At 41.4% G+C, this 144,179-nt stretch overlaps 1 non-coding gene across 1 annotated transcript; it reads left to right on the top strand.

The window, feature by feature from the left end:
- The first annotated feature begins 89,926 nt into the window (after positions 1 to 89,926).
- Trnat-ugu (transfer RNA threonine (anticodon UGU)) lies at positions 89,927 to 90,001 on the top strand. The gene has a single exon. It is a non-coding gene; the product is annotated as a tRNA-Thr (tRNA).
- Positions 90,002 to 144,179: the final 54,178 nt, after the last annotated feature.

Raw genomic sequence — 144,179 nt, 5'->3', positions numbered from 1 at the left:
AACACTGACTTTGTCATCAGAATGTCGAATACACTTGGAAATTGTGATAGTTAACTTCCTCTACGTTAATTTCTCGTCCAGAATGTGGAACATGATGGTGCAGGGTCCCCAACTGAAGTAATTACTTGGTATTACAGCTGACGTAATTACTTGCAATCAAATAACAGCAAGAACTGTACTTTTATTTTCGATCATTACGCCGGTTATGGGCGCCAAGACATTTTTCAAGTTATTATGTATCTAGCGACGTGGGAGTAAGTTTCATCATTGTACCAACTAACCATTTGGCAATTCAAACATTTTAGTTTAACTGAAAACATTCCCACGACCACATGGTGGCATCACGTTTCTTGTCATCACCTAACCTCCTCACCGACAGCATAATGCCCATTAAGTGAAATTATCGTAGGTTAATTCCTACTGGACACCTTACCTATTTCGTCAAAGAGTGTGTTATAGCTGTACTCAAAGCAGTTACACCTAAAATAATCCGATATTAATAACTGAAGATCGTTCAGATATTTTATCCCCGCTCGAATAGCCATGCGTGTTAAGAAGCCGATTCCTGGCCAGCCTGCATGTGGTTTGTAGGTGGTTCCCTACGTCCCATTAGGTATACACCGGTCTAGTACCCAATTCCAGCCTCAGTTACACTATTCGCAAACATTAAGAACACTTTTGCTCACCTTCACCTGAATAACACCGCAAGTAGACAGCTGGGGGCGCGCATGCCCTCCTTGGGAGTGGGGTGTTTATGGGGTGGCGACAGGAAGCGCATCCCTCTACACCTTAAACTAACCTTGCCAAATTCGTATATAACAATGCCGACCCTGCGTCTAAGAGGCGCAGTATCACAAGCAAAAGAAGAAGATCGTTTGAGATATTTTACGCAATACATTCACAGAGGCATTGTTGCTGTCTCAACTTAGGTAGTATGTCGTTTCTCTGACACACTAGCAACAAACTGCATTAGATACTAAGGGGTCCTACAAGACACTCTTCTCGCCTCGGCGAACGGACGCGTATAGCGTCATACCTCATTCTTATCACGCATGTATAAGCTCGGAGTGGTCAAGAAACGAGTTCTCACAGCTTTAGAACATGACGTATCACTTCTCAGTTCGGCTTGGTACTCAGTGATTCACCAGCATCCTCGTGAAGACTCTATCGTTAATGAATCGCTTGATATAAAACTGAAACCACCACGATCGATATCCGCCATCAACAGTATGATGATAACAGGTCGACGCACAACCGACTAAGACTATACCAATACACAGATAGGCCGCGGTATAGGAGATAACGTCCGTTTTAGTGCTGGACGGCAATAACACGTGAACACCCACTCGTGCCCGTATCTTCCGTTTATGACTTGCACCGTCAAACACGACTACCTCAATGAACCGCACTTCAGAGGCACAGAGATTAACGAGTGCGCAGATTTTTTTTTGTTGGAGACCAGAAGTACGAAAATACATAGTCTAGACTTATGACTCACAATATCTGTTGGTTTTCGTTATGCAGTGTTAGAGTGTGTCATCAAAAATGTGCGATTAATTTCTGTTGCCACCGAGGCACAACTGAGACAGACGGCTGCATCTTCATTTTGTGAATATGTCTGTAGAAAGTATCACAGTCCCCGGTGCGCATGCTATCAACACCGTATGGGCCAAACAGGCAGTTACGTAGGTCACCGATACATGGCCAGTGCTAAATGTAGAGTGAAAGTCCAGAAAATTTCATCCAGTTGGGTCTTATCATTCATATTATCAGCGGTTTTGTCTTCTGTCCGTATAAACATAGAAACCTTCCTTTTGCGGGTGTAATTCGTGCAGTTCAGCCAGTGACTGATCTGCACGTTTTCCTACATAAATGAGGAGACTCACATGTCGTTTGAAGTTTGGATATAATAGTAGCAAATTTTTGTAGCAAAAGTTTCAAGATTATTAGCATAAAGCTTTACAATATGTCTATGTAGCTATAATTATTACGCGGTGAATCTCGCAGTTGGTCACACAACTGTGTTTGTTGTTGCGGTAAGTAGGCCTGAAGATAACTGTGGTTCAAATGGCTCTGAGCACTATGGGACTCAACTTCTGAGGTCATTAGTCCCCTAGAACTTAGAACTAGTTAAACCTAACTAACCTAAAAACATCACACACATCCATGCCCGAGGCAGGATTCGAACCTGCGACCGTAGCGGTCTCGCGGTTCCAGACAGCAGCGCCTAGAACCGCACGGCCACCTGGGCCGGCTATATAACTGTTTCATGACGATTGCCATGTAGTGATTTCAGGATATTAAAAATTTAATGTATTACATTGCGATCAAGCGCTCCACAATTACACAGTGCTGAATTTCGTGACAAGATTATTTTATCTCATCACTCGCAGCGGTCTTGTCGTCGCATTCTCGCCAGCGTGCTGGAGGATCACACACAATTGGATTTCCGTTAATTTATTCCGCATCTGCCATATGGCTACAGTTTGCTCAGAATCTGAAGATGATTGTATCATATTTCTGACTGAAACACAGAAACCGTCTTCATGAAACAATTCCTTCAAGCAATCCCAATAAATCAGAACTCGCCTCTCTACTAAAGGTGTCACAGTAATCTGCAATTCAACTCTCTACATCACTGACAAGACTCTCACATTACTTCTTAGAATTAGGTTTGTGTATTGCAAGCTTGCTGCCTACACTTTTTATATGGTCAGTGGCGCGAGATAGGCTTCTACGTATGGCTGCAGGCCGTAGACGCGCTGGGAAGGTTGGTTGTGTATCTCGGGTTGGTGTCGTCACCAAAATGGTTCTCAAAACTGCAGCACTCCATCCGACGGGTACTACAGGGATGCCAAGGTGAGAATGTTTCCACATAAAAGGGGCTGAATGAAATACGGGTTCCTTCCCATAACAGTACATTCACTTTCACAAGTGACGGAACATATCCAGTAATAAGTAGGTTCTAAACTAGTCTTTTGCCATTAACAATTTGAAACTAATTTTAAGTCCATGAAATGCAAAGATACTGATATAAAACCCAATAATCCCTTTAAAAAATCACTTCATGTGAATAATCTTATAACCATCCGTACGTATTTAAGGGGACGGGGTGGTTGGCGAGGTCATGATTCACTATGACTAAATGGGCGTCTCTCCTTCATCTGAAACAGCTGTTCGACAGAATATCTGGCGGAGTTCAAAGACGTACCTACCTGGTCAGACTTTATGACTGGGTACTGTCGGCCAGTTACACAGACAAGGTGGGATATCTCACCTGAATTCTCGCCAGGGACACAAAACCACAATTTCTCAACACGAGCCGATTGGGGTCGCACTAATGGCGGCAATGTAAAATTAGCAACATGACATTAGCATCAACTGAGTATTGGATAAGTGCATCCGGGAAAGGTTCACCATCACGACAGAATTTTGGAAGGAGAAGCTAGTCGCTGCGGTAGGGAGGGAGACGCAATGTTTCAGTGGTCCTGGCTGGAAAAGGCGAGATCGTGAATCAGTATTGCTGGGGAAGTTTAGCCAGGGACTGAAGAACAGCGTGGGTATCCAAGCAATAGGGCAAGAATTAGACAGGGGCAGACAAGTAAATTAAGTAGCAATTGACGGCAGCGACTAACCGATCTAATTCATGATGCCGATCGGCGGAACGGACGACTGTGATCGTGCCTCGTTCGTAGCAGGAACTGCGCCACTCAAAATTTGTGGGAGCTAGTTTCTATATATCTCTCTGAATGGCCATTCGTTGAACAGGTAATACAGTTATAGGAGCAACAGACGATTCGAAATTGTCGCTGCAAATGACAAAGTAGGATTGGCAACATCCGGCATAATAGCGCAAAATGACACATAGTTTGATAGCACTTAAAAGTGTTCAGGATGGGAGGACGGGGACGGAGTGATATGCAGTGGTAAATTAGTATACAAACAGGGAATGGATCACATAAAACATCATCGAAATATCAAAGTATTAAAATATCAAGGTATTAAACACAAGATACACTGAAGAACCAGAGAAGCTAGTACACATGCCTAATATCGTGCAGGGGCCCGGCGAGCACGCAGAAGTCCCGCACCACGACGTGGCATGGTCTCGACTAATGTCGGAAGTAGGGCTGGGGGAAATTGGCACAATTAATCCGGTAGGGCTGTCCATAAATCCGTAAGAGTACGAGGGGGTGGAGATTTCTTCTGAACAGCACGTTACAAGGCATTCCAGATATGTTAAATGACGTTCATGTCTAGGATTTTGGTGCCAGCGGAAGCGTTTCAACTCAGAAGAGTGTTCCTGGGACCGCTCTGTAGCAATTCTGAACGTGTGGGGTGTCGCACTGTCCTGCTAGAGTTCCTTAAGTCCGTTGGAGTACACAATGGACGTGAATGGATGCAGTTGATCATACAGCATGCTTACGTACGTGCCACATATCAGATTCGTATCTAGACGTATCAGTGGGTCCCATATCACTCCAGCTGCACACGCCCCACACCATTACAGAGCCTCCACTGATGTTGTCTCCATAACCGTACATGTCCATCCGCTCGATACAATTTGAAACGAGACTCGTCCGACCAGGCAACATGTTTCCAGTCATCAACAGTGCAGTGTCGGTGCTGAAGGGTCCATGAGAGGCGGAAAGCTTTGTGTTGTGCAATCATCAAGGGTACACGAGTGGGCCTTCAGCTCCGACAGTCCATATCGAAAATTTTTCCTTGTATGTTTCGCACGCTGACACTAGTTGAAGACCCAGCATTGAAATCTGCAGCAGTTTGTGGAAGGGTTGCACTTCTGTCATTCTGAATTATTCTCTTCAGACGTCGTTGGTCCGTTCTTGCAGGGACTTTTTCCGGCCGCAGAGATGTCGGAAATTTGATGTTTTACCGGATTCCTGATATTCACGGTACAGTCGTAAAATGACCGTACGGGAGAAATCACCACTTCATTGCTACCTCGGAGATGCTGTGTCCCATCACTCGTGCGCAGACTACAACACACGTTCAAACTCACTTAAATTTTGATAACCTGCCATTGCAGCAGCAGTAACCGATCTAAAAACTGCGCCAGACACTTGTTGTCTTAATTAGGCGTTGCCGACCGCAACGCCGTATTCTTCCTGTTTACATATCTCTAAAAAAAATGGTTCAAATGGCTCTGAGCACTATGGGACTCAACTGCTGTGGTCATAAGTCCCCTAGAACTTAGAACTACTTAAACCTAACTAACCTAAGGACAGCACACAACACCCAGCCATCACGAGGCAGAGAAAATCCCTGACCCCGCCGGGAATCGAACCCGGGAACCCGGGCGTGGGAAGCGAGAACGCTACCGCACGACCACGAGATGCGGGCCTACATATCTCTGTATGTGGATGCGCATGGCTATACCAGTTTCTTTTACACTTCATTGTGTAATAATTACTCATAGATTAATTATCGCATACTCTAAGGTAACTGTGTATTGTTTTGTCATCATCACAACAACCTGTATCTGCACCCTAACTTGTGATCTGGACAGGAATGACCCAGTGGTGGGCACAGTTTGTTAAAATTAAACGCTCCTGCAAAAGTGGCATTTGACAGTTCAAGCCAACGGAGGACACAGCATACAGATGGCTGTACCAGAACCTAGCAGCATATAATTCAAATGCCAGCAGGCAGTTTTCACATTTGTACTTTGCATACTCATTATAGGCGTAATGCGTTTGTAAAAAGTAACTGATATTGGTAATAGTCTAGTTAAGTGTGATTAATGAACATCGATTATACTCCAGGAGCATACTCGGAATAAATGACAAGGGATCGTAATGACAAGTTACATGACATAGTCACGCCTTGCTGGATGCCACAAGTGAAAGCGGCGAGGAATGGAACACACTTAGATCTGAGCTACATACTGGGAGGGATAAATGCACAAAAATATATAATGCTGTTCTAACGTAATCGTGCAAAGATATAAATTTCCAGTGCAGAGTGTAGTAAATTTTCTTTAGCTACGGCTGTGGAGGGGTAAGGAGCGTAGCAACTAGCAGCAGTGAACACAGCTACGCAGGGCTTCAGCAACAGCTGTACAGAGTCCAGCCGGCGCGCCCTCTCGACCAGAGGCGAGTGTATAGCGCCTAAGCTCCTAATAACAATTCATCACTAAATATAAAGGAGGAGACAAATGAGGATAAATATAAGCTGTTGTGTGTGTTTAATTGTAGTTTCAACGTATCGTGGTGCGTGTACAATATATGAAGGGCGCTAGCCGATGTTGAACATCGTGTAAAACAAAATATATATCACAAAATTGAAATGGCTGAGTTAAATAGCAGAGGGGCGCTAATGCAGTGCAGCAAACCATCACGAATTATATATGTCCACTGTTGTATCGTAAGAGTGCTCTTGTGCATGTATACAATAGTACTTGTACTAGTCAATAGAATTGCGAATAACAAGGCATAACAGCTGAAAAATCATGTAATCCTTAATCCTTGAATAGGTTGTTCACAAGGGCTGCGGAGTTGGAGGAACAGGTGCACAAACTTCCGACTAATAAGCAGAGTTAGCAGACGAGAATAACCGACGGCATATACAGGCAGCTATATCGTGAATGGACTTCAATGGTAATAAATTTAGCATTCCGTTAACAGAAAGAGAGGTGACTTCCACCATTAATTCAGATATAGTCTCTCTGAGCCAGAGCTCCGCCAACTTTGCCTCTCTTTTTAAACACGGCTGTGCGTAATCTAGCACGACTTAAACGGCTAGCACACTAACACGACTTCGTTGTTAATACAATCCGGTGTCACATGATATACTGCGAACTATGGATGAGCGGCAACAGGTAGATTCCATATTTCTAGATTTCCGAAAAGCATTTGACACGGTACCACAGTGCAGACTGTTAACGAAGGTACGAGTATATGGAACTGGTTCTCAGATATGCGAGTGGCTCGAAGGCTTCTTAAGTTGTACAACCCAGTACGTTGTCCTCGACGGCAAGTGTTCATGAGAGGCAAGTGTATCGTCAGGTGTCCCCCAGGGAAGTGTGATGGCACAGCTATTATTTTCTATACACATAAATGATCTGCCGGAGAGAGTGAGCAGCAATCTGAGGCTGTTTGATGATGCTGTGTTGCACGGAAAAGCGTCGAAGATGAATGACTGTAGGAGATACAAGATGACTTAGACAAACTAACTATTTGGTGTGATGAATGTCAGCTGGCTCTAAATGTAGTAAAACTGTAAATTAATGCGGAAGGGTAGGAAAAACGAACCTGTAATATTCGGATGCAGCATTAGTAGTGTCCTGCTGAGCACAGTCACATCGTTTAAATATCTGACAGTAACATTTCAAAGCTGTATGAAATTGAACGTGTATGTGAGGATTATGGTAGGGAAGGCAAATGGTCGACTTCGGTTTATTTGGAGATTTTTGAGAAAGTGCGGTCCATCTGTAAAAGAGACCGTATATAGAACGCTGATGCGACCTATTCTTGAGTACTGCTCGAGTGTTTGGGATCTGTACCTGGTCGGATTAAAGGAAGACAGGCGGACTGCTAGATTTGTTACCGGTGGGTTCGAACAGCACGCAAATGTTTCGGAAACGATGCAGGAACTCGAATGGGAGTCCCTGGAAGATGGACGACGTACTTTTCGAGGAACACTATTTAGAAAATTTAGGAAATCGGCATTTGAAAATGACTGAAAAAAGATCCTACTGCCACCAACATACATTTTGCATAATAACCACAGAGATAAGATACGAGAAATTAGGGCTCATACGGAGGGATACAGATAGTCTTTTTTCCCCTCGCTCTATCTTCGGGTGAAACGGAAAAGGAAACGACTAGTATTAGTACAGAGTACCCTCCGACACGCACGATACGGTGGCTTGCGGAATATGTATGTAGATGTACATATAGATGTAAATACATCAAAGTAGTCGTCAGAACCCAGCCATAAGGGCAGTAACATGCAGCAAAGATGCTTAAAAAACTTTGGTTATCTGTATGCTGGCCAAAGGCATTTTGAATAGTATAGTGTGGTTGTTGTACAAATTTGAGAAGGCTTTTTTCATGCCAGAATTACCCAGTGACAATACGGAAATGAGCCTTGTACAATTTCAGAATCCGTCAACTATGTGGTTGGTTCGCGTCATAAATAGGTATCATAAAAATTTTACAAAATGGAGGAGCGTTTGAAAGAAATATTGCAGACAGGGAAGCCGCATTACTGCAACAGAATGTTCACCGTTGTTGATGTTGTTGCTGTTTGTGATCCGGTATAAGGTGCATGGTTCAGAGCCAAAATATGTTATCAGAAACCGGCCAAATACACTGAGTTGACAAAGGTCATGGGATAGCGACACGGACATGTACAGATGGCGGTAGTGTTGAATATACAATGTATAAAAGAGCAGTCCATTGACGAATCTGTCATTTGTGTTCAGATTATTCATGTGAAAAGGTTTACCATGTGTTTGCGCCCGCCCGATGAGAATTAACAGACTCTGAAGGCGGAATTTTCGTTGGAGATAGACACATGGGACACTCCATTTCGGAAATCATTAGCGAATTCTATATTCCGAGATCCACAATGCAAAGAGTGTGCCGAGAATTCCAAATTTCAGGGATTACCTGTCACCACAGGCAACACAGTTCATGACGGCTCTCACTTAACGACCGAGAGCAGTAGCGTTTGCGTGAAGTTGTCAGTTCTAAGAGACAAACAACACTCCATCAAATAACCTCAGAAATCAATGTGGCACATACGACGTACATATATGTTGGGACAGTGAGGTGAAATTTGGAGTTGACCGGCTGTGGCAGCAGACAGTCGACACGAGTGCCTTCGCTCACAGCTCAACATCGTAAAACGTAAACTTTCACGGCCGTAATTGTCACCATTAATAAAATAAATGCCCTCCGCAGATCGTGATGAAACGACTGGTTTTAAACTGAAATCCCTTCGACCTCAGCGTAGCATCACCTGCAGAGTTTATACTGAGCTCGTGATCATATCGGTATGACTCTCGACATATGCAGGGTCACATGACTCCCGATTTCAGCTGGTAAGAGCTGATGGTAGTTTTCGACTCTAGCGCAGACCCCACGGAGCCATTGACCCATGTTGTCAGCAAGGCAGTATGCAAACTGGTGGTGGCTAAATAATAGTGCAGGCTCTGGTTAGATGGAATGGACTGCGTCACTGACTGGAAATGGTTATGTTCGGATACTTGGAGATCATTTGCAACCAACCATGGACTTCATATTCCCAAACAACGATGGAATTTTTACGGATGACAGTGCACCACGTTATATCTAATATTTATGGAACGTAACTGAGAAATCAGATCGCCCACGAAATACTGCGCCGGCAACACTTTTTCAATTATGGACTGCTATAGAGGCAGCATGGCTTAAAAAAAGTTTTTCATCACCTCGGTTCCGAGAGTTCCGGAACATGTATACAAAATTGCAATAGAGATCATCATAAAGAACATATCCGCTCTTTTTATTGCTCATGAAAACAACACATTGCATGTTGTACCTCCATACAGCAATTCCTTCAGAGGTGGTGGTCGAGATTTCTGTACATACCGGCATCTCTAATACCCAGGAGCACGTCCTCTAGCATTGATGCATGCCTATATTCGTCGTGGCATACTTTCCACAAGTTCATCAAGGCACTGTTGGTCTAAATTGTCCCACTCCTCAACGGCAATTCAGCGTAGATCCCACAGAGTGGTTGGTGAGTCACGTCGTCCATAAACAGCCCTTTTCAATCTATCCCAGGCATGTTCGATACGGTTCGTGTCTGGAGAACATGATGGCCACTCTAGTTGAGCGATGTCGCTATCCTGAAGGAAGTCATTCACAAGATATGCACGATGGGAGCGCAAATTGTCGTCCATGAAGACGAATGTCTCACCACTATGCTGGCGATATGGTTACACTATCGGTCGGAGGATGGCATTCACGTATCGTACAGCTGTTATGGCGCCTTCCATGACCACCACGGCGTACGTGGACCCCACATTATGCCACCCCAAAACAGCAGGGAACCTCCACTTCGCTGCATTCGCTGGACAGTGTGTCTAAGGTGTTCATCCTGGCAGGGTTGCCTCCAAACACGTCTCCGACGATTGTCTGATAGAAGGCATATGCGACACTCGTCGCTGAAGAGAACATGATGCCAATCCTGAGCGGTCAATTCAGCATGTCTTTGGGCCAATCTGTACTGCACTGCACGGAGTCGTTGCTGCAATCATGGACCTCGCCATGGACGTCGGGAGTGAAGATGTGCATCATGCAGCCTATTGCGCACAGTTTGAGTCGTAACACGACGTCCTGTGGCTGCCGGAAAAGCATTATTCAACATGGTGGCGTTGCTGTCAGGATTCCTCCGAGCCATAATCCGTAGGTAGCAGTCATCCACTGCAGTAGTAGCCCTTGGGCGGGCTGAGCGAGGCATGTCATGACAGTTCCTGTCTCTCTGTATCTCCTCCATGTCCGAATAACATCGCTTTGGTTCACTCCTAGACGCCTCGACAATTCCATTGTTGAGAGCCCTTCCTGGCACAAAGTAACAATGCGGACGCGATCGAACTGCTGCATTGACCGTCTAGGCATGGTTAAACTACAGACAACACGAGCCGTGTATCTCGTTCCTGGTGGAATGACTGGAACTAATCGTCTGTCGGACCCCCTCCGTCTTATAGGCGCTGCTCATGCATGGTTGTTTACATCTTTGGGCGGGTTTAGTGACATCTCTGAACAGTCAAAGGGATACAAGTCTGTGATACAATATCAACAGTCAACGTCTATCTTCAGGAGTTCTGGGAACCGGGGTGATGCAAAACTTTTTTTTATGTTTGTATTTCTGCAGGGGACCTCCAACAACTTCTTGAGTCCATACCATGTCGAGTTGCTGGTCTACACCGGGTAAAAAGAGAACCGACGCGATATGAGGAAGTATCCCAAGACTTTTGTCACCTCAGTGTATGCTCACCGTGTTTTCGAAGTTGATGTGGTGGATGTTCTGTAACTTCAGACTCTATGAACATTAAACAACTTCCACCTGTTGCACGCATGTGGCGTGTAGGGGGTGAGAAGCTGCAGGCCCAGTAACGGTGGGGCAGTGCAGACCGGGGAACTCCAAGTGGTGGCTGAGACTTGAGCAGTGGGTAACAGTAGCAGGGAGCCCTTTGCACACCTATCACCCACACCCACAACAATCGTTTTTGTTTTGCAATATTTAAGGTGTTAAATACTTTTGGGAACCAAGAATAACAATGAAGGCAAATGATATGACATGCAAGCATGCTTTTTGGATCTACAGACAGGGCAAGCTCAAATATGGGAACCCATTAGAGAACTGGGTGTGTCAGCACAATATGACAGTTCTCGTAAGTTTCACGCAAGGGGGCAGGTAACGCCTCATTCACTTCCATATGCAATTGTCACACAAGGAAATACACCCAGTCTGAATTAAAAGTACACATAATCTTAATCAGTTTGCGTGCCGCGAGCGAATGACGCGATGCAGCACAGTAGGCCAAAGGATTTAATGGAGCTACATGGCCTTATTTTGGAGAGGAGAAAGGCATGGAACTGCTTTAGAAGACCACGGCTCTTTGTAGCATAACATATACTTTTAAAGTTAGCGGCATTGCACTAAGGCGCCAGGAAATAAAGGACATATAAAATTAGTTGTATGCAATGTTAATCAGGAAAATAAAATGCTCCTAGTCACGTGTCTGTAGTTCATAAGGATGCCTAAAATGAAGAGCAAAACTAGGTTGTGACTGAGGCGGCAACCTCTGCTTGCTTTTAAGCGCTGTTCTAACAGCAAATCTCTTGTCTCTGGGCAGCTCTATCAGAGCAGAGGCTAGGGAGGCACAGTGTCTCTGAAAAGGTTCTAATCTATCAACATGGACTATCACAGGAAGGTCTAGTTATTATATTTCTACATTGACTGAAGAAGTTAAATATATGATTTGATAGCGACCTTCAACAAGTGGAGTAAATTTATCAGTCTTTCCTATCTTAAAAGTAGAACTGTGCAGTAGTGCCCAGCCATGCGGCTGATACAGAGGTAACACTGCTCCTTTAATTTTCCTCTGTACTTGTCTTGCTATAACCGTAATGTTATCGCGCAGCACCTGGCGCCAGATTCTTTTTACCTTGAGAGTCAAGGTCCTCACCTCTTTTGAGTCTACACTTGGCAGTAATTTGTTTATTTTAAAGTGGGGCTCATAGGCTGGATATAAACTACTTTTGTACCGGGCGTGTCCTGTAGACTCGTGAGTTCTGCTACCACAAGCTCATTATATGAATGGAATGTACCTGTTCCAATCAAAGTGTGTTCTGTTTACATATTAGGATAACAGGTGAGTAATTTTTTTATCAACTTGCTCAACGTCGTCATTAGCCTTAGGATGGAAGGGGGTAGTTCTCCATTTTAATTCCAAGTAGTTTATATACATGTACAAACTATGAGGACATAGAATTAGTTCCCTGATCGTTTAAGATAGTATCAGGACTGCCTAACAGGAATACCAGCTAATTTTCAAATGTTTTAGCCAGTTTCCCAAATCGGCTTTCATATTAGATATCGGAAAACTGCTCACTTATTATTGACACAATATACATATTTTCCCTGTAAGTTTAAAAATGGTCCCATGATAACCAGTGCTACATTTTCGGGATGGTCTGGAAGCTTCTGGTAAGGTCTGCAAAGGATTTCGCGACCACATCGGTTTTAACCTCTGGGCACAAGGCAAACACGTGCGCATTTACTTATCGACGTCACGGTGCTGGCCCTACAACCAATACCTGGTGGCAATACCGGAATTCATTTGCTGCTCAACAAGCCCGAGTACTATCATGGCATTGAACAATGATTCGAGTCTGGAGCAACTTTGGCATTACTGTCTGATTTCCAAGAGGGGTTTTATGGTACAATATACTATCTTCTAACACAAAATCAGGCACTCGGAAAGTGTTGACAACTGGCGTCTTCTTCCTGGGCGTCTTTTAACTCTACTACTAGCACTTCGTCTGCTTCTACTACTCGAACTATCCTACGGAGTGCCTCTAAATTCGGGTGCATTTTTCCAGGTTTAAGGCGTCCTGTGGAATCGTATGCAGCTAGTTTAAAGTCGATGTGAGTTGGCTACTGAGAGTCTTTAAATTCAACAGCCATAACAAGGCAGAAAAATCAGTTACCACATTAAATTTCCATCCGCATAAATAATATTAGAAATGCACAGTAAACCGGACGTTGTGGCCGAGCGGTTCTAGGCGCTTCTGTCCGGAACTGCGCAGCTGCTACGGTCGCAGGTTCGAATCCTGCCTCGGTCATGGATGTGTGTGATGTCCTTAGGTTAGTTAGGTTTAAGTAGTTCTAAGTCAAGGGGACTGATGACCTGAGATCTAAAGTCACATAGTGCTCAGAGCCATTTGAATCAAATGCACAGTACAACACAAAGGATCACTTTTTCGAAACCGCTTGCTGTGTGAACGTCATTTCAATGAAGGACGTGCTCCAACGCTAGTTTTTTGTTCATATTGCCATCAGCATTCCAGATGCGTGAATGTGACCATCATAAACTACTGAGCCTGTCGTAACATCACTTAGTCGCTAATCGATGTGGTTGCTGTGACTTATTTACTCTCAACAGCAAAAAGAAGTGCCACTTGACACAAAACGACAGAAAAATCGGACCAAGTAGCAACAACAACAGAAAAACCATACCAGGGCGCGACATAAGACGGAGGGAACGGGTCATTGATTCTGGAAATGTGGGATATCCGACGCACACTCTGTATTCACTTATGCTCCTGTGATAAGGATTGCATATTTTGCGACTCATATTGTGGACCAGATTGAATGTTCGAATCGCAGCAACAGCGCCTGTATACCAAAAAAATATAAGGCACAGAGGCTATAAAACCTTTAAGAATGCGCTTGTAATTGCTCACTTTCAACCATTCAGGATTAACTGAGAATAAAAGATAAATCTTACCAATAAGTCATTTTTTCTCAAATTGTTTATCCTTTGGAACTTGGAACTATAACTCTTCACGTTTTGAATTACCTTCCACGAATGTATGGACTCATGAGTTCAAGGGACTGATATGACATCAGTTCCTAGTAGCGTAATGGTTAGAAGAGTGAAGCGGTAAACAGATGGTGCATCTGCCTTCAGCAATGGAGCAGCGATGAAGTTCTGTTTACGCCCCTATCGTGATAGCAGTCGTGCGGTGTTGTGTATCTAAACTGACATAGAAGAAGAAGAAGAAGAACTAATTCAGTTTCTCGAACGAGCATGCAAGACTGAAGGCAATGGAAATCGAGAAATTCCAGTGAGACAAAGTCCGGATTCATTATAAATATTTCGTCAGCTTCCATCTTTCAATCGCGTGGGACCTTGAACTACGACATTCAGACGGACATAGAAGTAATGTGCAGTTGGAACATGCAGGGCTCGGACAGAGGACGACCCGGGTATTCTACCATTTGAGGTTGCCATGGATATGGTGGTTACTGCACTGAGCACCTATGGAAAAGTGATTAGCTGTGTGGCTGAAACATTTGTGCACTTCACCACCTACCTGGTCCATAACGGTGTGCTGCATCGAACTTTCCAGACACATCTTGTCCTATTTGTACATTGGCGGCTGGCATGCCCTTACCATCTCTGATGGTCAACCAAAGCTGTGATACATGCCTTGGCGTGGGAACGTGGTTTCGGGCCATTCCCGGATGCTGAAGCTCGTTTCTTACTGCCGTTATGGGGTCTACACTGTTGATAGAAGACAGGGGATTCGATTCAAATCTCCTTATTGGAGGGTCAATTAGACTTTTACGGTGATTTGCGGAATGATGTGTGCCATGCGGAAACACCGAGGTTTGAAGGGAAATGAGGATTTTTCTGAGGCCTCGTGGAGACTTCTTTCTAGGCACTACTCCCAGGACAGCAGCGACTTTGACAAGCGACTTTGGCCATATTCCAAGTCACCGGAGTTTGATTTAGTAGTTTTTGGGACTTACATAAATTTCTCGCGATCGCGTCTGAGAAGATGACTGCATTCCGCGGCAGCAGCCACAACAGCTTGCGCTACGCCAGCCAGCACTAGCGCTCGCAGCAACACGCAGATTCATTAGAGACACGGTGAGCCCGCACATCAATCCGATCGATCGACGACAGGAATTCCAACTGTTTGAGGCGACACGGTTCATTCCTATGCTTTGTCTTCCGCTAATCTGTTTCTGCAACGTGCGCTTCACGCAACAGTTTGCACGCTTCTTCCTTCTCCTCTCGTGTTAAATTCAAAGGAAAACTTTACTTAACCACGACCCATGTATTGCGTTTGGAATGGTGAATATTTTCTTTACGATAATGCTGATACGATTATTTCCCTCTTTCTACTTTCGTAGTGATACTTATAGTTTATCTTTGTGAATAATATGCTTGTTATAGAATGAAATTTTCAGTCTTCAGCGGAGTGTACGCTGATACGAAACTTTCTGTCAGATTAAAACTGTATACCGATTCAGTACTAGAACTCGGGGCCTTGGCGTTGGCAGATAAATGCTCTACCGACTGAGCTACGCAAACACGACCCAGGTTCGTTCCTCACAGCTTCACTTCTGCCAGTACCTCGTCTCCTTGATACAGGCGGTCGTACTACTGGAAGGTCGACGTATGACAACGCAAAAAGACATTGCCAACGCCTTTGTGCAAAAATACGGTCATCTCTATGAAGAAATGGAACACGATCAGGCAGCCTTTCACGAGGTCCCACGAACGCTATCCGCGTGCCTCGACAAGAGTCACAGATGACGACGTAATAGAAGCGCTTGATACGGGAGCGTCGCACAAATCGCCGTGGCCCGACGGGTTTCCGTTAGTTTTATCGTACATTTTAAGATCTCATGACTCCGCGATGGACTGCCATGTACCGCTAAATGATGTCTACCAATGTGCCTCTTCCACCCTCCTTCGTTGAAGGAATGATCATCCCTATCCACAAACCATCCGGCGGCACAGGGATGCAGGCCTACCGCCCTCTGACCCTTCTTAACTGCGACTGCAAGATCTACACCAGGATACTTGCAGTGCGCTTTAAACGCGTACTACGCCAAGTGATGTAACTCGACCAAACCCAACTAGGAGGGGATAGCAATATACACTCCTGGAAATTGAAATAAGAACACCGTGAATTCATTGTCCCAGGAAGGGGAAACTTTATTGACACATTCCTGGGGTCAGATACATCACATGACCACACTGACAGAACCACAGGCACATAGACACAGGAAACAGAGCATGCACAATGTCGGCACTAGTACAGTGTATATCCACCTTTCGCAGCAATGCAGGCCGCTATTCTCCCATGGAGACGATCGTAGAGATGCTGGATGTAGTCCTGTGGAACGGCTTGCCATGCCATTTCCACCTGGCGCCTCAGTTGGACCAGCGTTCGTGCTGGATGTACAGACCGCGTGAGACGACGCTTCATCCAGTCCCAAACATGCTCAATGGGGGACAGATCCGGAGATCTTGCTGGCCAGGGTAGTTGACTTACACCTTCTAGAGCACGTTGGGTGGCACGGGATACACGCGGACGTGCATTGTCCTGTTGGAACAGCAAGTTCCCTTTCCGGTCTAGGAATGGTAGAACGATGGGTTCGATGACGGTTTGGATGTACCGTGCACTATTCAGTGTCCCCTCGACGATCACCAGTGGTGTACGGCCAGTGTAGGAGATCGCTCCCCACACCATGATGCCGGGTGTTGGCCCTGTGTGCCTCGGTCGTATGCAGTCCTGATTGTGGCGCTCACCTGCAAGGCGCCAAACACGCATACAACCATCATTGGCACCAAGGCAGAAGCGACTCTCATCGCTGAAGACAACACGTCTCCATTCGTCCCTCCATTCACGCCTGTCGCGACACCACTGGAGGTGGGCTGCACGATGTTGGGGCGTGAGCGGAAGACGGCCTAACGGTGTGCGGGACCGTAGCCCAGCTTCATGGAGACGGTTGCGAATGGTCCTCGCCGATACCTCAGGAGCAACAGTGTCCCTAATTTGCTGGGAAGTGGCGGTGCGGTCCCCTACGGCACTGCGTAGGATCCTACGGTCTTGGCGTGCATCCGTGCGTCGCTGCTGTCCGGTCCCAGGTCGACGGGCACGTGCACCTTCCGCCGACCACTGGCGACAACATCGATGTACTGTGGAGACCTCACGCCCCACGTGTTGAGCAATTCGGCGGTACGTCCACCCGGCCTCCCGCATGCCCACTATACGCCCTCGCTCAAAGTCCGTCAACTGCACATACAGTTCACGTCCACGCTGTCGCAGCATGCTACCAGTGTTAAAGACTGCGATGGAGCTCCGTATGCCACGGCAAACTGGCTGACACTGACGGCGGCGGTGCACAAATGCTGCGCAGCTAGCGCCATTCGACGGCCAACACCGCGGTTCCTGGTGTGTCCGCTGTGCCGTGCGTGTGATCATTGCTTGTACAGCCCTCTCGCAGTGTCCGGAGCAAGTATGGTGGGTCTGACACACCGGTGTCAATGTGTTCTTTTTTCCATTTCCAGGAGTGTACAAACTGCACTCAGCGACTAGCGCGATGTTATCGCACTGGACCGCGCGGGGTAGCCGCGTGGTGTAGGGCGACTTGTCACGGTTCGCTCGGCTCCCCCTTCGGGGGTTCGAGTCCTCCCTCGGGCATGGGTGTGTACGTTGTCCTTAGCGTAAGTTAGTTTAAGTTACATTAATTAGTGTGTAAGCCTACGGACCGATGACCTCAGCAGTTTGGTTCCACAGAACCTTACCACAAATTTCCAGATTTTATAATCGCACTGGCAACAACATGTCGTCTCCGGGATGCACTGATATCGATAGACTCCGATCGCACCTGTGACAGGGTGAGCCACCCCTATCCAATGGAAGTGATGACGCAAATGAAGTTTCCAGAAAGTTTTGTCACCGTCGTTATTAGACTACTCCACGGCGCCTCATCCAGACTGCTCATCAATGGACGCATGATATGCCCCAACATCATCTCACGATCGGTCAGACAGGGGTGCCCGCTGTCGACGATACTGTATGCCATCACTCTCGAGCCACTACTCTGAGCGCTCCGGAATCGACTCCAAGGAATGATGATAAGGCACAACAGATTTATTTGCAGAACATACGCGGATGACTTTGTGTTTTTAGCACGGTCGGGTGACGAGGCAAGAGTGACCTTACATTGGATTAATTTGCATGGTATGGCTACGGGAAGTCGTATGAACATCGCAAAGTCGGGAGCGATGAACATCTGGAGACGACTCCCGACGGGAAGTGTAGCACCTTTACAGCTGATCAACAAGATGAAATGCTTAGGAATTATCTTCACTATAGACGTTCGACGCACGTCAGCACTGAACAAACAATTCGCGCGAGTGTCCGAAGTCACAGTTTAAGGACTCTGGACAAGATATAACGGGTCACCTCTACCAACACTTATCTAATTTCTCGCATCCCCCACCTGACACCAGTTTTTCCTATGCCGGTGGTATTGGCGCGCCGAATCCTGGCGCCATTAGGATATTTTGTGATCGAAGGACTACTTTTTAAGGTCAGGTACGAAACACTCACCCTTCCTAGTAGTCGTGGAGGTCTTGGACTAGTCCACGTCCACGACTGAGCAGTGGCTATTTGCGTAAGTGCGATGATAAAAATGTGAACACGCCACCTGACAAGTCTGAGGGGGACCTTGATAGACAAACTAACTCCACCTTCTCGTTTGGCAGCGGTAGCGGTGGCTCACATCTCACCATCGCTTGCTCACATGCGAACCTTTTTTTGTGGGACACAGTTATGTACATATCGAACTACTGACTACCATGACGGCAACGGCACGTGGTATATATCGCATCTTGACTCGACGACGGCCGAATAATGCCGTAGAGCGGCGACAACCATCAGTTAAATGGTCAAATCAAAATGGTTCAAATGGCTCTGAGCACTATGGGACTTAACATCTGTGGTCATCAGTCCCCTAGAACTTAGAACTACTTAAACCTAACTAACCTAAGGACATCACACACATCCATGCCCGAGGCAGGATTCGAACCTGCGACCGTAGCGGTCGCGCGGTTCCATACTGAAGCGACTAGAACCGCACGGCCAGTTACATGGTCAGTGGTATGGCGTACAGTGCACCACCCACACCTTGATACGCGGAGACGTGCACTGTGGTATCAGGTGGTAAATGGGAAATACGTGACTCTTTCCAGGTTGCATACAGTTCTTATGGCGGATGAGCCACTGTGTCCACAGTGCAATGTTAGAGACATGGAGGAACATCGCCTGATATGCGGGCCTTCGGCGGACGTGTGGTGTTTGCTCCAAAAAATGATCGCCTTCCTCCTTCGAGTGGTGCCGCAAGCAATAGAACTAAGGATACTACTTCTCCCAGATATGACCTATTATCCCCGAACGAAGACAAATGCAGTGACTTGGAATCAGGGTCTGACTATGTTTTACCCTTTCCGAGACGAGAGTAAGAATGTACTCGACTTTTGGGCCTTACTAAAAGAACATCACTCCCAGATTGTGAGACATCCGAGATATCGAACATACTACGCTAATTTTTTAGGCAGTGCCTTGCTTGATCCCCCACCCAGTTGGGGTGACCCGTGTAGGAGAGTGCAATTATTGCTTATAAGTATTCAGAACAAGAAAGGACCAGGACAGTGGAGAGGCTCCACCACCATACGTGACGACGTACTCGGCACTAACGCGAGGAACAACGGGATTAGCGAGCAACGCGCCCAGGAAGAGAGATGTGGTCCGTTATTGTTTTGTACTGATAGAAGCAGTTTATGTGTTTCTATTGTTACACCGTTATGTAAAAAAAGTCCACTTATTTACGTTTTCCAGAAATATTTTATTTTATAAAGAGCTTCGTCTTATATAAAAAACTGATAGAAGCAGTTTATGTTTGTTATTGGTAACAATTAAAAAAAGAAAAGAAAGGGCGCTAGAGCACTTGCTTGCGGAAGGCAGAGGTCCCGAGTTCCAGTCTCGGTCCGGCACCAGTATTAATCTGCCTGGAAGTTTCAAAATCCTCTTTGTTTTGTGTGTGAAGTCATTGTCTAAGAAATATATTTGTTATATGCGATTCATGGACTAATAAATGTATACTATTAGCAGATCAAACTCCATGCACTATGTATTGATTCCCCCGTTATAATTAAATTGTCAACGCCCTCCAACCATCAACACGTGAGCCCCCTTGATAGAATCAGGGTTTAAATATACGTTTCCTGCAAGCACCACAGTTATACTGATAATCACTCTTGGTATTTCGTGGAGATATGCTACCGCTTTCTGATCTGCGACGGTAGTACTGGCAACTGAATTTATTTGCCTATCCATAGAGGTTCGTTGTAAGTTGCTGGTTGCCGGTTGTATTTCCGAATACGCTCGACTTCTGGCATATATTACCTCCCTTCCATTCCTTTTCCATCAGAGGGGAGGACGCCAACTCGTTCTCTTTCTTTCCTTTTTCACAGTTTGATACAATTATGTTTCGCAGATTATTTGGCGTCCCTGCCATTCATTTTCCGTCCTGGTAGGGGATACGAATTTATATTGCTTTCATCGGCACTCAGATAAATTTATTTTTCACGAAATAGTGAACTGAAGTACACAACTGATTAGCTACAGTGCAACGCCATACTAATTTTTAATTTATTTTCAACATGTGGATCTTGTCTACAGGTAAATTAATTTTTGCTTGCACGATTTTCGGATTTTCGGCGTTTTTCGTAAACATGGCGTAAGTATATTCAGTAACGCTGTCTTACCGTCCACATTGGAAGCTACAGACAGCACTTGCCTAAATTAATTTCTGGAGAAATATAGAAGTGTTCGACTGCGGTCTCTGAGTGGGTCTACTTCGAGCCTTGCCAGGCTTCCCATGAAACGCCGATGTCAACAAAAGCAGGAGCATTAGACCATCAGTCATTTCTAAAGCTGCGGAAATTACAGGTTTTCTGTGAAACCAACACAAATCTTCACCGTTAAGTTTGGGCGGAACGTAGTGATTATTTCGTCCGTTTCACGTGACCTACACGGTATCACTTAGAATTTATGTGCACTCACTTCGACAGGAGAGCCTACATTAAAATGAGAACAGTAGCGTAGACCTGTGGTTCCTACAGAGAATTTCTAGCCACCTACCGGTCAAAGGAGAACTTGGTTTGCATGCAACATGAGACGATTTAAAGAAAAGCTTCACTAACTCGGGAGTGCAGAGTCCCGTCAAAGTTTTCGAAAAATGATGCAAAAGAATAACTTCTTGGACCAGCCGTTTACAGTGATGGACTTCATTCGCATGAGCTACACCAAATTTCCGCAGTCGTATCTGTTATATTTGATAGGTCGCTTTGGGGGCATCGAGGAGGACTTTAAATCACTGCTGCAACGATAGGAGAATCTTAACGAGAGCGCTAACAGCGCATCTCGCAACGAGCAACCTTCCACGAAACCACAACGAAACTATAATGGGAGATGAGACCACATATTCCAGCCTAGTGCACGCCAACTGTACAAAGGTAATCAACCGAACTAGAATAATTGGGGTAGCGGTAGCGACAACAGGAACAATTACGAGAACAATTTCGAACGCAGAGTCGAACAGCCACGGGACAACAACCAGGAGAGGCAGGGTGCTCAGACTACTGGAATTATGGCGCCAAGTCATTGGCCCGAACAGCCACGATATGTCGATAACCGTCAGTGACGTATGTATAACTCTCAAACGGTCATATTAACCTTTGGGAGGAACTACGTTAAAGATCTAGTAAAAATTGTTTTTATGTTTGGATTTTTATGTGTATTCTCTTTGTCAATGTTCATCAAGTGTTTATTTTGATCCCAATGTTGATGGTGGATTAATGTGGTTTATAGGTTTTGCATTAATTATGACTTTTAGATAGATTACTGATATTGTTTTTTGTTTTCAAGAAATAAATGCTGGGTAATTACATCAAGTTTATTTTGAGCATGTAATACACTCGATGCTGCAAAATGATATTATGAAATTTTTGTGTACGGGGGCAGAGAGGATTATTGATGGTGCTATGATGCGAGCATTTTTAGATAGTGTCAACTACGATGAGTACAATGTTTTGGGGAGAGTATGCAGTAGGCACACACCCACAACGCAACACGACACAACATGGCCCTGCATGTCAACGAGGCATATGAATGGTTAAGTGATCACAGTCTGATGAAAATGTGATGAAGATGTGTATAAACAATAGAGGGAAGTGCGTAACGTGGGAAGGAGGCTGTAACTTCAACACAAGCTTATTAAGAAAGGCCGGCCGGAGTGGCCAAGCGGTTCTAGGCGCTACAGTCCGGAACCGTGCGACCGCTACGGTCGCAGGTTCGAATCCTGCCTCGGGCATGGATGTGTGTGATGTCCTTAGGTTAGTTAGGTTTAAGTAGTTCTAAGTTCTAGGGGACTGATGACCTCAGAAGTTAAGTCCCATAGTGCTCAGAGCCATTTGAACCATTATTAAGAAAGTCTGGCCGGCCGGAGTGGCGGTGCGGTTCTAGGCGCTACAGTCTGGAGCCGAACGACCGCTCCGGTCGCAGGTTCGAATCCTGCCTCGGGCATGGATGTCTGTGGTGTCCTTAGGTTAGTTAGGTTTAATTAGTTCTAAGTTCTAGGCGACTGGTGACCTCAGAAGTTAAGTCGCATAGTGCTCAGAGCCATTTGAACCATTACGAAAGTCTGGAGTAAGTGCCTCCTCATTGTAGATAACGTCGACCATGCTGTTTGTCGTTTATGAAGAAGATCAGTCCTTGTCAAGATACGCTTGTACCATAAAACTGTTGGGAAAGTTTTTTTAGAGACATCCACAGCAGAGAGTGTTGAGACTGCAAATAATAGTGAAGCGTCAGGGACCCTCACAGGAGGTAGTGTTCTTTTGCAGCTAAATGACCTGACTGCACTGGGAGAAAAGGTTGAAGTTCACTCCTAAGTTCCATCTTTTTAGATTACGGCACCACACTTAGCCGTAATGTAAAACAGTAATGTATGAATAATACTGACAGCATATTGAAGAAGTGTTTGTAAAGAACCTTTTGAAGGAGTGTTTCACAAATTAGCATCATACAAAAAGAGAAAGCCCACAGCAGTTAATGGAAGACATCAGGTGATAGAGGAGAAGTCCTAGCGGAAGATAAATGGTGATAATTCACATTTCTGAGGAAGCGTCATTTGCAGGAGCAGTTGACAATCGATGGCAACTACAGCACCAAACAATAGCAGTTTAGTACGCTACTTAATAGTTTTGCCTATGCAGCATTTCAACATCGTACCCGTTAGTCTGACATTTAAATAATTTGAATTGGATGACAGTGTGTAAACCTTTGATGATCTGAATAATTATGGGTATTTTTGTGAATAATCAGTGTTTCACCTTCAGGTATTCTATGTTTGTCTTCAAGATGTGTTGTAAGTTGTTATGTGTAATTACTGTAGAGAGCCGTTTGGTACATGTTTGATTATGCCCGTCAGCACGCAGCGAGAGTTTGTTTGTCTTCATGCTTGCCGACATGGTTGCTGGATCATACCCCGATTAAGAGCGTTTGGAGTATTATGGACAGAGCCCTCCAACCAGCTCGGAATTTTGAGAAGCTAACTCGCCAATTGAACAGGATTGAGCACTTTATCCCTCAGGAGAACATCCAACAACTCTGTCAATCAGTGTCAACCTCAATAAATGCTTGCATTAGCGCCAGCGGTGGACAAACACGTTATTGAATTGTTCAATTTGAGAAATTCTTGGTCTTGAATAATTCATCGAATTTTTCTGAAACTGTAATCATTTGTCTGTCTGCACATACACATCGCATTTCTTCGTGGTAAGTCGTTCTCTGTCTCTCTCTCTCTCTCTCTCTCTCTCTCTTAGATTGTATTAATTGATTTGTCCCTAAGTGACGAATAAACAGCTAATACGTTTCCTAGACGTTTTCTTTCATTCGCAGCTCGCGGTCAAGGCAATGAGCGTCAAAGCCGTCTGGGTGCGATACGGCGTGGGGTTTCACTAGATGAGGCAATTATGCTATTACGACGAAAATTTATCTTCAGCCATAATCAACTCCCAATTCTTCAGTATTATTATAATAGTTTACACAAGTTTACCAGCCTCGAACTGATCCACGAGACGAGGATAGAAACGTTGCCATCAACATACTACTATCAGCTCTGTAACAACCTGATTACATTACGTTAAGTTCCGAATTCCTACCAATGAACCGGGAACATACATCGCTACCGCTCTCCTCTTAATGGACTCTACTTGATTCTCATGGAGAATACAACGTCATCAAAAGTGTGAGCAGAGGAAAATTCTCAAGACCAATTTTCCAAGCAAGAAAAATAGAAGAGTCACAGCGAATCAACCATGTCAGTTCTCATGGATTCCCCTCATTTTCTCCTTTTGAGGAGTTTGACAGCTAATTATTTTCACAATATGCTGCCTTCTATTAAAAACACTAGCTGCTTCTACATACTCACTTTGCACTCTCTACTTAGAACTTAAGACTTGCCCACCAGCCATCGCTACCGAAAGCTACCGCAATAATGTCTCGCACATCTGCACTCAGTCGCAACATGACTTTAGGTGTCGGAAACGGTTGAAGAACATTTAAACTGTTTCAAAGGTTTTGAGAACAATGATAAAGGAGAGAAGCAAAAACGGAATGAGGTAGCGAGAGAAATTACAGTAAAAATTATAATTTCAATGAAAACTACTTGATCTGTTTATTAATTTTGGGGGATGGAGTAACAGGCAAGTGAGTCAAGAGTTTAAGTTAAAGAGAGAGATAGAGATGTGGGAGGGGACACTAGATGTAAATTATTATTACAATAAATTTTTTACTTATTTTTAGGAGGATGTGAAGGATAGCAATAGGGGGAAAAAGAGAGATGAATTTTAAATAATGAAAAATTGCCTTAAATAAATCGCTATGATTTTACTACTTTTCAAGTATGTAGGCAATGGAGCAAATAAATGAGAAATCGATATTTAAAAACATATATTTAGAAGAAATTTATTTCAGTTAAAATCACAACTTGAAGAAAAACTGACTCATATTCTTATTATCCCTGGTTCGATAATTTTCTGTAGCAACTCATCTTCCACTGCCTCTCACCGACTGAAAATTGAGCAAAACAACAAGTAGATAAAATAAAAATTTTCACTTTTCTAATTTCTTGTCCAGGTTGTCCCATTATTTCTAATTTCTGTCATAGCTCTTGGCATGGAATCTGGGAGGCATCGGACACCAGAAGTCAACTTTGTTCCAGATTTCAAAAACGCAGTCCCAAAGGGCGTCAGGGGTAGCCGGTTGTTATCGTGGCCAGGTATCTGACAGTGATCGTCCTATCTCAGCCCACATGTTCTCCACTGGAATCATATCAGCAACCTATGGCCACCTGTCCAGAAGATTAATGCCCATGTTAGACAGTTGCTGAACGAATATAGACATATGTACAGGAGAATGACCTTCCTGCAACGTGAATTCTCCTTCACTATATAGCATTCGCATTGGAGGCAGCATCACACTTTTCACTATATAGCCATAGAAACTCCTATTAAAGGTTTCCTCAATTCTGTGAAGTATTCATGCCCCTCTCACGGAAATCCTTGCCCAGCAGGAAACCGATAGCCACCCACTTCTTGTCGTCGCTACGTATTCTTTATGATGACATGTCCCTCGCAGTGTGTAAATCACTCCTGGACAGTCGTTACACATGGAGGAAACCTTATTATCAATAAAAATTACGTTTTCCAACGGCGCGTACAGATAGATCTCCGCTAATGGCAGTCGGCATAAAATACTTTCCCAGAGTGGATTTTGTAAATGGTGTCCAACATTCCAAGTGAAGAGTGTCACTTTGGTCTCTCACCGAACCTGCTTCGCCTTTGGGAATGGAAGCTGTCAGATCTTACGCACAAGCTCTCTGTACTCCTGAGTGGTCCAGGACTATACCAAACTCTTCCGGAGGACGTGGGTTAGATTCCCGCCTATGATATGGGTGATTCTGTTTTCACATTAGATACGTCTATTTGTGTCTATGTGTGTTGCTAACCAAACATTTGTGAACTAGATCTTAAGAAATTTGTTTGAATTTGAAAACAAATTGATAGCGGTATTGTAAAGTTAATAAAATTTCGGTAGTTAGCGTTTATATCAGGCAGGTATCTTCTAAACACGTGTATCTAATTGAAAAGAAAAAATCTGTGTCACAGACCACGTATTGCAGGTGGAACTAAGACGGTGAAATATAGATAGTACATTCGACTTCGGTCAAAGGCACGGTAATTTTCGTACATAGTTTGTGTTGTCTTTTTGTGTAGTCAGAGCGATGCTCGATGTAGAGCGCTGGCCTTTGGTGTTCTCTGAGCACTGCGCGTACATGTGTACATTGCTCCTTCTCCACCAAAAGGTTTGGAGGAGTCGAGCACCATGAAAACTCAGCACTCAGCATCTGCAGGATACTGATTGTCGCCAACGTATCACTGAGACGTGGACAAGATGCGAACGGCGTCTCCGATCCCACGCAACCGGCGTGGACTCTTCCCTGAAATAGGCCAAACCGATGCTCCGGCGCACATTCATCACCTACAGCAAAGAGGTGGCCGCTTGGCACAGGCACATTACAAAAAATGGCTCTGAGCACTATGGGACTTAACATCTGAGGTCATCAGTCCCCTAGAACTTACAACTACTTAAGCCTAACTAACCTAAGGACATCACACACATCCATGCCCGAGGCAGGATTCGAATCTGAGACCGTAGCAGTCACGCGGTTCCGGACTGAAGCACCTAGAACCGCTCAGCCATCGAGTCCGGCTGCACACTACGGAATTCTACTTCAGCGCCCTCTGTGACCTTGATAGTCAGCCACTTTCAGCGGAAGTGCAAACCGAACGCAGCATGATTAAGGCAAACCTACTAGCAATTACTCGCCATAAGCTACAGGGGGCTGTTGTGCGTGTCCGCAGACCTGATATGGTGTGGTGCGAGAACCCCTCCATGCATCATATCGTGCACGATCGCAGACATCGCCGAGATAACTTACACTACTGGCCATTAAAATTGCTACACCACGAAGAAGTGCAGATGATAAACGGGTATTCATTGGACAAATATATTATACTAGAACTGACATGTGATTACATTTTCACACAATTTGGGTGCATAGATCCTCAGAAATCAGTATCCATAACAACCACCTCTGGCCGTAATAACGGCCTTGATACGCCTGCGGATTGAGTCAAACAGAGCTTGGATGGCGTGTACAGGTACAGCTGCCCATGCAGCTTCAACACGATACCACGGTTCATCAAGAGTAGTGACTGGCGTATTGTGACGAGCCAGTTGCTCGGCCACCATTGACCAGACGTTTTCAATTGGTGAGAGATATGGAAAATGTGCTGGCCAGGGCAGCAGTCGAACATTTTCTGTATCCAGAAAGGCCCGTACAGGATCTGCAACATGCGGTCGTGCATTATCCTGCTGAAATGTAGGGTTTCGCAGGGATCGAATGAAGGGTAGAGCCACGGGTCGAAACACATCTGAAATGTAACGTCCACTGTTCAAAGTGCCGTCAATGCGAACAAGAAGTGACCGAGACGTGTAACCAATGGCATCCCGTACCATCACGCCGGGTGATAAGCCAGTATGGCGATGACGAATACTGACTTCCAATGTGCGTTCACCGCGATGTCGTCAAACACGGATGCGACCACCATGATGCTGTAAACAGAACCTGGATTCATCCAAAAAAATGACGTTTTGCCATTCGTGCACCCAGGTTCGTCGTTGAGTACACCATCCCAGACGCTCCTGTCTGTGATGCAGCGTCAAGGGAAACCGCAGCCATGGTCTCCGAGCTGATAGTCCATGCTCTTACAAACGTCGTCGAACTGTTCGTGCAGATGGTTGTTGTCTTGCAAACGTGTTCATCTTTTGACTCAGGGATCGAGACGTGGCTGCACGATCCGTTACAGCCATGCGGATAAGATGCCTGTCATCTCGATTGCTAGTGATACGAGGCCGTTGGGATCCAGCACGGCGTTTCGTATTACCCTCCTGAACCCACCGATTCCATATTCTGCTAACAGTCATTGGATCTCGACCAACGCTAACAGCAATGTCGCGATACGGTAAACCGCAATCGCGAAAGGCTACAATCCGACCTTTATCAAAGTTGTAAACGTGATGGTACGCATTTCTCCTCCTTACACGAGGCATTACATCAACGTTTAACCAGGCAACGCCGGTCAGCTGCTGTTTGTGTATGAGAAATCTGTTGCAAACTTTCCTCATGTCAGCACGTTGTAGGTGTCGCCACCGGCGCCAACCTTGTGTGATTGCTCTGAAAAGCTGATCATTTGCATATCACAGTATCTTCTTCCTGTCGATTAAATTTCGCGTCTGTTGCGCATCTTCGTGGTGTAGCAATTTTAATGGCCAGTAGTGTAGTTACCGAACTCGTAGATCATCGTGCGTAGCGGGTCACCTGCCAAGCGGATACAGTCGCGCGACTGCTACGGTCGCAGGTTCGAATCCTGCCTCGGGCATGGATGTGTGTGATGTCCTTAGGTTAGTTACGTTTAAGTAGTTTTAAGTTCTAGGGGACTGATGACCATAGATGTTAAGTCCCATAGTGCTCAGAGCCATTTGAACCATTTTTTGATACAGTCGGTAGCTTTGTCGAACATTATCGCCGAGTCTACCGTGCAGATGATAGGGCTGTCCTGGACTACGAACCTATCGCAGTGGATGTTCCTCTCACTCTCACACGTGAAGAGGAGTTACATTAATGGAGCAATTCACTGCCGAGGAAGTTCACTACCGCTATCTTCAAGTGTGCACTGTGCAAGTCACCAGCCATGACGGAATCCCTATTGAATTCTATCGTACGTTCTGTGCTCTCGTGTCTACACGATGGACGGAGATTTATAATGGACTGATCACATCTGCAGCTGCGATTGCGTCAACTTTTGCAGAGGGAATTATTGTTCCCGTTCATAAGGCGACGGCTGGAATCACTACGGGCCACTTCCGCCATATCACCTTAATAAATACTGATTACAAGATTTTGCGCGGTTATTGACGGCAAGACCCCCTCACCACGTGTTCTCTCCACCACACAGACCTCTCCAGGAAGCACAGTTAACGTCCAGACAGCAGTTGGAGCTGTCGTGACGTGATTGCGCTGGCAGAGACGTGCAGACTTCGTGCGGCGATCGCTGCCGTAGATTTTTACATCGCGTTTGACAGGGTGCGCCATATCATCCTATACGGATGGGATCCCTGCTCGGTTCGTCAGTGTCCTTCGGCGGCTCTGTAACAGCGCGCGTTCGTTGCTCCAGGTCAGTACGTCTGTTGGGGGTCCGATACCGATTCAACGGTCGGTCTGACAAGGCTGCCCCTGGACGTGGATCTTTATGCGGTTGCATTGGAGCCGTTCTTAAGCCTGCTGACGACGCAGTTGTCTGGGCTCTCCTTACGTGGTTACAAATGGTTCAAAGGGCTCCAAGCACTATGGGACTTAGCATCTGATGTCATCAGTCCCATAGACTTAGAACTACTTAAACCTAATTAACCTAAGGACATCACACACATCCATGCCCGAGGCAGGATTCGAACCTGTGACCGTATCAGTAACGCGATTCCCGACGGAAGCGCCTAGAACCGCTCGGCCACACCGGCCGGCTACACGGTTACACCTTCCGATGTCGTGCGTACGCAGATGACCTCCTGCTGCTGGTTCGTTCTCGGGAGGAGGCCGCACGGATCCTTGACACCATCACGGCTCATGGTAGAGCAGCTGGAAGTGTGATGTATGTACGCAAATCCACGGCGCTGTCTATTGGTCGTGGGTTGCCTCCTGAAGATCTAGCGCCCCTGCCCTGTGTCCAACATTTCCGCTATCTTGGGATCACCGTACAGCGGCGGTTAACTTTCGTCAAGTTTTGAGAATCACCCGCATGATGATCAGTCACAGCTCCCTACACCGCCTCAATCCTTTGCAGCGTGTTGGCTACCTGAATGACCATGTAGCATCCAGAATGGTTCATATTGCGCAGATTCTACCGCTGCAGATTACTATAGGACGTTATATTCAAACGGAATTCAGCTACTTTCTGACAGCTGGATGCGTCTTCAAATTACACTATGACACAGTCACTCGCCTCCCGCGTGCAGGAGGGCTTGGTCTTAAAAACTTCCGCTGTCGTGCGGCAGCACTTTACAGAACTCTTTCTTCCTGGAGATGTGGGACTGCCCGCTCTCTTTGCATTGGCGCCCGGGTCAGCGCCTCCTTGATGTCATTTCGCGGAGTTGTGCTGGTCGGTGTGCAGTCGATGCTTTGTGACTCCAGATAGAAAATGTTATTAACCGTCAAATACGTCACAGACACTATATCACGCTGTGTCCAGTAATATCGGTATTCAGTTAACTCCCACGAAGCTTCCTGTTGTTATTGATAACTACTGTAATGAAACGTTGAATTTAGCTACCTTCATATTATCGGTACTGTATCTATTGCAGTACTGCACAAACTGTTGTGAAAATAGCAACGCCAAGAATGACACAGCTGAACTTTCTTCCAGAGACAGGAAACACAGAAGAAACTCAAATAATTAGTATACTTATTCGGATGGCCATTTTTCGACAAAAATCTTTGGTAGGAATGGCATATTTTGAGGTATTAGTCAACTGCAAAAGACCTGCCCCACTTTGCACTAACAGTATATTTGAAACCGATGCTATTAAGAGTTGTATGAATGATAAAAGGCTTATGTGCCTTGCAAAAAAAAAAAAAAAAACTGAGAAAGCTGATAAGTTAGAGATAGAGATCTAATACCTCGCGGAAATTGGCATATAAAGTCCCCAGAGATGGCTTCCACAGTGAATTCTCCGGATATTCTTCCATCGCCTGCATAACGTACCACATGTATACCGTCAAAATTAAGTCCTTAATCAATAGCTCGCACAGTAGCAATTAGGCAATAAGTTCCTCAACGTATCCTGCATGAATGAAAGAGGAAAAAATTGCAATGCACGAATCAATAGAAATCTGCACATGTGCTTCATTGTAGTGTACAGGATTTGAGTGCAAATGTGGACATATTAATAGAATCAATCATGATGCTTTCGATTATTCCGTAATAAGAGAGGTGCGTGGCACCGAGGTGATAGACAGGCTGATTCAGCTGCCTCTGCCATGTCGTTTTATACAAGCCACACTGTTAGTCTGGCCTTCATAAACCATACGCGAGTTTTTTGTTATATCTCGATCGCTACGCCCAAAATATTATTACTACAGAAAAACTGAACAAGGTTTTTTTTGTAGGAAATTTAATGTAGTCAAATTTTGTATTGGGATACGTTTAAGCTGGGCGCCACGGTTTTCGAGTTATTGAGGATCATCGTACACAAGTGACCTTCACATCCACACTCATCCCTTGCAAGTCAGGATTTCTAGTATGTTGTTCATGGCACTCCCTCCTACCACTACACAAAAATTTCCGACTACACGAACTATTCCCGATATTCGATATTTTTTGGTCTCTATTGATTGGGCTATTACGCCACAAGCATAGTCGGCTGTTTCGTTAACATTATTAAATTAAACGTACCCGCGAGGGTTATTAACGAAAAATTCCTTTTGTAAATGATACGCTAAAGCTAATTACATTGACAATTGGGTCAAAACTTAGCCCTTACAGGCACAGTAGTTTCGTAGTCAGAAGGCCTGACGAATACAGCGGTGTAATTGTTTATTTTACGCTGTTAAAATTCACAAAATTATTAAGTAAAATTTACACAAACGTCAATTTTACAATTTGTAAGTGGTGGAATAAGCCGGTGACGTAATAAGGCCAGTCAATCAAGACAAAACAAGGCCGAATGCGTGAAATAATTGCGCAGCCGAAAATTTTAGTGCAATGGTAGAAGGGAGTGTCATGAAGAATATACTAGAAATCTTGATCGGTGAGGGCTGACTGAGAGCATGAGGGTGCGTTTGAATGTCACTTTCGCACGTTGTTCTTAAATAACTCGACACGTACGGCTTCTAGAGACAAGATATTCCAGTAAAAAACTCTACTACATTACATTTCATACAAGAAGATCCTGTTCATTTTTCCTGTAGGACTGATAGTTTGCCGGTTGCGGGCGAGACAATATGAACATCTCTCAAGTTGTTTATGAATACCAGATATAACATTGCAGGTTACATAAAACGGCATCGGTAGGGGTAGCTGAATCACCCAGCACTCACAGCGACAGTATCTGAGTGAAAGCTAATTGGGCTAATTGGAACTTGTTGGTGCCTGAAGAGCTGTGGCTTAAAGGGAGTCTGGGAGGAGATAATGATGTAAACAACTAGGAGGAAGATACAGTCTTCAGTGGATGTTACAACAACATCGCCTGTGCCCTGCGCAGTACAGATACACTACGGGCCATTAAAATTGCTACACTACGAAGATGCGCTACAGACGCGAAATTTAACCGACAAGAAGAAGACGCTGTGATATGCAAATGATTAGCTTTCCAGAGGATTCACACAAGGTTGGCGCCGGTGACAACACCTACAACGTGCTGACATGAGGAAAGTTTCCAACCGATTTCTCGTACACAAACAGCAGCTGACCGGCGTTACCTGGTGAAACGTTGTTGTGATGCCTCGTGTAAGGAAGAGAAATGCGTACCATCACGTTTACGACTTTGATAAAGGTCGGATTGTAGCCTATCGCGATTGCGGTTTATCGTATCGTGACATTGCTGTTCGCGCTGGTCGAGATCCAATGACTGTTAGCAGAATATGGAATCGGTGGATTCAGGAGCGTAATACGGAACGCCGTGCTGGATCCCAACGCCCTCGTATCACTAGCAGTCGAGATGACAGGCATCTTATCCGCATGGCTGTAACGGATCGTGCAACCACGTCTCGATCCCTGAGTCAACAGATGGGGACGTTTGCAAGACAACAACCGTCTGCACGAACAGTTCGACGACGTTTGCAGCAGCATGGACTATCAGCTCGGAGACCATGGCTGCGGTTTCCCTTGACGCTGCATCACAGACAGGAGCGCCTGCGATTGTGTACTCAACGACGAACCTGGGTGAACGAATGGCAAAACGTCATTTTTTCGGATGAATCCAGGTTCTGTTTACAGCATCATGATGGTCGGATCCGTGTTTGTGACATCGCGGTGAACACACATTGGAAACGTGTATTCGTAATCGCCATAGTGGTGTATCACCCGGCGTGATGGTATGGGGTGCCATTGGTTACACGTCTCGGTCACTTCTTTTTCGTATTGACGGCACTTTGAACAGTGGACGTTACATTTCAGATGTGTTACGACCCGTGGCTCTACCCTTCATTCGATCCCTGTGAAACCCTACATTTCAGCAGGATAATGCACGACCGCATGTTGCAGGTCCTGTACGGGCCTTTCTGGATACAGAAAATGTTAGACTGCTGCCCTGGCCAGCACATTCTCCACATCTCTCACCAACTGAAAACGTCTGGTCAATGGTGGCCGAGCAACTGGCTCGTCACAATACGCCAGTCGCTACTCTTGATGAACTGTGGTATCGTGCTGAAGCTGCATGGGCCTCTGTACCTGTACACGCCATCCAAGCTCTGTTTGAGTCAACGCCCAGGCGTATCAAGGCCGCTATTACGGCCAGAGGTGGTTGTTCTGGGTACTGATTTCTCAGGATCTATGCATCCGAATTGTGTGAAAATGTAATCACATGTCAGTTCTAGTATAATATATTTGTCCAATGAATACCCGTTTATCATCTGCATATCTTCTTGGTGAAGCAATTTTAATGGCCAGTAGTGTATTAATACTGCAGTACAAATGGATATTAAACTAAGAGTCCTTACTAAGTATCTTAAATATTGATAATTTTTACATTTAGTTTGCCAGAGAAAAGCAACATACGAACCGGGAGAACACAGATAGTCTGCAGACATGGATACGAAAAGTAGCTGAAACGACTGATAGGACGGGCAACAAGGTAGGACACATAAGCTATGAAACTTGCTGTTTTTCAGTGTGCGGCTGTTTATCAGACAACGATTGATGGAATTAAATGCCTAGACTTTTGACTCTTTTGGCAGAGATTGTTTTGAAGGCACATAATTAAAAAGGTTCGTGATGGAAAATGTTTGACTGTTCGAACAAGTTATGAGAATGTTGCCAGGTAAACTCATTTGAACCAACCGATGTTTAAACAGGCAATCTATCAGTCTTTATCAAGGCACTAACTGCAGCACAACTTTATGAGCGACTTTAGTTAACTTTTCTTTTAACTAGTTCTGACAGTATTCAGGCCCCTTCCCCCTTCTCTCATCATCAATAATCCTGAACCCATGACATGACCAAGAATGTGGATAGTGGTAATTCAGAAATTAAAGATGGTATTGGCAGGAAAATAAAAAATAAAGATAGAGGATGGAGGGAAATTTAAAAATACGAAAAAATCCAAGATCGTGCAACTAGCAGTGCTCAAAAGTATCCGAACGCTTCGAAGTATTTTTTGCACCATATTCAAAATTATTCATCTAAAAAGTTATGCAAAATGGTATAACCTGCAGTGTTTTTTGAACCTACTCAAAAGGGGGTATATGAATACCCTGAATTCTTTTTGAGTCATGTTCAAGAGTATTTACCCAAAAAATTACGAAAAAGGTGTAAACTGCACTATTTCCACATCTAAAAGTACTTTACAGGCTATTAAATGAAAAGTCCAGTTACAATTTAGTTATCTTGGTCATGTTCAAAAGTTCCGAACAATCTGAATATTTAGCAGCATGTTCAATAGTATTTACCCAAAAAAAACTATGTAAAGCAGCACTTGTGTAGTTTTCTGTGCCATAAATGATGTAAGGCTCAAAAGAGTCTCAAATTAAATGTTTTACACACACACACGCACACAATAAAAAGGTGTTAGCACGTGGACGTAATGTGCTGTTCCAGTCTCTTCTGTACCTAATGTCCATCACCGTTCCCTTTGGATCCCTACGTAATTCGGTGCTCTCCAATACACACGATCGAACAGCGGGGGAGTGGTACTCAAGCGTCAACTTTAGGTTACAATATCTCCGGATGTAATTAACATTTTACAATGCAACAAACGGCACTGATGACGTATTTGTGTATATGTTTAGTTGTGCTACCAAAACTAATGGGGTTCCATTTAAAAAAACGTAGGTTTGTGTTAGGAAACATACTTCGGTGCATTTTTTTATGGTTTGTAGTAACCAATTACACTATCTCCTCTCCTCACGTTCGGTCTGTGGAATCGATTCGTCAGTATTTGATGTGGTTTTCGAAATATATCCAGCGGTAACGTTAGGTGACTCACCCTATATATATATACGAGGGCGGTTCAGAAAGTAACCTCCGATTGGTCATAGTGCGGGTTGTGGGGGGAGTAGCGACGCCATCTGTGCGTTCACGCACTCAACAGGTCAGTCGGCATCAAGCCGTGGTCGAGTGAACGTCGTACCTGCGCTAGTTTAGTTTTTGTGACAGTTTGAAATGTGTGCTGCAATAGAAAACCCCGCCAAATGTGAAGTGCATGCTGTCATAAGGTTTTTTACAGCCAAAGGATATTCTGCAGCAGCTATTCATCGTGAGCTTTGTGCCGTGTACGGACCAAGAGTTATAAGTGAAGGAGTTGTCCGTGAATGGGTACGTTTATTTAAAAGTGGACGAGAAAACGTTCATGATGAAGAGAGGAGTGGTAGACCATCATTGGTGACTGACGAACTCGTTCAGACAGTTGATGCAAAAGTTCGTGAAAATCGACGTTTCTCAATGTCGGAGTTGTCTACTGGTTTTCCACAGATTTCTAAGACTCTCTTGTACGAGATAGTGACAGCAAGATTGGGTTACCGTAAGTTCTGTGCACGATGGGTGCCCAAAATTCTTACCGACCACCACAAAACTCAAAGAATGGCCTCTGCATTAGACTTTCTGTCACGTTATGAGGACGAAGGAGAACCATTGTTAAACAGAATCGTGACCGGTGACGAAACCTGGATTAAGTACGTGAACCCTGAGACAAAAGAACAATCAAAGATGTGGGCACATTCAAATTCGCCTACCAAACCAAGAAAAGCCTCGCAAGATTTTTTTGCCAGAAAACTGATGGCAACGGTGTTTTGGGATGCCAAAGGGGTGTTGTTGGTTGAATTCATGGAACGTGGTACGACCATTAATCAAGACGTGTACTGTGAAACAATAAAAAAGTTACGACGGGCTATACAGAACAAACGCCGTGGTATACTGACTTCCGGTATCGTTTTTTTGCACGATAACGCCCGTCCTCACTCTGCTCGCAGAACAACGGCCCTTCTTGAGTCCTTCAAGTGGGACGTTATCAACCATCCACCTTACAGCCCAGACGTGGCGCCAAGTGATTATCACCTCTTCATGCATTTGAAGAAATGGCTCGGGTCACAGCGGTTTGATGACGACGAAGAGCTCAAAGATGAGGTCACAGGCTGGCTCCAGGCACAAGCGGGTGATTTTTATGCAGAAGGAATTTCAAAGCTTGTGAAGAGATACGATAAGTGCCTCAATCGCTATGGAGACTATGTAGAAAAATAGTGCAATGATGTAGTTGTAAGATGTATATATTAAAATATTTTTATTTAACTTGGTGTATTTTTTTAAATCAACCGGAGGTTACTTTCTGAACGGCCCTCGTATATATATATATATATATATATATATATATATATATATATTGCTTTATGGTGCTTGCAAAGTGTTACAAGCAGGTTAACAGGCAACAGAAAGACTAAACTTGTTGACTGAATGTTTATCTTCTTCAGACAAGTCTTGTCTTGATAACATCCATTGGGTTTGACTCTCAGTTCAGCGTACTGTGACACAGATGTATGCCACACTGTAAAGCACACATGAACACTACTGCTTGTATAACTTACAATTTAAAGTGCACTTGTCAGTCAGAAAAGATATTATACTCAAGTATAAATTCGTCAAAATTCTTGTCTAAAGCCTATATCAGTATCAACCAAACTTTATAGACCCCTTTGTAGGACATTAGCTTCATCTTGCACTTCAAAACGTTTGTCATTTCTACTGTCCCACAGTGGAAACTACATGACACGTCAATTGAATAGCACACTGCCCACTGGTAATACAAATTACTATAGATAACAAAGTAGGTTTCTTGTGCTTTCAGAGTCAGACAAAGTAGGGTATTAAATTTATCTTGCATACCAAACGTTGCTCATCTTTTGCTGATAACGCTTGCTTGTCACACTGTGGGAACAAATTCCTGGGGACCTGTTATTTTTCAGAAATTTTATACTTCAGAATTTCTCTCAGAAATTTATACAGTTTTCTAGCACTTTCTATGGAGTGTCAGCTACTGCTAGGTTATGAGCTGCGTTAGGAGAGGGATCAGTTATTGCGGGGTGGTAGCTATTGCGGGTGTCAGGTACTAGGTACCATTTTCCAGTGCAAACAGCTAATAGGTAAATGGGTAATAGGTAAATGAGTAACAGGTAAATAGGCACACAGGCAACAGGTAAAGGGAAATAGGTAAACAGGTAAATGTTTAATGGCTAACAGATAATTAGGTAATGGCTAATGGATAAATGAGTAGACAGTAGTTGAATAGATAGGTACAAGGGTTAATGAGGAATGGGAAATGGGTTAAATGGTAGATGGGTAAATTGTAAATAGGTAACTGGTAGGTAAATGGGTAGTGGGTAGCAGCTACTCAGTAATGGTGTGAATGAGTAATGAGTAATTATTAACATGTAGCAGCTGAATGGGCTAATGGGTAGATGGGTAAACAGTAAACAATAAACAGGTAAACAGTAAATGGTAAACAATCCCTTACCCTTAACCCAATACCCATTGACCCTTTACCCAATGCCCATTACCCTTCACCTGACTCACATTTACCTGTTACCAATTACATGTAACCTATTACCTTTTACCCATTGCCTGTTACCCTTTACATATTTTTCCATTTACCCTTTTATCAATTACCCATCACCCATTACCATTTACCTGTTTACCATTTACCCATTTACCATTTACCTGTTTCCCCACTTGTTAGTCTTTACCCATTACCTGTCACCCATTTACCCATTTACCTGTTTACCCACTACCAGTTGACAACCCACCAGTAGCTGACACACCATAGTAAATGTTAGTAAATTGTATAAAGCTTCCAGAGCGAGTCTGACATATAAAATTTCTCATAAAAATCCAGTTCAAACGCATTAGCTCCTGCTGTGTGACAGTATGAGTTAGCATTACCAGCAGAAGATGGGGAACGTTTTGTACAACAAGATAAAGTTAATATCCTAGCATTCATTCACTATAATGTCTGGCTGACTTCGAGTGCACAGCCACCTACGTTTCTTACCTATACTAATGTGTATCACTTCTGCTCAGTGTTTTATTCCATTGAAGTGTCAGGTAGTTTCAACTGTGTGACAGCAGAAAATGAAAAACGTTTTGATCTGCAATATGAAGTTAATAACCTAGGATACATACACTATAATGTTTTGTGGACTTGAAAATTGGTCTTAGAGAAGAGTTTTTGACGAATTTAGACTTGGAAATACTATTGTTTACTTTGATAATTCTCGTTATACGATGCTCTTTAAGCTGTAAGTTAGATCAGTAGTAGTGCCAACGTGTGTTCTGCAATGTGGCATGTGTATTGCATTACACCAAGCTGAGATTCATATTCTTGCTGATGCCTGCCTGCCTGCCTGCCTGCCTTGTAACGCCCTAGAAGCTCCATAGAACAGTTTATATTTCTAAAATAATTAATTTTATGCTCTGTAGTGCCTTACACCATCTATGTTACAGAAATCAAACTTTACCCTTGCAAGTGCTGCTTTACATAATTTTTTGCATAAATACTTTTGGAAGTGGTGCAAAATATTCAGATTGTTCGGATACTTTTAAGCATGGCCAAAATTACTATGTTTTGCTTAATTGTTTCAGTTTAATGACCTGTAAAATGCTTTCAGACGTTGTAATACTACAGTTAACACCATTTACGTTTTTTTTTTCCAAATGCTTTTGAACATTGCACTAAAAAAAATTTTAAGGCATTCGGATACTTTTGGGCATGGTCAGAAATACTGCAAGTTGGTACATTTACATAACTTTTTGGACAAATGCTATTTAACATGGCGCAAAACAACATTTGGACATTTCTGAGCAAAGTTTCATTTTAATGGCCTGTAAATCACTTCTAGATATGTGAATACTGCATTTTTCACATTGTAAGCAATTTTATGGGTATATAATCTTGAACATGGCAGAAAAAAGTGAGACACTTCAATACTTCCGAGCATTGCCAAGATGGCTGCTCTGAGGTTACACTGAGAATGACGGTTTCATTTTACTGGTCTGCAGAGTATTACAATGTGACTGGTGTAGAGGGGAGCAGAGGCGAGGCGGGGATGTAAACAAGCTAAGAAAAGCAATTTCGCCAACTTTGATTTTTTCGAGTATACAAGATGAATCAGATAATACTGGGACCACAGGTATTGCGGAGATGGGAAGTGTTATCGCTGTGCGGTTTTCACAGTATGGATTGGTAGTCGGAGGCTCGTATTGTTATCCAATAAACGGAGTGTAATAATACTTAGAAAGTATATTTTTCTGTAAACATACACATTTTTAAATGTAACAAAGTCTATTGACATTAACAAACTAAACATAGGGTAAATTAGAATGTCAGTGGTGTTTGTTGCAAGATTCTAGAGCAAGTCGTTTAAGAACTATCGTATTTTGAGAAGTTTTGGCACTGCAATTTGTTTGTGCCATTCAACCTTCGTAGTTGCAAGGTACGATATTGTTGTGTTTGCTTTCAGTGTGCTTGTGTGTTCCTTGAGTGCCCTGTGGCTTGCTAGTGAGTTTGTGTTAGTCCAAACAGTAGTTCGTGAGTGGTAGATGAGATTCACCAATGCAGAAAAAGCCAACATGTTCATGGTGTATGGAGAGTGTGGGAAGAACGCAGTTTGTTTTTGTAAGGAGTATGAGGCAAGATATTCCCTCAGGCGTCAACTATGTCGACAATTATTTATCAGACTGTCCAACCAGTTGCGTGAAAGTGGTAGTGTAACACCTACACAACGTAACAGAAGGAAACAAGTGACGACAGAAGAGGGGGAAATTAATGCTCTTGCTCCTGTTGCAGTTGATCCGTACGTTAGCTCCCACACAATCGCATAAGGAAATGGCATGAGTTTAGACAAGTGTCCTACACACTCTCCGTCGACATGGGCTCCATCTCTATCACATCTCTCTCCATCAAGAGCTGCATGGAAACGACTTCTGGACATGGGCGTTAATGCAGCGTTTTGTGTATCATGTATCTTGTTTAGTGATAAAGCCACATTTAATAATCACACCACCGAATTATGCACTACTGGTCTTTTAATAATCCCTGTTTGCTTCGTCAGCTGGAACGTCACTGTCCATGGAGTGTAAATACCTAAGAGGCCCGTTTTTCATGTACGGAACACTGAATGCGCACAACTATTGCAACCTCATAACAGACCATGATCCACAGATGTTAGAAGACGTTCCTCTGCAGACTAGGAGGAACCTCTGATACCAACATGATGGTTGTCCAGCCCATAGTGCACTATATCTTCTCGAACTGTTTCCATATCGTTGGATTAGACACAAAAGGACCTGTACTTTGACCGGCCCATTCCCAGGATTTGATCTTTGTAGACTTTCTTCTGTGGAGAAAGCTGGAAGACGCTGTCTAAAAGAACATATCAACTACAGTCAATGATATACAACATCATATTACAGAAGCCTGCTTGGAAATCTCCACTGAAATGCTCGCATGTGTGCAGCATTCGTTCCATACCGGACTGGGAGCAAACATGCCGCTGCTGGTGGTCATTCTGAACACAACCGGAGATGGTCAATTGCCTCATTATTAGTCAGAATCTACGTAAGAAGTGTATACACTTGATCTGTTCTTTAGTGTGTGGTACGACAGACATTGTAAAAGTGACAGTGTGGGAACTTTTCAAAATACGGTATCTCGTAAATGACACGCACTAGAATCCTGCAACAAACACCACTAACATTCTAATTTATCCTACTTTTAGTCTGTTAATATCGCTAGGAATTGTCTCATTTAAAAAAGTGTATGTTTGCATAAAAAGTACACATTCTAGTATTATTACAATGTGTGTATTGGCTAACAATGCGAGCCTCTGACTACCAAACGATTCTGTGAAAATCGCACGTCGATAGCACATTCTATTACCGCAATATTTGCGGTGCAAGTTTTAGGAAATTCACTCTGAGCTTTGAATTTCCTGTTCTCTAGCATTTTTAATTATCCTGCCAATGCCATCTTGGATCTTTACATTTCCCACCATTCACCAGCTTTTATTTTAATTTTCCCTCCAACCACCATCTTTCATTTTGAAATTTACCACTATCCGCTGTCTCGATAACGTCAAGCGTTCAAAGTCATTGATGACTTGAGAGGACGCGAGAGGGTGGCCTGCCTCATCTCTAGGTTAGTTGCGCGTAAAGTGCACCAAAATCGCCATAGTAATCCTACTCACCTTTTCATTCCCTGCAGTCACTTCATCGCTCCAAGGGGTATCGTTTAACCCCTAGGGGTCCAGTTACTAATAAAAGTACTGAAGTTAAAAATATCCACGTTATTATGTCAACACAAATTGTCACCATCTGCTGGTGATAACTTCCAAGATGAACATCGTGATTTTCATGCGTAATCAGGTGGTAAAAGTCGTGGGATACCTCCTAATATCGTGTCTGACCTCCTTTCTCTCTGCATAGTGCAGCAACTCGACGTGGCATCTCGTCAACAAGTCGTCAGAAGTCTCCTGCGTACATATTGAGCCATGCTGCCTCTATAGCCGTCCTCAATTAAGAAAGTGTTGCTGGTGCAGCATGCTGTGCACGAACTGACCTCTGGTTTATGTCCCATAAATGTTCGATGGGATTAATGTCGGGTGAACTGGAAGCCAAATCATTCGCTCAAAATGTCCAGAAAGTTCTTCAGATCAGTCGCGATCAATTGTGACCTGGTGACATGACAACGTTGTCTGAGAATATGAAGTCCATGAATGGCTGCAAATGGTCTCCAAGTAGCCGAACTTAAACGCTTCCTGTCAATCATCGGTTCAGTGGGACCAGAAGACTCAGTCTATTACAGGTAAACACAGCCCACACCATTCTGGAGCCACCACCAGTTTCCTCAATGTCTTGTTGACAACTTTGATCCACGGCTTGTGGCGTCTGCGCCATAAGCGAGTCCTACTATCACCCCTTACCAATAAAAATCATGTCTCATCTGACCAGGTCACAGTTTTCCAGAAGTCCAGAGTCCAGCCGATATGGGCACGAGCCCAGGAGAGGTGCTGCAGGTGATATCGTGCTGTTAGCAAAGGCACTCGTGTCGGTCGTCTGCTGCCATAGCCCATTAACGCCAAATTTCGCCGCACTGCCTTAATGGATACATTCGTCGTACGTCACACATGGATTTCTGTGGTTATTTCACACAGTGTTACTTGCCTCTTAGCACCGACAATCATGCGTGTAAGTCGCTGTTCTCGGTTGTTAAATGAAGGCCGTCCGCCACTGCGTTTTCTGTGGTGAGGGGTAATGCCTGAAATTTGGTATTCTCGGCATACTCTTGACACAATGGATCTCAGAGTACTGAATTCCCTAAGCACTTCCGAAATATAATGTCCCATTCTTCTAGCTCCAACTACCATTCCGCGTTCAAAGTCTTTTAGTTCCCTTAGTGCGCGCATAATCACGATGGAAACCTCTTCACATGAATCACATGAGTACAGATGACAGCTCCGCAAATGCACTGCCGTTTTATCCCTTGTGTACGCGGTACTACCATCATCTGTATGTGTGCATATCGCTATCCCATAACTTTCGTCACCTCATTGTAATCTGGGTGAAGTTAAGACTCAAAGAAAGGTCAAAAATTGTAACCAGATGCATTTACGGACCATCTTCGTCAGGAGCTGTAGAGGCTATTGAAATAGGGGGAGACTTCTATTTGGAAAATGTAGAGCGGAAGAGTCATGCGTTCAGAACTGATGCCAGCAACAACGACCCGTGTGACATTATTCTTAACGTCTTGTCCCAAAATTATTTCGAGCCCATTACTAGGGAACCAATTGTTGAGGGTAATGTCTTTCACCTTCTAGCATCGATCAGACTTGAACTCTTCGACACATTTAACGTGGAGGAGAGCATCAGTGATTATATGGATGTGATAGCGTCAATGACTATGAGTTTTACCAGAAATGTGAATAAATGAACAAAAGTAACAGGACAGTAACTGCAGAGTACCTAAGTAGTCAACATCAGATGTTCAGTTCTCAGAACGAAGATATAGACCACGAATGAGTAACCCATCTGTGATTTAATATCAGTTTTTCTACAGGTTGCAAATAACTTTTCTCTCCCTGTCTTTCACCCCTGCCACCCTCAGAATTTCATAGAGTATATTCCCGTCAACATTGTCGAAATCTTTCTCTAAAAGTCTACAGATGTTTTTCAGATGTTCTTATTGTAAGTTTGAACTTCCTTGACCTCTCTTCTAAGGTAATTCGTAGAGTCGGCATTGCCTCGCGCGTTCCAGCATCTCTCCGGAATCCAAACTGATTTTCCCTGATGTCGGCTTCCAACAGTTTTTCCAGTTTTCTGTAAATAATTTGTGTTAGTATTTTGTAATCATGACTTAGTAATCTGATAGTTCGGCAGTATTCACACCGTTCAGCACCTGCTTTCTTTATAACTGGAATTATTACGTACCAGGAGGAATAGTTTTGTCCGGCCGAAGTGGCCGAGCGGTTTTAGGCGCTACAGTTTGGAACCGCGCGACAGCTACTGTCGCAGGTTTGAATCCTACCTCGGGCATGGATGTGTGTGATGTCCTTAGGTTAGTTAGGTTTAAGTAGTTCTAAGTTCTAGGGGACTGATGACCACAGCAGCTAAGTCCCATAGTGCTCAGAGCCATTTGAACCATTTTTTTGAATAGTTTTGTCATGGCTGGCTATCCAAAGAATATCAGCAGTTCTGATGGAACGTCATCACTCCAGATGACTTGCTTCGGTTTAGGTCTTTTATTGCTCTGCCAAATTTTTCGCGCAGTGTCATATCTCCTATCTCATCTTTATCTACACCTTCTTCCCATTTTTATAATACTGCCTTCAAGTTCATATCCATGGTACAGCTCCTCTGTATACTCCTTCCACCCTACAGCTTTCCCTTCTTTACTTAGTACTGATTTTCCATTTGAGCTTTTGATATTGATACAGTTGCTTCTTTTCTGTACAAAGGTGTCTTTAATTTTTCTATAGGCAGTGTCTCTTTTCCCCTAGTTATTTATGTTTTTATATTCTTACATTTCTCCTCTAGCTATTCCTGTTTAGCCATTTTGCACTTCCTGCCAATCACACTTTTTAGGTGTTTGTATTCCCTTCCGCCAGGATCATTTCGCACATTTCTATATTTCTCCTTTCTTTATTTAAATTGATTATCTCCTGTGATATCCAAGGACATCTACTAGACCCTATCTTTTTAAATATATGATCCTCTGCCGCTTTCACTATTTCGTCTCTCGAACCTACCCATTCCTTTTCCGTTGCATTCCTTTCCCCTGCTTTAGTCAACCGTTGCCCAATGCACCCTCTGACACTCTAAAAACTCTCGAGTTCTTTCAAATTATTCAGTTTCCATCGCCAGAGTTTGCTACCATTTTGCAATTTATTCAGTTCATAACCAACAACTTGTGATCAGAGTCCACATATGCCGTTGGAAATGCCTTACGTTTTAAAATCTGGTTCCGAAATCAGTCTTACCATTATATAATCAACCCTAAACTTTCCGGAGTCTCCTAGTCAGTCGATGCGACGGACCATCGCCGTCACCTTCAGGGATAAATGGTATGCTACTATTTTCTAGGTACGTGTTTAGGATCTAATTAGTACTCACTGCATATGAAGACGTACGTACAAATCTGGGTTCCTAACAGCAGCAATTTACCCAGAGCAAACTAAATCATTATCAGCTCTGAGCCCTTACAACAATGACACGTTATTCTGAACGGGGAGAGCACTTCAGACGTAAAAGTAACTTCGGGCGTGGCCCAAGGGAGTGTTATAGGATCGTTACTTCATAATATATAGAGGCTGTCTGAGGAACAATGGTCAATATTTAGGGATATGACAGGAATGATCACATCGATGTAAAAACGTCTCGTACACATGGGCCCTAAAATGCATTTCTTAAGACCTATTAAAACACGTTTATTTTCGATACTCTGAACCAAATATCCTTTACTGCAAGCTCTTTGCTTTCCATGTTTTTGGTGGAGGTAGTATGAACCAAAACAATAAAAATTGTCTATGAAACATTGGCTCTAAAATGCGTAGCTTAAGAACTATAAGCATTGGTTCTTTAGAAGAGATGTGTTTCACAATAGCGAAGATAGACAAGTACTCGTAGCTCTTAAAGTATGCAATTAAAAGCCGACGATTATTGAACATTCTGTTCCTGCTTTAGTCCTTACAATCATCTCTCAAAATATGGAGAGCAGAGAGCTTGCAGTATAAGATATTTTAGAGCACTTTTTACTGGACTTTTTGTTTCGAATGATCGTTCCTGTGATATCCCTGAATACTGATCATTCCTCCTAGGACACCCTGTATGAAATACCCAATAGATAACATCGGATGTTCCACGAGATAATGCAGAATGCCTCTCTTGAAGCGTCTGCTACTAGAGTTGACAGAGCATTTCCGTGGCACTTTCGCGTTTACTAATTGTCAATTGAACTTGTAACAGAACGCGCTGTTCTCCTTCGAATCTTCTCTGTTTCCTGTATCAGACCTACCTGGTCCGGATCCCAGACTGACGAGCAATATTCAGGTATTGGTCGAATGAGTGTTTTTATTGATGGACTACATTTCCTGAGGATTGTTTCAATGAATGTCAGTCAGCCATGTGTCTTACCCGCGATTAATATTGTGTGCTCTTTACACTTGAAATCGCTCCGTACGCGTAGTCTAAGATATTTACGGAAGTAACAGCTTCCAGTGAATGTTCTGCCATCGTGTAATCATACAATACAGGGTCTTTCTTTCTATGTATTCGCAATACGTTACATTTGTTTACGTTGAAGGTCAATTGCCAGTCCTTGCACCAAGAGTCGATCCGCTGAAGGTCTTACCGCGTCTCGTTACAATTTTCTAGCCTTACGACTCTATACACAACAGCAATGTCCTCGAAAAGCCTCGTGGAACATCCGACGTTATCTTTTAGGTCGTTCACACAGGGAGTCCGAGGAGGAATGATCAGTATTTAGGGATATCACAGGAACCTTCATTCTAAGCAAGAAGTCTAGTAAGCAACGGCTCTAAAACGCATACCGTAAGAGTTACGCGTATTTACTCGTATTCGATACTGTGAAACAAATCACTACTACTGCAAGCTCTTTTCTCTCCATATCTTGAAAAATAGTAGTAGGGACCAAACCAGGAACAAAATGTTCAATAAACATAGACTCTGAAGTGCATACTGTAAGTAGGCTGTATAGGTTTTTTTATTGGTAACGCCACTTAGCACTCTGTATGAAAATCACTGGCTGTGCTGTGTGCAGTCTGTGGCTGGTTTGCATTGATGTAGTGTTTGGCAGTTGGCTGTTAACAGCGCGTAGCGTTGCGCAGTTGGAGATGAGCCGCCAGCAGTGGTGGATGTGGGGAGAGAGATGGCGGAGTTTTTAAAGCGGATGATCTGGACGTGTGTCCATCAGAAACAGTACATTTGTAAGAATGGATGTCATGAACTGCTATGTATATTACGATTTTTCAACACCATTAAGGTAAATACATTGTTTGTTCTCTATATAAAATCTTTCATTTGCTAACTATGCCTATCAGTAGTTAGTGCCTTCACTAGTTAGAGTCTTTTATTTAGCTGGCAGTATTGGCGCTCGCTGTATGGCAGAAGTTTGAGTAACGAAGATTTTTGTGAGGTAAGTGATTCATGAAAGGTACAGGTTATTGTTAGTCTGGGCCATTCTTTTGTAGGGATTATTAAGTCAGATTGCGTTGCGCTAAAAATATTGTGTGTCAGTTTAAGCACAGTCGTTGATAATTTTTCTAAGGGGACGTTTCATATGTCAACCCTTAGCCGAGGATACCTCACTGGAACCTTCTGATTTTTCTTGTTGTTTGTGTAATTAGTGTAGCTTTCGTTTATTGCTAGCGCGTAATTGTAGAGAGAATCTCCTTTGTAGCTGCAGTCTTTCATTGTTGTACAGTAAAACAGTTGTGGCATGCATGTACATTTGCTCCAAGTATTTCGCAGCTGCGCTTGCGATTAACTAGATATTATTTTCAGTGCTATGTTAATGTGTTTCCTTATTTTTGCTCTTCAAATTGTGCTTTTCTATGTTATCGTGTGAAATATTGTGACAATTATGGCGTGTGAAAAACGTAATACTAGGCTCCAATGTAAACTGAGAAATGACAGTGAAGACGAAAGCAGTGTGTTAGCGCCACCGTGTAATGAATTAACTAATGTTCAAAATAGTAATTTGGTAATTGTGCATAGGAAAATGGAGCGGGCGGCAAACAATGGTGTAGACAGTGAAACAATTAGTGAACAGGGAAGCATTATCGATCGATCGGTCGGCAACAGCTCGCCTCAGGAATTGGGAATGACAGGACAGAATCTTGCAAATACTGCAGATTTAGGTTTTGGGTCCTCGCCGTTTTCCCAAATAAGTCAAGACACATTTTCTGCTTGTGAAAACGTGAATGTTGCCGGTGCAAATTCACTGCCGAACAGCACTGAGGAACATGTTTCAGACACCAGTGCATTGTTATTACAATTAATACAACAAATGGAACAAAAGCTTCAAAAGTTAGACACAATGGAACAAAATCTTCAAAAGTTAGACTCAGTGGAACTAACGCTTGAACAAACACGTGAAGATTTAACTGCAGAGTTACTTAACATCGAATATAAATGTCGAAACGTCTGTAATGACGTAAAAACACAAATTTGTGAGCATTTTCAACCGATTTTTTCGCGTCATGAAAATGCGTTACATAATCACGAAGCAGCCATAAAAGAACTACAAACTATTGTTCATGAAAATCACGACACCTTGCAAGCTAAAATTGACTCAGTTGTATCTACCGATTCGGTTACGCAACTTGCAAAAACTCAGGAAAACTTAAAGGACACAGTAGATACGATTTCAACACAAATGGACACTCTGGAAATTGGAAATAAATTCTCTATCGGAGAAAGTAGCCGAACTTTCGGATCAGTTCACTAACTTATCTACAAAGGTAGATGATGATCTGAATGACACAAGACCCTTAGCCTTCACTGACACAGAAGTGTATGAACAGATTAGAAAATTCAAACAAAATCAAAATCAAATCAATACACAGTATAAAAGAGAAATCCAGGAAGTACAAGATCAGTTGACACAGGTAATACAAGAATTACATATTTCAGAGGAGACTCGCGCTCCAACACGGGAAGAGGGACTTAGAAATACGGAACAGCCAAAAAATAATAACACAGGGCACTTCGGAAATTACGAAAGAAATTGGCAAGGTACACCGAATTCTGAGATCGAACCGCCGAAAAGAAGTAACAATGACCGATGTGCGAATCACCGACATGATGATTTTGACAAGAAGCTGTTCATTACCACACGTAAATTCAAAACATTTAAGAATTCTTGCAACGACATTCATCCACAAGCATGGCTCCATCAATTCTCTCATTGTTTTCCTCCCAACTGGTCATTGGAGCACAGATTAGAATTTATGTGTGGCTACTTAAAGAATGAACCAGCTGTAAGAATGCGATCAGTCATTCGCGATTGTCACAGTGAAGGAGAATTTTATCGTGCCTTCCTCTCAGCATATTGGTCTCAAACTACTCAAGACCGAGTAAAACATAGCATTATAATGATGAAACATTTCGAACAATCTGAATTTTCCAGTCTTGTGAAATATTTCGAAGACATGTTACATAAGAATCAGTATCTTTCAAACCCATACAGCCCCTCAGAACTCATCCGCATTTGCTTAATCAAATTGCCTGAACATTTACAACATATTATTTTGGCAGGACGTTGCAAAGACGACATTGAAGCTTTTCAGGGACTGTTACAAGAATTGGAAATTGACACTGACAATCGCGGAACGCGAAAACAGGAGCACAACAATTACAAGTCACATCCGTCACAATTCCGCGATGACAGAAATAATAACTGGACACGACAAGGCTATTCTCACAACGCAAATCGTGATCAAAACAGACACCACCTGTATGACAACCGTTGGCAAAGTAGTAAGAATTACAGGGAAAGATCACCTCTCCGCGCTAATGACTATCACAAAGACAATCACAGAAACAGACAACATGGGAACCAAAATAATTATTATCAAGGGAGACAGAACAACTTCAGATGCAACGGTCCACCGTGCAGCTACGATTCCGGGAGAAATTCTCCACTACGTGACCGACAAGAAAGAAATTATGGAATCTACCGACATGACTACAGACGATATAATCGTAACGACAGACCTGAATTGCATCAGAACTGGCGGGATTCAAAAAGGCAGGGCCCTCTCGACAAGGTGAATTTGTAGAAGTTAGGTCTCCTAATCCTAATAACGACGCGCGCCAACAAAGAGACAGACAATGACTCGCACTGCAGGCAGACACGTGAGCCGGCTGGCTCAGCGAAAAATAACATAGACGCTAGCTAACCTTGAGAAAAATTTTTGCATTCCTTCTGACGTATACAACATGATAATTGCTTTGAAGTTTAAACTCTGTGCACTAGGAAGAGTAAAGGATTGCACCACATTTAACACGTAAAACAATTTATTGAGAGATAATCTGCTTTTTAACTTAGTCTTTGCTATAAAATGTTTCACTTCACGTTACTAGTACTCTTTGTCACACTTAGAAACTGTTAACATGCAACTATGTTTTAAAATTAACAATCCAGTCTAGAACCTAGGGAACATATTTAGACAGTAATTACGAATGCATTGTTATAGTGAACAGATGACACAGTGTTATTGTGTGTGTACATTCTTGCTTGTTAGTTGCACGATTACGTAACGACTATAAGGCTTACATGCATAGAACATATACCAGTACTGCTAATGAGATATTACTGCAACATTTTGGTTTACTTGAAAATACATTATGGATTTAAAGTGCTTTCTGAGAGATACCAGATGACACAGTGGTTAGTTTATTTGACAGCTACACGACTATATCATGACGCTACTAATGTGTGACACAATTTACATGGTTACTACTGCGGTGTATCTGTTTTATATCTGCACAGTTTTTCTGAATTCTTCTGGAAAGGAATATATGTTTTAGTAGTAACTTTTGTGGTATAGCAACAATGAGACAGCCTTTTCTGTAGCACAACAATACGTTACAGTACAGTACTTACTTCATCACGGCAATAAGCGTAACAACTTCGATATCTATACGCATAGTAATTCACTTTGTTTATTACGAGGTAAGTACATTGACTTCTACAGAACTTTGCTTACAGACGACGTAAATTACAACACTTGGCACATTTTTTACCCTTAGGTAATGACAGAGATTGCTTACAACAAGACGCACAGTTTAGCACTACAGTACACGCATTTGAGTGATTGATTTTGTACTTAAAACATTTATGTTTAAAGATTTTTGAATTACAATGATACAAAGATTTTCCGTGATACATTTCATTCCATTGCCGTAATCTGTAACACCTGAGGGTATAATTACATTTATCCTCAGGGGGGTACATGCTTATTTGTGTACCGTGTGTTTGGCAAGCACAAGAAGCCCTAGGTAATATGGTATTTGCTTATACAACTTTACACATCGGTACCATATTTCTCTAACACAGAATTACACAGCTATCTGAGTATTTAACAGAGAAACAAAAAATTTTTTTACAACATCAGTGACACATGTTTACACAATTACACAGTTGGATAACTTCACACCTATGAAATAGTATTTTGTCTGTACTTGGTGAACTCTTCACATTTTTTCGGAACCATTGTGATACTACGAGAACTTTGAATGATGTATTTGGTATGGGATCATGATTTTTAAAGTACGTTTGAGGTAGATGACACTATGGAAATGCGCAAAGAATTCTTTTTAGGTTTTGAAATTATTGCAGAAAGCTACAACGATTTTGAGATTTGACTGAGGTGTTATGATGTTATTATTAGGATGACGATGTGTATTATGCTTTTGAGGTATGTTTATGATCAATAAACTGATGTTATATGAGGAATTTGATTATGCTACATATTTATTATGATGAAATATTGAAGAAGTGTCGACAAATATGTATATGGGTAATAAGGTAAGGAATAATGAGTAGTGGTTAGGGACTCTGATTTGTGAAAAAGGATGTTGGAAACCAAGAATCGTACTTTAAGAGTTATGAAATGTGCGTAAATGCGTGAATGTATCACAATGCCAACGATTATTTTTTGGACACTGTTATATTTATAGGATTTTGTTTCTACACATTTGCAACGCAATGTCACGACCTATGAAATTTTTATATGAGACTGTCACTGTAGTGCAAACTGGTATCGTAAATATTTCGATAAGAAAGCTAAGTGACCATGACGTAATGCGCTGAAGGCGCAAAGCTATGCGACAGTCACCTGGAAAAAAAAAGCCGTGCCTTTCAGAGGCACAACAAAAAAAAGGAGTGGCCATTAACCTCACTATTGACATTCCTTTCTAGAAAGCATCGCAAATATGACACGCTCATTACTGGGAAATATTCTTACATCTGCACACCTCATTGTGACAAGCGTCTTTCTACGAGAGTTGAGAGAATTTCTATTAACTTATGAAATGCCACATGACTATTGAATGATATTTTTATGCTTTACTTTGTACATAGTTGCTTATTTCATTTAATATCTGATTTCCAACTGTGTTGCAGCATTGGTTTGATAAAATAAAATTAAATGCATTTTCTAATGTGAACACTTTCTGTCAACAGATCTAGTAAATAATAATTTTATGATCCATATTCTTCGAAAATGGACCACTTGGAAAGGAAAGAACAATAAGAAGGGACTAATAACAGTAACTGCACACATAATTTTCTTTTCAAGTACTTGGTAATATCTGCATTGTTGTCTTTAGTGTACTATTTCTTTTTTTTTTTTTTTTTGCTTGTGGAATTGCCATGATTAGATATAAGTTATTGCATTTGCTGCTGCTGTTTGCCAGGCATAGTGTTACTGAATTTCACTTTGTATTACTCTGTTAAGCCAGTTTTACTAATTTATTTTTCTTGTTTGCTGCACAGTGCCTTATATTAGTTGTAATATTGCAATTGCTTTGCTAATTTAGATTTACTGCTGCTAGCTTTGCCAATTTGTATTTTTTGTCATTGCTATTTGTGTTAATTTGTTGTGTGTTGCTGCATTGCCTCGTCCCTTAGTATATATATCTGAGCTCAGTAGATTTAAGTTAGCTTAAGAGGGGGTAGACTATATAAGAAACTAACTATGAAGAATAGGGAAAGAATGCATTGAGAAGTTATATGAAAAAGGTTTGGGCAAAAAATTAGTATTGTACAATGAAAAATATTTATTTAACAGGGTCAGATAGGATTTTTTTTTTTTTTTTTTTTTTTTGCAGGAGCAAATGTTGAAATAAGAGGAAAGATCTATGGAATGAAGGTTTGGGTTGGACTGCAGTACCAAATGTTTCACTGAAAACGAACCCTGTCCTTCCCTTTTGTGTTATTCCGCTATGTGTTTGTGTACCCTTGTGTATTTTTGTTTTTCCTGTCTTTATGTGTTTAGCTAATAAGATTTATGTTGTAGAATTTTTCTAGTACTAAGCTACATTCACTACGATGAGGAATACTGTTATCCTCAAATCTAATTTGCATTAATAATATGTTATTTACTTTGTAAAGATGTAAAGACATTATTAATTCTGTTCTGCTTCAATGCTCATGTGTGAAATTAATGTTTCGAAAACTATTCTCATTATTTTATATATTTACTTATGTCATAATTCCTGTAAAACTGATGTATATGTTTATCTCTATTCTTTTGTAAAGCCTGTGTTACTACAAATGTTATCTGTACTGTTATATTCTTTAATGATGTATTTTGTACCTTTGTAATTGTATTCTTATGTTGTAAATTTATAATTGTATAGACACCAGTTCTTCAAATTAAGTATCATTTCATTCACACGTTTCTGTTGGTCATAATATATGCACAGTATGTGAGAAGTTGGGACTGTTAGTGCTTGCACATGTGTTAATAATTCAGCAAGGAACTTGTTAACAGCATTGCTGGTTCTAACGACGTTTAAAAAAAAAAAAAATTTGTGAATGCACAAGTGGTGGTTCATGGACTTGCTATATTGTCCGCAAGACTCTTCAATGATTATTGTGCACCTGCACAGTCGCAACAGATGGCTGCTGGCCGTCTCTACAAGGACTGAAGTGGGTCTGCATCTTTGATGGTCCACCAATACCATTATTTCTACAAGGACTGCAGTGGGTCTCCACCTCTGGTGGCCCACCAATACCGTAATCTCTACCAGGACTACAGTGGGTCTGCTCTGTGATGACCTACTTACCAATATTCTTCAAGACTTCGACTGACTCTGCTGTGGGTTTGCTCTGTTGTGGACCATTACCTGTCTGCATGTCAAGAGTCAGCATTATCTTTCCGTTGGAACGACAACACTACTTCTTCAAGACTGCATGGAAATCCACTACTTCCGTGTGCATTTTCTGTTACTGCTCAGACTTTGAGAAAAAAAACTGCAATTTTTCTGTGATGAATGATCAGGACAGTCTTTATGGAGTGTGAGAAAATTTTAGCTTTTGACCAACGTTGTATCAATAAGTGTGTGCATTTGATATCTTTGTTATTGTAATTATGAAAAGTTTTATCAAATCATTATGGGCCAATGCCCAAAACAATTTGTAAAAATTTTTGTGGGGAGCATGGGGGCTATGTAAGTAGGCTGTATAGGTTTTTTTTATTGGTAACGCCACGTAGCGCTCTGTATGAAAATCACTGGCTGTGGTGTGTGCAGTCTGTGGCTGGTTTGCATTGTTGTTGGCTATTGTAGTGTTGGGCAGTTGGCTGTTAACAGCGCGTAGCGTTGCGCAGTTGGAGGTGAGCCGCCAGCAGTGGTGGATATGGGGAGAGAGATGGTGGAGTTTTGAAAGCGGATGATCTGGACGTGTGTCCATCAGAGACAGTAAATTTGTAAGACTGGATATCATGAACTGATATATATTATGACTTTTGAACACTGTTAAGGTAAATACATTGTTTGTTCTTTATCAAAATCTTTCATTTGCTAACTATGCCTATCAGTAATTAGTGCCTTCAGCAGTAAGAATCTTTTATTTAGCTGGCAGTATTGGCGCTCGCTGTATTGCAGAAGTTTGTGTAACGAAGATTTTTTGCGAGGCTTACTAGGAATCATTCTTCCCGCGAAGAACGCGCGACTTTAACAGGAAAAGGTGGAAGTGGTATTTGTACACAAACCACCCTCCGCCACCCACCGTAAGATAGCTTGCAGACTATAGATGAAGTTTGGGAAACTGCTTCACATGACTGTATTCTCATAACTATTCAGGCATTGTTTTTAGCATAGTATTTGATACTGGAAGCTTCTACTCGTCGTAGCTTACTTCCTTGCAAGTTCTATGCGTTGTTTCCCCGGAAAAAAGAATGGTTCAAATGGCTCTGAGCACTAAGGGACTTAACATCTGAGGTTATCAGTCCCCTAGAACTTAGAACTACTTAAACGTAACTAACCTAAGGACATCACACACATCCATGCCCGAGGCAGGATTCGAACCTGCGTCCGTAGCGGTCGTGCGGTTCCAGACTTAAGCGCGTAGAACCGCTCGGCCACAGCGGCCGGCTCGTTGTTTCCCCGACTGCTTAGCAATTTGCTGCACTCATCGCTTTACCAGTGGATTTCAGTGGCGACGGAGTAGTACCATTACTTCATTTACTGTAAATTCTTCATCGAGTGATTTCATGAGGAAGTGTGATCCTTGGTAAAACTCCCACCTCCTTTCATTTTGTGTCTAACATTCTAGAAATCGGAAGAAGTAAATCACAGTTATAAATGCATAGAAGTTGTAGTTTCGAAATTTGTGTTCAAATAAATTAGATCTACTGAGAACCTTGATCGGAACAGGGGAATGAGACCTACTAGTAATAACTTACTTTATTCCAGGGAGACATCCGCACACGATGAAAATGGTAAATCTTATTGTACATATGTACTGTGTGTGCGCCTGTGTGTGTGTGTGTGTGTGTGTGTGTGTGTGTGGGTGGGTGGGTGGGTGTGGGAGTGAGTCGAAACATGTCAAATAGATTGCTTGCACAGCGTTTACTGATGTCTGCCAGGTCTGCCAAAATCGATTTCTTGCTCGGCGTTTACTGATGTCTGCCAAACACTGTCTTTTGCCTTTGCGTCGTGAGTCTGCGACCGCTCACCGGAATGAGCTGAGAAGCGCAGTGACCTTAAGTGATTGCGTGGGACGTGATCCGGAACGCACCGACATTCAAAGGTCGCAAGCATCAGATACAATCTATCGCTAGCGTTGACTGCTTGCTAGCTTCATACGGTATATTTTTGTCACCGTCGATTCACTTTTTTAGCTAATTACAATGCCTATATTACTACTGAGCTCGTTACTACTTCAGAATTGTCATTCTAATTGACTGCGAGAACCACCTTGTCGTGCGGTCAAGATAACAACTGCCTTAATCAGTTTGTTGTTTTGTTAGTATCCATAAGTTTTGTTAAAATAAATAAAACCCAGCGTTAAAGGCAGTTAGATTATTTCATGTTCCATACATTATCTGAACAATCAATCGTAATGATGTGGAACGAATGATTTTATATTCTCATCACAAATTATTTTGTAAACATACCAACATGCTGATTATTTGCAAGCACCTTTTACACATTACAATAATAGAAATTTTTCTGCGGAATAGAAGGAATTGTGGAGGGGACACTTTTTCAGTTTGTTTTCAAATTTTACTTCGCGGTCTGTCAGACATTTTATATCACTGGGTACGTCATCAAAAATGTTGGTTGCAGCGTTTTTCATCCCTCTTCGTGCTGAAGAAAATCTTAATATGAAGTACCTGAAGTCAATTTTTTTTCTGCTATTGTAATTATGTATATGATTGTTCCTTTTGCAGTACAGTGGACTTTGGAAGTACAGTGGATCATTTACAGTTCACTTCGTGAAGGAGTAAATATACCATGAAGCAGTAGTGAAAATGCCTAACCCCCTAAACAGATGTCTTTATTGTGGGCGAGTACCACATATTATTATCACAGCTCATTTTTGAACAATGAAGACTTTCTACCTTAAAGATGAGTTAAACTAGCACGTTATTCCGTATAACATTATTGAATGAAAATTTGCAAAATATGTCAGCTAACTGATTTACGTTTCCCCCAAATTTGCAATGATTTTTCATGCAAGTGTGGCTGAACTAAGTTGTTTTAGGATCTCCAAAATATGATTTTCCAATTACAATTGCCATCAATGCCGACACCTAAAATTTCGAAGTTTCCACCCTAGTTATTATTTCCTTTTTACACTTGTCGTTGTCGTAGTACCACTAGATATGCATTACTGAATATGCCGTGTCTTTTTACAATGGTGAGTGAGAACATTCGCAGAAAATCACGTATACCTTTAAGAACATTGTTTACCAATTCTTCTGTTTCTGTACGTATGCTTGGACTGATTACAACACCAGAGTCATCAGCAAAAAGGAACTAATACTGCTTGCTGTATATTAGCCTCAAGATCACTTACAAGTATGAGGAACAAGAGAAGACTTAAGACTGAGCCTTGGTGAACACCATACGTGATTTCTCCCCAGTGAGAATAATGTCCTCTGGTTACATTGGTTGAAATAATAAGTACAACTTCCTTCATCCTTTTGATTAGTTATTACAGTAACCACTGGTTAGCTATACAATAAATCCCATAAAATTTCAGTTTATCTAGGAGAATATTGTGATTCACACAGTCAAACGCCTTGGATATGGCGCAGAAAATTCCAACCGGTACTTTTTCTTATTCAATGTTTGTAAAATTTGGTGAATGAGCGTCTGTATGGCATTCTCAGCAGTGCAACTCTTCTGAAATCGGAACTGAAATTTGATGAAGAGTTGTTAGAATACATTACCATCTCAAAAATGTTGGATAATTAATTCAGTTGTGAAACATTTCGGTAGTTATTGAAATCTCTCCTGTCACCTTTCATAGGGAAAGTTTTAAGAATGGCATATTTCAGTCTCATTAAGTTAGCAAACTGAGGATGCTTGTGATCATAGGGACCAAAACCAGTTATGTAATTCTGAATTCACAGAGCTGCCTCTGTCGTATTACATACATCCTATAAGAAACAGATTACGTCATTTACTGCGTAATTAGAAACTCGCATGGTAGATGGCAGCACATGGGACTGGTTATTCTGTCTCATATGTCGTGCGAAAATTCAACATTCTGACTCCACGAGGACAGGGCGTTAATTCTAATTCCACTGGAGTGTAGTATTTGTTGCTCTTTGGTTCTGTCGAAGTATATTCTGATGTTAGGGAAGTCCTTTGGACAAGCAACGAAATGCGGAAAGTTCTAGAAGTGATGTGGTGCCATCAGGTTTCAAAATAGTTCATAGTTTCCGAGGGCAGCACAAGTTGGATTATTGGGTAACGAAGGGAATGTGGCATTAGAAACACAACAGTCTGTTCGCCATAGTCCAGTTTCTGTGTGTTAGGGAAGTACAAACAGCATACCATAAACTGGCCGTTAGAACTCAGAGCTGAAGTCATCTACAGCACACACCAAACAGAAATGCAACATATCAGATTTCCAGTTTTCGTTGAAGAATCACGGTAGAATTAATATCACTGCAATATAACAGAAAATTGGACTTGAAAATATTGTATATATGTTTGAAGAGGGACAAAAATATTTTTCCTTAAGTACAGTCTGAGATCGCTATGCACAGAAACTCTGCAGGGCAACCGAATAACTGGGAAGCGATCTCTATTGCTGAACGCTCAGTCTCTTGTCCAGCAGCCGTCCAGCGTCCAAGTGAGCGTATTTGTAAAAAAATGTAGCTTATCTGAAACCCATCGATACCCAATATTAGCTATCCGAAAGACTTTCCTCCTGGATGACGATGGAGATGTTATACATAAAAACGATGAATACAGATATATACGTGGAAACTATGAACAAATTTAGCAACTGTGCTTAAAACCGACATTAATGCAGGAGTAGTATAGAGCTGAGAATATTCAAAGTAGGATTAAGGGTAAGAAAACATCAGAACTTATGGGTAATGGAATCCACAGTTGTTTGAGAGTGACAGATGTCAGAAACGGAAATCGGACAGGAAATCTCAAATAGCAGGTATACAGTGGACTAGGGAGCGTGATTGTTTTCTTAGGGGACTAGGTGCAAGACAACATATTGACTGAAAAACATAGGACTTTCGTAATGCATGACTGCCAACCCAAAACATGTACGTACTGTAGTTCAGCTAACCAAGTCAGAGCTGACTGCATTACCAGAAAACATCTGAAACTTAGATTTCAGCATAATAATCTCGAAACAGTTGACAGAAAAGCAGACATACGCTGCTGTGGTGATTTATAATGACATTCAATGATTACTGCAATGCTTAATTCTGCGTCCAAGAGTCGCAAAATGACTCACACTCAGGAAACGCCGCACCCCAGTTGATGCATGAAAATAGTGCATACGAAAGTGATGTAGCAAATGTAAATCTAGCAATACTAAAAGTCAAGGCAAATGGAGAGCGTTCGCATTTGAGAATGAACATCTGAAACATCTGGTAGCAACATTATCCTCCAAGACCAAGACAAATGGAAGCTGTAGACATCCTATATAGAAGGGATACACAAATGTAGTATGCCATTCAAGAAGTGGACAAGGCAGCCACCTCAGAATAGGAATACATCGATGAGCCAAAGTGATATGATCAACTGCTTAATTGCGTGTTGGTTCCCCTTTGAAACGCAATAAAGCAGCGATTCTGCGTGGCGTGAATTCGACAGTTCCTTGGTAGACTTCCAAAGGTATGTGAGGTTGTGGGATTAAAGGGACCAGACTGCTACTGTTATCGGTAAAAAGGTATGTGACACCAAATGTCTATGAACAGATCACGTAACTCCAGAGATTTTCCGACCGATGGTTTTTGGGCGTGGTTCAGGCGCCCGACAGGGACTGACATGTGTGTCATCTGGTTCAGTTCAGGAAAATTTGGTGCCCAAGATATTAACATGAATTCACTATCATCACACTCCTGCAATCACTGTAGCAAAATTCTGGTCTTGTGAATGGGACAATTACCCTGCTGGACGATGTCGTCGCAGTCGGGGAAGACATTAAACATGAAGGAAACCAGATGGTCCATAGTAACGTTCACATCTGTGATGGTGCCTTAGGTTACTGCCATAAGCCCCATGGAAGCTCAGTGAATGTTCTCCTTAGCATAACACTGCGCCTCCTTTCTGCTTTCGTGGCACGATGCATATTTCCAACAGTCGCTATCCTGGGTTTCGGCGTATCCGAATCCTACCATCGACATGGTTAGCAAGAAATTTGTGCTCCGAACACATTCACCTGTACCAGCATTATATTCTGTTGTCACATCTGCCACACTGCGCTGATTATTCCGCTTTATGGCGCGGGACAGCTTCCGAACTCCACGTTCCGTAATGAGGCATGGAGGTCCAACACCTTGTTGCTTACTGGTGGTTTCACTGTCCTTCCAGCACTTTCCATAGATGCTCACGGCAGCAACAATCGAATAGCTGATCAATTTCATCGTTTGTAAGACGCTCATTCCCAGACGCCGGGTCATAACATTCTCCCTGTGTCAAAGCCGCTATCATCGATGGATTTTCCCATTAATGGTCCCAGTCTTCGCTATAATGAGGTTCCATTCGTCTCTGTTTTCCGTACCGTGTCACGTGTCCACAATCCAGCCTGGCGGCTTTCAATCTCGCGGTGGCCAATGGTCATAATGTTTTGGCTCATCAGTTTACGTAGAAACGGATTTCGCATGTGAAGAGGTTGGTAACTTTTCGTTTGAAGCAAAGGCACACGAGACGAAAAAGTGTATTGAAAAGTAAAACAAAGAAACTATTAGACCTCCTTGTGAGTGATGCACGCTACAGTGATGCGCCAAGGTAGACAAAAGAACAACAGAACTTTATTACACAGCGCCTTAAGCAAGCACAGTTGGAAAAGCTTCTGAATTAACATAGCTAAAGATCGTCCTGACCTTACCATAAAAGCTTAGCGCCGACGTAATAAGACTTTCTACATCTCTAAGCTGAGTGCAATGTCTTTCCTACTAGAGTACCACTGACGTAGACCAGAGTCCGTATAGTTCGTTCATCATGAAATAGCGGTGCCTCAGAGAGTTGGGCAAGATATGCAAGGATGTGGGCTCCACATAACGTATGCTGCACCCCAACGAGTGAAAGTCCGATTATAGGGCAGCTTGTGCGGTCTGCTCTTCGCCCAAACTGTGAACTCCAAATGTCAACTGACTGGAGAGCGAAAGATCGGCTTCCTATAGAGCTGTCAGCGTAGTAATACCACGGAATCGTGCGAATCTCATGTGACTTGCAGAAGCGAGCTAGTGGCGGCAATATTACGTGCATGTGCCGCTAACAGATATTGCCATGACGTCTTCAGGCTATATGTTTTGTAGTGGAGTTGTAAGCACTTAGGATGGTGGCAAACGCGACACACTGCTGTGTGGTTTGCAGCTGGATCGAAAGTCGCCAGCTACAGTTACGATATTCCTCTTCCCTACGTAGAACATTATGGAAATGGAAGAGGAACGAAATGGGAGATATGATACTGCGTGAAGAGTTTGACAAAGCACTGAAAGACCTGAGTCGAAACAAGGCCCCCGGAGTAGACAACATTCCATTAGAACTACTGACGGCCATGGGAGAGCCAGTCCTGACAAAACTCTACCATCTGGTGAGCAAGATGTATGAGACAGGAGAAATACCCTCAGACTTCAAGAAGAATATAATAATTCCAATCCCAAAGAAAGCACGTGTTGACAGATGTAAAAATTACCGAACTATCAGTTTAATAAGTCACAGCTGCAAAATACTAACGCGACTTCTTTACAGACGAATGGAAAAACTGATAGAAGCCGACCTCGGGGAAGATCAGTTTGGATTCCGTAGAAATGTTGGAATATGTAAGGCAATACTGACCCTACGACTTATCTTAGAAGAAAGATTAAGGAAAGGCAAACCTACGTTTCTAGCATTTGTAGACTTAGAGAAAGCTTTTGACAATGTTGATTGGAATACTCTCTTTCAAATTCTGAAGGTGGCAGGGGTAAAATACAGGGAGCGAAAGGCTATTTACAATTTGAACAGAAAGCAGATGGCAGTTATAAGAGCCGAGGCGACATGAAAGGGAAGCAGTGGTTGGGAAGGAAGTGAGACAGGGTTGTAGCTCTCCCCGATGCTATTCAATCTGTATATTGAGTAAGCAGTAAAGGAAACAAAAGAAAAGTTCGGAGTGGGTATTAAAATCCATGGAGAAGAAATAAAAACTTTGAGGTTCGCCGATGACATTGTAATTCTGTCAGAGACAGCAAAGGACTTGGAAGAGAAGTTGAATGGAATGGATAGTGTCTTGAAAGGAGGGTATAAGATGAACATCAACAAAAGCAAAACGAGGATAATGGAATATAGTTGAATTAAATCAGGTGATCCTGAGGGAACTAGATTAGGAAATGAGACACTTAAAGTAGTAAAGGAGTTTTGCTATTTGGGGAGCAAAATAACTGATGATGGTCGAAGTAGAGAGGATATAAAATGTAGACTGACAATGGCAAGGAAAGCGTTTCTGAAGAATAAAAATTTGTTAACATCGAGTATAGACTTAAATTTCAGGAAGTCGTTTCTGAAAGTATTTGTATGGAGTGTAGCCATGTATGGAAGTGAAACGTGGACGATAAATAGTTTAGACAAGAAGAGAATAGAAGCTTTCGAAATGTGGTGCTACAGAAGAATTCTGAAGATTAGATGGGTAGATCACACAACTAATGAGGAGGTATTGAATAGAATTTGGGAGAAGAGGAGCTTGTGGCACAACTTGACTAGAGGAAGGGATCGGTTGGTAGGACATGTTCTGAGACATCGAGGGATCACCAATTTAGTATTGGAGGGCAGCTTGGAGGGTAGGGTAAAAATCGTAGAGAGATGAACACACAAAGCAGATTCAGAAGGATGTAGGTTGCAATAGCTACTGGGAGATGAAGAAGCTTGCACAGGATAGAGTAGCATGGAGAACTGCATCAAACCAGTCTCAGGACTGAAGACCACAACAACAACAACAACTTAGGACATAGTGGAGCCATCTTGTCGTATAGTTTCCGGTGACAGCGGAGGATGCAGCATCTCCGTTTCCACAAGCGGAAGATGGCAGCACCACTGGGACGAAGACAACCTAAAGAAACAAGAACCATATAATGCCGTAGTCGAGAAAAGGTAAACATTGCCGTCAATGGAGGCGTGACCTGTTGGAGCCGGGCTTGTGACAAAACTTCCATGACAGGAGAACAGGATTGCCGTGGAAGTCTAAATGAAGTGCTGTGAGGGAGGGGAGGGGGTCCGCAGGAGACAAAAGGCGGGTACTCTGCGGAGAGCAGAAAGCTCTGAAGGTCGCTGGAGACACCAGTGACCAGATATGTTTGGGACCAGCTACTGGGCCAGTGCAGCACACAGCAGGGTAGAAGTGGATGCGCGTCTTCTATGGAGTTGTAAATCTACTGTAGGTACTATAGACTATCATAAGTAAGCACACACTACGGTAGTTTTCCTAGTAGATTTGGTCAGCTAAGACTGTAGCCACATTACCTGTACATTTGGTGTGTTGTTTATCTATTGGGCATTAAGCTCATTTTGATCCTTTTGTTTGCGTATGTGACCAGTGACTTACTAGATCCCCCTTGAAACTGGAAGTGGTGAACCGTCTAGAAACTGAGTGACAATATGTTAAGGGCACAGTAACCTACGGAGTATTTTAGTTCTATATAAGGCCAATATGAAAAAAAGACTGTTGTGGGATAGCGTGGAATATTCCCGCTTCAGAACCTACAGTTTCTTGTAGGCCGATAGGTGGTGGCGCTTTAAATAGCCTTCAAAACAGCGTATCTGACGGAGATGGATTCCAAGCAGAGAGCTGTCACTGAGTTTCTTTTGGCGGAAAATCAGAGCATCGCATATATTCATAGACGCTTGCCAATTATCTATGGAGACCTGATAGTGAACGAAAGGCCTCACTCAAGACTGTGCACCTGAGAGAAGCTCACAAAACTTCATTGGACTGTTCCAGCCTACAGCCTGGATCGCGCACCTTTCGACTTCCATGTGTTTGGCCCAATGAAAGATGCACCATGCAGGGACCAGTCCGTAGATGATGGGGATTTATTATTGATGCAGGAAGACGTTCGCCCAGACTTCGACCAGTAGATTGATACCTTGTGGGCATACAGGCCCTCCTAGTAAGGTAGCGTAAGGTCGCTACATTAAACGGAGATTATGTTTAGAAATAGGGTTATATAGCCAGACCACTGAGGAATACTATGGTTTGTTGGAATCCTGAATAAAGAAGACCTGCTTTCAGAAAAAAAACGTGTTCCATAACTTATTGAGCGTCCCTCATAGTTATCCTCGCTGTATGTTGCTTAAAAATAAACTGTACCTATAGTAAAATTGAAAATGTCAATGTTTAATTCAGGTTTTATTTGAAAATTTTTGATTAGTAGAGTGAAAGAGAGGGATGTTATAGTAAAAACAAAAAGCAATACAGATTTACCATACAGCGCTAGAAAACACAATTTCCTCAACAAAGGTAAAATTAAAGAAACTCAAAACAAAAACAATCAAACATCGCTACAATATTTCGTCGAGTTTATATAAAACATGTTTCTGTTATTCACAAACAATTTTCCCACTTATGAATAATAATAATTAATAACCAGAATCTCTTGACTTTGATGAAGAATATTCTATTGAGTGCAAAATAACAACAATCATTATATATGTTTTTTATGTTTGTACATCAAATGGCAAGGAAAGCGTTTCTGAACAAGAGACATTTGTTAACATCCAGTATTGATTTAAGTGTCAGGAAGTCATTTCTGAAAGTATTCGTATGGAGTGTAGCCATGTATGGAAGTGAAACATGGACGATAAATAGTTTAGACAAGAAGAGAATAGAAGCTTTCGAAATGTGGTGCTACAGAAGAATGCTGAAGATTAGATGGGTAGATCATGTAACTAATGAGGAAGTATTGAATAGGATTGGGGAGAAGAGAAGTTTGTGGCACAACTTGACCAGAAGAAGGGATCGGTTGGTAGGGCATGTTCTGAGGCATCAAGGGATCACCAATTTAGTATTGGAGGGCAGCGTGGAGGGTAAAAATCGTAGAGGGAGACCACGAGATGAATACACTAAGCAGATTCAGAAGGATGTAGGTTGCAGTAGGTACTGGGAGATGAAAAAGCTTGCACAGGATAGAGTAGCATGGAGAGCTGCATCAAACCAGTCTCAGGACTGAAGACCACAACAACAACAACATCAAAAGTAATTCCTTTGGTTACATATAGACTCAGAAGTTACTAATTGTTATTACTTACAAAATGCAATTTATATTTTTTAAGAATATAAAATACACTAAGGTCTAACACTGAATGATGTGCAGTTCTAATTAAGTGAAAAACAGGCAAACAAATCAAAGACAAAAAGAAGTAGTTGGCCCCCAGTTTCTTCTCACATATTCATTTATGTTTGTTTCCTTACCAATGCTACCAGTACTATAGCTAATACTTCTATTTACCTCATCATTTATGTTCTGTACCAAAACTACTGAAATGTAGTTCCGGTACAGAGCGTCTATAGTTACGCGCCGTCAAGGTATCTTTTGGAGAAGAAACCAAGCATATGTGCCGTGTATGGTCCACACTACAATGGGAAGAAATCCAGGAGACAAAGCGGGGTTCTGAGGAAGTGGGTTCAACGTCGGCAACAGACAGATAAGCTGGCTGAACCAAAGACAACGTGTCTGGCAGGGTCAAGGTGGGGTCAGTGGAATCGACTGAGGATGGAGTGACGCCATCATCGGATGGAGAGGGGATTCGTGGATGGGACAAGAGCAAACAACACAAAAATCCCAAGGTTAGACAGAGGGGGCCATCAAGTGGGCTAGTGGCATGAAGCCTGACTCTGGAACTGGAAGAGGCGCTGTAAACCAAAAAGGCCAGAACCTCATGAGCCACCAGAGCCTCACTAGTAATCAGAACTCAGTGAGACAACAGACCCTAGGAGGCGCCGGATCCTGATGAATTGCTGAGGCGCTGCAGCCCAACGAGGCGCTGGAAACAGAGGCCCTGGAACCCAAAAATGTACTGGAACCAGAGGTGCTGAAACATGTAGAGGTGCTAGGACGCAGACAGACGCTGGAGCCTGACAAGGAGGTGCTGCAGCTTGACAAGGATGTGCTGGATCCTGAGAAGACACAGCCTGAGGAGCTGCTGGACCTTACAGAGTCTCTAGAGCCTGAAGAGGTGCTCAGACTGGTGGAGGTGTCAGGGCCTGTTGAGATGCCAGGACTGCGTAGGAGCTGGGGCTGTGGAGGTGCCAGGACAGTGGAAAAGATGAGACTGGCAGAGACACCGGATCTCATGGAGTGGCGGGGGCCTGTGGCTTTGAAGGCGCCTGTGGAGCTACCAGCGCCTGTGGAGATGCTGAGATCTGTGGAGACACTGGGGGCTGTTGAAGCACTGGAGCCTAGGAGCCACTGCTGGAGGCTGAGCTATCTGTGGAGGCCAAAAGGCAATCACCGAGGAATACAGAGACATAGAGAAAGTGTGTCAACCATATGAGGAAAGTGTGCCACGAATCCAAGACGTCATAGAAATCCAGAGTAGGTGGACGTTCTATTGACAATACTGGGGATGAGACAGTGTAGGGGTGGTCATGCTGCTGGACGTGATGCTCGGAGATATGCTGTAAGAGCCGTATTTGAAGCAGAAGCTGGGACGACATGTCTTGTACATGAAGTGGTACCGCACATTGGACTAAGTTAAAGTGTGGGGCAACTGTCCTTTCAGCTGCCCCATAACTGCACACGCTGAGTCAGAGCCATTTTGGGGGCTGGATTAGCCATGAGAGATTAGCAAATGAAACCAGTTTACTTGACCTACAGGGCTCTTCCTGTACAACATTGAGTCACGTAATGGCCGACAACTACGATGACACAACTGGGAATCGTAAAGATCGTAGGGGAAATAAATACACGTAAATCCATGCCCATGCAGTCCACAAAAAGTGCAAAAAGAACGCACACACAGCATCAAGTCTTCACTCACAAGAAACTATGCCAAACATTTACATTAACTGCAATAGAAGCGGAAAGGACGCAATTAACAGTGCAGGCATCTAACTGAGAAAAACACCGACGCAATTTAAATAATGTGGATTATCACTAGACGGAAACAAGACACAATAAGTAACAACAGTATGGTATTCAAATAGAGAACGTGATAGAGCAATTATTGTCCACACAAATGAAAAAAATTAGCACTTTGATTTAAGAACGAACAGTCAGTAACAAAAATGCATTAAGAAACAATGTGAAACAACGAGATATGCAATGCCCAGCTGTAACCAACAACAACCCGTCGACGTCTATATGGAGAGCAGAATCACGAATAATCCCACATGGAGGACATACAGTCACAGAGGGGAAGGCTACCCAATTGAGCACAAGACTCAGGGAGCCAAGTGCTGAAACACAAACAGTGATGGCTTAGTCGCTACTGGTAAGACGAGAGAGTAGCAGAAGACAAGATTTTACTTTATCGCTACTGTTAAAACCCGTTGAGAGTTATGCATACTGCAATAATGAGATGTGCCCAGATAGCCAACAGAACAATAAAACTTTACACATCGGTGACAAAAGCCATGAGACAGCCATATGCACATATACAGATGGCGGTAATATCGCGTACACATGGTATAAAACGATAGTGCGTTGGTGAAACTGTCCTTTGTTGTCAGGTAATTCATATGAAAACATTTCCGACGTGATTATGGCCTCAGGACGGGAATTAACAGACTTTGAATGCAGATTGGTAGTTGGAGCTAGACGCATGGGACATTCTGTTTCGGGAATTACTAAGGAATTCAATATTCCGAGATCCGCAGTATCAAGAGAGTGCCGATAATACCAAATTTCAGGCATAACGTCTCAGCATGGACAATGCAGTAGCCAACAACCTTCACTTAACGGCCGAGAGCAGTCGCGTTTCTGTAGATTAGTCAGTGCTAACAAACAAGCAATACTGCTTGAAATAACCGCAGAAATCAATGTGGGGCGTACGACGAACGTATCTGTTAAGACAGTGCGACGAGATTTGGCGTTAACTGGCGATGGCAGCAGACGACCAAAGCGAGCGCCTTTGCTAACTGCGCATCGCCTGCATCGCGTCTCCTGCGGTGGTTACGATATTGGTTGGACCCTAGACGACTGGAAAAACATTGCCTGGTCAGAAAAGTCTCGATTTTAGTTGGTAAGAGCTGATGGTAGTGTTCGAGTGTGGCGTAGACTCCACGAATCCATGACCCCAATTTACCAACAAGGCACTGTGCAAGCTAGTGGTGGTTCCATTGTGGTGTGTTCTCTGTTTACACAGATTGGACTGGCTCCTTTGGCCCAAATGAACCAACTGAGACCATATACAGCCTTTCATGCACTTCATGTTCCCGAACGACTATGGAATTCTTATGGATGACAACGCTCCATGTCCCCCCTGCGGGTTCGGTGGTAAGAATAGGCCCGCGGTATTCCTGCCTGTCGTAAGAGGCGACTAAAAGGAGTCTCACACGTTTCGGCCTTATGTGATGGTCCCCTCTCGGGTTTGACCTCCATCTTTCTAAATTATTCCGAAGAGCGAGCCAATTGGGGAAGGGCGCCTTACATGGTGCACTGTATCCGTCGTGCAATTAGACCTTTAGCCGTCTTTCTCGTCGTTGCAATGGTGTCCCGCTCGTTTTCGATCTCTTGGGCGATTACCAGGCTGCTCTCTGCAGTGTTTCTTTTAACTGCGACGACGACCTTGGCCATTTTTGCACCTAAGATCCAGCACGGTAGTCAGTCCGTTGTGGTGGGGCCGCCATGTACCCTCTTGGTTGTAGCCCCCTGACAACACAGGGATCGCTCTGCTGATGCCTGCGCCATTAACTCCCCACGTATGCCAAGGAGTAGATGCCCATCTCCCTGGGGCATCGGGACTCCCGGCAATGGCCATCCTGCCAGGTGGCCTTTGCTGTGGCTGGGTGGCGCCGGTGGGGAGGGCCCTTGGTCGGAGTAGGTGGCATCAGGGCGGATGACCCGCAATGAAGCGTGGTACATCATCTCTCGCTGGCGGCCAGCCGCCAGCAGTCTCTAAGCGTTCTCGGGCTCAATTTAATGCTCAGAAGTACGATCCGAAAACATTCCCCTCCCTGGCCACGCCGTGGGAAGAGCGTAAGTCTCAGGATGGAGGTAACAGTTATTCGCCCCGATTCTTAGTTTGTACGAGAGCTGATGGGGAGTCTTTTCTCTCCACAAAGCGTCAGTTCTTCGTCGAGCATTTAGAGGACAAGTTTGGGGAGGTGGAGGGCTTGTCTAAACTGCGCTCTGGGTCAGTACTGATACAAACGGCATCCTCCGCCCAGTCACGCAGGTTACTTGCTTGTGACAAGTTGGGGGATGTTAACGTTACTATTACACCACATAAGAGTTTAAATATGGTCCAGGGTGTTATTTTCCATAGGGACCTCCTTTTGCAGTCTGATGACGAGCTGCGCGCCAACTTAGAACGTAGAGGTGTTCATTTCGTCCGGCGCGTTCATCGGGGTCCGAGGGACAATCAGGTTGCTACCGGTGCCTTCATCTTGGCCTTCGAGGGTGATACGTTACCGGAAAAGGTCAAGGTGATGGTCTACCGATGTGACGTCAAACCCTATATCCCTCCCCCGATGCGGTGCTTCAAGTGCTGGAAGTTCGGCCATATGTCTTCCCGCTGCACTTCCAGCCTCACATGTCGAGATTGCGGACGCCCATCTCATCCCGATACTCCATGTGCCCCGCCTCCCATCTGTGTCAACTGCGGGGAGCACCATTCACCTTGCTCGCCTGACTGCAAAGTCTTTCAGAAAGAGCGCAAAATCATGGAATATAAGACCCTGGACCGGCTGACCTATACTGAGGCCAAAAGGAAATATGACAGACTCCATCCTGTGAGAATGACATCTTCTTATGCAGCTGCTACAACACCTGTGCTAGCCCCATCAGTTTCGAGACTTCCAGCCAGCTCGATAAGCAGTAAGACTCCTCCTGCCCCCTTGCCCGTGGGGGGCTCTACCCAATCGGTTGCTCCTGCACCACCTACCTCAGGAGCAACCTCCTCCCACCCGTCGGGGACGTCCGTCCCCGCTTCTCATCCGGAGAAGCGTCTAACTTCTTCAGCTACTCTCGCCCGTAAGAGTTCCCTTGGGACCCTCCCTTCCCAGGGTTCCACCAGCGGGAAGGATGACGGCCGCCAGTGGCATAAGTCCTCGCCAGCGGCCGGGCGTAGGGCTTCACGATCCTCCTCTGTCCCGGAGACTGAATCGGCGAAGCCTTCCCAGCCGGTGAAACCCAAGGTTCAGCGAGAGAAGTCCAAGAGAAAGACCTCTAAAGCCAAAGAACTTGCGGTGGCACCAACCCCACCGCACCTTTCGCGCTCTGTGTCTGAGGATGAAGTCGAGATTCTAGCGTCCGCTGAGGACCTTGATCTCGCTGGTCCCTCAGACGCCATGGATGCCTCTCGTACGGGTACTGAATCGGTGACAGTGAGTGAACAAGCGGCGTAAATTGCCTTCCCAGTCCTTTCACGCCTTTCTCAGCCATGGACAATATCATCCTCCAGTGGAACTGCGGCGGTTTTTTTCCAGCATCTAGCTGAGCTCCGCCACCTTATCAGCCTTCGCCCTTTCTTCTGCATTGCTCTCCAAGAAACTTGGTTTCCAGCACTGCGAACCCCCGCCCTCCGTGGCTATCGGGGTTATTTTAAGAACCAGGCTGCTTATGAAAGGGTGTCTGGTGGCGTCTGCATATATGTCCTTCACACTCTGCACAGCGAGTCTGTCCCTCTCCAGACGCCTTTAGAGGCTGTCGCTGTACGCGTGTGGACGCCACAGGCTGTTACCGTCTGCAGTCTTTACATTCCACCGGATGGTGATGTCTCGCAGCATGTCCTGGCTGCACTGGTCGCCCAATTGCCACCACCTTTCTTGCTATTGGGCGACTTCAACGCCCATAACCCTCTGTGGGGTGGGTCAGTGGCCACAGGTCGAGGCGCCATCGTTGAGCATTTATTGTCGCAGCTCGATCTCTCACTGTTAAATGATGGTGCCTTCACACACTTCAGTGTGGCGCATGGCACCTACTCTGCCATTGACCTTTCCATCTGTAGCCATAGCCTCTTACCGTCTGTCCAATGGAGTGTGCATGACGACCTGTGTGGTAGTGACCACTTTCCGCTCTTTTTGTCACTACCACAGCGTCACTCTTCTCATAGCCCTAGCAGATGGGCTATGAATAAGGCTGACTGGGATTTGTTCTCCTCCACTGCCTCTTTTGAGCCTCTCTCTACTGATGACATTGATGCGGTGGTTCAATCGGTCACCACCGGAATCGTTACTGCCGCCGGATCTGCCATTCCCCGTTCTTCTGGGTCCCCTCGGCGGAAGGCTGTGCCTTGGTGGTCGCCTGAGATCGCTGAAGCGATTAAAGATCGCCGGCGGGCGCTCCAGCGTCACAAGCGACATCCCTCCTTAGCCCACCTTATCGCCTTCTAACGGCTGCGTGCGTGGGCCCGCCTCCTTATCCGCCAAGGCAAGAAGGAGTGCTGGGAGCGGTATGTGTCCACCATTGGCCACCATGTCACTCCCTCGCAGGTCTGGGCCAAGATTCGACGCGTCTACGGCTATCGGACCCCTGCCAGCGTCCCTGCGCTCTCACTGAATGGAGCCGTTTGTACTGACTCCGACGTCATTGCAAATCGCTTAGCAGAGCATTTTGCTATGAGTTCCGCTTCTGCGAATTACCCCCAGGCCTTCCACTCCATTAAAGAGCGGCTGGAACGTCGGAGCCTTTCGTTTCGCACCAACCACCCGGAATCTTACAATGCTCCATTCAGTGAGTGGGAATTTCGCAGTGCCCTAGCTGCTTGCCCTGATACCGCTCCTGGGCCAGATGGCATCCACTGTCAGATGCTGAAACACCTTTCAGTGGACTGCCAGCGGCGCCTTCTCGATCTTTACAACCGTCTTTGGGTCGAGGGGGAGTTTCCGTCGCAATGGCGGGAAGGCATTGTCATCCCCGTTTTGAAACCTGGACAGACCCCTCTGGAGGTGGACAGCTACCGTCCCATTAGCCTCACCAACGTTCTTTGTAAGTTGCTTGAACGGATGGTGATCCGGCGCTTGCATTGGGTACTGGAGTCTCGGGGCCTTCTGGCTCCGTCTCAGGGTGGGTTCCGTAAAGGCCGCTCCGCCACCGACAATCTGGTGAGCCTGGAGTCGGACATCCGTACGGCTTTTGCCCGCCGTCAGCACCTGGTCGCTGTCTTTTTCGACATGCGGAAGGCGTACGATACGACATGGCGTCTTCACATTCTTTCTACGCTTCATGGATGGGGTCTTCGGGGTCCTCTGCCGATTTTTATCCGCAATTCTCTGTCGTGTCGTACCTTCCGCGTGCAAGTCGCGGCCTCATATAGTTCCTCCCACGTCCAGGAGAACGGTGTGCCACAGGGCTCTTTTTTAAGTGTCTGTCTGTTTTTAATAGCCATTAACGGGCTTGCTGCGGCCGTGGGAAATTCTGTCTCCGCTTCCCTGTATGCTGACGACTTCTGCCTTTACTACAGCTCTACTGGCATTGCAGCTGTTGAACGTCAGCTACAGGGCGCTATCCGTAAGGCGCAGTCTTGGGCTGTAGCGCATGGGTTTCAGTTTTCGGCAGCCAAGACCCGAGTTATGCATTTCTGCCGGCGCCGAACAGTCCATCCTGAGCCGCGGCTTTATCTTGCCGACGAACTCCTTGCTGTGGTGGAGACCCACAGGTTTTTGGGGGTGGTTTTCGATGCCCGGTTGACTTGGCTGCCTCATATCCGGCAGCTGAAACAGACGTGTTGGCGGCATCTAAACGCTCTGCGATGCTTGAGCCACACCCGCTGGGGCGCCGACCGCTCTAGCCTCTTGCGGCTCTACCAGGCGTTAATCCAGTCCCGTCTGGATTATGGGAGCCTGGCTTATGGCTCAGCATCCCCATCTGCGTTACGGGTGCTGGACGCAATTCTCCACAGCGGCATACGCCTTGCCACTGGTGCTTTCCGCACCAGCACTGTGGACAGCGTACTAGTGGAGGCAGGTGTACCTCCACTGTGGGTACGACGCCAACAATTACTGGCTGCTTATGCTGCCCATGTTTTTAGTTTGCCCGGGCATCCAAATTACCGTGTCCTGTTCCCGCAGTCGGTCGTCCATCTGCCAGACCGTCGGCCCCGGTCGGGTTGTCCGATCACCGTACGCGTCAAGGAGCTTCTCTGCAGGCTTGGGTTTTTCCCTGTTCCGCCTCCTTTCCAGGCGCCTCTGTGTACACCCCCGTGGTGTGTTCCTCGCCCTTGCCTTCGGCTCGACTTGGCACAGGGCTCGAAGGACTCTGTCCCTCCAGAGGCCTTCCGCCGCCGCTTTTATTCCATCCTTGCCACGTATCAGGGCTCTGGAATTGTTTACACCGACGGTTCGATGGTTGCTGGTCGTGTCGGGTATGCGCTAACTCTCGGGGACCATTCCGAACAACGGTCCTTGGCGGCTGGCTGCGGCGTTTACATTGCTGAGCTAGTCGCCATCTTTCGAGCCCTAGAGTATACCCGCTCCTGCTCAGGTGAGTCCTTCGTGATCTGTAGCGATTCCCTGAGCGGTTTACGAGCTCTCGACCAGTGTTTTCCTCGTTCTCGTCTGGTGATGGCTATCCATGAGTCCCTGCATACTCTTGCGCGTTGCGGCCGCTCTGTGGTCTTTGTGTGGACCCCCGGTCATGTCGGTATCCCAGGCAATGAACATGTTGACCGCCTGGCGAAAGAGGCCACGTGTAAACCATCTCTGGATGTTGGCCTCCCAGAGACTGATTTGCGGGCAGTCCTCCGCCGAAAAGTCTTTGCGCTTTGGGACGCTGAATGGCGCGATCGGATTACACCCAATAAACTCCGTGCCATTAAGGGGACGACGACTGTGTGGCGGTCATCCATGCGAGCCAACCGCAGGGACTCCGTCGTCCTTTGTCGGCTCCGCATTGGCCACTCCCGGCTAACACACAGTTATTTACTGCGCCGGGAGGACCCTCCTGTATGTCGCTGCGGGGCGGCTTTGACAGTGGCCCACATTCTGTTGGCCTGCCCCCTTTTAGCTGTGGTCAGGCAGACATTTGCGCTGCCTGATACGCTCCCTGCCATTTTAACAGACGACTCCACTATGGCTGACTTAGTTTTACGTTTTATTCGGGCAGGGGGATTTTAGCATTTAATCTGAGTGTTTCTGTTTTATTTTATTGTTTTGTGTTGATTCTGGCCTTTGGCCTATGATTTTAAACTGATTTTTTAATGTGTTTCTATGTGGTTGGCTTTTCCTTTTTTATTTCTATGGTCGGCCAACCACCATCACACTCTGTGTGGTTTTAGTTCGTTTTGTCTTGTCTTTGTCTCAGTTTCTCTTGTTCTGTATCGTCTGTGATCTCTTCTGTTCCTCGTTTTTATTATCTGTGGGTGTTCTTTGTCCTTGGAAAAAGGGACCGATGACCATAGCAGTCTGGTCCCTTTAATCCCCCAAACCAACCAACCAACCAACGCTCCATGTCATCAGATCACAATAGTTAGCGATTGGCTTGAAGAACATTCTGGACGGTTCGAGAGCGTGATTTGGCCAGTCATATCGCCCGACATAAATCCCATCGATCACTTGTGGGACATCATCGAGAGGTCAGATCGTGCACAAGATCTTGCGCTGGGAACTCTTCCGCAGTTATGGACTGCTGTAGAGGCAGCATGGCTGGGGACTTCTAACGACGTGAATCCATACCACGTAGAGTTGCTGCACTACGTCGGGCAGGAGGTCGGACACGATATTAGGAGGTGTCCCATGAGACTTTTGTCGCCTCAGTGTAATACACAATAGCTTAAGCATGTACAGTTGAAAGAGCTTCTGAGTTAATGCAATAAAGATCGTCCTGATCTGAGGAGAAGAGTTTAACACCAACGTAATAACAGATTCTACATTTCAAAGTTGGGTACTTGTCTGTCCTAGTAAAGTAAAACTTACATAGGCCAGACTCCGTACTCTCTGTGAATGGTGTATTACCGATTCCTCGGAGTGTTGGACAAGATATGCAAGAATGTAGGCTCTGACTGACATATTATGTGCTCCGAAGAATGGAACTCTGATTGTGGGATCACTTGCGCGGTCTGCTCTTGGGCCAAGCTGTAAACTCCCGATGTCGATTGACTGGAAAGTAGAGTTGTAAGTCTATTGCAGGTGATGATAGACAGTCTTAAGTAAACGTAGTCTATGGTAGTTTTGCTAGTAGTAAGATCGTAACTGCATTTCCTGTACATAAGGTATCTCGCATATCTATTGAGTGTTACTTCATTTCACTCGCTTTGGTCACTTAACACAAAGCGATGTTGTAGTACAAATAAAAAACAATACAAATTTGTCATTTAGCGTTCGAAAAAAAAGATTTCCTCAAAACCAGGTAAAATTAAAAACAACGCAAGATAAAAATATATCAAACGTTGCATCAATATTTAGCCGAGGTTATATAAAACATTTTTTTGTTACCTATAAACACCTTTGACACGTATCAATAATACCAGGAAACTATTGCTGTAGATCATGATGAAGGACGTTCTACTGAGTAGTAAATAACAAGAATAATTATGTAGGTTTCTTTGTATTTCTGCACATAAATTGCAAAATTGTACTTGCATCAAAAGTACTCGTGGTTTCTTTGGTTACATAAAACCGAAGAAGTAACACAGTCAGCTAATTTTTTATGACTTATACGAGTATAAGATACAAAATGGACTAGCAGCACACGATGTGCGCTTCTCTCTGTGTTAAAAACATCAGATAAACAAACAAAAAAGAAGGGGATGTTGTCGGCTCCTAGTTTCTCGCCCACACATTCATTTGTGTTTCTTTCCGTACCAATACTGCCGGTAATCGTACTATGCCATTTATGTACTGTATCAAAACGACCCAACCGTAGTTCTGTTAGAGCTACCTCTACTGGATTTGTCTCATTATACAATGAAAAAGGAGAAGTAACAAATATTATTAGCCTGGGTATTAACTATACAAATATTAGGGGGTTCATGGCGTTTTAACTATCAGTCACACTACATTAGACGCACAGTTAAGTTTACGAGTAAATCATGTCATACCAGGAGAGCCTAGAGTAGCAGAAAATGCGTTTCAACTCTTCACGGTTACATAATTGAAATATTAACTACAAAGGTGGCCAACAGATTTAGACTAACCTGAATATAATCAGCAGTGATGTAAAAATACGATACAGAAATGACTTGTTCAGCTTTCTGAATTTGGGATAGTGTTATTACAGGAAGTGTATACCAGTAAAATGAACACTATCCACGAAAATAACACCGTACTCAAATTAATATCACCATCGGTAGTCGATATGGGCTCCAAACTGACTGAAACGGTATCAAGGATACAACGAAATTACTCGCCGATACAGAAAGTTAAGAAATTTCTTTTAGTTGTCTGCAGGATCAAATGTGACTTGATAACAGACCACAAGCCGAAGATCACATACTTCTATCGACGCACCTCTGAGAAAGACAATCCAGTGGCTCTAAAGAGGGACACTATATCTCAGTAGTTGCAAGCTGCGCGGGATTAGCTGAGCGGTCTTAGGCGCTGCAGTCATGGACTGTGCGGCTGGTCCCGGCGGAGGTTCGAGTCCTCCCTCGGGCATGGGTGTGTGTGTTTGTCCGTAGGATAATTTGGGTTAAGTAGTGTGTAAGCTTAGGGACTGATGACTTTAGTAGTTAAGTCGCATAAGATTTCACACACATTTGAACATTTGAGTAACTGCAATAATCGAATCCACTGTGGACCTACCACACAATACGCTAACGCCGACTATTTTTATCAGCTTCGGGTGGCTCCGACTATGCTTTCCTGACGCATTAGGACCTATGTTCTCGACTAGATGATTATCTTCAAGGCCCACTGGACGTTTTCCCTTTTACGGCGAACGATGTACCACCTACCACAAAACAAACATGTCTAGCGTTGTCAGTCACAGCAATGACAAGTAGGCACACCTGTCACCACCTAAATATGAGCTACCTCATCATCCTGTTGTCAGCTCACGATTCGGAACGCACTGTAGTCCTCAGTCCCACTGAGGTGTGTGCCTCATGATTCAAAATATTCTTTTTCTGTCCACGCATAGACGTTGACACTGAGTGGATGCTGCAGGTTAGCAACTCTGAAAAATTCTCTGACAGGAATGGCACTCTAAAGGTGACCACCACTCCGTTCCACTCAGAGTTCAATGCAGAATGCAGGCTGACCAGGACGTACAAAACTCAAATGCACAAACGTGTGAAAAGTTAACCTTCCGAAGAATCCATCACGAGCATCCTGTCCAATATACCGCTCCTCGTCCATGGCCGCAGCTCCTCTAAGGAACTCCACCGTCCCAGACACGGGGCACTGCAAGATCTGCTTCGCCTTTCACAATAAACCTTGGAAACACAGCAATGCCAATACTTGGACAGAACTTTCCAATATCTGGACCCATCCAGCCACTTGCTTCCCTCGATAGATGCTTGGATCATCCTCAGCCAAAAGAGACAATAGCTGTTAATCATCATAACTCAACAGGCACAGATGACATTGGAATCAAATGTAGTATAAAAAATCATCAACAATCCATCACCAGCAACACATTCAAAAATCACTGCCATCTCTGGGTGTCAATCACCCCCGCATCAGGCCAAGTAAAGGCGATAACATCGCCAGTGTCAGTGAACTCTCTAACAATGGAGAGAGCTTTAGCTGTCAAAGACAAAGTAGAAATTTTACATGCAGACGCTGAAATTACAGTACATTAATTAGCCAATATACATGGTGGCCCTCACAGAGAACAAATGTGGTTTAGGACTACCAAGAGAAACGAAATAACGTAGTTCTTTACTCATAAGAATCCTGTTACTTGACTTCAGCACACGTCCACTGTTCGACGGCGTACATAACACAAGTAACAAGATAGCATGCACTATAGCTTATATAACTTACAAAATATGGGATCCGCACCAGATACGTCTGATAGAGACAACTAGAGATGATTCAAAGAAGGGCAGCGCGTTTCGTTACAGGTTCATTTAATAAACGCGAAAATGTTACAGAGGCTATCAACGAACTCTATTGGCAGACGTTGCGTGAGAATTGATCTGCATCACGGTATGATTTATTGTTAAAAGTTCCGAGAGTGTACTTTCCGAGAAGAGTCAAAAATTATATCGCTTCCTCCTAGGTATATGTCACGAAAAGACCATGAAGATAAAATTAGAGGGAGGTGAACTCCCACAGAGGCTTACTGGGCCGCGCGGGGTAGCCGCGCGGACTAGCCGCGAGGTCTCCGGCGCCTTGCCGCGGTTCGCGCGGCTCACCTCGTCGGAGGTTCGAGTCCTCCATCGGGCATGAGTGTGTGTGTTGTCCTTAGCGTAAGTTAGTTTAAGTTACATTAATTAGTGTGTAAGTTTAGGGACCGATGATCTCAGCAGTTTGGTCCCATAAGATCTTAACACAAATAAAAAAAAAAGAAAGGCTTACCGGCAATCGTTCTTCCCGCGAACTGTTCACGGCTGGAACAGGACAATGGGGAAATGGCACTGGTACAGAAAGTACCCTCCACCACAGGAACTGCAAGGTGGCTTGAGAAGTATATATGTAAATGTAGAATAAAATGCTTTACAGCGGTCCTTCATTGATCACATACTACATTTGATTCCAATGTCACCTAGGTAGACAAACAAGAAGCAATAGCGTGATCATATTTTCCAGGGCAATGACTAATAGTGAGCTTATAAGTAGAATCAAATCTAAAACAGGAAATTTGTGTGTAACAGAGACAAAAAAAATGTCCACCCAACTACACTACGCTGCGCTGTTGGAAGTATTTGGTACAAAGCAGAACTAATTAATGTGATAACCACACATTCAAAACTGCACAGCGTTAATATCAGTAGCATCAAAACACACCATTGCATTCAACATGAGAACCTGTCAGAAGGTAAATTCACTTGCAGCCAGCAGTTATAAATATGCAGTTGTATAGAGGGAAGAATTACAGTAATTAACCGCACAGGCAATAACAATATGAAAACAATGTTGCATACCGCACCGGAATCTGAAAGATACTGACATGCTACTTTCTTGGTCATTTTACGGGATATACTTGCAAAGTAAAGTGAAAGACACTCTGCGACCTCAAAACATGCCTACAAGTAGCATTTTACAAGTACAAGGGGATATGCGAAGCAATAAATCAAATGGAAATTTACCTGCGGAAATATTTCCAAATATATAGTTATGCAAGACGAGGTACGCAAAAAGAATATTGCGTGCTCAGAGGGAACAGTAGATTGTGGGTTATCACGATTTTTGAACTAAACCCTAAAAGGTATTGAACATTAGGCAGAATATGAAAATTTTCCAGGATAATTCTCAGGTGTACACGATTAAAGTTACAAGGATGTCGATTTTCAACATAATTTCACGTGAGAGAAACTGGAATATTCTAATACGGTACGTAGGAAACGCAACAAAAAATTTGAAAAGGAATGATCCTGGGATCGTCTGTAGATTGAGTGGTCTCGATTATTTCCCACTAGAGACACCTCCTTCAGACTAAACGACTGGGTTTCGAGGATACCCTTGCACAAGTACGTTCTGTAAAAGATAAAACACGTTCTTCAGTTAGCACAATGTGCAGTTAATTGGCTACAGCAGATGTTTTGTCTAGAAACCTAACGAGCTCACCCCTCGCGACAGGTTTATGATGGACGGATACGATGAAAATCAGTTGTAGCACGCTCTTCGTTAACACGGTCTGGTAGGATTGCTCTCATTTCTGTGAAGCACAGGGAGAGTAGTTACTAATGGTGCACGAATTCTTCATTGCACATTTTGTGCCGCTGTCGCGACGTATTATAAATTAAAATCCACCTCCGCGGTTTTATGTTTGCGTATGAAGGCTAATCTAGGAGCTACTGTACGAATTCTGATACGGTTTTCACTAGCAGCTAGACTGATTCACTAGGAAGGATTTTGTGTAGAATTTCTAGATATTTCGTGCAAATTGACTAAACTTTGGTGAATAAAAGACACCCGCCACGTTTTTCTGTCTGTATATGAAAAGAAATCTCAGGAACTACTATAGCGTTTCTGATATGATTTTCACTAACAGACTGATTCACGAGGAAGTTTCCTGTATATAATTTATCATCGCTACGTTAGACAAGCCGTCCGCCCATATATAGTGAGTGCTACACTTCTAAAGCCTGGGTGTATCGAAAGTTCAGTAATCATGAATTAAGAATCAAATACCACACCTGTTCGATCAGCCATGCATGTTTAAGTGCTGATTATGGGGCGGGGAGGGGGGTGTAGGGGAAGGAGGGAGAAGGGTGGAGGGGAATGTGCGTTTCCCCCGGATGGAATCCGCCTGGCGGATTAGCCACGAGGGCCGGTGTGCTGGCCAGCCTGGATATGGTTTTCAGCCAGTTTCCCACATCTCTATTGGTGAATACCGGGCTGGTACCGACGCCCTGCCTTCACAAAAATTTATAAAAACTTTGACCCACCTTCACGTGAATAACACTACATGCAGATAGTTCGGGTACACTCATTCCGTCCCCAGGGGTTACAGATTGACGACAGGGAGAGCGTCCAGCCGCCCTTCAAATTAACCGTGCCAAATCCGTTGATAACCTTGGCGGCCCTGTACCAATGCGTGACGAAGGGGGAAGGAAAAGAAGGAGAATTAAGAGTCAAATACCTGTCAAAGGAAACTGTTGCAATTGGGATAACTGTTATTACCTGTTAGAGTTGCACTCTGTCAAAACTACGGTTCTTTAGTTCTGGTACAGTACATACATGACTTACAAAATGATAGGATTACCGATAGTATTAGTAACAATGGTAGGGAAAGAAATGTAAATAGATGTGTAAGAGAGAAAATGGGAGCCGACGACTTCTCTTTGTTTTCTGTTTGTTTGTTTGTTTTTTTGAGTTGCACATAATTAGAACCGCACTTCATTCAATGTTAATCTATTGACTATTATATATTCTTAAAATATATGGATTGGATTTTATAAGTAATAGAAATTAATTGATCTCTTAAGTTTTGTTCATTTGTAACCACAGCAATTAGTTTTGGCGCAAGTAAAGTTTACATGCAATAACATACAAAAATATTAAATAATCATTGTTGTCATTTTGTACTCTATAGAACGTTCTTCTTCATGATCAAAAGCAAGAGTTTCCTGTTATTATTGATATATCCGAAAACTGTTTATTAATAACAGAAACATCTTTTATGGTATACAGACGAAGTATTGAATCTATGTTTGATATTTTGTTCTTTTGGGTTTCTTCTTACCTGTTTAGGAAATTGAGTTTTCTAGCACTCAGTGATAAATTTAAGTCCTTCTTATTTTCACTATATCGGACTCCTTTGAATTGCAGCGCTAGCACAATTTTGCTTCTGGTGTACAGTTTGGGACCACTAGGACCCGTTTAAAACCATCCGCCGAAATCTGAACGTGATCAGAAGTATCAAAGGGTACGTATGGTTTATCTATCATCTTGTTTTCCATCCTCCTGTGAAGTGTTCATGCGGAAGTGCATGTACGTGAAGAAAACAGCAAAGGGCCCAAGACCCCCTCTTTAGGCAACACCCTCGGTGCCAGGCACGAAGTTTTGTTGCGAACGCTAGAAATGTATCTTCAGAAATTTCGATACCAAATCAGCCTGGAGGCTTCTGTAGCGCCTGGATGATAGACAACCGCTTCAACACCCCTTTGTTGCGGTTTGCCTAATTTCTGGCGCCAGAGCAGCCATGTGTCTTAATTGATCTCGAAGTTCCTGACAGGCTTTTGCACCATTATAGAAGCAGGCTCTACGCACCTTTGACTCAAATTTCAAATTTATGCGGTGCAGTACGAGGTAATTATGAGGTTTTGAAAAAGTGATCCTTTAATTCGGTTGCGCAGTTTCTATCCTCACTCAGTTTCTAGGCGGTTCAACGCCTCTCGTTTCTAGAGAAATCTAGCAAGACGCAAATCGCATATGCAGACAAAGCGATCAGAATGAGGTAACGCCCTATTGGTACGTAACACACTTAATGTACAGGTAATGCGGCTAAGATCTTACGTGGCCAAGGTTATCAGAGAAACTTCCATAGGCTATGCTTGTTCTCTCTCCTGACAATGCGCGTGACCTTTGTTGTGTAATAGTGACAGCTTGGAAGAGAGTTGTCAGATCGTAAAGACAATACCTGTACGTTTAGTGTGTTGTATACCTATTGGGCGTTACCTCATTTTTATCCCTTTGTTTGCGTATGCGATCAGTGTCTTATTATATTCCCATAGAAACCAGAAGTGTTAAAACGTCTAGAAACTGGGTGTGGATATATGAAGGGCCACATATCCTATGGCACATTTTTATTCTCCAGTCTGTTACTTTCAGATAAACTGTATTTCTCGTTAAATTGAAAATGTCAATGCTTAATTCATGTTTTATCCCAAAATTGTTGAATCAAAGTTAACATAAAAATAGATTTATCACACAGCGCTAGAAAACGCAGTTTCATCAAAAAAAGTTAAATTAAAAAATGTAAAGCAAAAGCATATCAAACATCGATTCAGTACTTAAACGAGGTTCTATAAAACATGTTTCTGTTAGTCACAAACAATTGTCTCCCTTATCAATAATAGCCGGAAACTCTTGCCTTTGATGAGGAACGTTCTCTTGAGTACGTAATAACAGCAATAATTGTATAGCTGTTTGAGCTTGTAAACTGTACTTGCATCAAAAGTAATTGCTTTGCTTACATAAAAGCGCAGAAGTTACGTGATCAACTAATATTTATTATAAAATGCAATTTTTGTTTTGTAAGGATGTAAGCTACACAATGAACTAACTCTGAACGATGTGCGGTTCTAATTATATGCGAAACAAACAAACAAAATAAAAACAAAGAGGAGTCGTCTGTTCAGATTATCTGTCAGATATTCATTCGTTTCTTTCTCTACCAATGTTGCCAATGCTACCGGTAATATTACCATTTACTACGTCATTTACGTACTTTACCTAAACTACCGAATCCTAGTTTTGGTAGAGCGCATCTCTAACGCTTACTTACGTTAGTCTACGGTAGCCCACAGTAGTTTTACAACTTTACTACCAGCACACTTCTTATTGAAAAACTATAAAATAAATGCTTCATAACACAATGTAACCTTTAATGTAAATTAAAATCTGATGAGGAACTAAAAATACATATATTTATACTGGCGATAAGCCTACCTGCGGAGCTTAACATTCGGCGATACAGGTACTTAGCTGGAGCTTCCTACTAGGCGTAAGACGCATTGTGCGGCAACAAATTGTTTGACTGTCCTCGGCATTGACATTCCCTCAACGTACAAGTTCCGTCCGTGGCACTAAAACCTCCATAGATATTTCTCACTCTAGCCACGAGTCTTAGAAAGCTCTATAGGTGACGAACAGTACAGTACTTTCGCGCAAGAAAGCGTTCCGTCCCTCTTGACACTGCAAGAGTTACCCCTTTTCTGGATCAACTTAGTGACTTGACACTTAGAACTCCTCCCTACCAGTTCGGTGTCTTGGTCTTGCAGACGTAGTCCCTTGCAACAGTTCCTGTAGCACAATGGATTCGTTCAAAGCTGAAAACAGCTAACCTATGTGGCTATGAATGGAAATGTGGGTAGCTAATCTACTTCAAATAAATTTCGTGGTGGCGTTACTAAGCATTTATTGACAAACACCGTAAAAACAGTGAACAATTCACACAGTTCGACACAAATAATTTTAAAATTACGCAAAATTGAGACCATGGCTTGCACATAGATAATGCCTGGATTGCATCCTAACGCCGATTGAACAGATCGTCGCGCAACAGGAATCCTTAGTAAGTTCGTACAGTTTCAGAACTATCTGTACGTTTTCGGCAGAATGATAATTGTCTCTTGTTTCCTGATGTAAACAGATTATTGCATAGTGGCTCAGTAGCAGCAAAGCTTTCATGGTACTTATACTCCTGCTTGCATTTAATATGACAATAGTGGACACTAACAATTAACATTTGATGAAGAATAGGTCTTCGTTTGCACCAAAATGTTGGTGGTTATGCAGCGTCAAAATTCCAGGTAGGATCTACTCTCACGGCTTAGTTTGGCGTACTTTAGTGCATTATGTCACTGCCAGGTTCGCTGTCTTTGTTCCGACAATGGCGACGTCTTCTTGCTTGTCGCTACAGCACTCTGCATTGCTATTTAAGAAAGCGAGTTATTCCTGTTAACAGTATCGTCTCAGTTCAATGTCAAAATTAGCAAATAAAATTTTGTCCAAAATAAGAAGAATGGTCTATGGACGAAGGTGAAGAGACAAATATGTGTAACACTCGTAAGGGTCAACTCGCTTGAAGTGGACAAAAGCCATTCTTATGTGATATCCTTGTAGAATACCGTGTCACGATAGACTTTATCTCCTTGTGTGACAACAATGTTCTGCTTCGTAGCCTGACAGTTATACGTAAAGTTTGTTGGCGCATCGCTCTTCATATAATAGCCAATGATAGCACATCATCCAAGGTCATATATTTACATAATTTTACTCTGACCACAGCCAGTTATTCATAAACCACACATCGTCGTCAACAGACTAATTGTAATAGCGTTATTCTTCTTTTGTGGGAAGATAATTTGTCGGCGTTGGAGTTTGGGGAACATTATGGCGTCTCGGAATGCACTGCGTGACAAAGAGTTGTAGAGCATCAACTAACTCTCAAAGATTGCATGTTTGTGACACTATTATGTTTGACGTCTTTCCATGAACTTAGTACATATGACATGCTTCACTGTATACTCATACAATGATTAACGCTGTTACAGCAGTACAACAATTATATCTTCGCGTCATTTGTTTCTGACAGTATAAATCTCCAAAATACACGCTGTCGACAGTACAAATGTGGTTTTCAAAACAGAACTAAAGTGCTCTTCAAGGTTGTTCTTTCTGTTCCAGACCTCGAGATCGAATGAAAACGTATCAATGGAGGCGAAACAGACGATCTAAAAGAAGCTGCCTCTGCCATGGCAAGGACCAAGATGACGCCGCACTAACTCTCTAGGGGGAGATACCGTATAATCAGTGATTTGTTGCTTACCTCTTAGACACTCTTCTACTCAGTACTTTTTACGAACTGGTGACGGTGCTGTTCAAAGACTATAAGCATCTCATTAAGAATTGTAGTTTTTCATTCGCTGATTTCGTGTATCCTTCGGATGATACGAAAACATGCAGTAACACAAAACAAATACGCCTAATGTGAGACTCGAGTCAACCCTTGCAGTCGCAAGAAGAAGTTCCACACGTGAACTAACCTACTGATCTCTCAAAACAAAACGTTCCCCATTCCGACGTCCAGGTATTACTTGCCATTTATCTATTCTAACAAAACTAAGTGCCTTTTAAAGGTCTGTAATCAAATGAAAGAGCTGGGAATACTTTTCTTGTGTGTTTATAGAGGGTAGATCTTTCATGGTGCTGTCGGTAATATATCCCAAGTACTATCACACAATAAATCATGCGCGTCGTTTGCTTACTGTATCGTACACCATGTAATGTGATTGGTTGCTGCGCTGCATGTTGGATAAACCAAATATTAGCTCGAGCCTGTTTCTCTGCCGTTAAGTTTGCACTATGTGAAAATGTCATTTTTATCCTTTCCCATTTCACTCGCGGACGGTGTACATTAACGGACGAGCCATTAATACTTTATGAAAAACCATTACAGCCAATGCCTGGAGCCCGCTTCAGTATCACCTGCACACAGTTCACGTATCATTATATAAACAGTTTATTGAAGTAGGATACATTCATCACTCACAGGGGAAGTATCGCACACAATTTACTATTTGGCCATCGCACAGAGCCTTAGGATATTGGCAGCCCGTGCCGACTTGCATTGAAACGTGTCAGGTTGGCTGTATTTGGTAATTACGTAGTAGCTCTAAAACGAGTATATTTTTCATAAGTGCAGTAAAAAATCAGATAAAACGTTCAAAACTGCCATCTAATGGACAAGTTCTAGCAGTTTTATTCTATAATATCCGGGTAGTGAATTTAACTGGCAGTGAAAGCGCAGATCTCACTATCCGGGAATGTATGATCTTTTGGGGAAAGGCGCATATACCTACCAAATCTGTACCTAACTGTGTGAAGAAATTAGTGAACCTATATCAAGTTTGGGGCGAAGTTGCAAAAAAATGCACAAAAAACTCAAAAGTTATTTGAGCAGTGCCGGCACGAGTTTGTCAACAAGTTGGATGATTTGTTCGACATTTCACACGCCGATGCACTTCAGTTAATGAAAATAAATGGAGATAAAATCTTTTTACAGCGACAGAGAGAGCCAAGTCGGCCTGGTCACTTAGCTAGGGTGGACAAGAAACTGGCTAATAAAAAGGAAAGGTCACACATCAGAACTATTCAGGAAGAAAACCGACGTGCTAAATATTTTTCTGCGTCAGCTCCTTCGACAGCATCTCATGAAGCATTACAAAATGACTCATCTTCAGATTGTAATGAAAATGAGATGTGTTTGCAAGAAAATTTCTCAACTCTGATTGAGAACATAAAATATGGAACCAGTAAAACAACTATGCGGAAAAATTTCATTGCTCCAAAATTAGTAGCAACGCTAGATAGGTGTCAGCTGAGTGTGAGAGATTCAGTGTATATTCTTGAAGCTACCATTGAGGCTCTTGGATAATTTCCTATAAGTAAGTCCTCGATTCAAAGATATCGTACAGATAAACGGAAAGAGAGTGTGGAAGCTATAAAAGTTAATTTTCAAAACGAGGTACCAGATGTTGTGACTGTTCATTGGGATGGCAAACTATTGCCAACTACACATGATCGGGAATCAAAAGAAGAACGTCTTCCGATAGTTATTTCATACAGAAATAAAGAACAAATTATTGCTGTGCCAAGGTTGGAAAACTCTTCAGGATGTGAACAGGCGAAAGCTCTTTGGAACGCGATTGTGGACTGAAATCTCGAAGACAAAGTGCAGTTTCTTTGTTGTGATACTACGGCTTCAAATACAGGTCATATCAATGGTGCCTTTGTGCTACCCGAGCAAAAACTTAACAGAAGTGTCATTTTTTTTCTTCCTTGCCGCCACCACGTGTATGAACTAGTGTTAAAAAACGTGTTACAGGTAAAAATCAGTTCAGTGACAACAAGTCCTGATATTCCACTCTTCAAAAAGTTCCGAGATAATTGGAAAAGTGTAGATCCAGATAACATAAAGTACTACAAGGAAAAGGTCGCAATGCACCTGACTGTTTCAGAAATTGAGAATCTGCTTGAGTTTTACCGCACTGAACTGACAAAAGAAATAATCAGAGACGATTACCGAGAGCTGATAGAGCTTTCTGTTATATTGTTAGGTGGAGATACAGACAGAAAATTCAAGATACGGCCTCCAGGTGCCATACACCAAGCTCAATGGATCGTGAGAGCTATACATTCTCTAAAAATATCATTACTTTGCGCTTAGTTAAAAATTTCGAGCAAGGAGAAGGTAGCGCTGTTTGACGCTTGCCTGTTCATCGTGACATCCTACGTCAAGCCATGGCTGCAGTGTATTTTGGCAGTAAAGGCACCCTACCAAGATTTGTGCTTTTTGAAGTCAATGAAGGCATACGAAAAAATAGATAAAGACATCTCAAAAGCAGCTCTACGGAAGATATGCCAGCATTTATTGTATTTGACTGATGAAGTTTCTATTTTGTCACTGTTTGACGACGATGTGGACCTAGAAACAAAAGTAAAACTGGTTGAAAATTTAACCAAAGATAATTTATCAGCTCATGCTAACCGCTACATCTCTTCGAAGGAAGAACTTCGCGGTCCATTGCATGATGAGTTAAATAAATGAATAGAGACGTTGTTTCTTTAGTTTTCTGTTTACATAACAATTTTGTTAACTGGTTTGCTCTCTCTCAATTACAGAGAAAAACATCAACGACTTCATTTCAGTCAGAAGCAAGTCACTGTTCCATCGTCTTAAAATTGATGACAGTTTTCTCCACGAATGTCCTGTCATGTGGTCAAACAATGTTTCCTTTCAAGAAATCAGAAAGAAGGTTTCAGCTCTGAGAGCAGTGAATGATACAGCTGAAAGAGCGGTCAAGTTGATGCAAGACTTTCATGGTTAAATCTCGGTTGAGAAGGAACATAAACAATTTTTGTTACGTTGCGTACAAGAACACCGAAAGATTTATCCTGACTGCAGAAAACAAACTTTGAAACGAAAATTTAGAGACTGATGTTTTTACATGTTAAATAGTGAACAAACAGAATTTGGGCAATTTGGTGTTTTATTTACCAAACAGTCATTAAGTTCCACAATCCCTCCACATAGGAAAAGTTTTCTAGTTTCATGTTTAGCGCCAAATCGGCACGTATTACAATAATTTAATTGTAATAATATATGATATGTGAGTTATTCAGGTCAAATAGAAAAAAATAAAGGGTATGCGTTTTCGATTTCACGAAAACAAATCCCCAGTATATCTTGGGACACCCTATATACATGCTAACATTTCGTGCAAACAACTAGGATTTACTTGATTCAAATGTGTCGTGCTATCTAGATATCTTGATTTAGATTATGTGAGGTTCCCTGTAAAATGCAAAATGCCAGTTTATTCTTAAAATCTCAACTTTCTGCGTTCTCTCTCAAGTAAATTTGGAGCCAACAACATGACAAAATCTGACTTTCGTTCCATCTTTAATTACCATGATTAGGTCCTCCAAGGCATTAAGTGAATTTTCTACGACTTTTTGTAAGAACTGTTAAGCACAAAAGTACGCTGGAATGTTTGCGACATGACTGAAGCAACTACTTACTGCTCTTATTTAATAACTAACTACCGGCTACGGTTGACAGAATATTATACTTAAATGTGAACACCTGTAAAAAGATTGAATGACCACCTTCTGCAGCACGGACCGCTGCGGGACCTTCAGGGAGAGAGTCAGTGAGCTTCTGCAAGGTACCGACATGGATGTGGAGCCATGCCGACTCCAGTGCGGTAGCCATCTTCGCCAAGTTCCTCGCTTGAGGATTCATGGCGCGAATAGCCCGATCGAGGTGGTCGTGCAGATCCAGAGTGGGCTTGTATCTGGGGAGTTTGGTAGCCAGAAGAGTACGGAAAACTGATCCTGGTCTCTTCGAACCGTGCACGTACAAAGCGAACTGTGTGACACGTCCCATTGTCCTGCTGGTAAGTGCCATTGTGCCGAGGAAAATCAGACTGCATGTAGAGCTGAATATGCTCCCCAAGGATAGTTGCATACGTCTGTTAGTCCACTGTCCCTTCCAGAATGATAAGATAACCCAGAGAAAGCCTTCTCGCCTGGGCCCGTCCGACGATTGTTGCAGGGTGTTTCCTTTCAGAAGTTTCGCGCCGTACACTCCGATGGCCATCTGTCCGATGGCGCATAAAACGTGATTCATCTGAAAAGGCCACGTGTCGCTAATCAGTAGGCGTCTGGCTGTGATACTGGCGTGCAAATTCCAGCATTCGTCGACGATGAACAGCAATCATCATGGGTGCACGAACCAGGCGTCTGCTGTGGAGGCCCATACGCAACAACGTTCGCTGAGCGGTCGTTGAAGAGACACTGCTGGTAGCCTTTGGATTCATCGGGGTGGCCAGTTGCTCAACAGTTGCAGGTGTATTGGCCCGTAACATCTCCGCAGCCGTCGTTCACTCCTGTTATCTACTAGAATTATATATTAATACCTTCAGCTGCTAACGGGCGTCGATAAATGTCAATTGGGGACAGGTATCTGTTCTTTCGGACATGTCCGAAAGAACAGACACCATATCCATATAAGTATATATTTCTGGCAATACCGGCCATGACCTTCCTCTTCTGTGCAGATGCACACATATTACCCGAACTCTTACGGGACTTGATAAGAGCATCTTCCACGAGTAATGAGTGTGTTGGGTAGGGACACTACGAATGTAGTGAGTGGGCATATAAGTTGAGAATGTGGGTCTCGCGGGAGGCGTGCGCGAGATAGTCCCTGAAGCCGCACTATCCTCTGTGCCCTCGATGGCTCAGATGGATAGAGCGTCTGCCATGTAAGCAGGAGATCCCGGGTTCGGATCCCGGTCGGGGCACACATTATCACCTGTCTCCATTGACATATATCAACGCCCGTCAGCAGCTGAAGGTATTAATATTTAATTCTAATTTCGTTCTAGACGGCTACTTGTCATCAGTGGTGTCTGTTCTTTCGGACATGTCCGAAAGAACAGACACCATATCCATATAAGTACCTGTTATGGACCGTGCTGCACCGCAGACGCCTCAGCGCCGGTTTTGGATAGCGCCATTTTGCCATGCAGGGTATACTTTGACCAAGGCGGTACTCGGACAGTTTACAAACCCTTGGCCCGAAAGCCAATCGCTGTGCCCTTCTGGACGTCAGACAAAACGTTCCGTTTCCACATTATGACAACGATTGCACTGTTTTCCGCGTCCCTGACACATTTACATACCCTCCACTGCTAGTGCTGCCGCCCGCCGTCTGTGAGTGGTTACTGCATGTTGATGTCGAACACAGGTAGTGGTCACATTAATGTGCTGGGCAGTGAATTTTACTTTGACATATTTCCACATTGTTTGGTGTGAGATTGCTTTCGTATAGGATGTCTAGTATTATATCAGAACGTAATATGTGTAATAGTCACTGAAGAGCCTGTAGCTCGATAAGAACGTGACGATGAAAGGTTCAAATATCTTTTAAATTATACCAAGTACCTAGCGCACTAGGATTCGCATTACATGTAGTTAGAGAACCCAGTGCTACAAGTATAAATCGGAATGGTTGTGTACTAGCCAGTGAAACATGCATCTTTTGACCAGTTTTTGATACTTTGCTTCGGTCCTAATTTTGTCGTCTTTTAAATTCTAACTCGTCAGTGGACTATTTTTCCGCTCGTTTGCATATCTAGTGCGTAATCGTCTCCCAGTAGGCGGAAAAATTGGAAAATCAGAAGAAATTTGCATCAAAGCCAACGATGGTAACAAGCCGCGTGGAAAGGCGGCCCGCCTCCATTCAAGCATACAAGGCAGCAACGGAGTCGCCCAGTCCTGAGGCGCAATCACTGAAGCGGTATCAGCGACTCGAGTCGAATACATTCAGTGAATCGCGCACCTTAACGGTAACGAGGTTTGCACTGCAGTGGAATAGCTGAGTGAGTGTGGGAACAGCGTGCGTGACCTGGGAAAAATATTGCCTGCCACTACGAACGAGCTAAGGCAGCACAAGAGACAAAACGATTCCCGTAGCTGGAGGTATCTTAAAACTAGTGTGATAATACTTGTATGGTGTTTTCTTTTTAGGAAGCTCGGACGGTAGGAATGAAGATTCCTAGAAGCAATAGACTGAGACGTGGTGTTAGAAACTAAGGATAATTTGTTAAAGTAACGTCCAATCAAAGCTAGAGGATACAAAACTTCTTCTTCTAAACAGTTATTGCCTACTGCAGTAAATCGAGTCACGTAACTCTGAGGTTAATATAGTGAACACATTTATTGAAGGGCAGAGTTCATATTCCGTCTGAAGTCCCGTCTCTCTAGTGTCTCAGAGGAAGCTCTGTTGGGCAGGCGTTCCCGTCTTGTTGCCCTTGGTAATGGGCAATGAAGTCAGTGCCCACTCGACTACAAAACATCGAACAAAGTTAGCATCTTCCCCTCCCTCAAAGTCGCTCCTCAAGGTCACCCCTCAAGGTCAAAATCCTTGTTACCAATTTCGTGCGTTTGTGTGGCGTTTAGCTTTACTTGGTATTCAATACTGTAACGTGTGATTCCATAGTTCTGCTTGCCATAGTCACCCATCTGGCTGCAGGTGGGGCAGGTAACTGCCGTGGACATGAGTGAGAAAATTTCTTGCAGCGCTGGATTTGTCCATCACAACATAGTCATAGGTTTGACCCAAACTGTCTTAAAAACATCAGCCAGCAGAAGTCTGGGCAGATGTCACCACAGGATATTAGGTCTTGGGATGTGTGACAAGACAGCTAGGTGTTCTTTTCTCCTTAGCAGCGCAACTGTGACCCCTTATACAAAATCATAGACAGAACCCAAACTGTCTTAGAAACAGCGAGGCTCCAGGCACAGAGTCTGCTTCACCAAAGCAGCTGGCGCAGCTACAGTGGCTCTACTCCCCTGTGCCCAGCCAGCTGTAGGAGCGTCCACTGGCACGGCGCAGCTGCGGCCCCCATCCTGTCCATGCTGCTCCATCGGCACACGCAGCATGCTTTAGTGCTCATGACTCTGCCTGCTCCAATGAATTTTTTTTTTAATGAAAGTTAATAATAGGTCACATGTCTCCAAATTATTTATGGTTTAGCAGTAGTAGCGCTTCTAGATTTTTTCAGTGTAACATCTAGTCACAGGCTGTGGAGGGGAAATGGAACGGGCCAGGTAATTGAGGGACTGGGAGGGTATGACCTTGAGAGATGACACTTAGTGGGACAGAGTGACTTTGCACTGTTCTGAAACCCATTTCTGTGGTAGTGTCTAAAACTTAGTTTAATGCACTTCACAGTTTTGTAAGTGTTAATTCTGATGAGCCTATGCATATATTTTTCACTTTGTAGATGTGTTTATTTCACTTTGTGGATGTGTTTAAATTCTACTGATAACTTTTATCTTCTAGGATGCTTGGAGTTTGTAAATCTACATGGGAGTTATTTTCGTTTGTTGAGTGGTAATATAAGGAAATAATTTTGTAATTTTGATATAACTTCCTCAATACTACATCCAACTTTTAATCTTTTTTTCTGGCTCACGGTTTGGACTAAATTCACTGTTCCTGATTTGGGGATATACTTTACACGATGTACTTTCCACGTATCAGCCTGATTGTGGGACGTACTTCCCATCATGTGCTTTCCGTGTGACACTTGTTTTTGTTCATTTGTGTTCTCAGTAAGTGAGAGCATAAGGTTGAAGAAAACTGTTTATCACCGCAGCAACAAACGAAAGTAATTTCTGTTTATTTTTAGTAATTTTCAACTAGAATGTGTTTAGAATATTCTGTAATTTAGCAATATACCTTCCACTATCGAATAAGTGATTATTTATATCAGCACAACAATTCAGCGATGCATATTTTTCGATGTAGTTCTGGGTCTACATTCGGCAACGGCCAATATTTTTTACATTCCCGTGCAATGTTTTTATAACTTTTAGATACTTTAAGTTTCATTTCCGAGTATTGCATATATTTCTGCTTTTTTCTAACATAAATAGTAATCACCCGGAACACGTCCTAAAATTTAGATGAACTACAACATTTCTTTTTTTTAATTTAAAGGTGTAGTCTTATTTTGTACTAGAACAATACACTGGCCACCAAAATAAGCTTGTCATTAATAAAGTCTAAGCTGAAGACTGAAGAGGGTATCATTGTAGTAATGTGGCTGGACACGTGTGACAGCACAAGCGTTTCACGGGTAAGGTGATGAACTGTTAACACATGATCTGAAAATCTGATGCAGAGACCAGTCAGGATATTCGATGAGGAATGACATTCAGCCTCCGACAGAAATGAGGAACAATGGAGAAACCAGAGGTGCGACATCTAAAAGAGAACAATAATCAGTTGTGCTTTTAATATGAAATTGTATATAAGAAATTACAATTAAAAAACAAATCTAATGCTATAATTTTTATATCTCTCATTTCGTCCCGAGAAGTACCACGTTAGTCACTATCATTTACAAAGACAAAAATGACAGTTACAATCCAGTCACAAATGTCATCATTGAAATGCGGATACAGCCGTACTTTACAGTTGATAGGTAACTCTCTATATCCATCCACATCAGTCATAAAACGTTCCCTAAACAAACAGAAGCACGTTAAGTTTTCTGCCTTAGTTAAATCAGAGGTAGTGTCACATATCTAATAACGTGGGTGTCCAGCCATCGATAACGAGTCCGTGGAAGCAGAACAATATCTGCAGCAGCGCCGTACGAATGTCTTTCTCCATATTGAAAATCTTATGCTCAATTACGCTCAGACTTGTTACACTGTTGTGCAAAACTGACCGCAACGCTATACATGATGGCCCATGGCCCCCTGGACGTTACAAAAGGCGGGACACTGCTAATAATAAGGTGCGTCATTACCACGGATGGCAATGCTTGCTCCCACGCTTGTGGTAGGGTGTTCCGTTCCTCCATCAGCGCGGTTGACAGTTGCTGGATGGTTGTTGGTGCATGTGGACGTTTTGTAATACGTCTCTCAAACGCATCCCACACGTGCTAGATGGGCTTTAAGTCGGGGAATGGAAAGGGAAGCCCGTTCGTCGAATATTCCTTAGTCCCAAGAGCTTCTCCAAATGCGCAATTCGATGCCATCACGTAGTGTCATACATAAAAATGATGTCAGGATCAAATGCACCCCCTGGAAAGATGCACATGGGGAAGGAGCAACAAAATAATTTTTAACATTGAGTATACCGTATTTTGGACGATTTTGAGACCAGTACTCTCACGCAACATTATGTCTTCCTACACCATAACACCTTGACCACCAAGACGACCATGTTCGACAATGTTCCTGGCAGCATTACCTGTTCCCACCTCTCGACAAATGAGGGTACGTCCCATACGACTACTCAAACTGGACATGCTTTCATTCGAGAGGGCCACTCGATCTCAATCCTCATCGGTCAAATCCTTCTGCTCTTGCCACCATCGCAAACGGTGCCGTCGATATGCGGGTGTCAATGGAACACAACGTACTGGTAGTCGGGCAAAGAGTTCGCCCCTATGCAGTCGCCGTGCCACTGTGGATCGCGAGACTGCGTGCCTTGCAGTCCCGTTATGTGTGGTTGCAACTGAACACGTTGATTGACATGAGTGCCTTCTTGCCTGTTGCACTACGTAGCGGCCATCTTGCGCAGTAGTTAATTATCGTCAACAACCTCCTCTCCTTCGGGCAGCAGGACCTGTGGATCGGAGCGCCCCAGTGCTCATAACACAATGGTGTGTGATCCCGCGCTACACGTTTTATACTTCCTCCACTGCCCCTATGATTCTTCCCCATGTGAAGTTATCCAAATGCTGTCTCTAGGCCATGGGGAAAGCACAAATACAGTGCACCGTAACTGCTTCCTGACTGACAAATACTGTCTTGTCTCTTCCTCATATTGCGAAGCCAGCCCAATTTGGCGCCATAGTCACGCTGACCTCACGCTATGTAACATCCAACTATTGTGCACAACTGGGAGACCTCTGGCGACATGCTTCCCCACTTCTGTTCATTTCCACCGAGCAGTTAATATATTATGTTATTTTATGTAGCTCGTCCTTAATTTTTGCAGGGCAATATATCTTCAATGAACTCAGAAACGTTCCATAAAACTAGAATACTTTCACCAAGCATTCTCCGTACGGGAATCACCAGCTGCAGAAGAAGCAAGCTGCCTACGGTTTACCCCCGCTTTGAACAATATCCGCTGCTTTGTTTGCAAAGCATTTCTGCCGAGTCCTGAGCTTTTCAGGTGGTGGACAGGTTGCTTCTTCCCCCATAACACACGAAACGGCTTTTGTAGTTGTACGGACGCCTTTGCTTGGCCAGAAAATCAGCTTCCGCTAGGCAGCTACGGAATCAACGTTCTTGTTTCAGAGTTACGTAAAATTTAAGTTCTTCCGTCTCCTATACGAGAGTTAATTTACAGTTGTCATTGATGGTTTAACTCTGCCTTAGTAAATTACCTAATCACTGTTTAACTAAATCACATCAAGAGCGAATAGCGGAGTTTCCTTGTGAAGAAGGGACTAAAGAAGGAAGAAAGGAAAATTAATTAACGTCCCATCGACGAAGAGGTCATTAGAGAATAACCAGATTACTGGATAAGACAAGGGTGGCAGAAGAAATCGACCGAGTCCTTTTCGAAGGGCCTACACCGGCCTTTGCTTCAATCGTTTTAGGTAAACTACCGAAACACAATCGGGATGACCCGTCGGTGATCTGAATCCCGCTCCTACCGTACGTGGGACCGGTGTGCTAACCTCTGCGTCGACACACTTGATGCCTAGACCAGATAACAGCAAATTACTGTCATTTTTAGTGCCCAACTGAGCTACGTAGGAACTTCAGAAAGTTAGTTGCACATGTCATTCCAAGCTAGACCTGCGCTCTGAGCGGGTAGTTTTGGTACAGTTCGTAAACGACGTAGTAAATGGTAGAGTTACCAAAGCACATATCAACAGTTTTCGAATAAAACCTGAATTAAACATTACCAACTTCAATTTTTCTATCATCATCAGCAGCAGCTTTCTGTTATATTATCAGGTCCTTTGCCTCTCCATTTTCTGCGATCCATTGCTTCCTTCTCAAAGTTGCTGTATGTTGCACCGTCCATCACGTCATCCAGTATCTAAAATCTCTTTCGTCCTCGCTTCCTTTTCCATCTACATAACCTTCTAAAGCTGTTTTTATCAGTCAAAAATGGCTCTGAGCACTATGGGACTTAACATCTGTGGTCATCAGTCCCCTAGAACTTAGAACTACTTAAACCTAACTAACCTAAGGACATGACACACATCCATGCCCGAGGCAGGATTCGATCCTGCGACCGTAGCGGTCACGCGGTTCCAGACTGAAGCGCCTAGAACTGCACGGCCACACCGGCCGGCTTTATTAGTCCGTCATTCTTTCTTAATATATGCCCAATCCAATTTCTTTTTCTTCTTTTTATTACATCTAGTAACTGTCTTTTCTCTCCCACTCTTCTCAGTACCTCTTCATTTTTTACTCTGTCTAGCCAACTTATTCTTTCTATCCTCTGCCATGTCCACATCTCAAAATCCTCCAGCCTTTCTCTGTCCTTCTTCCTCAAAGTCTATGTTTCAGAGCCATACAGAAGAACACTCCACACAAAACATTTTATTAGTCTTTTCCTCAGTTCTCTATCCAGACTGCTGCAGAAAATTCTCCTTTTCTTATGAAATGCCTCTTTTTGCCAATGCTATCCTTGTTTTAATTTCTGTGCTGCACTTCCAGTCGGTGTCTATCCTGCTTCCAAGATACTTAATATTTTGCACCTGTTCTAATATTTCTCCATTCAGCACAATTTTTATTGCTTTATTTCCTCCTAGAACCGATTTGGTTTCTGTATTTATCCCCTGGTGATTTCCAAGTGTAGGGTCTCCCCTTGTGGTTCCTGATCCATGTATTTGCCACTATCAGCTGCCTTTCCCTGAAGAAGTCAATTAGCCATTCACCTCTATCATTTCTCTTTCCAAGACCATGACTGCCTACTATGTTTCCCTCTTTCCCTTTTCCCACAATGGCGTTCCAGTCCCCCATTACTATTTTGCAGCATTTTTTATTTTCGTCCAGTATTCTCTCTATTACATTGTACGTTTCCTCTACAATTTGGTCATCATGTTCTGAAGTTGGCATATACACCTGGACAACCAGAAGATCTTTTTGTGCTTTTTTTCAGCCTTACACCAATAACCCGGTCATTTGCATAGTCCACATATTCGATACATTTAGCCAATTCCTTTGTCATAATCATTCCTACTCCATTCATTCCTTTTACTTCTCCTCCTGAGTAGTACCATACATATTCGTCTGACTGTAACTCTCCACGTCCATTCCATCTTACCTCAGCAACTCCTACGACGTACTTGTGATTCTTTTTCATCTCTCTTTTAAGAGTTTCTAGTTTTCCTGTTGTAGCTGAGTTCTAACATTCCAGGTATCAATTCTTGTTTTAATTTTTTGCCTCCATTCAAGTTGCCACCCCCCTCCCCCCTCCCTCCCTGGAGATCCGAATGGGGGACTATTTTAACTCTGGATACTGATTTAACATGAGAGGCAGTCATTTTTGTGCATAAAATGGAGACTGTGTTATGCAGGAAAGATAATCTGCGGTGGTATTCCGTTGCCTTCCGCAGTTCCGGAGGCCGCCCCTAACATGGGATACAGACGCCTTTCGCCTCCGCCCGCTCTGGGTCAGACGCTGCATGAGAAGTATAGGTTGGAAAATGAAAGACCCCTAGCCGTCTAAACATAATAGCGTCCGAGTCGGAAAAGAACAAGATTTGGCCGCGGGTGGACAGATAGGAAAGATAAAAGTGAGGAGCCTGGCATAAGTAAGTGGAAGCAATGCCAGGACTCAGCTCGGGGCCCCGTACTCGCCAGCCACGTACTCACTAGGTGTGAGTCCCTGAGATAATTTTTCTATAAACATCGATATATTGCTATCTGTTGTTCAACAATAAACAGTATTTAAATTTTTTCTATAAATACTGTTTATTTTTGAACAACAGATAGTAATATATCGATGTAGAACAAAAATGTTCCATAGGTTATACACTGAAGTGCCAAAGAAACTGGTATAGGCATGCTTATTCAAATACAGAGATATGTAAACAAGCAGAATAGGGCTCTGCGGTCGCCAACGCCTATATAAGATAACAATTGTCTGGTGCAGTTGTTAGATCGGTTACTGTTGCTACAATGGCAGGTTATCAAGTCTTGATTGAGTCTGAACGTGGTGTTACAGTCGACGCACGAGCGATGGGACACAGCACCTCCGAGGTAGCGATGAAGTGGGGATTTTCACGTACGACCATTCCACGAGTGTACCGTGAATATCAGGAATCCAGTGAAACATCAGATCTCCGACATCGCTGCGGCCGGAAAAAGATAGTGCAAGCACGGGACCAACGACGACTGAAGAGAATCGTTCAAGTTGACAGAAGTGCAACCCTTCCGCAAATTGCGGCAAATTTCATTGCTGGGTCAGCAACAAGTGTCAGCGTGCAACGAAACATCATCGATATGGGCTTTCGGAGCCGAAGGCCCACTCTTGTACCCTGATGACCACACGACACAAAGCTTTGCGCCTCGCCTGGGGTCATCAACACGGAGATTGGATTGCTGGTAACTGGAAACATGTTGCCTGGTCAGACGAGTCTCGTTTTTAATTGTATCGAGCGGATGGACGTGTACGGGTATCGAGACAACCTCATGAATCCATCGACCCTGCATGTCAGCAGAGGACTGTTCAAGCTGGTGGAGGCACTGTGATGGTGTGGGGCGTGTGCATTGGAGTGATATGGGACCCTTGATACGTCTACATACGACTCTGACAGGTGACACGTACGTAAGCATTCTGTCTGACCACCTGCATCCATTCATGTCCATTGTGCATTCCGACGGACTTAGGTACTACCAGAAGACCAATGCGACATCCCACAGGTCCAGAGTTGCTACAGAGTGGCTCCAGGAACACTCTTCTGCGTTAAAACACTTCCGCTGGCCACCAGACTGCCCAGACATAAACATTATGGAGCATATCTGGGATGCCTTGGAATGTGGTGTTCAGAAGAGATCGCTTACGGATTTATGGACAGCCCTGCAAGATTCATGATGTCAGTTTTCTCCAGCACTACTTCAGACATTAGTCGATTCCGTGCCACGTCGTGTTGCGGCACTTCTGCGTGCTCACTGGAGCCCTACACTATATTAGGCAGGTGTACCAGTTTCTTTGGCTCTTCAGTGTATATCCTCACTTAGTTACTAAACGGTTGTAAGACGTGTATATTTCTTTTGTCTATTGTCAACCCACAATTTATGAAAGACGTTTATATTTTATTAATAGGATTAAGTAGGAATAATTAATATTTGTCATGTTGGAAATAATTGTGGTAGCAGGGAATGTCTGCACCAAAGTATTGTTGACAAGAGAGACCGCAAATTGATATAATTTTAAAAAGGGCGGGAGAGACCGCGTAAGACTACTGAAGGTATGTTTGCGCAATGCTAGTTGTAAGATTGTTGTAAAAATTAAGTCCCATTTGAATGTTTGTAAAATTATTTCATTACCAACGGTAAATATTTGAAGCGTTTTCAGAATATAATTAATTTTTGCCAGCAATGTTGCATTACTGATTATAATCCATCCCAAAAACCATCAACGTAAAACTTTGCAAAAATTGTATCGTTGTCAAGAAAAAGTGTAACTATGAATTACGTAACTTCAGTCAAATTAATTAAAGAATAACGTCAGCTTTGCTATTAAAGAATAACGTCAGCTTTGGTAATAAATAAAGCCACTTATTATGACAGCCCACCAGCAGTTAATAGAGTATAGTAAACCAGAGTAAGTATATTCATGTCGCAGTTCGATGTCGCAGTCAGATGGCGATCCAGTAAGAGTAAAAAAAAGTAAGGAACAGTTTTGGGTTGTTGCAGATAACGACTGAGGGCCACGACGACGACACATTCTATGTTTCGTCGAAATAATCAGAAAATCACTTTTAATAAGCAGCAATTAAATTTGTATGCGAAGATTGAGAAACAGAATAAATTTCAAAGGGAAGATTTCATTTGTTATTATTAAGCAAGAGATAGAGATCCTAAGGAGAGGTTTCACAGGTTCTTGTAGAAGGGAAGGTTGCGTAAACAAAAAAAAAAAAAAAACAAAAAAACAAAAAAAAGAAGAGATATAGAGGAGACGGGAAGGTTTCACGGTTAACTTCTTCCGGTTTCTAGGGAGACCTAGTAAGACACTGATCGCCTATGCAAACAAAGCGATCGAAATAAGGTAACGCCCTCAAGGTATGCAAAACATCTAAAAAAAAGGTAACGCGGTTATGATGTTAACTGATCAAGGCTTCTACAAAAACTACGGTAGTCGACACTTACGTATGGAAGTCTGTCGTAGCCTACGATAGTTTTACAACTCTATTCCAAGCTAACACTAATACGCAACAATTGTGGCACGTTGTCAGAAAGAGTACATGTTCCGGGTTTCCAGCAGACACGGTTCTGCTGCGATACACATAACAGGTTCATCACTGTTGGAGTGCAATGGACCGGCAGCTGGAAACGTATTCCAAAGTTCAAGTAGGCGGGACAGTATGACTCTTTTGAGCAAAACGACTAAATTGCACACTGATTCAAGATGAAATTCTGGCGATATATGGACCAAATACAATGTCGCGTTCAGCCGAGGTGAAATCGTGCTTACAATTTGATCAAGGCTGCACAGACGTGGACTGATCGTAAATTCCAGATCTGTGACTACTATTTCTACCGTTTCGGCAAGCTGAATGATTTTCCGATGATGAGGACGTTCATGTAGCTGTTCTTCGTTTGCTCCGTGATCAAGAAGTGAGTTTCTCTCATGAAAGAGTTGAACAGTCGATAGAAATTTCCGACCCTTGTTTACAGAGACTTGGTCATGTTGAAAAATAGTGTCATATATCTCTATCACATGACGTGTAGTGCAGCATTCAGTAGAAATTGCTTGGTCTGCAGTAATTACGTGTAACACACTTTTTGAAGTCTGTTTGCAGTTATCAGTTCCTATTGATCATTAAATTGAGGGTACGGCAGGCACCATATGTTGAATGTATATACATTTGTTGATTTATTGGTTTACCGTGCTATGCCAATCTATGTGATCCAATCACACCTTACTGTTAGACGTTCTTCTTCCCATGTGTCACGACAGACAAACCTAATTAGTCGCGTGTCCTGTCTTCTACGCGTTATTAAACTATAGAAAAAGTTTCTTTCTGGAGACCTTGCTGCCGTGGAACAAAACATTAATCCATAATTAAATGCCACCAAGAAGGATAAAAATATTGAAGAGTAATGTTTTAGAGTTTCTTGAGTTTTTGAAATGTTAATTTAGTTTCACGTATTTTAGAACCGAAGGAATGAGAGTAAACACATAATAACCAGGTATGTAGCTGCAACGATATACGAAACAAGCTCACAGTTATGTTTTTTACGAGATGAGTCCGGGGCCTATTTCCGAATCGAGTTCCAGCGTGACCGTGGAAAGCACGGGGAGCTCTTCTGGGCACCACATGGTTACGGCCTACGTCGTAACTCTTCACTCCGAGCTGACATCCAAATGGCTTCGCTCTTCCACGTAAAACGTGCCGGAGTGGGTCATCAAACGGATACGTTACGTGACTGGGAGGAGTGCCAGCCGATTTTCGTAACATCTCAACAACCGCAACGTATTTTATGCAGTATTTCACATAGCACTTTTTCAAAAGCAGTTAACGCTATCTCAGCTACTTTAAGTAGTTTACTGAATATACTTTTATCGCATCTTAATTCTAGCAAAATGAAATAACAATTTTAACACAATTAAACACATACTTTGAGAGTCAGAATCTATACGTTATAAATTTTTGTAAATGATAATACGTTCATGATAATAGCTTCGTGTCATGAAATAAAATTAAACGTGTTATATAAACTAAGTCTAACATTCAGTAGTATTATTCAAGCTCCCTTGCGGCTCTTGCAATGATCACTTTCTGGTCTTGTAACGCGGCAGTATATGGAGAAGGGACTGGCCATAAACAATAACACCGACACTAATGTAACTATATTCGCTGCCGCTACAGACACATTCAAAGTAATTCTGTAAAAACGAAAGAACATCAAACAAACAATTACACTACGCGATTTTTTTTTTTGAATAGTGATCATACGTTTAGTTACTCTAGTTTCAAATGATATCGACAGAAGCTCAGAGTATTAGCATTATTTCCTAAACGCTTGGCCCTCTGAAGTTCCAGCATGGGACACTTTCATGTCTCACCACACCCAACATGTACCATGAATTTGGAAGAACTCGGCGATGATGACTAAGCGTCCTCTGCCTGTTAGATTGTTTGCAGATGATTCTCTCATTTAGCGTCTTGTAAATTTATCAGATTATGAAAACGAGTTGTAAAATGATTTAGACAAGATATTTGTATAGTGCGAAATGTGGCAATTGACTCCAAATTATGAAAAGTGTGAAGTCACCCACATGAGTTTTAAAAGGGAATCCGTTACATTTCGTTTACACGATGAATCACGCAAATTCAAATTCTGTGAATTCAACTAAATACTTAGGGGTTACAATTACGAATAAGTTAAAATGGAACAATCAGATAATTATTATTGTAGGAAAATCGAACTAAAGAGTAAGTTTTTTTAGCCTAAAACTTAGAAAATGCAACAGTTCTACCTGAGAGGCAGACTACACTACGCTTGTCCGTCCTCTTCTAGAGTAATGCTGCGCGGTGTGGGATCCGCATCTGATAGCACTGACAGAGGACATCTAAAAGGTTCAAAGAAGGGCATCGAGCAAAATGCAAACTGGAGTAGCATCATTAAAACGAAGACATTTTTCTTTGTAACAGGGTGTTCTCATGAAACGCAAATTACCATTTTCTCCTCCTAATGCGAAAATGTCCACCCCTACCTGCAGTTTGTTCTTCCTCAGCACGATAGTATCTACCAGCAAGATAGTGCAACATTTCACACAGCTCGCAGTGCACGTGTGAAGTTCGAAGAATATCGGGATGAGTTTACCGTTCTCCTCTGGCCATCAAGCTCTCCAGATTTACAGCCGATCTAGAATTTGTAGGACCACCTCAGTCGGGCTGTTCGTCCATGGATCCTCAGGCGAGAATCATAGCGCAGTTGCCCATGGCACTAGAGTCACCATAGTTCCACATCCCTATCTGTACCATCCAGAGCCTCAATGACTCTCTTCCGGCGCGTCTTGTGCTGCAGAAGGTGGCTACTCAGGCTTTCGACAGATGGTCACATTAATGTGACTGGACAGTGTATATGAGCCTCAGTAAACAGAAAACTACGAAAACATTAAGTGGCAGGTCTGAATTTTCTGTGACACAAACAACGTTGCCGGCCGGTGTGGCCAAGCGGTTAAAGGCGCTACAGTCTGGAACCGCGTGACCGCTACGGTCGCAGTTTCGAATCCTGCCTCGGGCATGGATGTGTGTGATGTCCTTAGGTTAGTTAGGTTTAAGTAGTTCTAAGTTCTAGGGGACAGATGACCTTAGAAGTTAAGTCCCATAGTGCTCAGGGCCATTTGAACCACAAACAACGTTAGTACAAAAGCACGGTATTTGTCCAAAAAGCTGCAAGAAAGACACGATTAATGTCGTTGCAGCAGTGCTGTTGCCACAGCAAGGCACAAATCCTCCACATAACAGGCAACAAAGGAGTAGTCTCGTCGCCAGTGTTGTTGTATCCTGGAGAGATGTGTGGGTTCTGTGTTAGGAAACAGGTAATGAAAACTGCAAAAACTGTCAGGTAAAAAGTGTTTACTTAAGGGGACATGGTCGTGAACATCACCAAAAATTTGAAAAAAATTTCCTGGTGTACAGAAAATAGCATTTCATGCTGATTTCAAGTATGTATAGTTTATGGGCATTATCATTTTCCGTTCGTTCTAAAATTGAGGTTGAGCGAAATGCTGCACAGGAGCCACGCCCATCTGTCAGTTTGAAGTGCGTCAGAATACGTGACGCATTACTTTGTCCTTCCGTTTTTTCTGTCGTTAGTTATGGGTCGTTAACACAGGTGTAGTCTAGAAGGTACTGACTCCCGAAACCAAAGTACAGGGGTATCTAGAAGGGTATGGTTCTAATGTAGACAAAGATCTGAGAATATATGATTTCGGAATTTCATACGCGTGTGGTTTTATTGTGTGTTTCCTGTGCTACAAAATGCCGAGAGTAAAGAAATTTAGCCCCAAACGAAAGTTTCGCGGCAACCAGTTCCAAACACAACAGAATAATACACATCAGTTACTTCAAAAGTCGCCCGCGGAAACTGTGTCTACAGGCAGTGCTTCTAGACGTAAACTTTCGCTTTCTGAATGTAATAAGAACAAGCCTAGTAGTATTGTGAGCAGCAATAATGACGTAAATGTTATTATGAACCTAAATATGCTGTCAAGACTTTTGAAGAGCGCTGTGAAATATAAGTACTGCAATTGTGAAGATAGTATTGACGTTTCTGACGACATTTCAGCGAGGAATGGTCTCTCAAGTCGGTTAGCGATTGCCTGTAACTCGTGTAAGATGTACACTATGTCATCGCCAGTAACTGATAGTCGACATTACAGTGTAAAAATCCAGCTTGTTTATGCAATGTGATGTATTGGAAGGGGAAGGAGAGCTGCCCAAACATTTTGTGCAGTGATGGATTTCCCTCCACATCCAGTGAGGTTTGACAGATACAATAAATTAATACATAGTGCTTTATGTAGTGTAAGTGAACATTCAATGAAAAGAGCAGCAGAAGAATCAGAAGCCTTGTCTGAGAATACAGACATTGTAGCAGCATTTGATGGATCTTGGCAGAAGAGAGGCCAGACTTCTCTGAATGTGGGTTGTAACTGCCACATTTATTGAAACTGGTAAGATACTAGATTATGAATGTCTAACAAAGCACTACCAGGTTTGCTCAAGTGAATTTATTGGCATCCATGTTTGTGTAAAGACCTTTGATGGCCCAAGTGGAAACATGGAAACGAAAGGAGTTCTAAACATTTTTAGAAGGTTAGATGCCAGTTGTGGTGTGAGGTGTGTAGGCTACTTGGGAATGGAGACTGTAAAGGACACACTACTGTTGATAATGACAGACCATATGGGGACACTGCGACAGGAAAGCTTGAATGTGTTGGTCATGTACTAAAAATAATGGGAGCTCGGCTGAGAAAATTATGTAAAAACTTCAGTGGAAAAAAACTGTCAGACGGAAAACACATAGGTGGTCCAAGTCGTGATTGCCTGTCTTCTTTCAATTTCAAAAAGTGAAATTGATTCTTTGACTCAATATTAGGGACTAGCAATTAGGAAAAGTGTAGGAGATTTGGAAAACATGACATGAGCTGTTTGGGCAACATGGTTTCACAGAGTGTCAACAGATGAAACCCCACAGCATGGTTTGCGTCCAAAAGAGGAAGATTCGCAGTGTAAGTACTGGTTGAGCAATGCTACAGGCATACAATATACCCACAAGCATTCCTTACCACTTGCTGTAATGGAAGCAATTATGCCTATATATATGGATCTGGCAAATGAATATCTACTTAGGAAATGTACGCATGGTCTCTGTCAGAATGCAAATGAAAGCTTCAGCTGCTGTATATGGGAGAGATTACCCAAAACTGTATTTGTTGGGCTGACAGTGCTGAAGATTGGTGTAATGGATGCAATAATAACATTCGGCTGTGGTGTAATTTCAAGGACCAATGTTATGAAGAAATTAAACATCCAGACGGCTTCAGCCCTAACTGCTATTGATAAGCTTCGGGTAACCGAAGCAGAGACAGCTGCAGAAGCTGCTACCAAGACGTCAAGGATAAAGAAAAGAATAAAGAGAGAGAGTATGGAGGATAAGGAAACAGGACAACTGGAGTCTGCAGCTGGGATGTTCTAAACTAGCATAGTGGTAAGTTAATAAATGTGTAAATCTTCTTTTGTGATTTACCTAAAACTTGAATTTTCATCATTCAGATACATTTTCCTCCTAAATGACTGAAGTTAAACTAACAAAAATTGGTAAAAATACACTCCTGGAAATTGAAATAAGAACACCGTAAATTCATTGTCCCAGGAAGGGGAAACTTTATTGACACGTTCCTGGGGTCAGATACATCACATGATCACACTGACAGAACCACAGGCACAAAGACACAGGCAACAGAGCATGCACAATGTCGGCACTAGTACAGTGTATATCCACCTTTCGCAGCAATGCAGGCTGCTATTCTCCCATGGAGACGATCGTAGAGATGCTGGATGTAGTCCTGTGGAACGGCTTGCCATGCCATTTCCACCTGGCGCCTCAGTTGGACCAGCGTTCGTGCTGGACATGCAGACCGCGTGAGACGACGCTTCATCCAGTCCCAAACATGCTCAATGGGGGACAGATCCGGAGATCTTGCTGGCCAGGGTAGTTGATTTACACCTTCTAGAGCACGTTGGGTGGCACGGGATACATGCGGACGTGCATTGTCCTGTTGGAACAGCAAGTTCCCTTGCCGGTCTAGGAATGGTAGAACGATGGGTTCGATGACGGTTTGGATGTACTGTGCACTATTCAGTGTCCCCTCGACGATCACCAGTGGTGTACGGACAGTGTAGGAGATCGCTCCCCACACCATGATGCCGGGTGTTGACCCTGTGTGCCTCGGTCGTATGCAGTCCTGATTGTGGCGCTCACCTGCATGGCGCCAAACACGCATACGACCGTCATTGGCACCAAGGCAGAAGCGACTCTCATCGCTGAAGACGACACGTCTCCATTCGTCCCTCCATTCACGCCTGTCGCGACACCACTGGAGGCGGGCTGCACGATGTTGGGGCGTGAGCGGAAGACAGCCTAACGGTGTGCGGGACCGTAGCCCAGCTTCATGGAGACGGTTGCGAATGGTCCTCGCCGATACCCCAGGAGCAACAGTGTCCCTAATTTGCTGGGAAGTGGCGGTGCGGTCCCCTACGGCACTGCGTAGGATCCTACGGTCTTGGCGTGCATCCATGCATCGCTGCGGTCCGGTCCCAGGTCGACGGGCACGTGCACCTTCCGCCGACCACTGGCGACAACATCGATGTACTGTGGATACCTCACGCCCCACGTGTTGAGCAATTTGGCGGTACGTCCACCCGACCTCCCGCATGCCCACTATACGCCCTCGCTCAAAGTCCGTCAACTGCACATACGGTTCACGTCCACGCTGTCGCGGCATGCTACCAGTGTTAAAGACTGCGATGGAGCTCCGTATGCCACGGCAAACTGGCTGACACTGACGGCGGCGGTGCACAAATGCTGCGCAGCTAGCGCCATTCGACGGCCAACACCGCGGTTCCTGGTGTGTCTGCTGTGCCGTGCATGTGATCATTGCTTGTACAGCCCTCTCGCAGTGTCCGGAGCAAGTATGGTGGGTCTGGCACACCGGCGTCAATGTGTTCTTTTTTCCATTTCCAGGAGTGTATTTAGAATGACTTCCTCTACCTCCCTTGCATACTATTTCCTGAAAAACGTATAACATGATGATGATGTCGGTGATATTTGAGCTACATTTTTAAATATTTTTGTTGTAGTAAAATAAATTACTTGTCTTTTTCACAGATCAGCATCAAGGAAGGAAATTGGAGGCATAAGACGCTTATGTGAACGTTTTCTGTACTCTGTCTCTTTTTCCAAGATGTGCAGTCAGTGGTTCCAAAGAAAATTGTATCGCAGTGAAATAGTGTTCCGTTTTTTATATCACTATAAATATTGTTGTCAGTACCAAAATATAATAAACATCTCAGTGATTTTTTGGGAAATGTTTTCACTAATGACCGTAATTGTGTGTAAGAATTTTGAGCTATCTCTCATTTATAGATCAGTTGTGCTATAGGGCGAAGATAATGCTAAAAACGCAGCCCGTTCAGGGGCGTGTCCCCTTAAGTTCAATCAGTTGCAGTGGATCACATGTGCATGCAAGTCCAATATACAATCCAGAATAATCCAAGTCCCTTCTCACCCTGTAGTACCACTAGACAGTCTGAGTGTTGACAGGAGTAAAACACACACCTAGCTAGCTTGCGACAGCCTCTTACACTACTCCGGCCTGTGCCGGGCAAGGTGGACGTGTCCGTGGAGAATCCATCGGTAGGCGATGCGGATGCTGCATGACTGCCTCTGGCGGAGGTACTCTGAACGTCTAGTGCCAATGTTTGAACTGGAAATTGACATGCCGGGCATGTGACCTGTGGCGAACTACACCACAAGATGTTCGAAAGAACAGTTATTCCGAAAAATAATGTAACCCTCAAGCCGACGCGCGGTTGGCACGAACGATTGTGCACTTATAAAGAGTAGCTGTCTTTATGTTACCAAGGTAAACATGTATGAGGAGAATCACGTTATATGAGCTAAATCACTGTTTAATTAAACAATGATAACATAAACTTTCATTACATCATTCCGCTGACACGTACAAATGTTACCCTTCAGTAACAGCCACTCGAAGCATTAAACAGCGTAGTCCGTCCCAATTTTTCCTCTGATGACCAACTACTGTACCCTACCCACCTCCTATCCCTCCAAATAAACAACCGCAAATGCGTCATTTTTGTCCCGCTAGGTCTTGAGAACGCTTATGACCACATATGGTATTCCGGGATCCTCTTTAAGCTCGATACCTATTCACTCCCGGTAAATTATGTCCGCCTCATCGTCTCCTTCCTCTCTAATCAATCTGTCCTTGCGCCCCTTCTTTTCAGCCTTTACATCGCTGACATGCCTGCAACCAGATCGCGCAAATTTTGTTACGCTGACGACTGGGCTCTAGCAACAGCCCACAGAAATATAGAAACTGCCGAAGATATCCTTACGAGTGACCTAGGGATTCTCAGCGAGTACTTTAGAAAATCGAGGCTACAACCTAGTGCTACAAGGACGGAAGTATCTGCCTTCCATTTGAACAACAAAATGGCCAACAGAGAATTACATGTATATCTAGACGGGAAAATACTAAATCACAACAAACACCCAAAGTATCTTGGGGTTACCCTATATGGGACACTAACATTCAAAGAACACCTGACGAAAACTGCAGCGAAACATGCAACAACATATTGCAGAAGCTCTGTGGCACCACTTGGGGCTTCACAGCATCTACCTTAAGAACATCCGCACTTGGCTTGGTGTATCCAGTGGCAGAATACTGTGCCCCAGTGTGGCTCAACAGCAAACACACACACATGGTAGATAGCCAACTTAATGCAACAATGCGTATTATATCAGGCACAATCAGGCCAACTCCTACAGTGTGGCTGCCCGTTCTCAGTAACATAGACCCTCCTAACCTGCGCCGAGAACACGCTCTGGTTAGAGAATTTCAAAAAAATCATGACCAACCCTCAATTACAAATCCATGAAGATACTCACGACATCCAAGGAAACCGACTCCGGTCTAGGCATCCTCCACTAAAGACCGCACAGGTGCTGCACCAAACCAACTTTAAAATAAATGACCGATGGAAAGAGGCTCTGAGCACTATGGGACTCAACTGCTGAGGTCATTAGTCCCCTAGAACTTAGAACTAGTTAAACCTAACTAACCTAAGGACATCACAAACATCCATGCCCGAGGCAGGATTCGAACCTGCGACCGTAGCGGTCTTCCGGTTCCAGACTGCAGCGCCCTTAACCGCACGGCCACTTCGGCCGGCGATGGAAAGAGGAATGGGAGATCAGAACAGCAGTAAACTGCCACAGTATACCATGCATCTTTAGTAAACCAAAAGGATTTGATTACCCTCGCAAAGTTTGGTCAACTCTTAATCGCATCAGAACCAACTGTGGGAGATGCGCGGACTCCTTACACAGATGGGGTAAACTTCCTTCGGCCGCTTGCGACTGTGGCGCTGAGAGACAGACGGTCAAACACATCGTGCAAGAATGCCCACTAAGGGCATATGAGGGTGACCCACAGGATTTCCTAATGGCGACCCAAGAGGCAATCGACTATATATTATCTCTGCTGGACGTTTGTTTGTGATTGCTCTTCTGTGAGTGTAAATTTACAATTGGTGGTGTCCTTATATGAAAACTGTTATTTATTGCTCTGTTTATACATATGTGATTTTTTAAAAATCTTGTTGCTTCTGTAATTTTTACTATGATGTTATGAACCATACGCTAAATAAATAAATAAATCTCTAATCGCCCGTCTCACATCACCATCAATAACATCAACTCCCGTACGTCCCATTCCACTGTAGGTAAACCCCAGGGTTCTGTCCTCTTACCTCTGCCGTATGTCCTCTACATTGCCGATATGCCCAAGGCCCCTCCTCCTGTTCGTCTCAAGTCTCCATCTCAGTCAGTACACCTCCTCGTGCAACCAGTGGCTCGTCAAAATCAACCCTATCAAAACGAAGGAAGTAATTATTGGCCGAACCATCCGCAGCTTCCGCCCCCACGACTTTTACATTATCGTTTACGGCTGTCCTATTTAGCTGACTAACACACTAAAATACCTCGGACTAACACTTGATCGCCGACTAACGTGTAAGCCTCACCTACTAACCATTCAACAGAAAGCCTACAACAGACTATGATTACTAAAGCGCTAACTGGTCGCACATGGGTATTGCACCCTTCCACAATCCGACCCATCCTCTGCTATGCCAATGTGACATGGACTTTCACTTCTCCCTCCTTTTATCACGTCCTATAGAGCCTGGAACGCCATGCACTTCGCCTAGCCTTTCGGTTCCGCTTACCATCCTCCACCCGCATCTTCTATCAACTTCCCCAGCCTCCTCTTCCATCTTGAACACCTCAGAATATCGTAAGTTACCCGTAAACTCGGCGCTACCCAGCCCGTAGTTTTCCCACTGCTTACTGATCATGGTACTCTACTGCACCTCTACCACAATATTCCCCCAACACTACACCTCCATTCCCTCCCTCTACGCCCTCTCCCAACGAAACTTTAACCGCTTTCCCTTACCCGACCATGAAATCCACCCTGATATATTCCTGTCCTACCAGATCTAGGAGATATCTGCCACCCACCCCTCGTCAGGGCTCCCGTCTCTGTAATCCTTTCCTCTCACTTCCTAAGTCTTGGTTCGGAACAGCATCATACTCCACTCCTCCCTGATCCATTCTCCATACACCCACCTGCAAACCCCTCCTACACACCACATTTAAATGCTACGTTCCCCTGATACCCGTCTCCCTGGTATTCTATTTCCACTCAACTCTTCCACTCAACTCATTTATCTCGTTTAATAAGCCACATATCTGCCATTCCATTTTACTTTATGCTAATGTCTATCTGTTTTTGTATCTTTGTGTGCGACACTCATTTTTCATTCATCTGTATCTATATTTTAATTAACCACTGAATCAACATTTCATATTTTACCTTATGCAACTTACGACCTGTCTTTTTATTGAAAAAAACGTTTATTTTTGTTAAACGCAATGTCCTGTTTTCATATTATCTTTTTTATTTTGTTTTAATTCTATTCTGACATGGCTGAAGAGCGGCAAATTGTATCCGCTGACAGCCAACCTCCTGCCCATATGGGGTGTAGTTACATCAGATCCGAGCCAAACGCTTATTCGAGTACTAATTATCTCGCACACAGCTGCTTCATTGCGGGATTGTGCTGTTAGCTCGGAATCTAGGTCATTTTCTTGCAGTGGATCGTAAATTTTTTGTCATATAGCTCACTGATTATTCTGTATTACCGTACTGCTGCTCACTTAGACGTATGATAGTACAGCTTATCACTGTGCTAGCTGAAGCAGTAGTCAAGGAATAGGTAGCGACAAGAAGTTTTAAAACAGTAATGGAATGGTATAAGACTATGTTAATTGTAGTTGCCGGCCCTCCTACGTATGCGCGCCCAATTGAGGGCTAAAATCAACAAAATGGTTCAAATGGCTCTGAGCACTATGGGACTTAACAGCTGTGGTCATCAGTCCCCTAGAACTTAGAACTACTTAAACTTAACTAACCTAAGGACATCACACACATCCATGCCCGAGGCAGGATTCGAACCTGCGACCGTAGCGGTCGCGCGGTTCCAGACTGTAGCGCCTTTAACCGCTTGGCCACCCCGGCCGGCTTGATCACTCAGCTGGCCTACTAGAAGAGGATGCTGTTGTCTTACTCGATGATCGCAGACTGGGGCTGAGCGTTACTGTTCTCGGCCATAAGTAGATCCGATGCGGCCTACAGCGACTGTCTTTGCTTTGGCCCCTCGCTCTTAGGACGACATAACATTCCTTCCCCCCGCCCCCTCCCCCCATGCCCTACAACCCCCGACAACTGCGCTGTCATCGTGTAGTGACACATGACGATGGCGGGAGATGAGGGAGGGGAGGGGGAGGGGGCGAGGACTTAATACTGCACTGGCACACAATCAGCTAAAGTACTTTTTTCGATCTTGGAGCACGCCAGCTGCATGGGTCTGAATCGACGAGCCGAACTCTTCAACCCCGTGATAATTATCTGTCGTAATAAAACTCCCCTCTATCACCGGCACTGCAGAATGCTAACAACGCTTTGCAATAAGTCTTCAATTATCGGTTGATTATACTTAAAGTTCCTCAAGTTCAATTACCATAAAGTATCTGTTCTTCTTAATCGTCGTCGTAATAGCACATAACTTCCCATCAGTCTAAGTGCAGGGCGTCAGATAAAAGTCACAGAATTTGGGCAATAATCTTGCCATCCCTATCGTAACTCCCAACGCAAGACGTATGCGCAATAACATTTCAAACTTTAATCCTTTTAAATCACAATCAATTAATTTACAAGTTCACTTCAGAGGGTAAGATCTTCTGCTGACAAGCACTCCTTTGGTCCCCTCAAAAGTTGCAAAAAATGAAAGCTCACACTAGTATTGACTTCGTGCACAAAAATTAAAAACTTATTGCTTGTTTCTCAAGCTATTAAACACACTTTCTTTCACTTCACTCCAAACTCCATAGAAAAAACTGACTAAGTACATTAAACTCTCGTTTGGAAAGTATGCTTCCCACTTGCCAACAAGAAGTAAATACTTTATCCACTCTTCAGAGTACCGAACACAAAAATTCATTGGACGGCTTCGGATTTATTACTTCACGCATACGAATCGTGTTACTTATTCAATCATTTCATAGTGCATAAAATATTACCTAAATCGGTTTTCGATTATTTATTTAGTTTACATGATTAAAATCATACATAGCGTGGCTCAAGAGTTTTGCAGTCGACGTCAGCGCATTCTTCTACTCGAGGATGGCTAACGTGCTAGGAGTGGCGGATACATAAGGGGAGCATGCGGCGCTCATCCCCCCCCCCCCCCCCGCCACCCCTGGGGAGCCGCCCGCAATGCCAACCGAGCCGCCCCCGCTAGTCAGCCAGCACGCTATTCGTTCGTTTCTTTCGTCAGTCGACTTGACTGAATCGAGTTATCGAGTAGTTGTACTTTCCTATGTAGCACCCGTGTCCGCGTCATCGTATTTTTATAGGTTTCTGTCTGGCTTATCGATAGCTAGCACATACCTACGAGAAAAGTCGCGGCAATTCTAGTGATCTCGATACGTTATTCTGTTTGGCATTTTTCGAGAAAAGACGCGAATATTCTACTCTTTTCTTGTACAGAGAACCTTCGATACGTAGCGTTATAAATACGGCCTATTCGCCGAATAGGAACCTAGTTTACATTCAGAAGCAGAAATGTTAAAACTGAAGAATGAATAAGTAAAAAGTCCTATTTGTAGCAAGGTCAAACGTGAAGATTAGTCAAGAGTGAGAGTGATCAGTGAAGTATTAATAATAGTAATTTATAGAAATTTCTCAGTGCAAATATTGTTACGAGACTCGTAACAATATTTTTACTAGTAACGCAACAATAGTTTCCCATACATAACTCGTATTACGAGTTAGGTATGAGAAAATATTGATGCGTATATCTCCGGTAATAATGACTTTCGAGAAGATTCCTAAAAACTCATTGCTACTATAGTGGCCCTCTATCGAATGCACTAGAAAGGAAGGCAATCGACAATAAAAGTTCCACACACACAAATTGCTGGATGACGTCATCATTGGAAACTGCCCCTTATGTTATACGTCGTAAGGTACATATTGGTTTATCGCTTTCACAGTAGGTATTTGTTCACACTCCATAAAAGTCTGGAAGCGAACATTCTGGCAGCAAATGTTCTCGAAACAACCGAGCCACATATATAAGGGTAGCAGAGTCGCTTCCATGTAGTCAGTTTGAAAGCTACAATCGTCGCAATAACTTGGAAGTGATAAAAAGTGAACAACTGTGAATATTGGCTATTACCATGGACATCAGTCAGTGATGTGCTTAGTGATATTAGCAGTACGTGGAGTGTTACCGTCTGTTTTACTGATAAGTGTACTAGTGTAGTTTTTCAACATTGCGGCGTACGAAGACATGACTGAGGTCCACAATAAAGGAGGATCGACTTAATGGCTTAGCTCTGCTAAATACTGACCCTGACATTGATTGTCCTATTGACGATGTAATTAACCAATTTTCCAGGAAGAATAGGAGCATAGAATTCATAATTTAAGGTAGAGAACTAATATTGTACCTTTTTTATATGATAAGATGGCTTTTTCTTGTGTATGTATATAATCAATTTAAATAACACTTTCTTAAACTTTGCAAGTGACTTGATTATTTTTTGTCATGGTAAAAGTAAAGGTAGCTCAAGATATCTTTAGCGCCTCCTCCTTGAGGTTTTTCTATATCCGCCACTGCGTGAAAGCGGCTATAGCGGCCAGAATACAATCTGTGGATCTCTCGTGGAAGACGCCGCCCACCCCGTGCTTATACCACTCCGAGACTCGCCATGTAACAGAGAACCTAGCATTTATGTAGGTACAACTAATATAACAACTTTCAACATATACACTAACATAATAAACACTTATTACACCATAATTAACTTACGTCATTATCACTCAATTACGCTATCCGGCAAAGTGTCATGAGTCAGGAAATATTTTTGTAGCATTACTTTCCCCACTCGCAAGACGCCTCTTACCTCTCTAATTATAACCCATATAACTGTCATTACTATTTAAATTATTTCCGTTAATAAACACTAGCTTAAATATTCTTTCACATTTATCGTCCAATCATTGTAATAGTACTACGTGCAACACATTGTACCTTCACCATATCTTTCGCCTTTCTTTCAGCTAGACTAGCAATCTGATTTCTTTGTACAGAAGCGGTCGAATCATGAAATTAATACCATTCCATTACCATCATTAGCAAACACGTCTTTGTTCGTTGACTATATCCAAACTCAACTGTTTGTGTACATGTATTTTAACGTTTCTGTTCTCTTTCAATTATTGAACCCTTTTCCATCTATAGATTCGCTTAAATATCTTACGTCTACAGTTTGGAATTTACATCTACATGTTGTTTCACAATTCATGTTACACACTAATAAAGACTGTAGATGGAACTTAATAGATCTAGTTTAACATAGGAACCCATCTCGTGCCGGCCGTGGTGGCCGACCGGTTCTAGGTGCTTCAGTCCGGAACCGCGCGACTACTACAGTCGCAGGTTCGAATCCTGCCTCGGTTATGGACGTGTGTGATGTCCTTAGGATAGTTAGGTTTAAGTAGTTCTAGTGGACTGATGACCTCAGATGTTAAGTCCCATAGTGCTCAGAGCCATTCGAACCATTTGAATCACATGCGGAAATGTACACTACTGGCCATTAAAATTGCTACACCAAGAAGAAATAGAGATGATAAACAGGTATTCATTGGACAAATCTATTATACTAGAACTGACAAGTGATTCCATTTTCACGCAATTTGAGTGCATAGATCCTGAGAAATCAGTACCCAGAACTACCACCTCTGGCCGTAATAATGGCCTTGATAAGCCTGGGCATTGAGTCAAACAGAGCTTGGATAGCGTGTACAGCCACAGCTGCCCATGCAGCTTCAACACGATACCACAGTTCATCAAGAGTAGTGACTAGCTTATTGTGACGAGCCAGTTGCTCGGTCACCATTGACCAGACGTTTTCAATTGGTGAGAGATCTGAAGAATGTGCTGGCCAGGGCAGCAGTCGAACATTTTCAGTATGCAGAAAGGCCCATACAGGACCTGCTACATGCTGTCGTGCATTATCCTGATGAAATTTAGGGTTTTGCAGGGATTGAATGAAGGGTAGAGCCACGGGTCGTAACACATCTGAAATGTAACGCTGTTGAAAATGCCGTCACTGCGAACAAGAGGTGACCAATGCGTGTAACCAATGGCACCCCATACCATCACGCCAGGTGATACGCCAGTATGGCGATGACGAATACACGCTTCCAATGTGCGTTCACCGCGATGTCGCCAAACACGGATGCGACCATTATGATGCTGTAAACAGAACATGGATTCATCCATAAAATTGACGTTTTGCCATTCGTGCACCCAGGTTCATTGTTGAGTACACCATAGCAGGCGCTCCTGCCTGTGATGCAGCGTCAAGGGTAAGCGCAGCCATGGTCTCCGAGCTGATGGTCCATGCTGCTGCAAATGTCGTCAAACAGTTGGGGCAGATGGTTGTTGTCTTGCAAACGTCCCCATCTGCTGATTCAGGGATCGACACATGGCTGCATGATCCGTTACAGCCATGCGGATAAGATGCCTGTCATCTCGATTGCTAGTGATACGAGGCCATTTTGATCCAGCACGGCATTCCGTATTACCCTCCTGAACCCATCGATTCCATATTCTGCTAACAGTCATTGGATCTCGACCAACGCGAGCACCAATGTCGCTATACCATAAACCGCAATTGCGGTAGGCTGCAATCCGACCTTTATCAAAGTAGGAAACGTGATGGTACGCATTTCTCCTCCTTACACGGGGCATCACAACAACGTTCCACCAGGCAACGCCGGTCAACTGCTGTTTGTGTATGAGAAATCGGTTGGAAACTTTCCTCACATCAGCACGTTGTAGGTGTCGCCACCCGTGCCAACCATGTGTGAATGCTCTGAAAAGCTAATCATTTGCATATCACAGCATCTTCTTCCTGTCGGTTAAATTTCGCGTCTGTAGTACGTCATCTTCGTGGTGTAGCAATTTCAATGGCCAGTAGTGTAATTCAACGACACTACAGAGACTTAGAGTCATAGGCGTCGGAGCCTGTAAATGTATGTAAATACTGGGTGATGCTGTGATGATGTTACTAACTTTCAAGGATGATGGAGAAGGATAAATGTATCAATTTAAAGTAAGGGTCCCTGTACCAGAAACGAATGAGTCGGAAGTTTTAACCATTCTGATACATCTGATAATGGAATGTATGTACTGATACTGTTGTTGCTAAGATTATAGCGTAATCAATTTTCTGAGGTGGTAGTATGGAACAAAACAATAAATAATGTCCAATAAACATGTGCTGTAAAATGTATACCTTAAGAGCTATGAGCACTTGTTGAATACAGGACACGTATTTCAACTAGCAAAGATGAACAAGTGCTCATAGCTCCTTAGGTATGCATTTTAGAGACCATGTTAGTAGATAGGATATGTATGTTCTCGACCAACTGCCAAAATCAGCTATTTAAACCCTATTTTATGGCTATTTTTAGACAATTTTACATCTAAATCAGCTATTGTTCATATTTTTACAATGATACAACCACAAAATTAGGGAAATGCCAAAATGAGACACTTCTATAATTTTTAACTGTTGATAGCAATGAAAAATATATACATATATACAACTATAGATGGTGTTGGTTAATCTAAATATATACATATATACAATAAATGATGATGAAACAATAATACACAATAGATTTACATATATAAAACATAGACAACAAATAGTGGACAACAAATACTTACATTTTTTTCTATAATAAATGGACAACATATCAAAGAAATGTACCAAATGTGATATGGTAAAAGATATATCTGAATATGGACTTAAATTAGGTAAACCAAGGTCAATATGTAAGAAATGTATAAATCAAGATAGAAAAAATAGATTTTACTCAAAGAACACTAGTAACATTCAAAATGAAACAGTACAAAAATGTACTAAATGTGAGGTGATAAAACATATATCAGAATATGGAATGAAATTAGGTAAACCAAGATCTATATGTAAGAAATGTATTAATCAAGATAGAAAAAATAGATATCTTCCAAAGAAAACCAGTAACATTCAGAATAATGTAAAAAATGATGATAGTAGGCTAGTTCAACAATTCGAGAAAGCAGTTCAAATTGATATACCTGATAATATACATTATCCATCTCAATATTATGCACCTGAATATTGTCAAAATTGTTCACAATGGAGTATTGATGGTACAAGATGTTATATTTGTAATCCTGATAAAGTAAGTGTTCATAATAATAAAAAATATAGATTTAAATATTTCAATAAACATTTAATGAACTTACATATAACTATAGAAAATGGTGCAATAGTAGATATGTTTACTGGTTATGAAAAGGATTGTATTATAGAGTTATTTGAAATGTTTAGTTACTATTACAAAGGTAAGATATTACCATACAAATATATAATTGCAAAAATAGCTGAACTATTAAATATTGAACATCAAATAAAAATACAAAACACAAAACGTAATATTAGTATATGGGAACAATTTTTAAATGAGAAAAAGAAAATGAGAATAAGAAACAAGAAGATGAAAATGACGATATTGATATATGGGATTAAAAGTTCTCTGTCAGTATTCTGTGTTGTGCATCATAAGTGAGATTTTTCTTTCCATACATGACTATGTAGGCTAGTGTATTATCAGGTATTTTATCATTAAAATTAGCACATAACTTCATAGTTGTTTTTGTGTAACTACTGTATTTTTTCTATGTGCCATATTAATCACATAAATAGGATAATTTGTTATATAATTATATGGATTAATATCAACATTTCCATCTTCATTTTGTTTTAGTCTTTTGAAATCACGAAATAAATCACAAGCTTTCAAATAATCGTATGGTGGATCTTAATTCCACATTTCTTGAGGAAATACTTCATTTCTTCCATTTTTGAGTTAGAAGTTTTGTAACGTAACATGATCGTATAATGATGAATCAAGCGATTGATTATTTTTACGATTAGTTTGAAATACAACAAATATAAAGTAAGGCATATCAAATTCCATTGAGTTATAATAATTTGTGATGTCTAATTCGAATTTTTTCTTACCATTTAATCCAGCTACTTCTACAGTTTGCAATTCATAGAATGATATCAGAATTTTTGGATTTTTCAGTATATTTTCTCGTAGGTCAAGTTCATAATTAGGTTCAAATTTAACAACAGGTACACGAATTTCCATATTCTCAACTATGATTTTACCATCCTTGGAAGTGTATCTTTAATTTAGACTCCAGTATTATAATCAGGAAATCTCAAAATACAATAATTTGCACTTGATGACCATGTGAAACATACAGTAAGATCACCTTCAAACATCATTTCTTTGTAATCTTTAAAAAATCTGCCTAACATTTCCAATGGATATAATACTTCATTTTTGTTCTTTCTTAATTTTCCATTGTTAACTATATGTCCTTCCATACTTATTTTATCAGTAACACATGATGTTAAATGCAACAGAACTGATGATGAAATAAATGGATGTTCAATTCTAGATAAAACATGGTTGCCCTTTTTTATGGTTATAAAGTCAAATAGTTTTGCTACATAGTTATCAATTAGCATCTTATTGGATTTTCCAGAAGTTGTTAAACAAGCTAAACGAAATAAAAAGAAACAAGAACAATTAAAAGAAGAATTTAAAAAATGGAAAAAACAGCAACGCACAGAATATGAAAAATATTAAAAAGAAGATCAACCTGTTATTGATGCTATAGAACAAGTAAAACAAGGACTTGAAGGAATAGGTGATAATGTTCTGAAAGCTATTGAAGAAAATAGAGAAGCTGAAAAACATATGATTCCATGTCATATACCACAAATAGAAAAATATTATAGCTATAGTGATTTAAATGACTCCGAAATTGACGATGTATTCAATAAATATGAAGAAGAGAAAAAATTGAAAAATCAAAAAAATTAATGAAAGTGAAAGAATGTTAAAATTTATCAATCATAGTGAAGATACAGTCTTTGGATTAAAGCCTGTTGGTATGTTTAAGTATATTGGTAAATTACCAGTAAAATTTGATGGAAATAAATTAATTATTGGTGGAAAGGAATATGAATGAAAAGATGGGTTGATGACACTTTTAACTAAAAAACATGTTACTATAGATGATTTGAATGATAAATTTAATTCTGTTGATTTATCAAATTATGCAGATATACTATACGAATCAGATGCACTACATTCCGATAAAAATCCTAATAAAATAAAATCAAGTAAACGTGTTAAATACAATAATTTGATAAAAGAAATTGTTGATTTTTTTCCCCAAGTTTAAGAAAACCAACTATAGATACTTCACCTGAAAAAACAGGCAAAGGATTTGTTAAAAAATATACTGAAAAACCAGTTGAATATGTTTGGATGAATGATGTACGTGAATTAATCGATAGATTAGCAGTAATTCATGGTGAAGAATTAGCTGGAAATAAAAATTATCATAATGAAAAAGTTGGCATAACACAGATGTTAACAAACAAATTTAGTAATTTCATCATCAACAATCCAAAAGGCATTCCATACTTGATTAGATTCTTGAACAATTTACTACACACTTTCTGGCAAAGTGAAAAATATGGTAAAGGATTAGTCAACACTTTGATTAACAAACTTCCATTTGAAATGCATCTTCCAGGATATAGATTTTGCGGTCCAGGAACCAAATTAGATGAAAGATTAGCACATGGTGATGAAGGAATAAATAAATTAGATGAAGCTTGCAAACAACATGACATTGCCTATCATGATCACAAAGATTTAGAAAAAAGACACGAAGCAGATAAACAACTTCAATTAGCTGCAAAAGAAGGAATGCATGCTTCTGATGCTTCATTTGGTGAAAAAGTTGCAGCAACAGCAGTTATAGGAATAATGTATGGAAAACTGAAATTAGGAATGGGACTTTATCTTGATGAGATAGATGGGGCTTATGATGCACTTTAGTTTTCACATAATTTTTAATCTATATAAATGAATACATTTAGTATTGACTATACTTTACTACCTAGTGGAAACATGAAACCAAAAGCACTTAAAATTAAAGCCAATAATATCAACTAAATAGTATTGATCAGTTTTTAACTGATGTTCAGAAACGAAAGAAAGAGAAAATACTGGTGGTAATTTACTTATTACACTAGGTATTCCAGTTGCGAAAAAGATTATTGAATATCTAACAAAAAAGAAAGAAGGTAAAGAATTAACACAACATGAAGGTGGATTTTTACCACTATTATTAGCAGCATTGCCATATTTAGCTAGTATTTGTACACTAGCTGGTGGAACAGCTGCTGTAGCAAATGCAGTTCTGAATAAAAAGAAAAATGATGCTGAATTAGAAGAACAGAAAAGACACAATTTAGAAATGGAAAAGAAAGGTACAGGGTTAAAAAAACGCTCCAAAAAGTAGTCGATAAGTATCCAAATGCATTAAGTAACTTTGACATCGAAAAACTTGCAAAACATTTTAACATTAAACACTTTAGAGGTGTCTTCATGATTGACGAATTACCAAATAAACCACAAATTGTAGAATGTGGAATAGTTAATCTAGACACATCTGATATCTTGGTACACATTGGATTTGTTACTATAAGAATAATGGTAAGAAATTCGTGTTTGATTCATTTGGTGGTAATGTACCTAAACAACTAGTTAAATTTTTGGGGATACATAATCTATACTACAATAATCAAAGAATCCAAAATTTTAATGAAGTAGTATGTGGTCATTTATGTATATATATGCTAAAACTACTATCAGATGGATATAAATTAAGTGATAATTTGAATCTAATAAATGGACATTTTTGGAAACAAACTGTGGCCTAAAAATGAGCAAAATAATGGAAAAAAAATAATTTAGTTAAGGAATTTCAAAAAGATTTGATTAAGATTTTTAAAGTTACAAAAACTTACATTAGTTTTAAAGGTTACGATTAGTAAATATAAAAGATCCAATTAGTGGTTACGATGCAGTTACAAAACAGTATTTAGAGAAAGAATATGTTACGAAACCTGAATACATGTCTATTTTAAAACAATTTAATAACTATGTTACTAAAACAGAATTTAATGAAAAAGTACCAGATCTAACAAATTACTTTACAAAAAAGGAGATTGAAAAGGCTTTTTCAGATTATTTCTCAAAGTCAGATTTATCACCATACATAAATAAAATAAGTAATCTTGAAAATAAAATCTGTTATAAACAAACAATTGAATTTACTTTTCTGACTGGTAATGAAGTAATAGAACATCAGTTCGAGTATGATGTAAAAATTAAGAAAATTATTATATCTGGAGCCAATATAAATGGTGAAGTGTATCCTGTTAACTTTACAATAAAAATTAAAAGATCTAATGATAAGATACAAAGTGTATATACTGATCAACTATATAAAGTACATGAAGTGAAATGGAGGGATAAAATGCTGATATCTATGAATCAAACAATTAAAACAGTTCCAGTAGATGTAAAGATATTTTTATTTGGTGAACTGTTGGATTTATGTGAAGATGACAGTTTAGAACCATAACATTTTTCCACTATATAAATGAATGATCCCTTATGTTGTTTAAAGTGCAAAAAAATTACAGAAACCCATTATCCTCACAGAGTAACAACAAAAAATGGACCACAAAGAATTGAAGGTCTTTGCACAGTATGTAAAACTAAAAAGAGTAAATTTGTTAAAAAAATTTTGTAGGTGAAGGAAGAAAACCTAATGTTTGTGAAGAAATAATAAATGAATTACATAAACCTATGAGAAAAAATTACAATAGAAGAAAAGTAGTATCATTTGGGATTGACTATTTATGGCAAGCTGATTTAGTTGAAATGGATTCAGGAAATCTGAAAGGAATATCAAAAATAAATAAAGACTATAAGTATTTATTGACTGTAATTGATATGTTTTCTAAATATGCTTGAGCTATTCCAGTTAAGGATAAAACAGGTAAAAATGTGGCTGATGCTTTTGAAAAAATATTTAAATACAGAACTCCAAAAAATTTACAAACACATAATGGAAAAGAATTTTATAATAAAGATTTTCAAGAACTAATGAAAGAATATAATATCAATCATTATTCGACATTTAGTGAATTAAAAGCATCTGTTGTAGAAAGATTCAATAGGACATTAAAAGAAAAAATGTGGAAAAAATTTAGCCTTCAAGTCAATTATAAGTGGATAGAAATTGTCTCAAAATTAGTTGATGACTATAATAATACAATACATCGAACTATAAAAATGAAACCAATTGATGTTAATGATAAAAATTATAAACCTAATGTAACTGTTATACATCCAACTAAAACAAAATATTCTATTGGTGATAAAGTTAGAACAAGTAAACGAAAAGGAATATTTGAAAAAGGATATACTGCTAATTGGTAAACAGAATTATTTTAAATTGAAGATGTTATTTATTCAGATCCAATTACATATAAATTAAAAGATATTAAAGGTAATTTTTATGAACATGAGATACAGAAAACAAATTATCCAGATGTATATCTTATTGAAAAAGTATTAAGGAAAAAAGGTGATAAAGTATATGTTAAATGGTTAGGATTTGATATTTCACATAATCGTTGGGTCAGTAAGGACAACGTAATTACGTGAATAATTTTTATATATGTGTATGAAGAAGTTTGCACTTCTGTTTTTTCTATCTGTCTGTTATCCTGATGATGATGTATCTATATTCATTAATCAGTTAAATGACGAATCTTTGAATTATGTATATGATCTGAATGGTGAGGATATATGTGTTGTTTATGAATATTTTAAGAAACAAAATGTTTATTTTTGAATTTAGTAAATCAGGCTGATTGATATATCTAAGATACATTTTTATTTAGTTGATATTTGTTTTCCTAGTACTTCAAAACTATATCCGAATTTATTCCTTTTAAAATATCTTTGATGCATTCCATATCTTCTTCTTTGATTTAATTTTATATCCTTTTGATTCAATTAATTTTTGAAATGATTTCCTAATTACATTTGCTTTGTTAGGATATTCTTCATACAATTCAGAAATTATCAGAACTAGTTGATCCCAATTTAAGTCATCTAACACTATAGGTTTTATTTTATGCATTTTATTTCCAATCTGTAACTAGTATAATTTCTTGTTCAATAGTAATTGGATCAAAATAGATTGGTGGTTTAGTTAAAATATTGCTGTATATAGTACTTCTATATGAAATTATCATATCAACATATTTATCTGTATCCTGACAAAATAGTTTAATATACTGCGATAAATCATTAAAATGTATTTGATACATTTCCTTATTTTTATCAATTCGATGTACACCTAAATATTTCTCAACTATACATTCAATTAGTTTGTAATCGTAACATTGGTGAATAAAAATATAAAATAATTTATCATCATCTGGCCTACCACTATTATACGTAGAAAATCTACCTTGTAGATGCAATTTAGATATTACACCTCCAACTTTGAAGTATTTTTTTGCATATATTTTAGATGTAGCAATATATATGATTTGATCTTTTTTCATTTCTACTACATCAGATATTATATTTCTTAGTTGTAAACATTCTTCATCTTTTTATTTTAGTTGTTGTTGTTGTAATTGTTCATTTTGTTTCTGCAATTTATATTCACCATGTCTTCTAATTGATGGTAACACTTCACTAGTTACCCATTTTTTAAACTTTTTAGCTTCATCCTTCTTAGATGATAAAATAAGTGAATATAATCCTGATTCATTGATAAATATGGTTTGTTTTTCATTGTATGTAAGGCCCTCCAAATTGGAGGGTCCTAAATTTTCTAATATAGTTTTATCATCATCATCAATATGTTTGAATCCTTTATCAGACTTCTTATATTCTAATATTTCAGCCACATCTTTACCTTTAAACCATGGATTACTTTCTTTGTCAACAAAAACATGCACTTGTTTATTATTTTATGTAAGTTTGTTGTTTATGATATCTACAACTGACTCCATTTATATATAAAAATGTATTATGTATTGTGGTCCATTGGTACTAATAAATTTTTTCATATAATAAATGAGGCTATAGAAGTCATATCTAAACTTGAATTAAACATTGATTTTTTTTTACATAATAATCTTAGGATTGGTTATATTAAATATGAAAAAATGTTGTACACAACTTATAGAATCGTTATCTATAATTATGATAAAAAGGTATTTCTAAATTTTAAAGAATCAATTACGTCATCTGACTGGGAATTTTCTTCAACTATAGATAACCATATTATTGATTTATATTTTAGTGATAAGAATGAGAATATTAAGATTCAATTTTTGAAGTGTATATAAATGAAAACAATAAATTCTTATTGTTGTTTAAAATTATATATGCCAATGATAAGAGTACAGCAATAAAGTATTTAAATGATTATGGTTACTTGGATATTCCAGATAATGAAAATAGTAAAGTAAGTGATGATGCATTTAGAGAAGCATTAATGTTATTTCAGTTAACATATAATCTTGAAATAAGTGGTGAATTAAGTGATGATACTTTAAATTTTATGAACATGCCCAGATGTGGTGTAAAAGATGAATTTGGTAGCTATAGAACTAGTTTATATAAATGGAATAAGAAACATATCAAGTGGCATTATAAAGGTGCTACTAAAAAAGTATTACATGTAGCAGAAGCAGCATTTAATTTATGGCAAAAATATATTGATATTCAGTTTCATCATGATAGCAATAATCCTGACATCTTAATTACAAATAAAAGACAAAAACATAGGTTTGAAATTAGTAAAAATACCCATTGTTCAAAGGATTTAGATGGTAATGGTAATGTGTTAGGTCTTGCATTTTTTCCAGATATGAATAATAATCCTGTAGAAATACATATGGATGATGATGAAATATGGTATTTAGAGATGAATACTAATACACCAAAAGGACAAACAAATCTATTTGAAGTATTAATACATGAGATTGGTCATTCATTAGGTCTACGACATTCAGATGTTTATGGTTCAATAATGTATGCATACTTAAATGGATTAAATTTACAATTATCTCAAGATGACATTAATGGTATTCAAAACTTATATGGGAAACAATTAACACAACCAACACAATTACCAATTAAACCAATTTCACCACCTATACAATCAGAACCTACATCATTATGTCAAACTAAACATATTGATCACATATTATTTATGAATGGGATTTTATATGTTTCTTATCAGAAATGGGTGTGGATAATTCAAAATACAATTCCAAAATCACAATTAATAACTGATTGGTTAACATTTTTACCAAATGATGCGCACCATATAGGTGCTATATATTAGAGACTTAGTGGTGAAATTGTTATATTTTTCAATAATATGGTATATATGATACATTTACATACATTACAATTAATATCAGGATATCCAAAACCACTATCTAGTACAGGTTTATGCAATAATTTCAAATTAAATGGTATTGTCAACACTTATTCTGGTAGAACATTTATTTTCTTTAATGACTTTTTCTATGCTGAAATAGATGAATGTAATTTTAAATATAAAGTACGTGGTATTATAAGTAGAGAATATTCTGGATTACCAACTGGTATAAATTCAGTATTAAGGTACATTAATGATATGTTGTACTTTTTTAGAAATGATACCTTTTATGAATATAATGAATTCACCAAAAAAGTAGTGAAGTATGGTATATTTGATTTATCACTATTTGGTATAGATCGTATTAAATCATCTTCATTAATATTGGAACTAATAATTGTACTAAACAATACAATCCAACAATTAAAACATTTTTCTTCTATATAAATGGAGTTATTAACTAGACTTCATAGTGTTAATAAAAATACACCATTGGTGAAATTATGTGACATTGAAGTGGATAAAGTGTATCATATTACAAATGTAGAAATCAAAAATACTAAATTAGGTTATAAAACATTCATTGAACTTAATAATGAATTTAATATAATATTACCAGATAGATATGCAAAAATGATTGGTTGGGATGATTGTACACTATAATTGGTTGGAATATTGTATATAAAGGAATGATTGACAAATCAGATAAAAAGGTACATGTATTGGAATTTAGACAACAATAATTGAATGATTTTTATCAATAATAAATGAATACTATCAAAAAGTGTAGTCGATGTTAAAATGTAAAAAATATTAATGAATTTCATAATGATAAATTTCAAAAAGATGGACATGGTAGAGTATGTAATCAGTGTGCATATTATTATAGTAAAAACTATTATGATAGCAATAAGGATAAAATTTTGGAAAAGGAAACATGTGAATGTGGTAGATCATTAGTTAAACGTGTATTAAAAAGACATTTAGACACATTAATTCATTACAATATCATGGCACTTAAAAATTCGAAATAATAATTATATATATATAAATGTACATCTACTTGCTACAAAATATTCTGAATAATAAATATGTACAAAAATATATAAACATCTAACTGAATATTGTCTATATAAAAAGAGAACAAATATAGACAACAAAAATAATAGTATTCATCCTTAACAAATGGAGCTACAATCGATGAAGTTTAATGAACGCAAGGCCTTAGCTATGAGTTTAAATCTGAAACAATACTCTAAACTATGTAAAAATGAGTTGATAGAGTATATTCAATTTCAAACACTGTCTCCATATGCTACAGATATATTTGATGATAATAACAAATCAAAAAGAAAAATAAGAACTAAAAATGTATCTATTGCTGATATAGAAGATAAAGATCCATCAACAATGAATATTAATGAACTTAAAACTATAGCTAAACATTTAAATCTAAGTGGATATTCAAAATTACGTAAAAGTGATCTATCGAATTTAATTCAAAATAGTCAAACACTGTTTCCATTTGCTACAGATATATTTGAACATCCTAATGAACGAAAAATTCATGTTTATCATTCAACTAAAAAAGCATTCCAAAATAGATTACAAACATACAATATTGAAAACAACTTAAAAATTATAGATCCACAACACATTATGACATCAGCAAAACCTATTGTATGTCAGTTAATAAAAGATAATCTTAAAATATACAATGGATTAAAAGTTAATCTAATATTGTACTGTGAATTCAAATTGAATACCACTAATGAAATAAAACAATTTAGATTCTCAACATACAACTATACAATCACAAATGAAAAAGATCTAAATAAATTTTATATAAAAGGTAAACAACAAACATTAACACACATGCAAAATTTTCAAGATAGAGGATCAGGCTGGATGTTAAATAGTGTAATTGGTTTACAATTAGGAATTAACAAATATACACCAATTAATGGTTCATCATATTTTGAACTACCAAAAACAATAAAAGATAAAAAAGCATGTATAAATGTTAAGAATAATGATGAAAAATGTTTCTTGTGGTCTATAGCATCAGCATTAAATCCAGCTGATAAACATGTCGATCGAACTAGTAACTATATAGAATGTATGAAACAATTAGAAACTAAGATTGGCCAAATAGAATATTCAGTTAAAATTGATAATATACCTAAATATGAATGTAAACTTAATATATCAATTAATGTGTATGCATATGACGAAAAGTATGAAATATATCCATTAAAGATAACTAAAGATGAAAAATCAACACATATTGATTTATTATACATGAAAAATAATAATAACTCACATTATTGTTGGATTAAAAATTTATCTCGATTAATTAGATCTCAGTGTAAAAAAACACACTGAAAATATTTATCTATGTAAAATGTGCCTACAACACTTTAATTCAGAAAGTAAACTAAATACACATAAAGAAGATTGTTCTAAAAATGAATCAGTTAAAATTAGAATACCAAATAAAGATGAATACATAACATTTAAGAATTATAAACATACACTGCCTGTTCCATTTGTTATATATGCTGATTTTGAAAGCTTATTATTGAAAATGGACACATGAGAACCAAATCCAAATGAATCGTACACAATGAAATATCAAAAACATGAGCCATCTGGATTTTGTTACTATGTGAAATACATTCATAATCATTATAAGGATCCTGTTGTTTATAGAGGACCAAATGCTAAAACTAAATTTATTGAGATGATTAAAAACGAAGTTGAAGAAATAGGACATATATATTCACAAATAGAACCAATGAAACAGTTAACACATGATCAAATAAAAATACATAACCTATCTAAAAGATGTACATTATGTGAATCTCCATATACACCAAATAATAAAAAAGTACATCATCATGATCATTTAACTGGTAATTATATAGCACCATTATGTAATGAATGTAATCTTAAACTTCAACAACCAACATTTGTGCCTATATTCTCACACAATCTAACTGGTTAAGATTGGCATTTGTTTACAAAAGAACTTGGTTATGATGATAAGGAAATAGAATTGATACCAAATAATGAAGAAAAATATATAAGTTTTGGTAAACAAACAAATAACTTAAAAATGAGATTTTTGATACATTTAGATTCATGGCATCATCATTAGACAAACTATCATCTAATTTGTCAAAAGATAAAATGAAAAATATTGAATTATTCTTTCAAAAAGATAAAGTAGATCTAGTTATTAGAAAAGGTGTTTACCCATATGATTATATGGATAATTGGGATAGATTCAATGAAACACAATTACCACCTAAAAATGAATTCTATAGTAAGATAAATGAATGTAATATAAGTGATGATGATTATGAGCATGCAAAATTAGTATGGAATAAATTTAATATAAAAAATATGGGTGAATACCATGATTTATATTTGAAAACAGATGTGTTATTATTAGCTGATGTATTTGAGAACTTTAGAGATACATGTATGAAACCATATGATCTAGATCCAGCATGGTATTATACAGCACCTGGTTTATCATGGGATGCAATGTTAAAAATGACTAAACAACCACTTGAATTATTACATGATTATGATATGATATTAATGGTTGAAAAAGGCATTAGAGGTGGTATAGCACAATGTTGTAAAAGATATGTTAAAGCAAATAATAAATACATGAAAGATTACAATAAAAATAAGGAATCAAACTATTTAATGTATTTAGATACTAATAATTTATATGGATATGCAATGTCACAATATTTACCATATGGTGGATTTGAATGGGAAAATAATTTAGATATTGATGTAATGAACATCCCAGATAAATCTGAATATGGATATATATTAGAAGTTGATTTAGAATATCCAATTGAATTACATGACAAACATAAAGATTTACAATTAGCACCAGAAAATGGACATAAATTATTAACAACATTAAATAATAAACATAAATATGCTGTACATTACAGAAATTTGAAACAGTATTTAAAATTAGCATTGAAATTAACAAAAATACATCGTGCACTAAAATTCAGACAAAGTGATTGGTTGAAAAAGTACATTGACTTAAATACAGAAATGAGAACAAAAGCTTTAAATGATTTTGAAAAAGATTTCTTTAAACTAATGAATAACAGTGTGTTTGGAAAAACAATGGAAAATATAAGAAAGAGAGTTCATATAAAATTGGTGTCAGATGGTAAAAAATGTGATAAACTAATAGCTAAACCAAATTTCAAACATATAACAATATTTAATGAAAATCTGGTAGCTATTCATATGAATAAAACTAAAATTAAATTTAATAAACCAATTTATTTTGGAATGAATATATTAGATTTATCAACAGAATTAATGTATAGTTTCCATTATGATGTAATGAAACCTAAATATGGTACAAATATTGAGTTATGTTATCAAGATACTGATAGTTATATATACAATATAAAAACAGATGACTTTTATGAAGATATGAAAAATGTGATTGAACATTTTGATACAAGTGATTATGCAACAAATAATGTGTACAATATACCACAAATGAACAAAAAGGTATTAGGTAAAATGAAAGATGAATGTAATGGTAAAATAATGACTGAATTTGTTGGTTTGAGAGCTAAAATGCATGCATATTGTGTTGGTGAAAAAGAAAATAAAAAATCTAAAGGTGTTAAGAAATCAGTAGTAATGAATAAAATATCAGTGGATGACTATAAAGACTGCTTATTCAATAATAGCGAATTATATAGATCAATGAATTTAATTAGAAGCTATAAACATGAAATATATACAGTAAAATTAAATAAAATAGCATTAAGTGCAAATGATGATAAAAGACACATTCTGAATGACGGAATAAATACATTACCACTTGGACATTATAGTTTATTGTAAATATTGTATATATGTATATATTATATAAACATAATTATTTGTTATTGTATACATGAATATGTACATAATTATTAGTTGTTATATATTATATTTACTATATAAACATCATCTATAGTTGTATATATGTATATATTTTTCATTGCTATCAACAGTTAAAAATTATAAAAGTGTCTCATTTTGGCATTTCCCTAATTTTGTGGTTGTATCATTGTAAAAATATGAACAATAGCTGATTTCGATGTAAAATGGTCTAAAAATAACCATAAAATAGGGTTTAAATAGCTGATTTTGGCAGTTGGTCCAGAACATACATATCCTATCTACTCATGTTTACTAGACTTTTTTACCTGTCTTCATCCATACTACCAGCTCTGAAACATGCAAACCCTACATTCGTAGCAACAGCAGTACCCATAAATGTATTCCACTGATAGAGATTTCAAAACGATTTTCGCTTGTAACTTTCGACTCTTCGTTTCCGAACCAGGGACTGTTACCTCAGATCGGTATATTTATCCATCTCCATCATTTCTGAAAGTTTCTAACATCATTACAGAATCATTCTGTATATACAAACATCGATGCTCTGTAGCGTGTAGGATGATGTTTTCGGACATGTGTTCCTATGTAAAACTTGATTTACTAACAACGGAAACTCCTCATCGCATCCCCCTCAGGTTTTGTGGTAAGATGTCCCAGTGGACAGCCCGTCAAAAACTGAAGACAGAACAAGCATTAATACAGGAAGAAGGTGTACTGAACTGTGAAAAAGAGGCAAAATACAAACAGTAAACGGTCCAGACTCAACAACTGCAATACTGAGCTGAAGTAAACAGCCACGACGCTGTGCTTAAGTGCTCACAGTGTTGGACTGTGAGGTGCATGAAACATGTTCAAATTTCTCTCGTATCAATTATTTTTATTTTATTTTTTTTTCTTCTCAACGTTATGAACTGTCCGTCCTGTCACTGAATTGTTTGTTCTCTTTCAGTGGTCTTGGCAGTTGTCATACTATACACTGGTAGGAAATGAGTCATGTGGTAAGAATACGTTACCATCGCAAGTAAACGTGATGAATAGTGAGAGCAGGTGGGATTCCACATAGATGTCTCATAGAAATGAAAACAACAGATAAACGAGTGTGAACTATGTTACAACAAAGGAATTCAAGAGTCAAAACTTCCACAACGAACGCAACTTGAAGAACGTTACAAATGTATGTTTTGACAGAGCACAGAGAAACCGTGTGATTCTGAAACTGGTGCGTTCATTTGTTGCAGCTTACGTGAAAAACTGTTATTTCTTCATCATTTCTTTGTGAGTGATCGCATTCAGATTCATACTAACACCTAAACTGGGCAAGAAGGCATATCTCACTCACCAGGCGTACAAATGATGTGCTTCGGTAAGAGATTCCTATCATATAATAATATACTGTCATTAATGGCGTGTATGACACACCAGACGTGTTTCCCGGTGGAGGATTTGGTTGACTTGTCGCCTTGTCATCAAACATTTGCAGTTCCCAGAGTTGCGGTTAACAGAGTAGTTGTGCAGAATCAACTGTCATTATAGGTCCCTTCCTTACACCTCGCTGTTGCAAACGGATGTTACGCCACGATACAGCACACATTTGAACACAGCGAACAGCGATTAAAAAAAAAAGTTCACATAAGCGCGGATTGTACACAGTTCGTCTGTTGGGCAGTCGAACACACGATGCCATAACGTAACTTGGTTGCTATATATTGCACTACTTGTCCTTTTACCGCCCACTGTTTCTATTCCGTTTTCTTTTTCATAGTTCAGTACACCCTCCACCTGTTTTCATGCTTGATCTGTGTTCAGGTTTTGACAGACTGTCCATTGGGCCATCTTACGAATAAATCTGAGGGGCCCGGTGGGGAGTTCCCCTTGTAATTCTCCTCTACAACCTTTAGAACTGTGAAACTTGAATTGTCACATACCATGTGCAGTAAACCTTTTACATTACTGTGCAGCTCCTTACGTCGCAACAAATGGTACTAGTGTCAATTACAAATATTACATATTATTGTATATATTATGCACACACCAGATGATCCTTCACTTAGAAAACATCATCGCATAATACACACTTGTTTCTACTTATCATGATTACCGAGGGAGAGGGAGTTACATAAAATTTTATAGTGCCCATACTACAGAGAGCTGTGCCACAAGTAACTGTTCGTAGTATTCCGTCTTTCATTAGCCTGCTATAGCTCGTATATACCGATACGCATCTTTACTTAGTTTCTCATTCACCCTTCAATACATTTTGTATCAAGTCAAATCGTCTCTCCATTACTTCAGCAAACAAATCTTCGTATATTACATAACAGATCATTTTTTCTCGTCCTATAGGCTTATAATCCCTTTCTTTGCCAAAGGGCAGCATTTCCGGTAGCAAAATCATCACCCAGAATAACTTTTTTTTTATCTTACCCCTTGTCTTGGATCCTGCAGGTATACAATGCATATTTAAAACTCTTAACTACTAAGTAGAGTCGGAGCAGCTACTGTTAATGAGGAGTGTTGCTCCACTCCATGACCTTCTGTACCAGTAAGTAAACTCATGACAAATAAGCGGTCTTCATGACACGGACGCCCAAACGATCACGTATATGCATGTACATGCGTTTTTCAGACAGATAGGTGTAATCCTCAACACTAGCTACTGAGGTGCAGTCTCCTTACCTCAATGCTATGTCATTCTTGTAAAATAACAATTTTTCTCGTAGATTAATGATAGGTTCAGCGTTGACACAAAATTATTTCGTATACATTTATGAACACCATTTAGAATAATGGTTCCACTACATGCTATCACATAACTAAGAATTGTTCTAATAGTTTCCCACGACAATACGGTGTTTTCAATACGCATTACCTTCCCATGACAATAGATAAGTAATATTTAGACTGGCACAATCGTTATGTATACTCAGTATATGCTAATTCCTCATCATCAGCCTCACCACATTGATTACCATATCTTTTAAGAATTTTTATAATTAATCAATATATCATCCAGTAACCTGTTTCTCATCACTTCTCACTATTAATTATTATTTCCCTGATAAAAATCGCCTAAAACACCTACCATCCTGATAAAAGATTTAAGTTGCTTTTTGTTACACGGATTTGGAAACTTTGAGATCCTTCAATTCTTGAGCAATCAGGCCTAGCCTCTTCACTGTCTACGATGTTTCCAAGAAATTTTGTCTCCTTCCTCCCAAACAATGACTTTTACAACTTGAGCATAATTCGTTTTTGTATTAATTTTGAAATAATTCTCCTGGGACGGCTTTACATTCCACGTATGTTTCATTGATAGCTGTAATATCATCTACATAAACGATTGGTTTTTGTAACAATTGATCCCCTAAAGTTACGTCCAAGGTCCTGATAAATACTGCTATATGTATGTTAATCCTGAATTGGTAGGAACGACATAGAAACATGAATGCAATATGTTTCTGTGAATCATCATGGTGAGTTATCTACCAGTAGCTGGCAGTGATATCTATACTACTGATATACCCATTTAACTTAAAAAGTATCTCGTCCATCAGTAAAGATCGGTCTCTCTCTCCATTTCATTGTTGTTATTAAATGTCCTGGCGTCCAGGACCAAGCGTACTCAATTGCCCCCCCCCCTCAACTTCTGACAAATTAAAAATAGATTATTATATGTACTATGAGATCGTTCAACAATATCCTGCTGCTGCTGCACTCTTTTTGTAGTCTCCCTAGTGGATGCTTTTTTTTAAGTTAGATGGAATGCTATATGGGCATTTAAAAACAGAATATCATTTTTAACTGTTAACTTATACTCATACATTTTAATCCTGCCGGTTCATCTGAAAGTCCTTTGCGAAACCAAAATTATAAATCTTTAGGCAGCCCCATTCTACTCACGTTAAAAAACTATTTTCAGTACATTTCACCTCTGTGACATTACAAATAGTGTAACCTACCCCAATTCATTGCTCCACTAACGATAGATCATCGTGGTCTGTCACATTCACAACAAATTGTAATTGTGGTGTTATAGGATCTGTCACGTCTTCATTACCAGTAACTTGTATCGAAATCAACATACTGCCTACTTGAATATTTATGCAACCTGTGGGTGACATGATAACTGAACAAGCAGGAAACTGAAGGCATCCCTGGAAGTTGGTCTGCCTCATGGACAACAACCAGACAATTCTAGTAGGCCCCTAGTTGTTAATATGGGGTATTATGACAAGAGAGGTAGCTGAGAACAGGATTTGTTGTGGAAAACCATACCACAGTAGTTTACAGCAGTCCTATTATTAAAGGTAAAATACAACGCACTTAGGTAGATATTGTGCTTGAGACAGATATCGATATTAATATATTGCCAGAAGAACGAGATGAGTCTAAACGAAAAATGTATAATTTTCCAATTTTACCTGTAACAACTGTAAATATCATAGGTGTTATGGAGCGTAAAAGCCAAGTTATTAGAGAAAAAATATATCTTGCATTTAGTTTAAATAGAGAAGTGTTTGTGCATCTCTTTTTGGTAGAGTTGTTGTGGTCTTCAGTCCAGAGACTGGTTTGATGCAGCTCTCCATGCCACTCGATCCTGCACAAGCTTCTTCATCTCCGAGTAACTACTGCAACCTACATCCTTCTGAATGTGCTTAGTGTATTCATCTCTTGGTCTCCCTTTACGATTTTTACCCTCCACGCTTACCTCCAATACTAAATTGGTGATCCATTGATGCCTAATAACGTGTCCTACCAACCGATCCCTCCTTTCAGTCAGGTTGTGCCACAAATTCCTCTCCCCCAATTCTGTTCAGTGCCTCCTCATTCATTACGTGATCTGCTCATCTTATCTTAAACATTCTTCTGTAGCAATGCATTTCGATTGCTTCTATTCTCTTCTTGTCTAAACTATTTATCGTCCATGTTTCACTTCCATACATTGCTACACTCCATACAAATACTTTCAGAAAAGACTTCCGGACACTTAAATCTATACTCAATGTTAACAAATTCCTCTTCTTCACAAACGCTTTCCTGGCCATTTCCTGTCAACATTTTATATCCTCTCTACTTCGACCATCATCAGTTATTTTGCTCCCCAAATAGCAAAGCTCCTCTACTACTTTAAGTGTCTCATTTACGAATCTAATTCCCTCAGCATCACCTCATTTAATTCGACTTCATTCCATTATCCTCGTTTTGCTTTTGTTGACGTTCATCTTATATCCTCCTTTGAAGACACTGTCCATTCCGTTCAACTGCTCTTCCAGGTCCTTTGCTGTCTCTCACAGAATTACAATGTCATCGGCAAACCTTAAAGTTTTTATTTCTTCTCCATGGATTTTAATTACTCCTCTAAAATTTTCTTTTTTTTCCTTTACTGCTTCCTAAATATACAGATTGAATAACATCGGGGATAGGCTACAAGCCTGTCTTACTCCCTCCTCTATCACTGCTTCCCTTTCATGGCCCTCGACTCTTATAACTGCCATCTGGTTTCTAAACCAATTGTAAATAGCCATTCTTTCCCTGTATTTTATCCCTGCCACCTTCAGAATTTGAAAAAGAGTATTCCAATTAGCATTGTCAAAAGCTTTCTCCAGGTCTACAAACGTGTAGGTTTGCCTTCCTTAATCTATCTTCTAAGATAAGTCGTAGGGTCAGTACTGCCCTGCGTGTTCCAACATTTCTACGGAATCCAAACTGATCTTCCTCGAGGTCAGCTTCGATTAGTTTTTCCATTCATCTGTAAAAAATTCGTGGTAGTATTTTGCAACCGTGACTTATTAAACTGATAGTTCGGTAATTTTCACACCTGTCGACTCCTGCTTTCCTTGGGATTGGAATTATATTCTTCTTGAAGTCTGAGGGTATTTCGCCTCTCTCATACATCTGGTTCACCAGATGGAAGAGTTTCGTCATGGCTGGCTCTCCAATGGCTGTCAGTTGTTCTAATGGAATGTTGTCTATTCCCGGGGCCTTATTCAACTTGGGTCTCTTAGTGCTCTGTCAAATTCTTCACGCAGTATCATATCTCTCATTTAATGTTCTTCCATTTCCATAATATTGCCCTCAAGCACATCTCCCTTGTACAGACCTTCTATAATACTCCTTCCACCTTTCTGCTTTCCCTTCTCTGCTTAGGACTGGTTTTCCATCTGAGCTCGTTATATTCATACAAGTGATTCTCTTTTCTCGAAATATCTCTTTAATTTTCCTGTAGGCAATATCTATCTTACCCCTAGTGATACATGCCTCTACTTCCTTACATTTGTCCTCTAGCCATCCTTGCTTAGCCATTTTGCACTTCCTGTCAATCTCATTTTTGAAACGTTTGTATTCCTTTTCTCATGCTTCATTTACTGCATTTTTGTATTTTCTCCTTTCATCAATTAAATCCAATATCCCTTATGTTACCCAAGGCTTTCTACTAGCCCTCGTCTTTTTACCTACTTGATCCTCTGCTGCCTTCACTATTTCATCTCTCAAAGCTACTCATTCTTCTTCTACTATATTTCTTTCCCCTGTATTTGTCAATCGTTCCCTAATACTCTGTCTGAATCTCTCTACAACCTCTGGTTCCTTCAGTTTACCCAGGTCTCACTTCCTTAAATTCCTACCTATTGCAGTAGCTAACTTAATTATATCCTTATTGCTGAGTACACGATATATGCAGTGTTTTTTTTCTTTTGAATTAAGACACAAACATTTGCTGTGAGCAGGTGTTCCTTGAAATCAATGGTGTAAGCTGAAAATTTATGTCGGACTGGGATTAAAATATAGTTCTGTTGCTTACTAGGCAGTAGCTCTGAGCACTAAGCCATATGGACACAGTGGCCATTGCAGCTGCACAGACTACCCTAGCACACCTCCCATCAGACTCAAATTCTCAACTTATCCACACACTATTAATGTAATGTCCCTTGCTCCCATAAACGTTCGAGCTGGACATGTCCAAAAGAACAGGCACCATACACACACACACACACACACACACACACACACACACACACACACACACACACACAAGAGACAGCCAACGATTTCTTCAGTGTAGATACACACCGGGCTCGAACTCTTACAGGAATTCGCGAAATGCAGCGCATAATATGGATAATGGGCAGGGGTACCACATTAGTAGCGTGTGGATAAGTTGAGAATTTGGGACTTACAGGAGACGTGCTAGGGTAGTCTGTGCAGCTGCAATGACCACTATGTTCAGATGGCTTAGTGGGTCAAGCAGCTGCCTAGTAAGCCAGAGACCCCAGTTCGAATCTCAGTCCAGCACAAATTTTCTATTTTTTCCGTTGATTTGAATCAATGCCTGCTCGCAGCCAATGTCTGTAATTCCTTTGTGTCATTATTCCAGTTATATTAGGCCATCTCCTCTAACCCCTTCTCTCTGTCCATGTCCTCCTCCCTCCTTTCTGTCCATATCCTCCCTCCTTTCTCTGTCGACCTCCTCCACCCCACCCCAAACCCACACTCTGACCATGTCCACCATCACCTACTCTCTCTGTCCATCTCCTCATGCACCTCTTTCTCTCTGTCTGCTCCTGCTCTTCTCTGATCATTTGCTTCTGTCTCCACTTTCCATCCCCTCTTCCCATTCTATGTCTATCTCATCCTGCCTCACTCTATCCCCTCCTCCCATTTCTCTCTATGCATGTATATCTCCTGTTCCCCCTCCCTCTGTTCATCTTTTTTTTCCTGTCTCTTTCCATCTCCTCCTTCCGACTCTCTCCATCCATCTCCTAGTTTCCTGCTTTCTGTCCATCCCCCCTCTCTCTGTTCATCTCTTCCTCCCCTGCCTCTCTGATGACCTCCTACACTCCCACTCACTGTCCACCTCCCCCTCCCCCACTCTCTGTCTGCCTCCACCATGTGTCACTCTCTGTCCATCACCTCCTGCCCTTCTCTCTTTCCATCTGTTATTCGCACCTCTCTCCACCTATCTACTCCTCACCCTCTGTCTATTTGCTTCTTCCTCCTCCTCCCATCTTGTCTTCCCCTCTCTGTATCCATCTCCTCCTTCCTGTCTCTCTGTCAACCTCTTCCTCCCCCTCTCTCTGTCCACCTGTTCCTCCATCCTCTCTTAACCCATCTCCTGTTCCCTCACAATCTCCTCCTCTTTCCTTTCTCTGTCTATGTTCTCCTCCTCTTCACCTTCTCTGTCCATTTACCACTGATCCTGTCTCTGTCCTTCTCCTACTCAACTACACCTGTGGCCATCTTCTCCTGCCCTCTATCTATCTGTCCATCTCTTTCTCTCCCCTACTCTACCCACGTTATCGCTCCCACCCCCAGTAGGTGATTGCTGATTCTTACCTCCAAAGATTTCTTTCCAGATAGTAAGTAATATGTGTTCAGTGTTTGGTTAAAATCGGTCCAGGGGTTTACGAGGATTTTTTGGGAGGTGTGAGCGAGAAAACATCTCGTAATGGTTTCAAACTATGTGTAAAGCTTGTTACAAATCACTAGGTGCTCTCGTTCTCAAATACTGGATGAATGAAATCTGGGTATTTACGCTTGCGAGCTATGCTTCTTTTTCACCCCCATCCCCATCACTTTGAGAGGTAGGTAGCTCTTACTCCCCACAGTGGTTCTTTCCGTAATATGTGGAACGAACGAATATACATACATATACTTCTATAATATGTATCAATTTGGATGTCGGGATTTGTGGTTCTGGTTTAAGCGATTTTCAGGCAAGGATGAATCTGGCTTCTTTGATCTCCAGCTTTTATGGTGTTCTCTGAGGCTAGACCAGACTGACCACTCAGTCTTAAAACGGTTTTTAAGAGTGAATGACTGAATAATTCAAGAATAGCTGAACGCTATCTCTGTTCTTAAGTATTTTACCGAGATTCGTTAACTAGAACTCGAATCATTGTCCCCGTACTTGCTACTGTCTAGTCAGAATAAATCGGAAATGAACAAAATGCCTACGCTGTACTTATTTGTTGCCGCGTCTCACGTCTTCACTTGTAAATAAAACTAAACGTAAGCTCTCACACTCAGTCAACTGCTTATACCAAATACTTGAACACACATATAAAAAATTATAAAAATGCAATAAACTTTACTATTCAGTTAGTTACAACTTGCTGTGTATGAACTCATACAGAGCCACTGAATATTAGTGTCACTAATGCAAAATTTCCTAGCGTGAATCTGTATTTGTTTGGCCTGTTATGAATCGACTGAAACTTTAAAAAACAGTCTATGGGTAATTAACGTATTTGATCTGAAAGTGTACATATACTAAATATGAGAATAATGTAATGCTATGTCTGCAGTTTATTACACATCATGTGCTGTCCTTCATTAGTATAGTAACGTAGTGCCTCTATCGAGCAAATCTCTGAACAAAGTTATGTTATAAAAGGAATTGAAGGGATCCAGACTGGTTTGACACCCATTACATGATCGCTGACTACTGGACAGGTAGATGTTTTTGATGGACTAGAAAGCTGAAAATATGGCATTGGTAGACTCAGAAATAGATAAATTAGGTGAAAATATCATTATTACTCATACTATGGCTGTGTCACATGGTCAGACGTCTAGAATTCCTTTAAAACACTTTAGATGGGATACGAAGATGAGATACGATGAGTTATTTAATAATCACATACAGCATTAATTACAACAATGAACGCCCACGTAATAATTTATTTATGAGCTGTGGTGTCTATTCATTAAATATTTTCACTCTCAAAATTAATCGACACTTGACTCCCACAAAAAAAGACTTGATACTCGCTTCACCGTTCCAATTTGTCTTCTGTAGCACAAAAGATCGCTAACAGTGGCTACCTATATTTCACTGAAGTCCAACACTTCTCCTCTTCCCTAGGTCAATAAATAGCTGTTTTCTTCTCCATACACAATAACTTATATTGTTCCACATACTCGAAATTGTTCAATTCTTACCGCGCGGGATTAGCCGAGTCGTCTATGGCGCTACAGTCACGGACTGTGCGGCTGGTCCCGGCGGAGGTTCGAGTTCTCCCTCGGGTATGGGTGTGTGTGTTTGTCCTTAGGATAATTTAGGTTAAGCAGTGTGTAAGCTTAGGGACTGATGACTTTAGCAGTTAAGTCCCATAAGATTTCACACACATTTCATTGTTCAATTCTTGTTCCGCCAGTTTCTTTATTTCTTCTTTCTTGATGGTCTTCTGCGTCAACGCTCTTGACAAATCTTCGATGTCTTCTATTCTACTTCCGGTATTTCTTTCTTGTTCCACCTCTTCCAGGTTTTCAGTATTTTGTAACCGTAAAACTCGTACTATAATCGTAATTTCACGTCCAACAATAAGACCATTACTAGTCTTTGGCAAATTCTTCACTGCTATAAGACTGATCTTCGACGAATCGCTTTACTTGAATGGCTTATCTATATCATCCTACTTCCTCGCTTCACTTTGTTCGATGCTGTCCAAATCTGGCTCTAAATAAATTTATTCTTTTTTTTATTTTAATAATTAACAGCCTCAGTTGCACCGTTTGCCTAGAATTTACCTAAGTTTCAGGAACAGCACTCGTGGCTGCCACATAGCGGTCGCGAAGTGGGGGCGAGGCAGTTCTAGATAAGTTTTATAGACTGGCGATAATTTATAGATTTGTAGTTTTAGATTGACGATGTCCGCTATGGAAAGAAGGTAGTTACTGTTATTCTGAAGAAGGTTGGGTTATCCCGACTGAAACCTAGGTAAACTCCACGCAAACGGTGCAACTGAGACTGTTAATTATTAAAATTAAAATTAATATTTACACAGTTGCTGACAGGGCAGCGAAATGTTGAAGACATTTAAATTTATTCTTCCCGAAACTTCCGATCGTAAACTCCCGCGAACGCCACTCCGACCAAAATGCACGCCTATCACTCCAAGTTCCCTCTTTAAGCTGTCACTCCCATTTTTTGGGTTCCATACCTTATTCAGTAAAAACGGAACCCTTTTGGGATCACTTTGATGCCCATCCCCTGTCCGTCTTTTAATACTTGCTTTTTTCAGGAATAGGTAGAACTATCCAGTTAAAATTTATGTCAAATACTAAGGTCTAAAGTCCTCTGCTGCTATAAAACATTTAAGCTCCTAAGTCAATGTAGTGAAATGATATGGCCATTTATGTCACATATTTTTATCCTCGCAAACTCACTCGTCATAACCTATAGCGAACTTCCTGCTGACCTACAATCATGAAATTTGGCAAGAAGCAAGGTTTCAAATTACCTCGAGCAATTAAACAGAGAACCGACTCGTGGAGATAACATCTTGGACCTACTGATAACAAACAGACCCGAACTTTTCGACTCTGTATGTGCAGAATAGGGAATCAGTGATCATAAGGCCGTTGCAGCATCCCTGAATATGGAAGTTAATAGGAATATAAAAAAAGGGAGGAAGGTTTATCTGTTTAGCAAGAGTAATAGAAGGCAGATTTCAGACTACCTAACAGATCAAAACGAAAATTTCTGTTCCGACACTGACAATGTTGAGTGTTTATGGAAAAAGTTCAAGGCAATCGTAAAATGCGTTTTAGACAGGTACGTGCCGAGTAAAACTGTGAGGGACGAGAAAAACCCACCGTGGTTCAACAACAAAGTTAGGAAACTACTGCGAAAGCAAAGAGAGCTTCACTGCAAGTTCAAACGCAGCCAAAACCTCTCAGACAAACAGAAGCTAAATGATGTCAAAGTTAGCGTAAGGAGGGCTATGCGTGAAGCGTTCAGTGAATTCGAAAGTAAAATTCTATGTACCGACTTGACAGAAAATCCTAGGAAGTTCTGGTCTTACGTTAAATCAGTAAGTGGCTCGAAACAGCATATCCAGACCCTCCGGGATGATGATGGCATTGAAACAGAGGATGACACGTGTAAAGCTGAAATACTAAACACCTTTTTCCAAAGCTGTTTCACAGAGGAAGACCGCACTGCAGTTCCTTCTCTAAATCCTCACACAAACGAAAAAATGGCTGACATCGAAATAAGTGTCCAAGGAATAGAAAAGCAACTGGAATCACTCAACAGGGGAAAGTCCACTGGACCTGACGGGATACCAATTCGATTCTACACAGAGTACGCGAAAGAACTTGCCCCCCTTCTAACAGCCGTGTACCGCAAGTCTCTAGAGGAGCGGAAGGTTCCAAATGATTGGAAAAGAGCACAGGTAGTCCCAGTCTTCAAGAAGGGTCGTCGAGCAGATGCGCAAAACTATAGACCTATATCTCTGACATCGATCTGTTGTAGAATTTTAGAACATGTTTTTTGCTCGAGTATCATGTCGTTTTTGGAAACCCAGAATCTACTCTGTAGGAATCAACATGGATTCCGTAAACAGCGATCGTGTGAGACCCAACTCGCTTTATTTGTTCATGAGACCCAGAAAATATTAGATACAGGCTCCCAGGTAGATACTATTTTCCT

Source organism: Schistocerca serialis, chromosome 3 (assembly GCF_023864345.2).
Source record: "Schistocerca serialis cubense isolate TAMUIC-IGC-003099 chromosome 3, iqSchSeri2.2, whole genome shotgun sequence".
NCBI classification, from domain to species: domain Eukaryota; kingdom Metazoa; phylum Arthropoda; class Insecta; order Orthoptera; family Acrididae; genus Schistocerca; species Schistocerca serialis.
Note: the sequence above shows the minus strand (reverse complement) of the source record. Positions and strands in the feature narration are given on the sequence as shown.